At 44.7% G+C, this 144179-nt stretch overlaps 3 protein-coding genes across 7 annotated transcripts; 1 reads left to right on the top strand and 2 right to left on the bottom strand.

The window, feature by feature from the left end:
* Nucleotides 1-4914: 4914 nt before the first annotated feature.
* Nucleotides 4915-21881, top strand: RBP4 (retinol binding protein 4). 2 transcript variants are annotated; one of them, XM_040361771.1, is made up of 6 exons: nucleotides 4915-4932; nucleotides 6740-6879; nucleotides 11038-11174; nucleotides 13834-13940; nucleotides 14617-14829; nucleotides 21628-21881. In XM_040361771.1, exons 2-6 carry the CDS (start codon nucleotides 6769-6771, stop codon nucleotides 21648-21650), a joined length of 591 nt encoding a protein of 196 aa, XP_040217705.1. In that variant the 5' UTR covers nucleotides 4915-4932; nucleotides 6740-6768; the 3' UTR covers nucleotides 21651-21881. The 2 variants fall into 2 exon arrangements, with proteins under 2 accessions (XP_040217705.1, XP_040217704.1); XM_040361770.1 differs by lacking the exon at nucleotides 4915-4932 and adding an exon at nucleotides 4944-5053.
* Nucleotides 21882-28153: 6272 nt separating this feature from the next.
* FFAR4 (free fatty acid receptor 4) lies at nucleotides 28154-71350 on the bottom strand. Its single transcript, XM_040361772.1, has 3 exons — nucleotides 70366-71350; nucleotides 40688-40816; nucleotides 28154-30768 (listed from the first exon to the last, which is right to left on the bottom strand). Exons 1-3 carry the CDS (start codon nucleotides 70888-70890, stop codon nucleotides 30376-30378), a joined length of 1047 nt encoding a protein of 348 aa, XP_040217706.1. The 5' UTR covers nucleotides 70891-71350; the 3' UTR covers nucleotides 28154-30375.
* Nucleotides 71351-90387: 19037 nt separating this feature from the next.
* On the bottom strand, nucleotides 90388-124608 carry CEP55 (centrosomal protein 55). Of its 4 annotated transcripts, none has more exons than XM_040361776.1 (9): nucleotides 124480-124608; nucleotides 117107-117285; nucleotides 115341-115562; nucleotides 108350-108409; nucleotides 104693-104840; nucleotides 100509-100813; nucleotides 96534-96605; nucleotides 93311-93436; nucleotides 90388-91457 (listed from the first exon to the last, which is right to left on the bottom strand). In XM_040361776.1, exons 2-9 carry the CDS (start codon nucleotides 117269-117271, stop codon nucleotides 91257-91259), a joined length of 1299 nt encoding a protein of 432 aa, XP_040217710.1. In that variant the 5' UTR covers nucleotides 117272-117285; nucleotides 124480-124608; the 3' UTR covers nucleotides 90388-91256. The 4 variants fall into 4 exon arrangements, with proteins under 4 accessions (XP_040217710.1, XP_040217707.1, XP_040217708.1 ...); XM_040361773.1 differs by having other exon boundaries at nucleotides 100509-100816; nucleotides 124480-124607; XM_040361774.1 differs by having other exon boundaries at nucleotides 100509-100816; nucleotides 117107-117308; nucleotides 124480-124607.
* Nucleotides 124609-144179: the final 19571 nt, after the last annotated feature.

A 144179-nucleotide genomic window follows, 5' to 3' on the forward strand; every position in this document is an offset into this window, starting at 1 on the left:
GCCAGAGGTTACAGCACATCATCTCTTCACTTTAGAGGGGCATGATATACATATGAATGCTGCCGGCCTCAGCTATTTACATATGAATCCAGCCGCTATTTACATATGAATGCTCCCGATATGAATGACGGTTATTTACATGTAAACACAGGATCTGCAGGTGAATCATCTGTACACAACAATAGGGCAGAGCTGGGCAGCATTAGTAGCAGCACTTCACACTGAGATATCAGGACACAGCACAGGACTAAATCTTCAAGGGACAAGGGAATTTAAACGTATAGTTGGCAGGTATGAGGCAGCTGCTTTGGGCCCCACAACAATGACAGGGCCCAGGGCAGCTGCCCCTTTTGCCCTGCCTTAAAGACGGCCCTGACCAGGTGCAGTCATTGCTGGAGTTCTTATGGACTTGTGGCTGCAGAAAGGCTTCGGGAGATCAGCAGTCCTGAGATGGTAAAAACAGCAAAAACAAGTGATTTGTTACAAAAAAAAAAGGGCAATCGTTTTATAATTCACAGTGCCTTATCAAATAAAATGTCATTAGGTGTTAAATCTATTTTAAGAAATACTATCACCTTGCCCATGCAAAGGCTGCATAGTATTCCTTGCGCAGCCTCACTTCATTAAAACATAAAAAAATAAAGCTACGATTAGAGGTTGATAAGCTGACGAAAGGCAAATAAGCTGCTCACTTATCTAGGGAATTTGCCCCAGAGCTTAGCTAATGTGGTGAAGAATATCCAATCACATGCAAGGAAAAAAAAAAGAAAAAAAAACAGCATTTATGCTTGCACATGATTGGATGATGGGAATCAGCTCATTCATTAAGCTAATGGAAAATTCCCTCCCAGAGTGCAATCCACTTGCAAACTGAACATTCTATTTAAAATCTATCTCTAATGCCATGTACACACGGTTGGAATTTCCGACAGGAAAAGTTCGATGTGAGCTTTTGGTCGAAAATTCCGACCATGTGTTAGCTCCATCTGACTTTTTCTGTGTCGGAATATCCGACAACAAATATTTGAGAGCTGGTTCTCAATTTTTCCGACAAGAAAAGTTCTTGTAGGAAATTCCGATCATCTATATGCAATTCCGACGCGCACAAAAACATGCATGCTTGTGAATCAATTTGAGGCATGCTCGGAATCATTGAGATACATTTTTCTCGGCTCGTTGTAGTGTTGTACGTGACCGCGTTCTTGAAGGTCGGAATTTTGTGTGACTGTGTGTATGCAACACAAAAAAATACGTATGTGTAGCGCTAAAATTAATAAATGAATATCAAAATACCAAAAAATGTGTATAGTAAAAAATAAAACACATATAACATTAATAAATGTTAGACACAAATTGTGAAACATGTGAGATTCCTCTGTAGCGAGGGGTGACAACAGTGCCAACTGGCACGTGAACTGATGCACCTATGGTGGTATCAAACATAAAAACAAAGTCCAACAAAAACTCCTAAGTGTGATGATCCGAGGTATGTAGCAAAGTTCATCAACATCCACAAGTCATTCAAGTGAAAAGGTGAATAAATAGAAAAAGCGTGACTCCTTTAACGTGACAATCCCATCACCGGAAAAAGTGCAGGCTTACCGGAACTTGTTGACCACTGGTGGCATATGCCAAAAGAGGTCAGTCAAGGCTTTATATGACGATTGTCAAACAGCAATCCTTGGCAGGAAGCGTAGGTCCAACTGGTGGGTAGGTCCTTATATGGAATAGGTCCCCAGGAGTAAGCCGGAAGCTATACTGATGTTGGTATCCCAAAACCAATTGGCTCAGTGTGTTAGTGGTGCATAGAGAAAAATAAAGAGAAGTGGCCACATAGCGTAACTCCGTATAAAAGAAAAAATACGTGTTTATTCACAGCTAACAAACTTACATTTGGCTGGAAGTAAAAGAGCTCTTGCATGTAAATGGGGCGACAGTGGAGTCCTCCCGACGCGTTTCGTGGTCAAAAGCACATCGTCTGGGGTGAGCACATCGACCCCAGACGATGTGCTTTTGACCACGAAACGCGTCGGGAGGACTCCACTGTCGCCCCATTTACATGCAAGAGCTCTTTTACTTCCAGCCAAATGTAAGTTTGTTAGCTGTGAATAAACACGTATTTTTTCTTTTATACGGAGTTACGCTATGTGGCCACTTCTCTTTATTTTTCTCTATGCACCACTAACACACTGAGCCAATTGGTTTTGGGATACCAACATCAGTATAGCTTCCGGCTTACTCCTGGGGACCTATTCCATATAAGGACCTACCCACCAGTTGGACCTACGCTTCCTGCCAAGGATTGCTGTTTGACAATCGTCATATAAAGCCTTGACTGACCTCTTTTGGCATATGCCACCAGTGGTCAACAAGTTCCGGTAAGCCTGCACTTTTTCCGGTGATGGGATTGTCACGTTAAAGGAGTCACGCTTTTTCTATTTATTCACCTTTTCACTTGAATGACTTGTGGATGTTGATGAACTTTGCTACATACCTCGGATCATCACACTTAGGAGTTTTTGTTGGACTTTGTTTTTATGTTTGATACCACCTTAGGTGCATCAGTTCACGTGCCAGTTGGCACTGTTGTCACCCCTCACTACAGAGGAATCTCACAGGTTTCACAATTTGTGTCTAACATTTATTAATGTTATATGTGTTTTATTTTTTACTATACACATTTTTTGGTATTTTGATATTCATTTATTAATTTTAGCGCTACACATACGTATTTTTTTGGTTGTTTTGCTTTTTTGAATAAGCCGTGTCAGCAGCTACCATTTACGCACACCTGGCAGCGCAGGGTATCCACTCTCTTTGTGTATGCAACACAAGTTTGAGCCAAAATTCCGTCGGAAAAAATCCATGTTCTTGTCGGAATTTCCAATCGTGTGTACGCGGCCTTAGTCCCTAAAGTGATTGAAAAGATTGTTTACCTTCATACATTCTCTGTGTATGAAGGTAAAAAACATTCTGTGTGCAGCAGGTTACTCAGCCCCCCTTAGGCCTCTTGCACACAGACAGTACTGATGTTTGGGCATCTGTTTTTTTAATGGCATTTGTTATGCGCGTATAAGCATTTGTATGCACAATATAGTCCTAGAGAAAATTAATTTATATTTATGCCTACCAGTGCAAAATACTTACCAGGAACGCAGATTTTTTTTTTTTTTTTACTCAAGAATATGCAGCACTTGTTTACACACCTCTGTGTACAGGCACATTGTAAACAATAGGCTTCATTTTAGATCAGTAAAAAAAAAAAATCTGCACTTCAAGCTGCAGTGTGCAAGAGGCCTATCACGTACCTGGTACTGGAGGCCAATGGAGAGAGAGGGCTTCCCTTGCGGCTAAGTTCCAGACCCCCCTGAGGGTGAAAACAGAAGAGGTCAGGCCCAAAGAAGCACAGGTTGCCTGCTGGACTGTATGCAGGAGGTTCTAGAGTACAGCTGGTGTGCTGGCGTAGAATCAGCAGACAGGTGACACCCGTGAGGTGTTGCAGGATTCAGATAATACTGCGACTGGAGCGTGATCAGGAGAAAGCCTAGGTCATGAGCCGGGTTGGTATCAGAGCAGACGTGGTCAGGTGGATAGCTAGAGTCGAACACAGGAAACAAACAGGAGACAGGTCAAGGACAAGCCGGATCGGTAACAGGAGACACAGGAACAGTAATATCACAAAGATAACACACTGGAGGAGCTGAAGATCAACCAGCAAATGCACACACTAGCAGACTTCCTTATATAGGCCCATGTGACCTGCTAGTAGAGATACTGGGTCCTAAAGTCCTTCTCCTGCTAGAGATGCTGGGTCCTAAATCTTTCTCCTGCCAGAGATGCTGGGTCCTAAAGCCCTTCTCCTGCTGTTGGTTCCCTGACAAGGCCTTATACTCACCTGACCCCGATTTTCGACCAGTGATGTCCACAAGAGCATTGGCTCTCTGGGGCAGTGTTTCTCAACTCCAGTCCTCAAGGCGCCCCAACACATCATGTTTTCAGGATTTTCCTCAGATGAAATGGCCGTGGTAATTACCAAGGCAGTGAAACTGATCAAATCACCTGTGCAAAACAATATAATAATATAAATAAGGATAGCCTAAAAACATGACCCGTTGGTGCGCCTTGAGGACTGGAGTTGAGAAACACTGCTCTGGGGAATCTCCCTCCTAGTTGGCTGAGACAGCAGCAGGAGACATTGGTTCCTATTGCTGTCAATCCCAGCCAGTGAGCCAATGAGAAGAGATCAACCTATAGACATGCATGTGAATGGACACACAGAGCAGAGGCTTGGGAGCGAACATGCTTGGGTGTCCCCATAAAAAGCTGCTTGCTCTGGGGGCACTCGGTGGGAGGGATCAGGGCCACCAACGAGGGACCTGAGAAGAGGAGGATCGAGGCTGCTCTGTGCAAAACCATTACACAGAGAATGTAGGTATAACATGTTTGTTATTTAAAAAAAAAATGTAATAATACTTTAATATACTGTATATTGAGACATATTTTATACAGTGAAAGCTCTTAGATGGCATATGTTATGTGCAGTGATTTTAATATTAACAGATGTAATTAATTGGAATTTTGACATTAAAAGATGAAACATGGATGTAATCTTGTATATTTTTTAGGAAAAACATTCAAACACTTGAACAGGACTGTACATGAATTGAGCATGTGTGTGTGCCCTCCCGGGGAGCTGGCCTGCAGCCAGACACCTCCAAACCACAGACGAAGCTCCTAAAATCACAAATATTTTTTTTTTTTAGCAAATCCCCACCTCTCCATGTACACAGAGTCATATTTTCTTCCCTCCTGAGATTGCTGGGGGGGGGTTTTCACAGAGTGATGGGCTATGGGTTAAAGTGCATGGTTTGATGTTATGCAAGTTTGTTGAAGTGGGCGACTATCCAGTTGGGACTGGATATATTGGCAAAGGTAAATATACGTTTTTACCTTCCCGCTGGAGTTACGAAACTGTGTGACTGTGGGGCTGTATATAAGGCTCTCAGGCACAGCATTCCTGGGTTTATTACATCTGGGAGCAGCTGGATTTTCTGTAAGACGATCGTCTTCTCTATTCACTTATTTCTGGACTTACTTCAGCTACCTAAACTGGCTCGTTTCATGATCATTTACATTTGACAGTGGATTTTATATTAGAAGCTCCATAAAAGAATGACTGCAAATATTTAAATGGCAAAATTATCTAAAGGCAGGATAGGACAGAATTATTAATTTCCAATATAACAAATCATGATTATTGCCATTATTATTAATTAGAATTCAATGTTTAATCTTCGCTTTATTACTGGGTTATTTAGAGTATAGATAATGGTAACTCATGTTACAGTTATTACTATAATATTCATGATGATGCTGCTGCTGTGGCTATTCTTTTTTTTTTTTAGTGTGGCTAAATATTTGTAAAATGATTTTAGCAAATGTAAAATATGGAGAAAACTATTTATTGGTAGTATTATTGCACTTGTTAATAGTTATGTTTTTAGTATTAGTAGTGGTAGTGTTATATATGGGGAATATTTGTGTACATGTTGCTTTTAAATACTTTTAGACTTACTAAATACAAGCAAATCATGATGATTGTGCAAGTGTAGTAATCCATAGCAAATAACCCAACTTTATCTCCTAACCGTAATCTACTGCCGTAAAAAAGTGGTCTCATTTTATTGCTATGGATTAATGCACTGTCTATATTGAATTATTATTACATTCCTATCTTCTATCCTCTAAATTGCCCAGTTTATATTTCATTTTTTTACTATTATTTTTTTTGCTACGATTATTATATTTTATTAAAAAAGAACATGTATATCTATATATAGATACATATCTATATCTATATATATTAGATATTGATATCGATACATATCTATATATATATCTATAGCTATATATATATACACACATATAGCTATAGATATATATGTTCTTTTTTAATAAAATATAATAATTGTACCAATAAATTATAATAGTAAAAAAATGAAATACAGTATAAACTGGGCAATTTATATATATACACACATATATATATATATATATATATATATATATATATATATATATACACACATATATATATATATATATATATATATATATATATCTATATATATCTATATATATAGATATCTATCTATCTATCTATATATATATATATATATATATATATATACACACACTCTCTCTCTCTCTCTCTCTCTCTATATATATATATATATCTATCTATCTATCTATCTATCTATCTATCTATCTATCTATCTATCTATATAGATATACACACACACATATAGATATACAGTAAAACCTTGGTTCGAGAGTAACTTGGTTTGAGAGCGTTTTGCAAGACAAGCAAAATGTTTTAATAAATTTTGCCTTGATATACAAGCGATGTCTTGATATAAGAGTAGCGTCATGTCACAACTGAGTATAAAAAAGAAGAGAGGAGCCTCTAAGTGTTGCAATATGGTTACATTTAATGAGGGTACAATATTTAGCAACTTATTGTTACACTTAGAGGTGCCTCTCTTCTCTTTTATACCCTGTAAAAAAAATGCTTTGATTTACAAGTGCTTTGGATTACAAGCATGTTTCTGGAACAAATTATGCTTGCAAACCAAGGTTTTACTGTATATATCTATATATGAGCCTTTTTTTTTGTTAAATAAAACAGTTTGAGGAATTGATTAACTGTTTGCTTTTATTTTTCTCATATTTTTGACAGTTTTTCTAGAGCTGGTCGTGCACTAAAAGATGGACCTTAAAATATTCGGGCTCTTTATTGCCCTGTTCTGCCTCAGTTCGGCAGAGAGGGACTGCCGTGTCAGCACCTTCAAAACCATGGAAACTTTTGACAGACAACGGGTATGCCACCTTGTTTTAAATATACCTGTATTTTATGTTTTTTTAGCATTTATTTTCGCTACAACTCTAACCATAGGTCTATGAGATAGATGTCCAACTAATTTATTTTTATATTTTCCATTAATATGGGGTTGTTATTGTTAGCTTCTGGTGTAACTGGACTTTTTAAGTTGCCAAATTGTCCACAAATAGCAGTGCCTTGAGCAGTTCAAATTTTAGCTATACCTGCATGCATTTACATATTTACTTCCTTGTTTACAAAAATTTCAGAGGCTCCAAAAATTTTAACTGCCTAACTTAATTATGATGCTGCAAGTACAGAAATACCTGCCTGAAATACAGAGAGCCCCTAACATCCTGTAAACAGATGACAATGTTGCCTCTGTTGTACTGAAGCTCTTTTGTACTACAGGGCACCCCTCTGTTTTGGAGATGAGAAATGGTAAGGAGCTCTGTAGTCCAGCAGGAAGGTACTGAGTAACGCTGACAACACTGTTAGGACTCGTTTACAATATATAAAATGCTTAGCTTACAGTTCTGTTTACACCTTGTGTTTGCTTTGGCATTGCTTCAAAAACGATACCCATTGTAGCTTTAGTGGTGCTACATTCTACAAAGTGTCTTCAAAGCCTTTATAGAAGTCTATGGCAAAGTTAACTTAAAACACCTCCAGCTTTTGAGAGGCTTTAATTCAGCTTTAGCTTTGCTTTGGAAGTATTGCAGGTATGAGATATCAACACACAGACGGGGTATCTGCAAAAAGGTTCATTAAAGCTTCAAAAAAGCACCACCGACGCATCATTTAAGCACCATCAAAGTATTGCAGAAGCATCAAAAACACATAAAAAAGCATGTTGAAGCAGTAGGCGCTTTAATGTGTGTTGGAGTTGAAGCAGTAAAGGCTTTAATGTGTGTTGGAGTTGAAGCAGTAGGGGCTTTAATGTGTGTTGGAGTTGAAGCAGTAGGCACTGTATTGTGTGTTGGAGTTGAAGCAGTAGGCACTGTATTGTGTGTTGGAGTTGAAGCAGTAGGCGCTTTAATGTGTGTTGGAGTTGAAGCAGTAGGGGCTTTAATGTGTGTTGGAGTTAAAGCAGTAGGGGCTCTAATGTGTGTTGGGAGTTGAAGCAGTAGGGGCTTTAATGTGTGTTGGAGTTGAAGCAGTAGGCGCTTTAATGTGTGTTGTAGTTGAAGCAGTAGGCGCTTTATTGTGTGTTGGAGTTGAAGCAGTAGGCGCTTTAATGTTTGTTGTAGTTGAAGCAGTAGGCGCTTTATTGTGTGTTGGAGTTGAAGCAAATGAGCCCTTAAAACATGGCATAGGACTTTTTTTTTAAAGCTTACTGAATGCCAGTCAAAGCACCTGTCACTAAATAAAATGGTAAGCTTACAGTCCTGATTACACTTTGCGTTTGTGTTGCTTTACTTTAAAAATAATACCCCATGTCACTTTAGTGGTGCTTCAAAACGTCTTCAAAGCCTCCATAGAAGTCTATGAAAATGCTCGCTTACAGCACCTTCATCTTTTGAGAGGCTTTAGACAGCTTTGGCTTCGCTTTGTTTTAGGGGTATTGCAGGTATGAGATATCAACACACACACGGCACCTGCCAAGCTCCAAAAAAACATAATCAAAGCATCACAGAAGCATCAAAAACATATAAAAACAAGCATGTTGAAGCGGTAGGCTCTTTAATGTGTGTTGAAGGCAAAGAAAGTGTAAATAAGCCCTTAGTGATTTTGGTGCAGCAGAGGTAGCATTGTGAGATCACTAGAGCAATTTAGGAGCTTGTTGGATTTTTGGTAGATCAGCAGGTATTTTTTCGTTCTTTCAGAGTTCAGAAACACAGACACATGTACATTTTAGCAGAGATGTGCTACATTTTTATCCAAAGCATACATTTAGACCCCTTTCACACTGAGGCTCTTTTCAGGTGCTTTCGCACTAAAAAAAAAGCGCCTGAAAACTGCTTCCCATTAATATCAATGTATGTTTTTACACTGGGGCGGTGCGCTGGCGGGGCGGTGAAAAAAGTCCTGCAAGGAGCATCTTTTGAGCATGCTTTGAGAACTTAAAAAAGTTCCTAAAAAAAAAACCCTCTCTATTGAAATGAATGGGAAGAGCTTTAAAAGCACCTGCAAAAAGCACGAAAAGCGCCCCAAAATGGTTCTTTTGAGTCACGTGACCTTAGAAAAAGCGCACTGCTAATGCCTCAAAACCACTTGAAAAACATCTGATGTTTATGGGCAGTTTTCAAGCACCTCAGTGTGAAGGGGGTCTAAGTATAGAAGGAAAACAATACCACTCAGTTTATAGAGCATCCTAGTAAAGTCTGTGGATAATGAACTCAAATGGTCTCATCTCTTCCAGGAGAGAGGGAGGCATGTTCATCCTTTGAGTCGTTTAGCAGCATGTGTAATCTGATCTCCCCTTAAATGATCACTCCTCCTATTCCATTTAAATGTGATAGCTTGCCACCTACTGGTTCCAAGTGGTAGTTGTATAAAATTCATATGCAGTAGTTCATATCTGCCTGAATATATAGAAATACTAAACCAACACTAAAAAAACACTAACATCCGAGATGGACATTTCGGGCTAGATTCAGAGAGAAGATACGCCTCATATCTCTGAGTCCGGCCGGTCGTATCTATGCGCCTGATTCATAGAATCAGTTACGCATAGATTTCCCTAAGATACGACCGGCGTAAGTGTTTTACACCATCGTATCTTAGGCTGCATATTTACGCTGGCCGCTAGGTGGCGCTTCCGTATAGTTAAAGCGTTCACCCAAAAACATTTTTTGAACCTTAAATTCATGCTCATTTTGTCTAGGGGAATCGGCTAGTTTTTTTAAAATCGAAGCTGTACTTACCGTTTTAGAGAGCGATCTTCTCCGCCGCTTCCGGGTATGGTCTTCGGGACTGGGCGTTCCTATTTTGATTGACAGTCTTCAGACAGGCTTCCGACGGTCGCATCCATTGCGTCACGGGTAGCCGAAAGAAGCCGAACGTCGGTGCGGCTCTATACGGCGCCTGCGCACCGACGTTCGGCTACTTTCGGAAAATCGTGACGCGATGGATGCGACCGTCGGAAGCCTGTCGGAAGACTGTCAATCAAATAGGAACGCCCAGTCCCGCAGCCCATACCCGGAAGCGGCGGAGAAGATCGCTCTCTAAAACGGTAAGTACAGCTTCGATTTAAAAAAAACTAGCCGATTCCCCTTCACAAAATGAGCCTCAATCTAAGGTTAAAAATTTACATTTCCGGGTGAACCTCCACTTTAAGCAAGGAATATGCAAATGAGCTAGATACGCCGATTCAGAAACGTACGTCCGGCCGGCGCATTTTTTTACGTCGTTTACGTTAGGCTTTTTTCGGCGTATAGTTACCCCTGCTATATGAGGCATAGCCTATGTTAAGTATGGCCGTCGTTCCCGCGTCGAGTTTTGAAAATTTTACGTCGTTTGCGTAAGTCGTTTGCGAAAAGGGATGTACGTAATTTACGTTCACGTCGAAAGCAATGACGTTTTGCGGTGGATTTTCGAGCATGCGCACTGGGATTTTTGCACGCGCATGCGCCATTCGTAAAAAACGTCAAAAACGCGGGGTCACAGTTAATATACATAAAACACGCCCACATCATCCACATTTGAATTATGCGGGCTTACGCCGACACAGATACGTTACGCCGCCGTAACTAAGGGCACAAGTTCTTTCTGAATACAGAGCTTGCGCCCTAAATTACGGCGGCGTAACGTATCTGAGATACGTTACGCCGGGCATAAAGATAGACGATTCTATCTGAATCTACCCCTTCATGTTTATTATCAAAGAACACTCAATAATAACATTTAGCAATACAAAGATGAATTCTAGTAGGTTGAGGTGGATTACTACACTAATTATACATAAAAGTAAACCTATTTATTTGAGATAAAATCAAAAGCCACTTTCATGAAGACAAATTCTGGTGTTTCGGTGATATTTCACAGCCAAACCCTTGTCTCTGGCTTCACCAAGTATCTGCACTTTACCCAATTCAGCAATTGTTTGTAATATTTTATTGCACTATTTATTGAAATAACATAACAGAGGGAGTTATACCAAAAAAATACACAGGCAAATCTATTAAATTCTCTATTCATGTAATTTTATTTTTTAGTATGCTGGAACCTGGTATGCAGTAGCTAAGAAGGACCCAGAAGGACTTTTCCTTTATGATGACATTGTGGCCCACTTCTCTATTGATGAGGAGGGGAAAATGACAGCAACAGCCAGAGGAAGAGTATTTTTAATGGGGTAAGATATCTCTCTCCTCTCATATCACAGCAGCTGCAATTTTACCAGAATTATACCGTCAAGTATTCCTGTTTATGTAGGTTTGCACTTTTTCTTTTTTTTTAACTATTGATGGGCGGGGCTTGGTGAAAGGGGTATGGTCTGGACCAAATAAGGTCAAATTTAAGACTGGGATAATTATTAAAAAATAACCCCAGGCAACACACATTGGGTTAAATTCAAGGGTCAAGTCCTGGGGAAAAAAGTGTGGGAACTCCCACCCAAGAACCACTCCCCCACCAAAAAAAAAAAAAAAAAATATATATGCTCATATGCATATATATTTCACAGAAAATACTGGTGCTGGCCTGGCTGGTCTCGGTACTGGCCTGACTGGTCTTGGTGCTGGCCTGCAGAGCCGATCCTAGGCAGGGTGCACGGGGTGCTCTGCACCCAGGCGCCGCAGAGGTGGGGGCGCCAAAGCTCCAAAGTGCTCCCCTCCCTCCTTCTTGTCTGTGTCCAGAGGCAGAGTGCATGTAGTGGGTGCTGCGGTTCCCCATCCCGCTTGCTCTCTCCGCTGGCAACTGACAAGAGCGCATACCTCCCACTGTCCCCGGAATCCGGGTTGGGTACCACAGTGGAGCCTATTACCGGAACACATTCCGGTACTAGGCTCCACTAATTAATTCTGTCAGGTGTGCATGGAGCAGTCTCCTGTCTGCCCCATCCCCTCTACGTGTGTTGGCTCTTTTCCTATAGGCGGTGTGATGAGAGGCTTCTGGGTTGGCCGGAGCTGCTGCCAATCATCCCGTGCACTCCCAGAAATGCTCTCCAAGTGCCACCCTCCAAGTACCCAAAGATGCCACGTATGCCCTGCCCCCTGTAATGTGCTTCTGCTCCCAGCGCGCCTGAGCTACATGAATCTATTGGACAAGTACTGATCTATGGGGACACCTGATGTGGGGGGCTCTGATGGGGACACCAGCTGGGGGGGCTCTGATGGAGGACACCTGCTGGGGGGGCTCTGATGGGGGACACCTGCTGGGGAGGCTCTGATGGGGGACACCTGCTGGGGGGGGCTCTGATGGGGGACACCTGCTGGGAGGGGCTCTGATGGGGGACACCTGCTGGGGGGCTCTGATGGGGGACACTAATGAAGACTTCTTAGGGGAGCATCTCTGTGTTTGAGTCGTAGCCATAGAAACATTTGTAAAGGGGAGGAGTTAGTAAGATGACCACGCCCATATGGGGGCGCCAAAAATATTTCTGCAACCAGGCGTCTAACCCTAGGATCGGCCCTGCTGGCCTGGCTGGTCTCAGGGTGCTGGCTGGCTGATCTCAGTGCTGGCCTGGCTGGTCTCAGGGTACTCGGTGCTGGCCTGGCTGGTCTCAGGGTGCTGGCTGGCTGGTCTCAGGGTACTCGTGCTGGCCTGGCTGGTCTCAGTGCTGGTCTGGCTGGTCTCAGGGTGCTGGTTGGCTGGCTGGCTGGCCTCAGGGTGCTGGCTGGCTAGTCAATATATATATATATATATATATATATATATATATATATAGCAGGGTACAAAAAGTAATGCAATCCTGGTATTTAATGCCCTTTTAAGACCCCCCTACTGTTTGTGAAATTTGTCTGACCACACCCACTATTTCATGTGAATTGGAGGGTGCCTGCAGCTGCGGGCATCATCCCGGTATAACCCCCGAAAACCGAGGATGCATATATGCGTACGCTCGGCGGGAAAGGGTTAAAAGGCAATTGTTTTGTACGATCTGAAAATCGCGAATGAATGCTCACCAAACTTCTACTAACATGAAATTAGCAGAAGGGGCCCAAAGGATGGCGCTTGATAAATGAAATTCCTCGTTATACTCTCATAGTACGTCACTACGTTTGTGTTTGTCAAACTACAATTTGCGTACCGTTAGTATGCCCTTTTGACAAAAATCAGAAGCTCGGTCGTACAATTGTACCTTGTGTACGAGGCTTTAAGCCTCGTACACACGATCGGACTTCCATCGGACAAATCCATGGATTTTTGTCCAAAGGGCGTTGGCCGTGAACTTGTTCTGCATACAGACGGCAGAACTTTTTCAGCCGACATACACAAAGCTCTTTAGCACCACCCTTTGGGCAACGTTTGCTAATGTTGTCTGATGGTTAGCATTGGCTCGGAGCATGCGTGTTTGTACTTTGGATTTTAGTCTGACAGATTTGTGTACACACGATTGTATAAACCGATGGAACACATTTGTTGTCGGACAATATGAGAGCATGGCTATCCAGCATTTGTTGTTGGAAATTTCCGACAACAATTGTCGGTTTGGAGCATACAAACGGTCGGATTATCCGACTAAACCCTTCCATCACACAATTGTTGTATCCGATCGTGTGTACGGGCTTTTAGTGTTACGTAACTGCAACAGAGAAAAATCAGATCCTAGGCTTTACCAGATAGGGCTGTGCTATGTGGCAAGGCTTTGTTAATCTTATTCAGATTCAGAATACTTGATTAATCCCAAAGGGAAATTATGAATTATTATTATTAGGAAATAGGAATGAACAGAAATACAAATCCTATGGCAGCTTGCATATATGGTATTTATTTCATGGCTATATTTATTTGGTTGCCTGGAGTTCAGGTTTAGTGGTATAACTTTAGATATACTTGTGCTTTGTTTGTAGCACTATTGAAGTATGCGCTGATATGGTGGGACTCTTCCAGGACACAGATGACCCTGCCAAATTCGTTATGAAGTACTACGGACTGGCATCCTATCTTGAAAAAGGAGGTAAGCAAACCAAAGACTGGCCACACATTATACAATTTCCTTCAGCTGGGAGCTGCATTGGCATTCAGTGTGAACCCAGCCTAAATGTGGTAGTTCTAAAATGTGCCACTTACATTGTGGTGCAATGTCTGTGCGAAATGACGTCGCAACGACATCATTTTTTTAATTTCGACGTGACTTACGTCCATCCCTATTCACGGACGACTCACGCAAAAAAAATAAAAAAAAATTGATGCTGGAACGACGGCCATACTTTAACATGGCAAGTCTATCTATACGCCGCAAAATAGCAGCTTTAACTATACGCCAGAAAAAGCCGACTAGAGACGACGTAAAAGAATGCGACGACCGCGCGTACGTTCGTGGATCTTCGGAAAAAGCTAATTTGCATACCCGACACTGAAAACGACGCAAACTCCACCCAGCGGGCGCCGAAGTATTGCATCTAAGACCCGAAGGCGTACGAAGCCGTACGCCTGTCGGATCTTACCCATATGCCGTCGTATCCCAGTGATCAGATTGTAACTATGTAGCATGTCAGAAGGTGAGAGGCTAATCTGTGTCAGACATTTGTGAATACAGTACTTTAAAATCTGAGCCGGCGGCAGAATTGACATAATTGTGTTATCATTGCTTGTAAAATGTAACCTGTACGTCCTATTTGTTCTGTGTGCAGTTGATAATCACTGGGTCGTAGACACAGATTACGATAACTATGCCATCGTCTACTCGTGTCGCGAGATGGGTGACAACGGAGATTGTTTGGATGATTACTCCTTTATCTTCTCTCGAAATCAAAATGGACTTACTCCAGAGGCACAGAGAAATGTCAGAAGAAAGCAGTCTGAATTGTGCTTGGACAGAAAATACAGAATTGTCCCTCAAAATGGTAAGAATAATTTAACCACCAATATTTTTTTTTAAATGGCTTTTTAATCAGGTAATATAAATCATGCATGTGAATGTTTTGTAATTATGATTTCCAGACATAAAATGGAGCTCTATGCTCCTTTTAATTGTTAACCAGGCTATTCTTAACTGTTTTGCTGAGGAAAAAACAACTGCTACTTTGTGGCCTTTTAGCATAGAATAGATCAAATACAGTCTATGTTGTTATCAGAGACTTAGGCCCCTTTCACACGGGGCGGATCAGTAATGATCCGCCCCGTGAACCTCCGCTTGCTCAGCGGGGATCGCTCTGTTGATCCCCGCTGAGCCGGCGGATGACAGGGCGGTCCCCGCACACTGTGCAGGGACGGCCCTGTCTTTTCTTCGCTCTCCCCTATGGGGGGATCGGATGAACACGGACCGTCTGTCCGTGTTCACCCGATCCGATCCACCAGATGAATGGAAAAGTAGGCGGATCGGAGCGGGTCAGATGTCAGTGGGCATGTCACTGCTGACATCCGCGGCTCCATAGAGGAGCATGGAGCGCCCGTTCAGGTCCGCCTAAAAAACTGGCAGGCGGACCTGAACGGGCCGCCCGTGTGAAAGAGCCCTTATTATTCTCTACATCTATGAGAAAAATAGCATTTACCAGTACCAATATTTCCTGGTATAAGGTACACTGTGGGTATCTTATCCCCCTGGGTTGCTTTTTACCTGGCACACTAGGCCAGAGCTTATGTAGCTCACTCAGTACCTCCTGGAAGGGATAGGTCTACCTGATCTTGCCAGGGGCCAGGGAGAAAGAGCCTGCAATGCTTGGGCCCCAAGGAGGCAACCCAAATTCACATTAACAGTGGGAAGCTCGCTGTACTTTCAGTATGGCTCTATGGTAATGGCACATTTACACTGAGGATGATTATTATTATACACGATTTATATAGCGCCAACAGTTTACGCAGCGCTTTACTATGTACAGAAGGTACAGAAGGGCCCTGCTCGTAGAGCTTACATTCTAAATGGGAGGGGGTGGTGGTACAAAAGGTATTAGCTGCGGGTATGATTTGATGGGGGTGGCTTGGGGATAGTTGTTTTGGGATAGGCTTCCCTGAATAAATGAGTTTTCAGGGATCTCCTAAAGGTGGACAGGGTAGGGGCTGAATGGACATACTGGGGCAGGGAGTTCCAGAGGATGGGAGAGGCTCTGGATAAGTCCTGAAGGCGAGCATGGGAGGAGGTAACAAGGGAGATGGAGAGCAGAAGGTCCTGGGAGGAAGGGAGGGGACGATTTGGGCGATATCTGCAGATGATGTTGGTGATGTAGCTGGGGGCGATGTTGTGGATGACCTTGTATGTTGTGGTTAGCATTTTTAATTTTATACGGTGGGGTAGGGGAAGCCAGTGAAGGGATTGGCAGAGAGGAGCAGCAGTCACAGATCGGCTAGTGAGATGTTCTTTATGTTCTTAGTATGGCACCATGATCATGGCACATTCACATTGAGGATGAGAAGTTCTTTGTGTTCTTAGTATGGCACCATGATCATGGCACATTCACATTGAGGATGAGAAGTTCTTTATGTTCTAAGTATGGCACCATGATCATGGCACATTCACATTGAGGATGAGAAGTTCTTTGTGTTCTTAGTATGGCACCATGATCATGGCATATTGACATTGAGGATGAAAAGTGCGTTGTGTTCTTAGTATGGCACCATGATCATGGCACATTCACATTGAGGATGAGAAGTTTGTTGTGTTCTTAGTATGGCACCATGATCATGGCACATTCACATTGAGGATGAGAAGTTCTTTATGTTCTTAGTATGGCACCATGATCATGGCACATTCACATTGAGGATGAGAAGTTCTTTGTGTTCTTAGTATGGCACCATGATCATGGCACATTCACATTGAGGATGAGAAGTTCTTTGTGTTCTTAGTATGGCACCATATTCACGGCATATTGACATTGAGGATGAGAAGTGTGTTGTGTTCTTAGTATGGCACCATGATCATGGCACATTCACATTGAGGGTGCAAAGCTTACTGTGCCTTCAGTATGGCTCTTTAGGCATGACACATTCACAGTGAATATAAGAAGCTCACTGTGCTTTTAGTATGGCACTATGGTCATGGCACATTCATATTGAAGGTGAGAAGCTCATTGTGTTCTACGTATGGCACCATGGTCATGGCACCTCCACAAGCTTCTTTTATACACCTGTCCCCAGGACTGGGCCTTCTGACCAAGAAAAGAGGAATCTGTATACCATTCTAGAAGGCCAGATTTTGCCTTGCACATTGGCCCCTATTTTGCATTCCTCATCACTTTTTGCTCAAAACTTTTTGAGCATACCCTGAAAACTGAGGGTGAACATGCAAGGCCATTTGATAAGGTTGTCCACTGCCCTAGGGCCAACCCCATGTTAGTTCCCTTCCCATGCCTAGTGCTAGGTTAGGCTACGAGGATACGAGGAGGAGCCAGGTGATGTCGTTGTGACGTCATCACCCTGCGCCGGAGTTGGTGGAGATGTCGGAGCCCCAGTGGAGAGATAGGAATATTACAGGAGCCCCGGTGGAGGGATAGAAATATTACAATAAGCTACAATAATAAAAGCCATTTACTAACCTCAATAGCTCATATTACACAAATAGTAATAAAGCTATAGAACATCAGCTTGAAAACTTCGAAAAAATAAAAATAAAATAAAATTGCCCCAAAATTCTAGCTTTACCATGAAAATCACAATAGGCAATTCTCCTTCCATAAAACCATGCAGACTGAACTTGCACACAGAGGGCAATTTGTAGGCAAACCAGTATTAGCTTCACAGTCATGACGGGGTTCTCTCAGACACAACAACCTAAAAAAAAAATCAAGTTATTTACTGCTATTTAATTTTTTATTTTGTGAAGCGCCATTTTACTTGATCGTATTTATCAAAGGGGTAGCGCCTGATTACTTGGCTTAGTAAATATGATGCAGTCCTAAACCATTCATAAACTTGGTTAGATTAAGTTCACCTTATTTACTAAGCCCAGTGAACATTTACTTTGCGTATACTCCTAAATACTGGACATGGTTCACGTAGAAAAATAAATATTCACTGAGCTTAGTAAATAGGTTGATTTCAATACAATTCTTTCCATAATTTATTGGTTGAGGCTCCATGCCGGCCACTCGCTACAGGTATTAATTTACTAAAGGAGTTCATAGATGGTGATATATAAAGTTTTGATCAGAGATGGTTTTCAAACAAAAGAAATATTTTGTGTGTTTGTGTTGGAAAATTAATAAATATTTCCTCATTGGGCTTAAAGTGGAATTAAACCCTCATATATACCCAGTGAAGTGAACAGCCTCAGATGATACACAGGAATGAAACAAATCTCCCTACATACGTTTTACATGTATATCTGCTGTCTTCAGCTTTATATGTTCTTTAGAAAGTGCTCATCGAGTTAGGCCCTGTACATACGACCGGTTTTCCCGGCAGGAAAACTGTCAGTAGAGCTTTTGGCCAGGAATCCTGGTCGTGTGTATGCTCCCAAGCAGTCAAACTGCCAGAAAAAAATAGAGAACCTGCTCTCTATTTCCCCGTCAGGATTCCTAGCAGAGTGTTTCCTGCCAAGAAAACTGGTCCTGCCGAGAAATAAACCACGCATGCTCGATAACAATTCGACTCATGCGCGGTAGCATAGAACGTAATTTAACCGGCTCGTCATAGTCTTTGACGTCACCACGTTCTTGCCATTAAAAAGAACGACGGGTCTTTTGTGTGGCCGTGTGTATACATGGCTTTTCAAGGCAAGCTTGGCAGGAATCCCGTCAGGAAAACCAAAGGTTTTCAAACGGATGGGATTCCCGGCCGTGTGTACAGGGCTTTAGAGATTTTCTCTTCCTGTTCAGCACTGGGAGTGAATTCTAGGCATACACTGGGAGACAGCCGATTGGAGGAAAGGCACACACCCCCACTCCACGTAGGCAAAGGAAGAAATGTTCAGAGCTGTGCTGTGACAAGACAAGCTCTCTGCTAATTTATAGAAACCTCCCATGACATACATTTCAGGCTGCTTTTATCTCAGTTGTTGGAGAACTTGTCAGAAGTTATCATGTTGAGAACAGAAGAACGGAGCAGCAGAAACACATGGGACTTAGGCATTTGGACAGAGATAAGAAAACACTACAGATATATGTGCTTAGGTCAAATTTCATGAATCATGTTTAAATTCACTTTAAAGAGTAACTCCACTTTTGTTGAGAAAAAAAGCATTCCCCTCTGGATGATCTATGTATTTTGCAAAGATTATAACAAACTATGTTGCAGATTCCTACCTTTTGTTATTCTGAAGAAATCAATGTGTGCTTGTCTGTGCCTCTGTTCAGAGTGAGTCTAATGGGAGTGGTTTCATAAATATCAATTAGCTGCTGCAGCTGTAGGGCTCAAATGAGTTAAGCTGCTGGGCCTGAAACTCTTTAGACATGATTTCCTATTGGAAATATCCAACCAAAAATGAAATTTCTGCAGGGGATGCCAGAAATCGGACTTTTTAGTGTAGACTTCTTTAAGGGGGGGGGGGCTTCTGTCCACATACAGAACTCCTCCAGGTAGCCATATTGCATTACATTTTCAGAAAATGACAGAGCTACCGATTGAAAAGGAAAGGAATTCGGATGGTGCCGTTGCCGGCAATAGCATGTCAAAACGTCCCGATGTGAATGAGGGCTAAATCTTTAAGGCCCCTTTCAGACTGGGGCGGGAGCTGCGGTGGCGGTATAACGCCGCTAAAAATAGCGGCGCTATACCGCCGGAATTGCCGCGGGAATCAGCCGCTAGCGGTGCGGTATTAACCCCCGCTAGCGGCCGATAAAGAGTTAATACCGCCCGCAATGCGCCTCTATAGAGGCGCATTGCGGGCGGTATTGCCGCGGTTTCCCATTGTTTTCAATGGGAAGGAGCGGTGAAGGAGCGGTATACATGCCGCTCCTCTCACCGCTCCAAAGATGCTGCTGACAGGAGATTTTTTTGTCTCCCGCCAGCGCATCGCCTCAGTGTGAAAGCCCTCGGGCTTTCACATTGAGTGTGCAGTAAAGGAGTTTTTCAGGCGCGATAGCAGCGCTATTTTTTAGCGCTGTACCGCCTGAAAAACTCCTCAATGTGAAAGGGGCCTAAGAGCCAGTTCACACCAAATGCAGTCCAGTGTGTTTTTTTTTATCTGCATCAAAAACGCATCGAAAGTAAGTAATATGGTTTTCAATGGCAGAGTTCACACTAGTGCTTGCAGTTCCAGTGCATTCCAGTTCCAGAAAAAAAATAGAACATGCTGTATTTTTCCTGCACTTGGCTGTACTGGAACGCTGTAAAACGCATCAAAAATGCATTGGAAGGCACCACAATGCTCCATAAACGCACTGGAACACATGTCCTTTTTTAAGGTTGAAGGGGTTGTAAAGGTTCATTTTTTAATTTTCTAAAAAGGTTCCTTTAAGCTTGTGCATTGTTGGTTCACTTACCTTTTCCTTCAATTTCCCTTCTAATTCTAGTTTTCTTTGTCTGAATTTCTCACTTCCTGTTCCTCCTCAGTAAGCTGTTCTGACTGACTAACCCCCAGCCAGATGATGGTGGCAAGCTTACTAAGGAGAAACAGGAAGTGAGAATTCAGACAAAGAAAAATAAAATTTAGAAGGGAAATTGAAGGAAAAGGTAAGTGAACCAATAATGCACTAGCTTAAAGAAACCTATTTAGAAAATAAAAACCGAGGGGTAGATTCAGGAACGAATTACGCCGGCATATTCATAGATATGCCGCGTAATTCAAATGCTGCCCCGGTGTATCTATTTTCTGTATTCAGAAAGCTAGATACGCCAACTGTAGCCTAAGATACGACTGGCATAAGTCTCTTACGCCGTTGTATCATAGGGTGCATTCTGACGCTGGCCGCTAGGTGGCGTTCCCGTAGTTGTCAGCGTAAAGTATGCAAATTGCATACTTACGCCGATTCACAAACGTACGTGCGCCTGGCGGTCGTTTTTTACGTCGTTTGCGTACGTCGGTTTCGGCGTAAGGCTGCTCCTACTATTAGGAGGCGCAGCCAATGGTAAGTATGGACGTCGTTCCCGCGTCGCGATTTTCAAAATTAACGTCGTTTGGGTAAGTCGTTCGTGAATGGTGCTGGACGCCATTTACGTTCACGTCGAAGCCAATGACGTCCTTGCGACGTCATTTACCGCAATGCACGTCGGGAAATTTGAGGGACGGCGCATGCGCAGTACGTTCGGCGCGGAAACGCGCCTAATTTAAATGATCACCGCCCCCTACGGGATCATTTGAATTACGCGCGCTTACGCCGGCCCCTTTTACGCTACGCCGCCGCAAATTACGGAGCAAGTGCTTCGTGAATACAGCGTTGCTCCAGTAATTTACGGCGGCGTAGCGTAAAGACGATACGCTGCGCCGCCGTATCAGTGCGTGCCCCTACCTGAATCTGGCCCCAGACCTTTACAACCCCTTTAAGGCTGGGTTCACATCTAAGCTGGATGCGGCTCACAGCAGGGGGTCATGTGCGTTCCTGTTCCCCGTTTCAGGGACGAATCAGAGACTAATTTTACAGGACCCCTGCGCAATGCGCTCTGCGGCCTCCACGGAGGTTTGTGAACCGGCTCCATAGAGAGGTGGTCACAATCTCCTGTCATGCGAATTAGACCAAAATTAACATCAGTTTTCAGCCATCTGTCAAACATATAAGGGACCTACCTACTGTATCTTCTGTGACTAACCTGCTTATCTTGTCTATCTACAGGTGTCTGCAATCAGATCTATTGATTTCCCATCTACAAGAAGAAAGTCACTAAAACATCTTATTATGAAACTTTAATAGGCCTTGGATCGGAGGCACCCAATGGATGATTTATAGCACCAATGTACATATTTTATACAAGGATTAATTGTATAATGTTTATAGCACTTCAGAAAGCAATCTGTGGGCACCTTTCATTATGTTTATGATTTAGGTTTCCATTTATGAAGCAATAAATATACACATACATTCTAAAACCACGTGATTTATTGATTCCTTGGTGCATAGCTCCCAACTGTCCCTGATTTGGAGCAATGTCCCTCTGGCCCTCATTCTCCTCATTTGTCCCTCGTTTTGATCTGATCTATAAAGATGTATATAAAATGCACTTTTTATCTATCAAAACGTGTTTTCCAGCGCTAAACCTTTCATCTGATTTCTAAATTGATAGATTTGTAAATTCCAAAAGCCAATATAAGAGAATAGTAGTGGTAAAAAAAAAAAAAGCACTTGTGGGTTTAACCAATAATGGGGTAGATTCAGTAACATTTGCGCAGTTTTTACGTAGGCGCAGGGCACCGTTTTTGCCCTGCGCCCCCGCAAATTTTCTGCGCTGCCCTTAATTCACGGAGCAGTAGCTCCGTAAATTGCGTGGGCGCTCCGGCAAAATGCCCGGCGTAAGCGCGCGCAATTTAAATGATCCCATAGGGGGCGGGAATCATTTAAATCAGGCGCGTTCCCGCGCCGAGCGTAGAGCGCATGCTCCGTCGGGAAACTTTCCCGACGTGCATTGCGGTAAACGACGTGGCAAGGACGTCATTTGCTTCAAAGTGAACGTGAATGGCGTCCAGCGCCATTCACGATTCACTTACGCAAACAACGTAAATTTAAAATTTCGCGACGCGGGAACGACGGGTATACTTAGCATTGGCTGCCCCTGCTTTTAGCATGGGCAGCCTTACGCAAAAACTGCCGTACGCAAACAACGTAAACTGCGTACGCAGGGCTCGCGTAACGTTGTGAATCGGCGTTCGTATGCAATTTGCATACTATACGCTGACCACAACGGGAACGCCACCTAGCGGCCTGCGTAAGAATGCAGCCTAAGATATGAGGGCATAAGAGCCTTATGCCACGCATATCTTAGGCTGCAGTCGGCGTAACGAGCTCTCTGAATCAGGTGAAGTCGTTACGCCGGCGCAAGTAAGCAATTGCGCTGCGTAACTATGGTTGTTTTTTTGTACAATTCTCCTTTAACTGCTTGCCGACCAGCCGCCGCAGTTATACGGCGGCAGGTCGGCTCTGCTGGGCGAGAGCATGTAGCTATACGTCACCTCGCCCAGCAGCCAATAGGGCCCTCCGCTCGCTCCAGAGCACACGCGATCGCTCGTTACAGAGCGAGGACCGGGAGCTGTGTGTGTAAACACACAGCTCCCGGTCCTGTCAGGGAGAGAAATGCCCGATTGTCTGTTCATACAATGTATGAACAGAAGATCAGTCATTTCCCCATGTCAGTCCACCCCCCTACAGTTAGAACACACCCAGGGAACATACTTAACCCCTTCCTCGCCCCCTAGTGTTAACCCCTTCACTGTCAGTGGCATTTTTATAGTAATCCAATGCATTTTTATAGAACTGATCGCTATAAAAATGCCAATGGTCCCATAAATGTGTAAAAAGTGTCTGAAGTGTCCGCCATAATGTCGCAGTACCGAAAGAAAAACGCTGATCGCCGCCATTACTAGTAAAAAAAAATATTAATAAAAATGCCATAAAAATACCCCCTATTTTGTAAACGCTATAACTTTTGCGCAAACCACTCAAACGCTTATTGCGATTTTTTTTTTACGAAAAATATGTAGAAGAATACGTATCGGCCTAAACTGAGGAAAAAAATTATTTTTTTATATATTTTTGGGGGATATTTATTATAGCAAAAAGTAAAAAATATTAATTTCTTTCAAAATTGTCGCCCTATTTTTGTTTATAGCGCAAAAACGAAAAACTTTGAGGTGATCAAATACCACCAATAGAAAGCTCTATTTGTGGGGAAAAAAGGACAGCAATTTTGTCAGTTAAAGCGACGCAGTGCTGAATCGCAAAAAGTGCTCTGGTCTTTGACCAGCAATATGGTCCGGGGGTTAAGTGGTTAAGGGGGCGTGGTAAGGGTGTGTGTCCTATGCCTGCATACTTTTGCTGATAGGTGTCCCTCATTCCTGCCTCAAAAAGTTGGGAGGTATGAAAATGTGATATATTACAAATTACCAGTCCTTAGATGTGGTGGCTGCATCTTTTTTTCAGGCTTGCTATTCTCATGGTTATTCTGCTAAAAAACACAGAGCCTGTCCCCCATTATCTATGGAAGGAGCCCTATTGTCACACTTCAAACATCAATAACCATTTTACGTTGCATGTATCGACATCCGATTACATATGCAGAGAGAAAAGAACAGCAAGTTGTGGGATTTTTACGTAAACATAGACAACCAATACATACATATATTTAAAAAATTTATTTTTATTGACATTTCATCCCAAACAGGCATATTTACTAAAAACATTACACAAAAAAAACCTGACTGCACTATACCATTCAAATTATTAATTTTGTACTCAAATATACATGAACATCTTTTTTTTATATACAAAGTTTTCATTAATGAACAGTTAGAAACCACCAGATAGTGGAATACAGTTAAAATACATTTTCACCCAAGTTGATGGAACCTTCTCAACGCGTTTCGTAAACCAAAGTCCACTTTCTCTGGAGAACATAAAAATAAATGGTATATCTACAATCGTATGAACAATATTATGATTAGTACATAAAACATCTTACATCACATGTATGTATGTGAATATATATATATATATATATATATATATATATATATATATATATATATATATAATGTATATACATACATACATACATACATACATATACACAAATTCTTCCTGTGGTTTCCAGGCCAGAATATTGGCAACTGTTCATCTTTGGATACCTCCTAGATAGCAAGAAAAACTTGCCGCACATTTGTGCCAGTGTTGAATTGTAAGGGGCAGATCCACAAAAGAATTACGCCGGCATATCTATTGATACGCCGGCGTAATTTAAAATTTCCTGCGTCGTATGAATGAATGAATGAATGAATGACTTGTATAGCGCAACTTATTGCGAACTGAATCGCCTCTGGGCGCTTTTTCCAGCCAGTATCTGCTTGGTTGGTGCGGTCATTTTTACCCCGTAGGATCATGACACGCTAGGGACACACAGTCATACACACATATATACTGGGCCAATTTGGATGAGATCCAATTTACCTACCAGCATGTCTTTGGGGTGTGGGAGGAAACTGGAGTACCCGGAGGAAACCCACGCAGACACAGGGAGAACATGCAAACTCCAGGCAGATCGTGTCGTGGTTGGGATTCGAACCAGCGAACCTTTTGCTGCTAGGCGAAAGTGCTACTCACTGCACCACTGTGCTGCCCTTTTGTATCTTCAAAACAAGATACGACGGCATTTCGGCTCGATCCGACAGGCGTACATCTTAGTACGCCGTCGGATCTAAGCTGCAATTTTTCGGCGGCCGCTAGGTGGCGTTTCCGTCTAATTCCGCATCGAGTATGCAAATTAGCTAGTTACGGCGATCCACGAACGTACGTCCGGCGCATTTTTTTTACGTTGTTTGCGTTCGGCTTTTTCCGGCGTATAGTTAAAGCTACTGTTATGAGGCGTACTCAATGTTAAGTATGGCCGTCATTCCCACTCGCATTTTGAATTTTTTACGTCGTTCGCGAATAGGGATTTGCGTAGAATGACGTCACCGTTGTGAGCATTGGCTTGTTCCGGGTTAATTTCGAGCATGTGCACTGGGATACCCCCACGGACGGCGCATGCGCAGTTAAAAAAAAAAAACGTTGTTTACGTCGGGTCACGACGTATTTACATAAAACACGCCCCCATCACAGAGATTTGAATGCCGCGCCATTACGCCGCCAAAGATACACTACGCCGATGTAACTTACGGCACAGATTCTTTGTGGATTTGAAAAAAAAAAAGTAAGTTACGGAGGCGTAGTGTATCTTAGATACGCTACGCCCGGCGGATAAATGAGCCGCTGTACGTGGATCTGCCCCTAAGTCTGTTAAAGAGGAACTGCAGTCTGCTCACATAATTTGTAATAAAAACATCTTTGCCATTCCGAAGCTTCCCTCCAACCACTTTGCATATTATTTTATATATACTGTGATTCTGTAGTTGCCAAATATGCTGCAGAAACATCCCTCCACTGAGTCTGGCTGCAACCATTTTAACTGTGGGCAGCTGAAGCTGCTGCCTGTTCACTTCCTGGATTTATACAGAGGCACACCTCTAGCTCTTCAGCTCCCATTGGCCCTCTTATAACTCACCTCCCCTCCCTTCCTGGAAAACTCTCATGAGAGTTAGAGAGAGAGAGCTGTGCAATGATTGTCATAAGTCTAGGCTTTTTTTGCAGACAAGAAACCGGAAGTGGCCTGTATGAGGTATATACTAGCAGAAATTTTTTTTTTTACTATCCAAAGTTAAAACAATAAGGGCAGAAGATTTAATAGATGGAAAGATGAAAAATAACTAAAGTTTCGCTTTAACTTACTGCACATTTCAATGGAAATGTACACTTGCAGAGCACTTGAAGCACAAGTTCTAGTTGACACTTTTCCTATTTGCAGCAAATTTGCGTGGCAATTTTTTAGTAAGATCAAAGTTGCAGTGGTGAGTCTACAGCAAGAGCTCTGCAAGTCTACAGCATTAAAATGTTGCCACAGTGCCCCCTGTGGTGGGAGGACTATAGCACAACATAACTGAACCAGAACTTGCAGCAGACTTGCAGAATGTTTGCAAAGAATGTTGATCTGGAGTCATGCAAACTTGTGAAGCCTAGCAAGTCTAGCGATAGCTTAGCAAGTCATTTTCAAACTTGCAGCTCTATTGCTTGCTATCTGGGCTTGTTTTTATTTAATAGCTGGTTGCTTGTAATGCCAGTCCTTTTTTGTGATACATAGGACCTAGCAAACTGGCTTCTGTATTTACTGTATATAAAAGGCCTCTTTCACAAGCAATTGATCTGCCCGTGGAATTGCAGAGGGGGTGTCAGGGAGATCTGGTTGAACTTACACTTTAAACTGGTAATATCATCTGTGAGGTAAAGCAGGGTCCTGTCCTCATACAATCTGAATACTGCAGATTAAAGCAAACCTGGATTTGTCACATGCATGGCTAAACAACAGGCTAACCCTAAAGCCGTGCCCCAGCAGCACATACCACGGGGTGCATAGTTTGCATCAGCTGGACCCATTGTGAATTGGAGCAGTAAAGTACATCAATGGTGTAGTGCTGCAAACAAAACAGAGTCTCCATATGTTATAAGCAATTGTGCTTGCCAGTATGTATACCCTGTATATGTAATTACAGATAAAACAAATATTTCAAGAAACCGTGTCACCAAAGCAAAAAAAAATTGCAAGTAAAAGTACAGAAAAAAAATCAAGTTACCTACCTGCAGTGTTTTCTATACTATAAATTATTATGTGGCTGCCAGAGAAAGAGGGAAGTGATACTAGAATATCACTGGAATGACAGCTCTGAGTCAGCTGACATCACATCCAAGATGGCGGCACCCAGCAGCATTTATACTGCTTTAGGATGTCTACACAAAGGGAGATTTTTACAGGTCAATAATGTGTAGAATATGTTAAAGGATAAGTTCACCTTTCATAACATGTTACATGTAATGCCGCGTACACACGACACACATGCCATTTTTTAAATCGGTCATTAAAAACGAAAATGTCCGGGCATCAGTGGGAGTAAACAATACCCTATATGTGGTGTCAGCGAGAGCAATTGTGTCCCATTGTTAAGGTCAGTGGGTCAAATTGTATCCCATCCTTAGTGTCATTGGGCGGAATTGGGCCCAATTATTGGTGTCATTGGGCCCCAATGTTGGTGTCATTGGAAGGAACTGTGCAGCATCAATGGTGTCATTAGGCTCCATTGTTGGTCTCATTTGGAGGAACCGTGCCCCATCATTGGTAAAAATCATGCCCCATCGTTGGGAGTCATTGGGAGGAATTGTGTCCCTTCATTGGTGTCAGTGGATGAAATAATGCCCCAAGGGCCAGATAAAGGCAAGCCAAAAGCCACATCCGGCCCATGGGCCACAGTTTAGAGAGCACTGCTTTACAGGCTCCCCAAAAAAATAATAATTATTTTGCACATTTTCTTACCTGCTATAAAAGGTGAACTTATCCTTTAAATGTACATACTGTATATTATTATGAGAAGATTTTGTTTAAATTAATGATCTGGTGACAGGGTCTCTTTGAATGAGGTTTGTAAAAGAATAACACATACTAATAAGATTGTTCATCTCACACTGATCTAGTTTACACTTTAGATAAAAGTTTCAAAACTTTAAATTCATTTTAATATAAACGATTTTTTAAATCAGTAACAAAAACAACATGTTAAAAGTCCCCATCTTCATAAAAATATGGAGGCTGCCATGGATAAAATGCATTTTAAGATACCAGGTCTGGACTGTCATCCTTATCCTCCCTTTACCACTTGGTGAATTGTCACCCTGGATCACATTGTGAATATCTGGTGTTCCAAAATTTCACTGGCCGCATTCTTATTTAGAGTCAGTGACTCACAAAGTAATCACACTAGAACGAAAGCCTACTTTCCAAGCAATGGAAGTGTAGCCAATATTGCAAAGACACAACACTTTCCCAACAATCACACTGACTGGCAGCATCATCCATTAAGGAGCAATAGGTAAAAGGTACAATGGCATTGCTGTACCTGAGTTCATTCTCCTGGTCAAACATGCCCATCTATGAATGAGGAGAATGGCCACACACAGGAACAGAATTTACTGTAATGTGGCTTTTTAGGTGCAAAAATGCTTATTGGAGTCTATCTGTAAAGAAATACATTCATTCTAGATTAGGGTGGCTACATTTCAGAACTGCCATTCATTTTCCATTTTAATTATAACAATTTACATTTTTTTTTTACGGTAGTTTATACTGTGTGGGCCTGAGACTTTGAGGCCCAAAGGGAAAATAAAAGGACCACTGTGCTGTATGCAAGGTGAAAATTGGCCGTGACTACAAACTCAATATTGGGAATGGTTCCCCAGATGCAGGAAGTATTCCACATATCCAGGTCTGTTGAATACCTGCTCCTCCCATTCACACTGTGGTTCCTCCTGGCAGTTCATGCATCTCTATAAGACGTGGAAGTTGGCAGGAAGAACCACAGCATGTGGAGCGGAGAGCAGGTACTGTATTCGACACACCTGGAAAGGTGGAAATATCTCTATCAGCTTTATGCAGGAACATATTTGCACCAAGCTTGTGGAGAGTCACTTATCGGGTTGTATGCATTACTGTTGACTTGGATTTCATTACGTATGTATTAACATCTTGATGACATTCCATGCCAATTTATTGTCACTGGCACTTGTTATTTCTGTATTTGTTTATGGTATAACCCAGTTCCCCTTTATGTTGGGGCTAGTTAGTTTATACCTTTAGATAGACCTATCCCTTCTTCTACATGTTAGCCTTCATAGCAGACATTAAGCTGGGAATATCATTGTCTCTTTGCACTTCATATAACCAGTGAACATCCCATGTTCCTCTATGGCTTCCTCATCACTGGGGCAACTATCTGGTTGGATGCTGACCGCTCATGCTGGCCATCTTTTGTCAGGCAGTGTCTATTTAAGGCCCTGGCTCCTGGGTTTGGCATGCTTTCAGGGTGTGGGTAGTATAAGGACTGGTCACCTGGCAGGGACAGTATTAGCAGTAGTAAACGGTTTTCAGATGAGTAGGGAAAGCTTAGGGATCCTCCAGTCTTCTTGTAAGCCTTCCCACTTGGGTTTGGACCCGCCAGGCTGCATTCTGCCCTTCTAGACAAATGCCATCAGCTGGACTGAGACCCGCTCCGCTACATGCTGCTGTCATCTGTGAGTGTTCCCGGTTGGGCTTCCTTCCAACGGGCCGGTTAACTGTTTTTCACTGACTTCAATACAAGCTCCATTATTTGCATCTGGACTGAGTGTGTGTTATTGCCATCGCACCATGCTGCACCCAACCACAGGAGTATCCCCTTAAGCCCTCTGGCACACAGGGCTTTCTTGTCCCAACAAGAAGGTAGTGTGCACTAAAATCAGAGTAAGCAATGTCCGTTCGAAGACAAACCTGTACAACTGTGTAAGACTGAAGGTAAGGCTGGAGTTAAGCTTTAAGAGTTCACTTAAGTGTTAAAAGTTAAATGTTAGGGTTCAGGCTGATAATTAAAGTATTCCTGTCAGAAAAAAACAAAACATGCAACTCGGTGTAGGCCTAAAGGTGCCTTTGTGTTGAACCCTCTGCAATTATGTCCAGTGATTCATGGCATTTTCATCTGCAGGTTTTCTTGCACCTTCCAATTGGCTATGATAGGGAGCATCACGGGCCAATAGATTCATCCCTTTTACACTTTTAGTAATCTATGTAATCACAGCTGGATTGCATAGATTACTATTTATAAAGCTATACTTTATGTGACTGAAAAAAGGAAACCATTGTATAACTGGCAAAAAAAGTCTTCTGGCAAAGTAAAAAATATGCCCAACAGTGAGGTTTCATGTTGTTCTGTTCCAACTTCATTGTTAACGAATTGACATTTGTCACCAGAAATTGACATCCTGCTATTTTATCTCTGCTGAACCATTTTGATTTTCATTCTTTCTGGTTGTGGTCTCGGTATCTAGGGTTTCCTCTGAGCTGCAACAGAATATAATTTGCCACCATTTCTGCCGGAATAAATTCATGTTGTACAGAATTGGGTTGACTATTGAGTTACAGAATGTGAATAAAATAATCCAAAAGAAGCACGTAGGTGAGAGATGGAAGTTGTTGTCCAAGTTCTGGACAAGAAGGAGCAGAACGATGATGAACACAGGAGTCCACATGACAAAGAAGGAGATCATCAGAAGGAAGAGGGTTCGAAAAAGTTTGTAGTCACGCTGGGAGACTCGGATTTGGTGGTTTTCAGAATATGCTGTACTGCTGATCATCCTCTGCCGTATGTCCTTTGTTATCTGTAAAAATAAGTACAATGCAGATTAGATACAGATAAGTCAGCTGAATCTGAAGTCACAATTTTGGGTGAATTCAGCTTAAATGGAAATTCCCCAAAGAGACACACCTATCAACAAAAAGTATAAAGGCAAAGGCCACACCCTGCTACTCCAGCGTTATATGGAGAATGAATGCACAAAAAAAAAAAATTGGTGAAACCCACAAGTACTTTTTTTTACCCCTATTACGTTAAACTGTTTTTTTAAATTAATGAATGCAATAATTTAGAAGTTGGGTGTAAGTTTTAGCATTGTAAAACACGTTTGACAGTTAAATAGTATGTAAATAGTATACAAAAGAAAAGCCGCGCCACAAAAGTCTATTAGGTCACATTCAATTAAGATGTAATAAGTCCGTGGTTGATCAAATGGCACATATACGGTCACAGGTATTCTGATACAGTCTTTGTAATGGCAACTCCTACGTTCCACACCACCCAGTGACACATATGCATTCTCCGTCCCCTGACCGTGATGTACTCAGCACCACCGTTTAAATGTAAGATGAAAAAAGAGAAGCGCACATAGCGTGACTCTGCGACATACACTTTTATTTAAAAAAAGGTAAAATATAGAGGATCCTGAGGTGGGTGGCGTAAATAGGTTTGCCACCTGTCCAGGATTCGCCTGGACAGTTCATGTTTTGAATCATGCGTCCGGGTGCCTGAAACCTGGACACATTATCCAGACTGGACTATGGCTTCCCAGCAGGGTTCCTGGCTGCAGTTGTCTAAGCTTAGAGTGTCTGTTACACTCTCTTTCATGCTGCCCAAAGGCAGCACTAACAGTGCCCCCAACCCCTCCCCCCCCCCCACACACACAGACTGGAGAGGAGAGAGGGCTCGATCTGCACTTCTTCCTCCCACCCCTACCTGGTGTCTGCCCACACTCCAATCCCTGGTGCTGTGCCTCAGAAAAGAAAAGTACAGGCTGGAAATTTGAAGTCCAGCAGCCTCAGATACATCTGGATGAGACGTGCTGACTGCCAAGGGATGAGTGAGCTCACCATCCATCCCTGTCTGTGACTGAAGTCTCTCCGAGTGAGTACACTACGGTAAATCAGCGTTCTCAGAGCACCCCTTACATCAGCGCTCCCCTTTACACCAAAGGCCGCAGTGTTCCTCCTTACATCAGAGTCCTCTCCGTACATCAGAGTTGTCAGTGTTCCCCCTTAAATCAGAGTTCCCAGAGCATCCCTTATGTTAGCGTCCCCAGAGTTCTCCAATGTAAGAGAACTCTGCGAGTTCAGATGTAAAAGGGGAACTGTGCAGGTTTAGGTGTAAAAGGGGGACTCTGATGTAAAGGGGGACTCTTGTTATTAACTTCATATGATAAGAAATGTTATTTAATAGCAAAATATATGTATAAAAAAAAATTGCTGTGTGTCGCTAAAGTGTTTGGGATTGACTTGAAGAAAAGGTGGCAATCCTAGGCGTAAATCACACAAAAAGAGGAAAGCAGGATCCACCACTTCTACCATAAAAATATTCAACGTATCCACTTATCCACTCTGACAGTGAAGTTAGTATCCTGCAAAAGGGTCTTAAAGAATGCATTCACATTTAAAAAAATATTTTTATTTATTTTTTGGTAAAAACCTGGAAAGCTCTTAATTTACAGCATTTTTTCACACTTGCCTAAACTTTGCACCGTAGTGTGAATGTATTTTTTCTCAGTTTTTATCATTTACAGCAATGTTTCTCAACTGCAGTCCTCAAGTATCCCTGAGGCTGGGTTCACACTACTTTCATCCTACTTTGCTCTGTGTTCAATGTTTCCCTATGAGGCTGGGTTCACACTTGTCCTACAACGGTCCTACATTGGGAGCCTCATGTAGCATGATGTGTGAAAATCAATGTTTCCCTATGAGAACCGTCTTAACTGGTCCGACACAAGTCGGTCCGACTTTGAAACTACTCCCTGTACTACTTTGGTCCGACTTTCATCCTACTTCAGCCCATTGAATATCATTGAAGTCGGATCAAAGTAGGAGCCTTGTCCTAACCATCCGACTTTTGACATCCGACTTGTGATTACAGCAGCAGTAAAAGGAATTTATCTCACTCTGGGATTGTTTTGATTGGTCAAAGAACAAGTCAGACTATCACAAAGTCGGATCAAAGTAGTATCCTGTTCATTCAAGTCTGATGGATGTAGGACCAATGTAGGATCAATGTAGGACCAATGTAGGACCAATGTAGGACCAATGTAGCAGAGCAAAGTAGGATGAAAGTAGTGTAGTAGTGTGAACCCAGCCTCAGAGCGTCTTGTAGCGTCCTACACAAGTCGGTCCGACTTTGAAAATGCTCCCTGTACTACTTTTGGTCCTACATTGATCCTACTTCAGCCCATTGAATATCATTGAAGTCGGACCAAAGTAGGAGCCTGTTCATGAAAGTAGGATGGATGTAGGACCAATGTAGGATAAATGTAGGACCAATGTAGCAGAGCAAAGTAGGATGAAAGTAGTGTAGTAGTGTGAACCCAGCCTAACAGGTCAGGTTTTCAGGATTTCCCTCAGATGAAACAGCTGTGGTAATTACTAAGGCAGTGAAACTGATCAAATCACCTGTGCAAAATAATGGAAAGCCTGAAAACATGACCTGTTGTGGGTACTTGAGGGCTGGAGTTGAGAAACATTGTCAGTTATTATCAGTTTTATATATTTTTATATAGTTTATGATAATTTCATATATACATGTATTATCACTTAAGCCTCGTACACACGATCGGATTTCCATCGTACAAATCCATGACATTTTGTGCGAAGGGCGTTGGCCGTGAACTTGTTCTGCATACAGACGGCAGAACATTTTCAGTCAACATACACAAGACTACCTGGTTTTTCAGCTCTTTAGCCCCACCCTTTGGGCAACTTCTGCTAATGTTGTGCTATGGTTAGCATTGGTTCGGAGCATGCGTGTTTGTACTTTGGATTTTTTTCTGACGGACTTGTGTACACACGTTCGGATAATCCGACAAGACACATTTGTTGTTGGAAAATTTGAAAGCATGCTATAAAACATTTGTTGTCGCAAATTCCGACAATTGTCCGATGGAGAGTACAAACGTCCGGATTATCCGACAAAACCCTGCCATCACACAATTGCTGTCAGAAAATCTGATCATGTGTACGAGGCTTTACAGGAGCCATAGTGTCACGTGAAGATCTGTTAATATGGACACAAGTTCTAATCTTGAGTGATTAACTTTGTACACAGAATATAGATTTAATTTTATTTGTAATAAATGTGTTTTATTTTACTTTATTATTCAAGTTATTTTCATTATGACACTCATATTGCACAATCAATGTTATACCGCTGTAGTGGCATTATGTGCTACAAAGGGTTAAGTTGCTAATAGTAGCATTGGGCATATACTGTATACCGTCTCCTTTTGTCATGCCATAGACTTGAGAAAGGAGGGATGTGTTCCCTAAAACGCGTTGTCATGGCAGCCCACGCCACCAGATACACTCCATAGTGGCTGGTGTTGCTTTCACGCAATGGTTACCCCCAGAAGCCTCACAGCTATCAGTGTAGCCTGTTTCATCCAGCAGCTTGCTACCATCATCCTTCCCTAAAGCCCCTTTCACACTGTGGCGGGATCCGCGGTGGCGGTATAGCGCCGCCAAAAATAGCGGCGCTATACCATCAGATTTGCCGCGGGAGTCGGCTGCTAGCGGTGCGGTATTAACCCCCGCTAGTGGCCGATAAAGGGTTAATACCGCCCGCAATGCGCCTCTGCAGAGGCGGTTAAGCAGCAGAGGCGGTATAGCAGCAGCAGCGGTATAGCAGCGCTATTTTTAGCGCTGTACCGCCTGAAAAACTCCTCAGTGTGAAAGGGGTCTGCCTGGGAGTATACACTGATGCTGATCCTGCATACTGCCGGTTACCGGATTTGCAGCGGGGGCATAGATACAAGATTGCCAGCCCCATCTCCCCAGCCAGATTCTCTGTAGGCTTGTACAAGTGGATTGCGAGTTAAGCCGCGTACACACGATCGTTTTTCATGACGTGAAAAATTACTTTTTTTTATGTCATTAACGCGGAGGTTCACCCACAATATAAACGTTATATTAATAAGATCTGCAGTGTTAATACATCTGTTGTTTTTTTTCTTTGGCATGTTATTACTGTGATTCTGAGGTGTTAGTTGTTGCTTCCGGGTATTCTTCCCCGCGGGAAATCTTGCGCTATCTCCCTCGTCACGTGACTTCGACAAGCGAGTGGCGCGACGAGGGCTTCCCGGAAGTCTTTGCTTGTGGGCTTCACAATGCCCACAAGCAAGATGGAAAGCGACTGGCTCGTTTTTTTTAAGTTCTTCTTTCAGACGGAAAACGATGGGATCGTTTTAAAAACGGCTAGCAAGTGAGTGTTAAGGTTATATCTGTCACACTAATAAATGCACACAAATAGAAAAAAAAAGAGAAACCGCGGAACGGAAAATTAGCAGCCTTTTACCGCTGTAGTAGCGGCGCTTTTAACCCGCTAGCGGCCGAATAAAGAGTTAATAGCGCACGCAAAGCGCTTTGCAGGCGCTTCGGCAATGGTGGCCATTGATTTCAATGGCAGGGGCGGTGGAGGAGCGCTGTGTACACCGCTCCCCCACCGCCCGAAAGACGCTGCTTGCAGGACTTTTTCTAACGTCCTGCAAGCGCACTGCACCCAGTGTGAAAGCACTTGGGCTCTCACACTGGGGCTGCAGGGGTGGCGTTATATAGGCAACGCCCGCCCCAGTGTGAAAGCAGTTACCTAGAAGTACTTAAAAAAAAAAAAAACGCAACATAAAGTGTGTTAGCCAGATTCAGAAAGACTGGCTTAATTTTGTGCGGGCGTAGCGTATCTCAGATACACTACGCCGCCGTAACTTAGAGAGGCAGGTACCGTATTCACAAAGAACATGCGTCCTAAGTTACGGCGGCGTAGTGTAAATGGGCCGGCGTAAGCCCACGTAATTCAGAGTAGGCTGGTAGTGGGCGTGTTGTATGGTAATGACTCGTGACCCCACGTAAATGACGCGCCTAACGAACTGCGCATGCGCCGTCCGTGGACGTATCCCAGTGCGCATGCTCAAAATCACATCGCAAATAGTCAATGCTTTCAACGTGAACGTAACCTACGCCCAGCCCCATTCACGTACGACTTACGCAAATGACGTGAAATTCGACGGCTGTTCCGACGTCCATACTTAACATTGGCTGCGCCATCTTTTTGGTTGTTTATCTTTACGCCTGAAAAAACGCCTTCCGTAAACAGCGTATCGGGCGCAAATACGTTCGTGAATAGGCGTATCTTGCTCATTTGCATATTCTAGGCGTAAATCCACGTACACGCCCCTAGCGGCCAGCGTAAATATGCAGCTAAGATACGACGGCGTAGGAGACTTACGCCGGTCGTATCTTAGCAACATTTAAGCGTATCTCAGTTTGAGAATACGCTTAAAGATACGACGGCGCGGATTCGGACGTCGTAAGTCTTACTGAATCTGGCTATGTGTGTTTAATACTTATGTGGAGGCTGGGGGTCTAACACACTCTAAGAATGAAGCCTCTCGTCCCTGACTGTGGCTCAATATTCGGGTAAGTTATTTAGGTCTCTGCAAATAACTCATAAAGCTGTACATAAACACAGTGGCTGGGGCTCTAACACACTTTAGATAAAGCCTCCCATCCCTGACTTCGGATCATATGTCCCAGTCAGTTTATTTGTACTAATGCTTACTTCCCTCAAGCACCAGATTTGAGCTCACTTATAGAGAGGCATAAAGTGTCTCCGGTCCTCCACTCTCTGTGGCTCATATGTTCTGGTAAATATATTTATATCTCTGCAAATTAACAAAACTGTACACCAGTATTGCAGAGGCATAAACACAAAGGGCTGGGGCTCTAACACGTTCTTTAGAAAAAGACCATATGGTCTTCAGTTTGACTGTATCTCTGCAAATTAACCAACAAAGCTATACATTTGTATTGCAGAGACATAAACACAACGGGGGTCACCATATTTCACCCCTGTGTACTCAATGAGGGCTTTGACTCTATTCTAAAGAACACAGAGTACTGAAGGGCTTAACTAGCTTACTAAAGCCCAACATGCCACCTGGCCCAGCCGTTGCCCAAATTAGCACTAATTCTTACTTCCTACAAGCACCAAATTAGAGCGCACATATAAAGAGGCATAGAGTCCAGTCATTCACTCAAAACACCAAAATCATACCAGTGATAAATCTGGTTTCTCTCTAAAAAGGGAGAGCTTTGTTGTGGTGCCGCAGTGACATAAAATACTTCAGTGATGTGTGTGCCATCACCACATGCTCAAACAGCAAAATGGCAGCCAAGCCCACCTTCTCCTCTATTTGTAGCCAATGCTGGCTGCTATGCCCGCCCCTTCCTGTAATGATAACTGCCATCTTGTGGACAAAAAGGAGAAGGCTATCTACTAGGAACTGTGTGAAATATCCTATAATATTCACAATGTCGGGAGAATACTGAGAATCATCTAAACTTGGATTTGTACACTCAGATGCTCCAGTTCATGAAGGTTCAGACTAACGTCAACTTACAATAATCAGTCACACTTTTGCCTGTCCTGCCCCAAAATATGACACACAGTATATATGTTTCCATTGTAGGTTATGGATGCAAGTCAAAGATCTAGTTACACACAAATAGAAGGTAAGTTAACCCCTCATTCAAACCCCAGGGCTCACGTGATCCAAGGTGAAATATCCATTGTGAACCTGCCTTAAAGTGGAGGTTCACCCGGAAATGTTAATTTTTAACCTTAGATTCATGCTCATTTTGTCAAGGGGATTCGGGTAGTTTTTTTTAAAATCGAAACTGTACTTACCGTTTTAGAGATGCATCTTCTCCGCCGCTTCCGGGTATGGGCTGCGGGACTGGGCGTTCCTACTTGATTGACAGTCTTCCGACGGTCACATCTATCGCGTCACGATTTTCCGAAAGTAGCCGAACGTCGGTGCGCAGGCGCCGTATAGAGCCGCACTGACGTTCGGCTTCTTTCGGCTACTCGTGACGCGATAGATGCGACCGTCGAAAGCCTGTCAATCAAGTAGGAACGCCCAGTCCCAAAGACCATACCCGGAAGTGGCGGAGAAGATCGCTCTCTAAAACGGTAAGTACGGCTTCGATTTAAAAAAAAACTACCCAATTACCCTAGACAAAATGAGCATCAATCTAAGGTTAAAAAAAAAAAATCAGGTGAACTCCCGTTTTAAGTAACTTTTTGTCCAGATCACCTTTTCTCTGTCCTAAGTGGACCTGTTGGATGATCCAGGACTTCAGGCATTCAGCTTTACCATTTTTTTTTTTTTTTTGCCACATGTGTCTGGAAATAGGCCTGTCCTTCTTTAATGTCCCATCATTGACATGCTACAATACATGACACCTAAACTGGTGAATAGTTTTCCCCACATTAAGAATGAGCTCCGGCGTGTTTGCACAGTCCACATGCAGAGCCCGGCAGAAAGTCAGCACCGCGCTGCGCTAATCACAGGCAGGGAGACATTTCCCGATCTCTGCAGCCAAGCATCAGGACAACGTTTCCCTGCCTGTGATTAGCGCAGTGCGATGCCGACTTCCTGGCGGGCTCTGCATGTGGACTGTGCAAACACGCCAGAGCTCATCCTTACCCCACGTATAACAGTGGGCATGAACACTTACAAATAACCCTTCTGAACTACAATTGTAAAACAATAAAATCTTAACCATCTCAACATTCTTAGGGTGATAAATTCCCTAAGTGCTGGAAAAAATGTGCATGTTTTACACTGTCCACACTTAAAACTTTTTATTTATAGAGCAAAAAAACAACAAAAGAAAACTCTATTTGGCTACTTTGACACTGGGGCCACGCCACGTCAGCGGTAAAGCGCCGCTCCTTTTAGCGGTGCTTTACCATCGTTTAAGCAGCACTTTTCGGCTGTTAGTGGGGCGCTTTTAACCCCTACTATCGGCCGAAGAAAGGGTTAAAACCGCCCGTGTTGCGGCGCTTCAGAAACGATGCCCATGCATTCCAATGGGCAGAGGCGGTTTAGGAGCGTTCTATACAGCCCTCCCAAACCGCCCCAATGATGCTGCTTGCAGGACTTTTTGTAACGTCCCGCAAGCGCACTCAGGCTTTCACACTGGGGAGATATGGGAAGCGGTTTTCAGGCGCTATTTTTAGCGCTTAAATGCCAAAAAAACACCTTCAGTGTGAAAGTAGCCTTTGTGGGGAAAAATTCCATTTGTATACAGTGTTGCATGACTGTGCAATTGTCAGTTAACCACTTCCCTACCGTAGGACGTCATATGACGTTCTGGACGTTCTGGATGCAGCTACTGGCATCAATTAGATATCCTTCTCTTCTGTCGGCGATTCTGTGCACCATAAGAACGATCAAAGCGGCAGTTCCGCCGCTTGATCGTTCTTATAGGCGGCGGGAGGGGACTCCCCCCCCCATCCGGTGCTTCTCCGGGCTCTACCGTGCCTAAGGGGGCCCCTGGAGAACTAATCGCCCGGCGTAAGATGAGAATCATAGAGATTTCTGGTGACCAGATGGTAACCGGTCATCTCTATGACCGTCGGAGGCCCGGGCACGATGTTATGATGTCAAGCCTGGGTACCCGGAAGTAGACAAAGCCGCAATCGCGGCTGAAAGCATGAGATCAGTGATTTTTTTTCCCTCGATCTAATGCATTACAACCTGGGGGAGAGATGTGGGGGTCTTATTGACCCCGCATCGCTCCATAAAGAGGACCTGTCACTAACAATTCCTATTACAAGGGATGTTTACATTCCTTGTAATAGGAATAAAAATTATAAAAAAAATGTAAAATAAAGTGTAAAAAATAAATAAATAAGTAAAATAAAAAAATAAAAAGTGTAAATGCCCCTGTCCCTAGTAGCTTGCGCTCAGAAGCGAACACACACGTAAGTCCCGCCCACATATGTAAACGGTGTTCAAACCACACATGTGAGGTATCGCCGCGTGCGTTAGAGCGCGTGCAACAATTCTAGCACTAGACCTCCTCTGTAACTCTAAACTGGTAACCTGTAAAAAAAAAAATATGCGCGTCGCATATGGAGATTTTTATGTACCGAAGTTTGGCGCCATTCCATGAGTGTGTGCGCAATTTTAAAGTGTAACAAGTTAGGTATCTATTTACTCGGTGTAACATCATCTTTCACATTATACAAAAAAAATGGGCTAACTTTACTGTTTTGTTATTTTTTAATTCATGAAACCGTTTTTTTCCCCCCAAAAAATGGCATTTGAAAAATTTACGGACATGCCGTGCGAGATAAAAAGTTGCAATGATCGCCACTTTATTCCCTAGAGCAGTGGTCATCAACCCTGTCCTCCAAGGCCCACTAATAGGCCAGGTTTTATGTATTACTTTGGGAAGATGCAGACTAGAATACTGCAATCACTGAGCAGCAAATGATATCACCTGTCATGTATTTCAGTTATCTTGCAAACCTGGCCTGTTAGTGGGCCTTGGAGGACAGGGTTGATGACCACTGCCCTAGAGTGTCTGCTAAAAAAATATATACATTGTTTGGGGAGTTCTGAGTAATTTTCAAGCAAAATTATGATTTTTACATGAAGGAGAGAAGTGCCAGAATAGGCCCGGTATGGAAGTGGTTAATCTCCTAATCTCTATGTCTACCAATCGGCTAACTGTTGTGCAGGACAATCAGCAGGGAAGTGAATTTCCTCAGGTGCATTTAATGCAGGGAATTGTAGAGCACATGAGTGTATTGTTAGAAGTCCTTTATATTGTTTCAGCACTATATGGAATAGTAAAGTTGTCATACTCAAGCCTCCAGAAACCGTAAATTAACACGATAGACACTTTATGACCACGCACCTTATAGATCTTGGTATAGCTGACAACAATGCTCAAACCAGGGATCAGAAAATCCAGAAGAATAAATGAGACGTCCCATGAGATTTCTTCTGCAATCGTAGGCCAGATTAGAGTGCAGATCTTCAGCTCCTAGTGGGTACAAAAACAAAATATTACCTTAGCTAGATGGCAGAATTATGGAAGACGTACAATTCGTGTGTTTCAGAAGCCATTGTTGTTTTGTATTACCAAAGGGGACCTCCATCCAATACAGAGCAAGCTTTCATTTCAGAAGTCCTCATTCCTTTGCTCTAATAGAATGGGCTTTTTGGGTATGGGAAATGTGCATGTGACCCCCACCATGTTACAGCATTTAGGGGTGAGCAGCCACTCGCCAGGCATATTGTTACATGTGTCGGCAGTCACGTTATCCCCCCTGGGTAAGCTCCAACACCATTTGACACTGTGTGTACTACTGCAGGTATCTGCTGATACTGGTGGGTACCAGCAGACCATAGGCGTGCGCACATAGGGTGTAAGGTGTGCCTGGGCACACCCTAATCACCCTGTACTGTGCAGATTCCCCCTGCTGCCTGGCTGCAGAGAAAGGGACTGGGGAATCTCTGTCCTCAGTCCCTTTCTCTGTCTCAAAAGTTAGACATCAGGGGTCTGTTTAGACCACTGATATTTCACCAAAGCCCCCCAACAGGGCTCCTAAATATATATATATATATATATATTTAAAAAATAAAATAATAAAATTAAAATAGTAAAAAAATAATAATAATAATACAAAGACACTGACACCGATCTCTGCCCTGCTGACAAAGCCCTACTGACTTGCCCACTGCCATATACGGTATATTACACACGCATGTGTGTTTGAGCTTTGGTGTGCACACCCTAATGCCATAGGCTGCGCACACCTATGCAGCAGACACTGGTGTTAATTTACTAAAGGCAAATAGGCAGTTCACATATCGAGGGTAGTTTCACTATGCATGGGAATTTTCCCTAGAGCTAAGTGAATGTGGTAAAATGTCACTTTGCAAAGAAAATATTAAAAAAAAAAATGCATTTTTGATTGCACATGATTGGATGATGGAAGTCAGAAGAGCTTTACTACGCTTTGGGGTAAATGCCCATGCAAAATGCAACTTCCCTTGCAAAGTGAACAGCCTATTTGCTTTTAGGCCCCATTCGCACTGGGGCGTTTTTCAGGCGCTTTGGCGTTAAAAAAAGCACATGAAAGAAGCCTCATCTGCAATCCCAATGTGAAAGCCTGAGTGCTTTCAGAGCCCTTTCACACTGCCAGCGCCCAAAAAACACTGATAAAGCTCCGCTAAGACCTCTTTCACACTGGGTGTTTTTCAGGCGCTTTGGCATTAAAAAAGCGCCTCAATGGGGGAGGGGTGCTTTAGGAGCGGTGTATTCAATGCTCCTAAAGCGCTGCAAAGAAGCTGCTTGCAGGACATTTTTTGACGCCCTGCCCGCGCAGCACCTAGTAATGGTGGCGATCTGCGATTTTTATCGGGAGTGCCACATTGTGGCGGACAGATCGGACACTTTTGACACTATTTTGGGACCATTTGCATTTATACAGCGATCAGTGCAATAAAAATGCACCAATTACTGTATAAATGTCACCGGCAGGGAAGGGGTAAACACTAGGGGGCGATCAAGAGGTTAAATATGTTTCCTAGGGAGTGATTCTAACTTAAGGTGACCAGATTTTTAAAATGAAATCCGGGGACATATTTTTCTTTACTAGTAATGGCAACAATCAGCGACTCTCTGCCCGCCACCGCCCGCCTCACAGCCTCTCAAGTCTTATTCTTCGGGCCCCGGCTACTACTGGGTGGGGAGCGAAGGAAGATCACTCTGCCAGGGAAGGCAAGGAGATAGGCAGGTGACTGGCCAGGATTTGAGCCAAGGCAGAAGAACATGCGAGCGAAGCTGAATGGGCATGTGCCCGAAATTGAAGAAATATTCCCTCCGCTCCGACCAGCACACGATCATCAGAAAGGGGCACAGATAATGGGAAAATACAACCCCCCTATGCTAGTAGGCACGGGAGAGTGGGGGGGTGTAATTAAATTTTTTTAATTTTAATTCTGCACTGACTGTCTTTGAAATTGCCCCTGCCCCCTATTAAATCCAATCTGGGAACAAAACCAGGGACAGACTTGGTCCGGGGAGAGTGTCCTCAAACTGTCCCCTGAAACTGGGGATGTCTGGTCACCCTATTCTAACTGTAGGGGGAGGGGACTCACAAGTGGAGGAGACCGATCGGTGTTCCTCTGTACTGGGAACACACCATCGGTCTCCTCTCACCTGACAGGACGTGGATCTGTGATGAGCAGTCGCGCGTGCCAGCGGACATCATGGCCGCCGGGCATGCGCATCGGGTCCCTAGTGATCCTCTCCACAATGCCGGGAAGCCCAGGACATCATATGGCGGTCGCCCGGAGGGACGAAGGGTTCCTGCGGCCGTCATATTACCATGGTGTGGTAGAAAAGTGGTTAAAGGTAGAGCCACAGAAAATTTAGATTTTTCCAAGCCAAGTTGGTGACCTTACATATGTAGCGCTCCCTTACTTTCAGTATGGGCACTACACTAAAGTTAGTGGGGAATGGGAGAGTTACCTTGCTCCCATTCACTATTTGTTCAAATTGTGGGACTTCTGTCATTCCAGAAATGTCCACTGGGTCAGTCTGTGGTCCAGGGATGCAATGTCATCCCTGGCCAGCAGTTGGCGCCAGAGGGGTTCTGGCAGAGTAAGTTTCTCCAGCAGCCAATCAGAGGAGTTTTTCTCTCACGGGGTGTGCTGGAGAGGAGTATATCTGTGACAGGTGTCATGTGTTCTAAAATCTTTGCGGGGTCCCCGTTCCAGGTGCGGCATCCACCTTCAGTGTGGCCCACCTGGCCATAGTTGCAGACCACTTGGAACCTCATCCGGAGGTACAAGGGGACCCCAGTCAATTTTGGCTGGGTTCCCAATTCTATTGAAAGGATCCCAGGCTGGGTGCCGTTCGATTGGGGAGTCGGTTTGAGGGGGACCCGGAGGCAGGTCGTCCAACAGAGCCTGAACAACCCAATTGGCGATCCGTTGACCAGAGTACTGACAGGTATGTTTGCTGTCATCTGGTGACCGATGCAGAAATCTACTGGGAGGATTCGCTCCATCTATCTATCTAGCTCAGTTATTGTAATTGGCCTGTGGCAGAGGCCCGAGCCGGGTCTGTGAGAGAGGCCCGTTCCTCCCAGAAATCCTAAGTGACATCTTGGCTGCCAGGCCTGTAAAAAAGGGTCTGTCCGGGGGCACTTACCCACTCAGTTGGAGTGGCGACGAGTTACAAATTGGTACTACGCAGAGCAGTACTGACTGCTCTATTTAATATCCAGGCCTTATACTGCAAGGTTCTTCCTCTCTCTCTATTCATCAACTTTGCCCATCCCAATTGATGATGATGTTAGCCGTGTTGGCCTGGAAAATAAAGCATTGGAAAAAACCTTTATTCACTGTCTGGACCTTTGCTCACTGTTTGTCTCTATAATTGCACCCCTAGACAACGCCAGGGTAACTTAACCACTTCCATACAGGGTACTTACGCAGCTTCCCGCCCAAGCCAATTTTCAGCTTTCAGCACTGTCGCACTTTGAATGGCAATTGCGCGGTCATGCTACACTGTACCCAAACAAAATTGGCGTCCTTTTTTCCCCACAAATAGAGCTTTCTTTTGGTGGTATTTGATCACCTCTGCGATTTTTTTTTTTGCGCAACAACTAAAAAAAGGCTGAAAATTTGGAAAAAAAATTACGTTTTTATTTTTTTCTGTTAATTTTTTTGTAAATAAGTTTTCTCTTTCAATTACGGGCACTGATATGGCGGCACTAATGGGCACCGATGAGATGGCACTGATGGACATCGATGAGGTAGTACTGACGGGCACAGATGAGGTGGCACTGATTGGCGGCGCTGGTATGCGACACTGATGGGCACACATAGGCGGCACTGATGGGCACACATAGGCGGCACTGATGGGCACACATAGGCGGCACTGATGGGCACACATAGGCGGCACTGATGGGCACACATAGGCGGCACTGGGCACTCATAGGCGGCACAGATGGGCACTCATGGGCGGCACTGATGGATACTTATGGGTGGCACAGATGGGCACTGCTAGGTGGGCACTGGGCATGGATGGGCACTGTGGGGTGGCACTGATGGACACTGGGGTGGCGCTGATGGACACTGGGGTGGCGCTGATGGACACTGGGGTGGCAGCACTGATTGTTGCCAGTCAGTGCCCATTTGTGGGCACTGACTGGCATCTTTTTTCTTTATGTTTTTTTTTTTATTTATTTTTTTAGACTTTTTTTTTTTTTTGGCTTTTTTTTTTTTTTTGCCCACCCTGGTGCTCCAGGGTGGGCATCCCTGGTGGTCCAGTGTGGCGATCCGAGGGGGGGCTGCGCTGATAAACAATCAGCGCGAACCCCCCCTGACAGGAGAGCCGCCGATCGGCTATCCTCTACTCGCGTCTGTCAGACGCGAGTGAGGAAGAGCCATCGGCGGCTCTTCCTGTTTACATCGTGATCAGCCGTGGTTGGACACGGCTGATCACGTGGTAAAGAGTCTCCGCCGGAGGCTCTTTACCGAGATCGGAGATGCAGGGTGTCAGACTGACACCCCGCATCACCGATCGCCGCGATGCGCGCCCCCACGGGCGCGCGCGGCATGAAATCCTGCAGGACGTTCTAGAACGTCCTGTCAGGATTTCATAACCACTTCCCGGACGTAAATCGGCCATAGGCCGGGCGGGAAGTGGTTAATAGGCCGATCCCAAATCAACCAGCGGCTCCTTCGGGGGTAGCGCTACACATTTCTTTGCTAAGGTTAAGCCCAAGGATATTACTTATTTCCAGTGACCCATGTGCTGCTGGCTGGTCTCTTGTTGAAATCCAAAGTCTTCTCCCACCCATAACCCTTTAGAGGCAATCTGAGGTTTGCGGGAGTTAGTAGCGCTACTGTACATCTCACAGGCACCTGTCAAGAGTGCCAACTATGTCTTCCCTTTCCACCCCCTCCTCCATTCATACAAGCTGTACAAGGGTTCAACCAATGAGAAGCACTCTGTGAATGGAAGAAGTGGACCTTTCATTCATCCGCCAGTCCTCTAATTGTAAAGAACTTTTCTTCTGTTTAATGGAAGCTATGGTGCAACTGATATGAATGGAGGAGGAAAGGGGGTGGAAAGGGCACTGCTGATGAGTACCCGTGAGAGGTCCAGCAGCTCCATTAACCCCTGAAATATAGGAAAATTGCAGGTGCAGTGGTATGGGGAAGGCCAGAGTACTTCAAATTTTAACAGCCAACAGCACAAGGGACACATTGCATTGAACGTAAGTACTGTCCCTTGTGCTGATTTTAAAAATATAACACAATTTATATGCCAATGTGGGGAGAGTTGAAAAATTACCAGAGATCACTACAGACACAATAGAAGAAACCATTGAAGCGCGGTGTATTGTTCTAGATATTCTTCATCACCGTCAGGCAAATAAACCTAAACAGTGTTTGATATTCGGAATAATGTGTATTTTATGTCTCTCCATTGGCAGTCATTGTGGTCTGGAAATGTAGAAGAAGAGTGTGCCAACACTGATAATAAGTTTACGGGAAAGAAAAGTAGCTGAATAGCAGGCTGATTGCTAGGTGTCGTCTCATGTGTTGTGGTTATAGCCGCGTTTGCCCAAACCCAAAACTTGCGACTAGCTTTGTTCACAGTGCCCTAATAACAAATATAACCAAAAAAACAAACATTTGCTTGACTCATTCGGAATCTGACTGATTCACCAGACATTGCTAATAAAAGCACTAGTTGCCTTTCCTCATTTTCTCGTTGCTATTTTTAAATAATTCCACACACACACATGAATGAAATATGCTTAAATATGCAATCTGATAAATCTCATCTTAATACAGACCGAAGTACTGTTTTTAGTCAGTTTTCCAGCTAATCCAAACAGTTTGTAACACATACTTCCATAAGTACTTTTTATACTGCTGACAAAGGAGGATGTTGATGTAGCACCCTCAGATGATAGGTAAATATAGTTTATTGCTCCTTCTGTAATCAGGGGAGCAGTAATTGTCTGTTCTGGCCTGTCCAGGTTCTCATAGGTTGGGAGTTTGATTGTTTCTCCCTGCCTCAAAGAAGCTTCCAGAGCTTATAGAAGGAAATTCAAATAACCAGCCTAAATATTTATTATGGTCTAGTCAATCCCTGGAGGGGAGTGCCCAGAAGGGGACTGGAAGGATCATAAATAGTCTGAGGCACTATTCAGTGTCAGCATCCCTTTAGAAGTGATTTGGGAGCATCTGACCGAAAAAGAAATGTTTGTTGCAGAGGATGCCCAAAATCAGACTCATAAGTGTAAATAAAATTTGCAATCAGGCAGTCTCTTTAGTGGTATGTTTCTTCTGCAATAAAACACAAATACCTGTCATGGTCTTACCTCTCTCCTGTCTCCTTCGTTTGACATGTGCTGGCGGCCATCTTGGTTTCTAGGTCTCTTGTAGCCTCCCACCCTGCGGCTCCTCCTTCCCACTGGGAGGAGCTGGATACCTGGCTCACATATATAGGAGGTCTGTGACTTCAGTTCCTTGCTTGGTCCTCCTGTGTGCACATGCTTCTAAGACTGCTGCTGCTTCTGGTTCTGATCCTGGCTTCGTCTGACTTCTCTGCTGGTTCCTGATCCTGGCCTCGTCTGACTTCCCTGCTGGTTCCTGATCCTGGCTTCGTCTGACTTCCCTGCTGGTTCCTGATCCTGGCTTCGTCTGACTACCCTTCTGGTTCCTGACCTCTGGTTTCACCATCCGTTGGACTTTTGCTTTACAGCTTGATTTTCAATAAAGCCTTCTTATTTTCACTTACCTCTTGTTGTACGTCTGGTTCATGGTTCCGTATCATTAGGACCAAGCCATGAATTTTGACGGTACAGAGCCATCCTCGCTACCCACGCTGGTTGCCAGAATTGATCAGCTGGAGTCCCTGTTGGGTCAGTTCGCCGTGGCGTTGCAAACCCTGCTTGAACGCACGGCTCATTTCGCTCCCGTTGCCGATGGGTCGGTCGTCGCTCCTGGGCCCGCTCCTACGGCCGATCCGACTGTTGCGCCAGAGTCTACCTCGACACCTGTTGTTGCGCCTGCGGTGTTTCGGGGTATGTCCGGTTCTGCCCCCCTTCCACAGCGATTTGGGGGAGAGCCAACTCAGTGCCGAGGTTTCCTTAACCAAGTGGGCATTTATTTCGAGTTGCTGCCACATGCCTTTCCCACTGAGAGATCAAAGGTGGGGTTCTTGATCTCGCTGCTCTCGGACAAGGCCTTGGCCTGGGCCAGTCCTTTATGGGAGAACAACAATCCGGTGGTTGCCGAGTTTTCCGGTTTTGTTGCTTCTCTTCGGAAGGTATTCGATGTGCCGGCTCGCGCCGCCTCTGCTGCGAAGCTCCTTATGTCCGTCAGACAGGGTTCACGATCCGTAGCCGAATACGCCATTGAGTTTCGTACCCTGGCAGCAGAGGTAGGTTGGAATAATGAGGCCCTGGTCGCTGCTTTCTCTCATGGTCTCTCGGATGCCTTGAAGGATGAGGTTGCAGCTAAGGACCTACCAGTGGAGCTCGAGGCTCTAATTTCTTTCCTGATTTTGATTGACACCAGACTCAGGGAGAGACCTTCCTTTAAGGTGAGCCTGCGGAGGCCTCCTAACAGTTTGGCGCCTACGTTTGCTGTCCCACCCGTGCCTCCCTCTCCTCCCACGCCTCCTGGTGTTGACTTGTCTGGGGGTGAACCCTCGCAGCTGGGGTTTGCTCGCTTGTCCGAGGGGGAGAGGGTACTCCGGAGACGCGAGGGCCGATGCATGTACTGTGGTCTCGATGGGCATTTTCGGTTGGCATGTCCGAACCGTCCGGGAAACGCTCGCACCTGAGATCCTGTCGGGGGCAGATCTTGGGTGGAGTCTCCTCGTCCCCGGTTTCCCGTGTTGATAAACCACTGATCACTGTTGTCCTCTCCTGGGTCGGGGGCTCGGTGACGACCCAGGCGTTGGTGGACTCTGGTGCTGGTGGTTTTTTCATTGATAGTGAGTTCGCTGCCGCCAATTCCATTCCTCTACAGGCTCGAGGTTCCCCGCTGGCTCTAGAGGCGATAGACGGCAGACCCCTCCAACCGTCACACGTGACTCATGAGACCCTTCCAGTGGGGGTAGCCATTGGTGCCGCTCACAGAGAGTCGGTCTGCTTCCAAGTTATTTCGTCTCCACACTACTCGGTGGTCTTGGGGTACCCCTGGCTCCAGAAGCATAATCCGACTTTTGACTGGAGATCGGCCGAGATCCTCTCATGGTCACCACAGTGTGGGGCTAAGTGCATCCATGGGCCTGTCAAGTTACTGTGTACTTCCTCGGACTCTCTGTTGCCTCCTGAATACGAGGAGTACCGGGATGTATTCGATAAGGTACGCGCAGTTGCCCTACCTCCGCACCGCCCATATGATTGTGCCATTGAGTTACAACCTGGTGCCGTTCCTCCTCGCGGCAAGGTCTATCCACTGTCGGTTGCGGAGAATGAGGCCATGGAGGAGTACGTGATGGAGGCGCTGTCCCGTGGTCACATTCGCAAATCCTCGTCCCCGGCAGGGGCTGGATTTTTCTTTGTGAAAAAGAAGGGCGGTGAGTTGAGGCCTTGCATCGATTACAGGGGTCTCAATCGCATCACGATCAAGAACGCTTACCCGATACCCTTGATTTCCGAGCTGTTCGATCGCCTTAAAGGGGCCACGGTCTTTACCAAACTCGACCTGAGGGCGGCATATAACCTGGTAAGGATCAAGGCGGGCGATGAGTGGAAGACCGCCTTTAACACCAGGACCGGTCATTATGAATCCTTGGTTATGCCCTTTGGGTTGTGCAATGCGCCCGCAGTTTTTCAGGAATTCATCAACGATGTTTTCCGTGACCTGTTGCAGCAGTGTGTGGTGGTCTATTTGGATGACATCTTGGTATATTCTGAATCCAGGGAGGCCCACATTCTGGATGTCAAACGAGTGTTGCAACGGTTACGAGAGAACAAGCTGTTCGGTAAGCTTGAGAAATGCGAATTTCACCGATCCCAGGTAACCTTCCTAGGTTACATCATTTCCGCTGAGGGGTTCTCCATGGATCCTGAGAAGGTTTCGGCTGTCTTGCAGTGGCCTCAGCCCAGTGGTCTTCGTTCCTTGCAGCGTTTTTTGGGCTTCGCCAATTATTATCGGAAGTTCATCAGGGACTTCTCCATGCTGGCCAAGCCTCTCACGGATCTGACCAGGAAGGGCAGTAATTCCCAGGTCTGGCCGCTCGAGGCCATCAGGGCTTTTGAGGCCCTAAAATCCGCCTTTGTGTCAGCTCCGATTCTGTCTCATTCCAACCCTGGGTTGCCCTTTGTCCTCGAGGTGGACGCGTCCGAGACGGGAGTAGGCGCCCTTCTGTCTCAGCGCAGGACACCAGAGGGTCCGCTGCTTCCTTGTGGGTTTTACTCCCGGAAACTGTCACCCGCGGAGTGCAACTATCAGATTGGTGACAGGGAGTTATTGGCCATAGTGCAGGCTCTCAAAGAGTGGAGGCACTTGCTCGAGGGCTCGGTGGTTCCGGTTCTCATCCTGACGGACCACAAGAATCTGACCTACCTTTCTGAGGCCAAGAGATTGACACCACGTCAGGCCAGATGGGCTCTGTTCTTGTCACGTTTTAATTACGTGGTCTCCTACCTACCTGGTTCCAAGAACATCAGGGCGGATGCCTTATCACGGCAGTACTCCGAGCTGTCCAGGGAGGAATCTATACCGACTTCGGTCATACCTCCGAATCAGATCCTGGCCGCCATTCGCACCAGCCTGACCTCTCCTCTTGGTGAGCAGATTTTGGCGGCTCAGTCTGGTGCTCCCTCTGGGACACCCAACGGCAGATGTTTTGTGCCTGAGGAGTTGCGCACTCGGTTGTTGCGAACCTACCATAACTCCAAGACCGCGGGGCATCCTGGTAAGAATCAGCTGTCCTGGGCTGTTTCACGTCTGTTCTGGTGGCCTTTCCTACGTTCCGACATCGCCGCATATGTAGCGGCATGCTCCGTTTGTGCCCAAAGTAAGTCCCCTTGGCACCTTCCGTTGGGCCTGCTGCAACCCATAGCCACCGGGGAGCGCCCATGGTCACACCTGGGGATGGATTTCATTGTGGACCTCCCTGCATCCCGAGGCCATACGGTCATTCTCATGATTGTGGATCGGTTTTCCAAGATGTGCCACTGTGTTCCTCTCAAGAAGTTACCCTCTGCACAAGAGTTGGCCACGATTTTTGCCCGGGAGGTCTTCCGGTTGCACGGTTTGCCCAAAGAGATAGTGTCGGATCGGGGGAGTCAGTTTGTGTCCAGGTTCTGGCGCGCCTTTTGCTCCCAGTTGGGGATTCATCTCTCCTTCTCCTCGGCCTACCACCCTCAGTCCAATGGGGCCGCAGAACGATCCAATCAGGCCTTGGAGCAATTCCTTCGTTGCTATGTCTCCGATCACCAGGACAATTGGGTTGACCTCCTGCCTTGGGCTGAGTTTGCCAGGAAAACGGCTGTGAACTCTTCCTCTGGGACGTCTCCCTTCATGGCCAATTATGGGTTCCAACCTGCCGTGTTACCGGAGGCATTCTCTCCCCAGGATATTCCGGCTGTGGAGGATCACCTTTCTGCTCTACGTGCTTCTTGGGTACGGATCCAGAGGTCCCTTGAGGTCTCTGCGCAGCGCCAGAAACTCCAGGCTGATCGCAGACGAGCGCCTGCTCCTTCCTACCAAGTCGGAGACCGTGTATGGTTGTCCACCCGCAACCTCAACCTTCGAGTGCCCACTCCCAAGCTGGCTCCTCGCTTTGTTGGTCCCTTCCGAGTGCTTCGCAGGGTAAACCCGGTAGCCTATGCCCTTGCGCTTCCACCTGGCATGCGGATCTCCAACGTGTTTCATGTCTCCCTGTTGAAGCCACTGGTGTGCAATCGCTTCACTTCCTCGGTTCCTCGGCCTCGTCCGGTCCAAGTGGGCAATCACGAGGAGTATGAGGTGAGCAATATCCTGGACTCACGCCTGGTCCGCGGTCGGGTGCAGTTTTTGGTCCACTGGCGTGGTTATGGTCCTGAGGAGCGTTCCTGGGTTCCCTCCGCAGATGTCCATGCTCCTGCCTTGCTCCGAGCCTTCCACGCACGCTTCCCTCAGAAACCGTTTTTTGCACCGCGGAGGAGGGGCCCTTGAGGGGGAGGTACTGTCATGGTCTTACCTCTCTCCTGTCTCCTTCGTTTGACATGTGCTGGCGGCCATCTTGGTTTCTAGGTCTCTTGTAGCCTCCCACCCTGCGGCTCCTCCTTCCCACTGGGAGGAGCTGGATACCTGGCTCACATATATAGGAGGTCTGTGACTTCAGTTCCTTGCTTGGTCCTCCTGTGTGCACATGCTTCTAAGACTGCTGCTGCTTCTGGTTCTGATCCTGGCTTCGTCTGACTTCTCTGCTGGTTCCTGATCCTGGCCTCGTCTGACTTCCCTGCTGGTTCCTGATCCTGGCTTCGTCTGACTTCCCTGCTGGTTCCTGATCCTGGCTTCGTCTGACTACCCTTCTGGTTCCTGACCTCTGGTTTCACCATCCGTTGGACTTTTGCTTTACAGCTTGATTTTCAATAAAGCCTTCTTATTTTCACTTACCTCTTGTTGTACGTCTGGTTCATGGTTCCGTAACAATACCTCCCTGCTTACATTCTTCTGTGGAATGTACACTAAGCTGCACATGCACAGTTTAGGGTGCTTTCTTGGTGACGGGATGAATGAACTCATGCTCATGTTTGGGAGTTATGTTACATAGTAGGTGAGGTTGAAAAAAGACACAAGTACATTAAGTCCAACCTATGTGTGTGATTATATAGCAGTATTACATTGCATATCCCTGTATGTTGTGGTTGTTCAGGTGCTTATCTAATAGTTTTTTGAAACTATCGATGCTCCCCACTGAGACCACCACCTGTGGAAGGGAATTCCACATCCTTGCCGCTCTTACAGTAACGAACCCTCTACGCAGTTTAAAGTGGAGTTCCACCCATAAATATAACATTACATCAGTAGTTTTAAAAAAATGTCATTAGTCCTTTACGAAAATTTTTTTTTTTTTTTTAGATGCCTTCAAAGTGTTGTTGCTAGGCAGAATAGTTAATCTTCCCACTTCCTGTACCTAGGTGCTTAATGCTTCCTAACCTACACCGCACAGACTCCTGGGAATGTAGTGGGTGTAACTTTCCAGGAGTCTGTGCACTCCCCAGTCTCAAAGAATCATGTGACTTGGACAGCACAGGTGCTGAAACCTGATCTGACACTGCTTGTGCAGCACTGAGCATGTGCGAGATCTGCAAGGCTGAAATCCAGGAAGTCATACAGTCTGGCTTCATGATGCCCACACTTAAGATGGCCCCAGTCAATTTCTATTTTATAAAGTGTCTAAATGCTGTAACAACCTAACAAAACGGACCTTAGTTTACAGACTAACTTTACTAGAATACATTAAGCTTGTGTATTACAGGGGTATTTACAGGGCTCAAGTCCTGCGGGAACGCGTGGGAACGGAGTTCCTGCACTTTTTTCACAGCAGGAACGCAGTTCCCTTTGCAGGACTAGAGCAGTCGAGAGCAGCCGAGCCACCCAAGCCAATCCTTCACTAGGCGGCGATGCCCAGCTCTAGTCACTGTCAGGGGCAGGCGAACCTTAGTAATCCTTTATGTTACTGGCCGCTTCCTGTATATGGATTCATCGGGTAGTGTGCGGGTATTCTGTCACTTCTTTGATGCCGCAATGTCTCCTGGGAGCTTTTGTCATTGTTCCCAGGAGACATTGCGGAGGTCTGCCGCGAGTTATCGCGGGATTTAGAAAGAACTTACTAAGGTATAGTGGATCGGAAATGTAAAACCATGTGGTTTAGTAATTATGCATATGAGCGTATCATTTTTTTTTTTTGGTGGGGGAGTGGATCTTGGGTGGGAGTTCCCACACTTTTTTCCCCAGGACTTGACCCCTGGGTATTTATATTTAAAAAGTGAAATTGTGGCCGGAACTCCGCTTTAAGGTTAAAACTCTTTTCTTCTAATTTTAATGAGTGGCCGCGTGTCTTATTAAATTCCCTTTTGTGGAAAAGTTTTATCCCTATTGTGGGGTTACCAGTATAGTATTTGTAAATTGAAATCGTATCCCCTCTCAAGGGTCTCTTCTCTAGAGAGAACAAGTTCAGTGCTCATAACCTTTCCTCATAACTAATATCCTCCAGACCCTTTATTAGTTTTGTTTCCCTTCTCTGTACTCGATCCATTTCCAGCACATTTTTCCTGAGGACTGGTTCCCAGCATACTCCAGGTGCGGCCGGACCAGAGTCTTGTAGAGTGGGAGAACTATTGTTTTTTCTCTGGAGTTAATCCCCTATTTAATGCATGCCAATATTCTATTTGCTTTGCTTGCAGCAGCTTGCCATTGCTGACCCTATCATCTACTGAGCCCCCAGGTGCTTTTCCATCCTTGATTCTACCAGAGGATCTCCCCCTAGTGAGTAGATTGCATTCATATTTTTGCCACCCAAATGCATTATTTTACACTTTTCCACATTGAACCTCATTTGCCATGTAGTTGCCCACCCCATTAATTTGTTCAGATCTACTTGCAAGGTTTCCACATCCTGCCGAAAAGTTATTGCCCTGCTAAGCTTAGTATTGTCCGCAAATACAGAGATTTAACTGTTTACCCCATCCTCCAGGTCGTTTATGAACAAATTAAATAGGATTGGTCCCAGCACAGAACCCTGGGGGACCCCCCTTTCCACCCCTGACTATTCCGAGTACTCCCCATTTATCACTACCCTCTGAACTCGCCTTTGTAGCCAGTTTTCAATCCATGTACTCACCCTATGGTCCATGTCCAGGAACCCAAACCCCTCCTTACTACTACACAAGCTCCTCAGCCACTTGTTTACTTCCCTAATCTCCCTCTGTCTTTCTGATGTGGCTCGAGCTACCTTGGAGGTTCTTTTCCGCAATTTTGCTCCTAAGTCCCTAAAATCGTTCTTTAGGACACTTACATCTTCCTCTGACTTTGTCATTGGGGCCAATGTGCACCATGACAGCTGGGCCTTCCCCAGCTCCTCCCAGTAATCTGTCCACCAGATCCGTGATGTGCTGAACCCGAGCGCCCGGTAGACGGCATACAGTTTGGCGCGTCAGGTCTTTGTCACAGATTGCTCTCTCTGTCCTTCTAAGAATTGAGTCCCCTACCACCAGAATCTGTCTTTCCTTTCCCTTCGCTTTCCCCCCACTCTCACTGGAGGAGTTTTTCCCCTGGCAGCTAGGGGAGTTCCTCAGCTCCAGCAGTGCTGGTTCCTGACTGGTTTCACCAATGTCACTCAACGTGGCGTACATATTGGGATGTTCCAGCCCAGGATCGGCCTTCCTGACTGTCACCCATCTACTATTTTCTAGTGCCTGCACCTCTTTGTCTCCACCCGCCTCTGTGCTGGCCCCTGCCAGGTACGTTCCCAGCTCTCCTTTAGTAGGGAGGGTCTTCTCAGTGCTGACAGTTGCTTCCCTAGATTCAGAACCTGGGCTTCCAGGGAAACACTCGCAATCCACGTGCACTCGCAGCCCACGTGCACTCGCATTCCAATGTCATTCGCTGGCCAATCAAGACAGCTGAAGACACATCAGCTGGGAATAAGATGTCAGCAGTGGTGAGGCACCCCGTGAATGTTAGATTATGGGAGTAGTGTTATTTGCAGAGTCCCTTCAATTTTTTTTACTTTTAGTTTTGGATAGTGTGGTCCAACAAAGCTACTTTTTTTCAGGGATCCAGCAAAGTAAAGTGCAGCTTTCTAAGAAGATATTTTTTTTCCCTACGCTATACCCTTACGAGAATAGATAAACATTTCAAACTTGCTTTCCGGAGTGGAGCCACAAAATGCTTATAATTAATGACTACTTGCAGGTGAAAATGAGCAATTTAAAAAAATAATAACTTTTTTTTTATTTAATTTTTTATTTAGTGTGTGTGTGTTTTGTTGATTGTATTTAGGATAGATTTCTTTATTTCATTTAGGCTCCATTCACTTGTACTAATTCAAAGTTGTGCCGACTTTGAATTGTAACTTTAATGCAACTTTAATACAACTTTGGATGGGTGCAACTTTGATACAACTTTGGCTTTAACCAGTGATAATGGACAACTAATGCATTGTATAACATTAAGGTATGACTTTCATGCTATGGCACTTTAAATTCAGACCAAAGTAGCGCATGAACTACTTTGATGTTGCTGCAAATTTAAGCTGCACATATATGAATGGTTATTATTTGGAAAACATGGGGAATGACTTGTCATGCAACTTCGATGTCCAAAATTGCATGACAAGTCGTACAAGTGTGAATGGAGCCTAAAGGGCATATTTATAAAGCAGTGCATTTGGAATTCACTAGGCATTCACCACAGGTAAATCAATCACTGTCATTTAAAACACATACACCAGAAAAATACACCTTTACTGTATTAAACCCCATAAAATAATGAGGCTAACAAGAGGCCATTTCTGGTGTGTCAGTACCCACCCGTAGGGGCTTCATAGTGAATGTGGCCCACCTGTCACTCTGCCTAGCCTGGCATTCACTTCCAGACACTCCAAGACAATGAACAAGTCTATCAGCTTTGTTTTTGTATTTTTATTGAGTGATTAAACTTGGATGGGGTTAGGGAATTCATGGGATGCACAGGAAACAAAGATTATTGCATGGAACAATTTAGTTACTCTTCTCCTGAACAACAGATTATTTCTCCTTCCTTCAGCACAATTCTTCAGGCACAGCTAACACATGTTCAGGCCTGACACTGGTTTCACCCAGGCTTTAGCAAAAGTACCTTATTACAGGCAGGGACCACTGGTGCCAGCTGCCCTCTTTGGTGGACTACTGATCCCATTCAACTCTTTGCAGACCCCGACAGCCATTACTACTGCAGCGCCCCGACTTCACTGCCAGTAACACTGCCGCTGGCTCTACATCCATCTCAGACTGCACACTCCCAGTCAACTGTGCCTGTCACTCACCGACACCTGATGGATCCTTCCATGACTAAGCACTAGTTTCAGTGCAAAACGCGTCAGTAGTCAGGTTTTATTTTATTTTTCTGTGACTTGTAGTGCTGTCCTTCTTTTAATAAAAGGCTACAATTTGTTCAGAGTGCGGCTGTCCAGAGACAATCTTTGTTCCTGCTTTGCTAAGTGCATTGCCTGCACCTGAGTTGTCTGCAACAGAGGATATTCATCTGGGTTCCCACCTGGAGCAGCTATTCCATTTTTCCTGGAGACTTGCCCAACATTATTTCCCACTGTCCTCTCCTGCTCCTGTTCAGGACACCCCTTGTGTTGTGTGGGGTTCCTGTTCAGCTCCGAGCCCCCTGGCCCAAGGTCACCCCCCCCCCAGAGTAGGGGGGCTTCCTCAAGGGCCCCTGACAGCCTAGTACTCCATCTCCAGTTCTTCCACCTGAACAACTCCCTAGCTGGGCTGACTCTAGGTATTTAAAGAGGCCTGTCCCCTGCCAATTAAGGTTGGGGAATGGTCAGGGCTCCCTAAAACACCCCAGACAGCTCCGCCCTTCTTCTCCCACCTTCCTTCTAGAAGCCTCTAGAAGCAGAAAGATGAAAACTAGCTGTGAATCACCAGCCTACTCTAGGCCACTCCCAGCCCACAGATCAAAACAGGCCTGCTTAAATTTACCTGCACTACAGAAAAATCGCACTCTAGCACCTACACTAGGTAGAGGGTGCTACACTGGTATAATAACAAGGATAGCTGAAAGGAATTGTGTATGCTATGGGTGTGCCCGGCCAACTCCATTCGGACAAAAATCCACGGAAAAGTTTGTTTGAAGTCTGATCGTGTGTACGAGGCTTTAGAGTGGAGACTGCGAGCCAGGCTTTCTCGTCCAACATAAGTCCCTGATCTTACAAATGCGCTTCTGGAAGAATGGTCAAGCATTCCCATAGCCACACTCCTAAACCTTGTGGACAGTCTTCCCAGAAGAAGCTGTTATAGCTGCAATGGGTGGACGTGGGCCAACTCAATATTAAACCCTACGGACTAAGACTGGAATGCCATTAAAGTTCATGTGCGTGTAAAGGCAGGTGTCCCAATAGTTTTGGTAATATAGGGCCAAATTCTCAAAATCGTAGCCTAACTTAATTTTTCCCATTTAAGTTACACTGGCGGGAAATTTCTACCTAAGTGCCCGATCCACAAAGCACTTACCTAGAAATTTCACGCAGTGTAACCTAAATTCTCCCGGCGCAAGGCGGTCCTGTTATCCAGGGGGCGATGACAATTTAAATAAGGCGCGCTCCCGCGCCGGCCGTACTGCGCATGCTCGTGACGTCATTTTCCCGACGGGCAGCGCGCGAAATTACGTTACGCCGGGCTTTGTGGATTGCGACGGGACAATAAAGTTGCGTCGGGTAAAAAAAAAGTTACGCGCCGAAAAATAAAATTCAAAATTTAAAAAAAATCGCGGCGATCGAAAAAAAGGTCTGTTTTTACAAGGTGTAAACAGTTTACACCTTGTAAAAGCAGCCCTAATTTTACGTATGCAAACGTAAACTTACGCAGAAAAAACAAAGCTGAAAAGCTTTGTGGATCTCCGTAAGTCCTCATTTGCATACGCAAAGTGGCATTTCAATGCAAAATGCCCCCAGCGGCGGATGCGGTACTGCATCCTAAGATCTGACAATGTAAGTGTCTTACAGATGTCGGATCTTCTGCCTATCTTTGGAAAACTGATTCTGAGGATCAGTTCCAAAGATCAGCACAGGGATACGCAGACTGAACAGCAGTTCCGCCTGCGTATCCCTTTTGAGGATTTGGCCCATAGTGTACATCTTATCTTATGGGAAACGTTGAGTTAAAATTAATGGCTTGGTGACAGACTTTTTTTAAAGAGGCACCTCCACCCTTCCCATTTTTAATGCATATTTCAGGCAAAGTAACAATTTGTGTAAGTAGATAATGTTTATTTTCCATTTTATGATCCTTTCCCATGCAATGTCACCATTCAATTGATTTATATAGAAGATGTTATCGCTGTAGTTAGGAGAGAACTGATTAAGAGATGTAAATGGCTCGGACACAGTACACCTTGTGCATTGGTGTTACCAGACATTGTGAAATCCAGAGAGCTTTGTGACAAATGTGTACAATGAATGAGCCCAAAGACAACACATTTTGTATGAGTCACACTAACATTGCAGACCAGTAAATGGATTTATGTGAAGTATGTACTGGGAGGGCAACTGCTTAGAGAGCAAACAGAGAGCAAAAGGAGAACCCCAAGCTGTGTGTGACTTGGCACAATCAGAGGCATTTAGTGCGTGCTCCTATCAGTCCGTGTGTCTTGTTTCCTGATTGCTTACATGCACATCCAAGCCAGATCATGCACTGATAATTTTAACCCTTACGGTATTAGGGAAAGGTTTTAGTTAAAGGGTTATTCCACCTCAAAAAGATAATTCAGCATTAGGTGGACTCAAGTTACCTACTGGCTCCCTTTATCTCTTGTTGATGACTAAGCACTGACTCAGCCATGACTAAGCACTGATCGCAGTGTGGAACGCGTAGGCTGTATTCCACCCTTTGCTGTTATTTGTAGTGCATTTTCCACCTATTTTTTAAAATAAAAGACAACCTAAGGTTTTTTTTGGAGGTGCGGCTGTCCATCCTTTCAACTTCTACATGTTGCCTCGTGCATTGCCGGCACTCCTGGCCTCCTGAGCAGCTACTGATTGTCCAGCAGACCCACCTTGAGCGGTAATTTCTCTTTCCCCTATCTCTTGTTGATGGGTGAGATTTCTCTGCAATAGTTCACAGTTCTTTTCCAGCCCATCTTGCAGTTTGACATGGTCCCATCATTCTCTCTCCTACAGTAGTTTAAAATAAATGGGGGATTAAGAGTATGGGAATTGGTACCCATACCCATTGGGCCACAGCAGGTGTGCAGAACAAGCACAGGAGTTGATGGTTCTGCCCTCTAAAACAGGGATATCAAAGTTAATTTCATTGTGGGCCGCATCACCATTGTGGTTGCCCTCAAAGCGCCGGTGGTATTTGTAAGACGAGTTACATCACATGTCAAGAGCCCCCACCCTCCCTTACATCACAGTGCACCCCCTTACCTTGTGCTGCTGTCAGGGAGAAACTGGGGGCAGAGCTGGGACGTTTGTTAGTGAAGCCCACCTAAATCTGGTAGCCTAACTCTCCCCCCCCCCCCCTCCAAAATGACAATGCTGATGCCCAAAGGTATCTCTGTTGCTTCTTCCATCCAGGGTGAAGACACTCTAATGCTGCGTACACACGATCGGAATGTCCGACAACAAATGTTCGATGTGAGCTTTTTGACGGAAATTCCGACCACGTGTAGGCCCCATCGCACATTTTCTGTCAGAATTTCTGATAGCAAAAATTTGAGAGCTGGTTCTCAAATTTTCTGACAACAAAATCCGTTCTGGGAAATTCCAAGCGTGTGTAGACAATTCCGACGCACAAAATTCCACGCATGCTCTGAATCAAGTACGAGACAGAAGCGCTCGGTCTGATAAATGGAGATGGCACATTCGTCACGCTGTACCGGATTGAAAAGCACGAGGCTGAAAGGCACAAATCGTCTCTCACCAAACTTCTACTAACACGACTGGTATTTAACTTCCCTTTGATAGTGCCATCGTACGTGTTGTACGTGACCGCATTCTTGTCGATCGAAATTTCCAACAACATTTGTGCGACCGTGTGTATGCAAGACGAGTTTGATCCAACATCCTTCCGAAAAAAATCGACGGTTTTGTTGTCGGAATGTCCGATTGTCTATACTACGCGGGATAAGACAGGAAATATGTTACAGGTGAAGAGAAAAGGGGGAAAAAGCCTTAGTAAAACTAATAAAGCCAGCACATTTAGAGCCGGTTCACATTACCGCGACCTGGGGGGTGACTTGTGTCGCCCGACATGACAAATAACATGGAAGTGAATGAGAGCATCTTAATGCACACTACTGAAGTTGCTCCGACTTCAGAAAAGGTTCTTGTACTACTTTAAGGCGACTTCTAGGTGACTTGTACCCAGGACTGCTTTTAGAAATCCCGGGGCCCCGTACAGCCTACCTGTCAAATATATCAAGACAATATTTTCACAAAAATTACACTAAAATTATTATTAGTGGACACAACCATAACAGAGAACCTTTGCGAATTAGCCATGTTTCAATAGTTTTTTACATTTTATAAAAAAAAATTAAATGTTGAACATTTTGCAATTATTTTATAATTTTTTTTAATTATTACAATATTTAATTATATTTTTTTATAATTTGTAATCTTTATACAGGACAGGGAAGCCTGTAGCTGCGGGGGGGGGGGGGGGGGGGGGGGTTCACAGTGACAGGGGGCACATTGGGGGCATCAGAAGCAGGCAGAACAGGGAGGGGGATTGCCGTCAAGGAATCATTTATAGGAACCATGCCCTGTGTCTCAACCCGCAGCATCTGAAAGCCAGCAGGAGGGGGAGAAACTGGCTTTCAGCTGCTGCAGAGAACTGCAAAGGGAATCCTTCTGTAATTGCCCCTCGGCACCAATTCCCCCTGCTGTCTGGGCCCCCCTGTGTTACCGGGCCCCATACAGGAGGACTGGTGGTCCCCCCCTATCAGTGGCCCTGCTTGTACCCATTGATTTCAATGGAAGTTGCCTCCAAGTCGGATCCCCTGTCTTGACTGAAGCAACTTTACAGGAAGAGAAACTAGTTTTCTCAGGCAAACCCCTCCCTCCCACAGAGCTTATTATTGTTTGATTGACCACTGGCAAAGTCGCTGGTCCTACAGGCGACTTGAAGTCGCGTTGTAAGTCGCGCTGAAATCGCCTCGCAAAGTCGTGCCCAGAGTCATGTTGCCCCTGTGTTAACCGCCACTTAGGGACTGGTAAGCTGAAATGCATTACATTTTTGTTTGTGTTTAATACCACTTTAACCTCTTGTCTACCAAGGTACAGTATGTATATAAATGCCCTGGCATTCAAGGGCTTGAAGCATGCACGGTCTGTGCTAGGTTAGCTGCAGGAGGGACAGTATCTCGTATAGCAATACATTTTAAATAAAAAGTGTTAATAAAGAAATTATAATAAAATACATTTCAAAGAACCCCCATCACCCTTGAATACACATCAGTGCAAACACTCAGGGGTAGATCCACATAGAAATGGATCGGCGCAGCGTATCAGAGATACGCTACGCCGCCGTACCTTACCTGGCGTTCTTTCGAATCCTCAAAGATTTCGCGTTGTAAGTTACGGTGGCGTAGTGTATTTCTGGCGGCGGAATTCAAATCGGTGATTAGAAGGCGTGTTTCATTTAAATGAAGCGCGTCCCCGCGCCGAATGAACTGCGCATGCTCCGTTTTGAAATTTCCCGCCGTGCATTGCGCAAAATGACGTCATTTTTTAAACTTAGACGTGACTTACGTCCATCCCGATTCACGGACGAGTTACGCAAAAAAAAGAAAAAATTCAAATTTCGACACTGGAACGACGGCCATACTTAACATGGCAAATCTAACTATACGCCGCAAAATACCAGCTTTAACTATACGTTAAAAAAGCCGACTAGAGACGACGTAAGAGAATGCGACGGCCGCGTGTACGTTCGTGGATCGTCGGAAATAGCTAATTTGCATACCCAACGCGGAAAACTACGCAAACTCCACCCAGCGCACGCCGAAGTATTGCATCTACGATCCGAAGGCGTCTGAAGCCGTACACCTGTCGGATCAAACCCAGAAGCCGTCGTATCTTGGTTTGAGGATTCAAACTAAAGCTACGACGCGGGTAATTTGAAAGTACGCCGGCGTATCAGTAGATACACCGGCGTACTTGCTCTGTGGATCTACCCCTCAGTCTAGAGCATGCATGTGTATATAATCCAGTTGAAAATAGACTATTGGGAAAGGTAGCAATTACAGTTCTCCAGAAACCAAAAGTCAGTAAATTGTGCAATAACTGGTGCTGCTGGCCTAACCGACAACAATCAATTGCTTAGACACAGGCAGCAGCAATACTACCCTGAGAAGTATATCCTCTGTTCTCCTATTCTAGAAGCACAGGTGAAATAATTAGTGGCATTCTTTTAAGTCAAATGTTATAAGTCACGGAGAGCGTTTATAGCTTTGGTGTATTTGCTTATATCTATACACATTTATTGAGCACTAGCGCATTGGCGCTTCTGAGTTTGCGAACAAAGGAGATCATTTTATTTATTCTACTTATGAATTCACTTTAATTATTTATTTGATATATGTGATCACATCACAATATATATTTTTTGGGGTTAATTTTTGTATAATATATGAGTTTGTTTATGATTGCTGTGGATAGTCTAGCCATATACATTTAACATTTTATTGATATATTTATTTATATATTTATTTATTTCACTGAAGTCAGCGCAGTAGTACAATCTGTACGAACACTTATAACATTTCACACAATTGCACCACCTGGTGGAGTAAATCACAACTGCAGCAGACAAGACACTATAATTAATTATATTAGCACTTATTTTATTTGTTTTTTGCGCCGGTACCACAACCCACACTATAATTCTTTTAAGTCAGGTTCACATATGTGCAGATTTCGCCGCATCCAATTCGCAAGACATACGAGTGTAACTGGCTCTCAATGAAGCAGGTTCACAGAGGTCCAGAGCGGCTGCAGTCCGCATTCAAAAGGGTTCTGTGCGTGTTTGGGTCCGGTTCAGATGTGAATTCAGGCAAGAATTCAGACCTGATTCGCACCTGAGCCAGTGAACAGAAACACACCAGACCCCATATATGAACCTGGCCTTAGGATGTTAATCACCTGTGCCCGATGGAAGGCAAGGAATTACAACGTAAAATTACATATGTCATTCACTCGCATGAACGGAGTGCGATTCCAATGTGGTGCTGGAAGCGCTCAGGATTCGCTGAATTTCCCACACCACATATACAGTTCGGTCCACATATATTTAGACACAGGCACAATTTTCATACGTTTTGGCTCTGTATGCCACCAGAATAAAATTAATATGAAAAAATCAAAATTAATTTGAAGTGCAGACATTCAGCTTTAATTCAAGGAGTTGAATATAAATATCAAATACAAATGTTAAGAATTGCGACCAATTTTTATACACGGCCCCCCGATTTTCAGGAGCTCAAATGTAATTGGACAAATGAATATAATCATAAATAAAATGTTCAGTTTTAATATTTTGTTGAGAATCCTTTACTGCCAATGACTGCCTGAAGTCTGGAACCTATGGAAATGACCAAAGATTGGGTTTCCTCCTTTCTAATGCTTTGCCAGGCTCTAACTGCAGCTGTCTTTAGTTCTTTGTTTGTGGGTCTTTCTGTCTTTAGTTTTGCTTTCAGCAAGTGAAATGCATGCTCAATTGGGTTGAGATCAGGTGATTGACTCGGCCATTGCAGAATATTCCACTTATTTTTCTTCAGAAGCTCCTGAGTTGCTTTTGCAGTGTGTTTTGGATCACGTGTAGCGCTATATAAATTTTTCACTCACTCACTCACTCACTCACTCACTCACTCATTGTCCATCTGTACTGTGAAGCGCCGTCCAATCAAGTTTGCTGCATTTGGCTGAATCTGGGCTGACAGGATATCTCTAAACACTGCAAAATTCATCCGGCTGCTTCTGTCTTCTGTCACATCATCAATTAACACCAATGACCCAGTGCCACTGGAAGCCATGCATGCCCATGCCATCCCACTGCCTCCACCATGTTTTACAGATGATGTTGTGTGCTTTGGATCATGAGCTGTTCCAAGCCTTCTCCATGCCTTTTTCTTCCCATCATTCTGATACAGATTAATCTTAGTTTAATTTGTCCAAAGAACGCTTTTCCAGAACTGGTCTGGCTTTTTTCGATGTTTTTTCAAAAAGTCTAATCTGGCTTTTTTACTCTTCAGGCTTATTAATGGTTTACACCTTGTGGTGTACCCTCTGTATTTGCTCTCGTGAAGTCTTCTCTTGATTGTAGACTTTGACAATGACATGCCCACCTCCTGTAGATTGTCCTTTACTTGTCTGGATGTTGTGAATGTTTTTTTTTTTACCACCACCGTTGTCTTCCGTGAACGCCCAGGCTTTTTTATGTTGCTGAACTCATTAGTGTGTTTTTTTCCCCTCAGAATGTACCAAAATGTTGATTTGGCTACTCCTAATGTTGCTGCTATCTCACTGATGGATTATTTTTTTTCCATTTTTGAAGCTTGTTTCACTTGCATGGACAGCTCCTTGAAACGCATGATGTAAGTTCACATCAATAGATTTCAATTTCGAAAGAAATTTCTTTTGAAAATCGCATCAAAGATTTTTCGTACAAATTTCGCACCGTTAGTGGGCTGCAGTAACAGCCGATTTTCGTGCGGCAAACAAATTTGAGAAATCCGACATGTTGAATTTTTTTGGAAAAACGAATGATTTTCTGATCAATGATGGCAGATTCATGCGAGAAATGTAATAGAAAAAAAAATGCGCATGTGCAAGAAAAGAATATTCCCGGCAACATGAAGGTTTTGTCGGCCGAATTTCGAAAATCAATGGTGGCATCTTCGGATCACAAAAAAAACGAACTTTCTGATTTTGAAAAAAAAAATTGTTCGAAATTCGACCATGTATGGCCTGCTTTAGAATCAACTCCAGACCTTTTACCTGCTTAATTGATGAAGAAAAAACAAAAGGAATAGCTCACACCTGGCCATGAAACAGCTTTTGATTCAATTACTGATTACTTTTGGACCCTTGAAAAAAGGGGGATGGCTATTCTCAAGAGCAGTAATTCCTAAACCCTCGTCCGATTTGGATGTACATACCCTCAAATTAAACCTGAGAGTGTTTTACGTTTAGCCCATATCCATTATAAAACTATAGCTTGAATATGTTTAGGTAAATACCTGACAAAAAACGAAAATTGTGCCTGTGTCCAGATATATATGGAGTCTGGACCTAACAGTATGTGAACCAGGACTTAAACAATACGCGGGGACATGGCCGCGCCGTCGCCACGACGATGACGCGGCGACGTGGGCGGCCCTGGAAGTTCAAAGCTTCCACGCATGCGTCGAATCAGTACGACGCATGTGAGGGATGGCGGCCAGTCGGACATGTCCGGTGAGTCTGTACAGACGACCGAACATGTCCGACGGACATGGTTCCAGCGGACAGGTTTCTTAGCATGCTAAGAAACATTTGTCCGCTGGAAACTGTCCGATCCGCCGGACAATTGTCCGGTCGGGCCTACACACGACCGAACATGTCTGCTGAAACTGGTCCATTGACAACGTCCAATGACGAAACGCGTCTGGGAGGACGTGCGGTGACGTCATCACGCTTGGAGGAAGGGCTCCGCTCTGTACACATGCCGGCCGGCAATTTTAAACGCTTGTTTGTATCTCATTAAGTGTGAGTAATTTTCTTTCTTTTATTGTTTTAATAAACCCTCATCCTACGGAATTACACTATATTTGCTGTTTTATTTTTAAATGTGCGGTGGCGTTCTTGGCTATTAATCGAGGATATAAGTGGCGATCTCTTATCAGGGAGTGGAACCTCCCCAAAGGCCACGGCTGGGTCACAGCCGACTGCTGTCTAATATCTTTAATCTGGTAAGCTGCTTACAATACCGGTGGTGGGTTCTCACTTCTACAAGTGTGCTGTGAATCACGTTGGTTTGTTCCCCACACACCCTGCGGTCTCTGTGGAAGGCTCTGGGGAGCCAGTGTTACATCCAGGAAGGGGTCAATTTCCCCCCCCCAAAGGCCCCGGCTGGGTCACAGTCGACTGCGGTTTTAAATTATCCATCTGGTAAGCTGCCTGTGAGTCTGGTGGTGGGCTTCACTGCTACTAGTTTGCTGACCATCACGGTGGAATTAATCATCCCATACATCAGGATTGTGAACTGATTGGATAATATAGACTTTTTTCAGTTAAACCCCTGGAGGGTTAATCTATTACATTGACTTTATAACTTACGAAGTCAGGGTGCCATGGCGCAGTTCTAACCCCCCCTTTTTTCTGCTTGTTTTATATTTGTGTCTCGACACCAGAACTGCTGCCTCCCAATATAATTGTCCATTCCTATGTTAAATGTCCATTCATTTATACTGATCGCAGTGCTTGTGCTGTGTCATTTGGCCTCTTGTATCACCTGAAATACCTGGCTGATCCTGCCTGGTTCTGATCTCCCCCTGTAAACTGACCACGGTTTATCATGGCCGCTGAGTCCTTACACCATGGTCAGTTTACGTGCCTCCGTCATCCGCTCAGTCCTCCTTTCCCCCATCCCTTCCCTGTCTGTCAGCAAGTGACTGTGTCCACCCCTCCTCTCTTGCGGCTAAAATAACATTTACATTTTTATATAATCTCTCTGTTTTCCTAATCCTGTGTGCCCGTGTGTGTGCATTTTAATATAAAAAATGCCGTCTATACCTTATATCAGAGTGGCGCTTGACCGGCCGCCTCTCTCCTCCTGACTGACATCACAGAGGGATTCTCAGCCCCTCCCACTTCAGCTGTCAGATGGAGAGAGGAGAGAGGCAGCCAGTCACGTGAGCACCGAGAGGCACTCTGACATAAGATATAGATGGAATTTCTTATATAAAACTCACACATACAGGGGCACACAGGATTTTGAAAGAGAAGATTAGATAAAAAGTATATAGTGACTTAACAACCACTTTAAGGATGCCCTTCTCCCACTGATCACCAATGTAAAAGGACACATCTACCACTGACCACCAATGTAAGAGGACACTTCTACCACTGGCCACTAATGTAAGATAACCCTTTACTGAACACTAATGTAAGGAGACATTTCTACAGTGACAAGGTAAGTAAGGGTCTATATGTGCTTCTTTTCTGGCGGATATTATAAATACCTTATATACTCGAGTATAAGCTGAGGCACCTAATTTTACCACAAAAAAATGGGAAAATGTATTGACTCGAGTATATGCCGAGGGTAAGAATGCAGAAGCTACTGTAAGCTGAAAAGAGGATCAACAATGCCCATGTGTAGCTTCACTCTGCCCATTTGCAGCCTGACCTCATTGTGCCCATTTGCAGCCTGACTTCACTGTGCCCATTTGCAGCCTGACCTCACTGTGCCCATTTGCAGCCTGACCTCACTGTGCCCATTTGCAGCCTGACCTCACTGTGCCCATTTGCAGCCTGGCCTCACTCTGCCCATTTGCAGCCTGACCTCACTCTGCCCATTTGCAGCCTGACCTCACTCTGCCCATTTGCAGTCTGACCTCACTCTGCCCATTTGCAGTCTGACCTCACTCTGCCCATTTGCAGTCTGACCTCACTCTGCCCATTTGCAGCCTGACATGACCTCACTCTGGCCCTTTTGCAGCCTGACCTCACTGTGCCCATTTGCAGCCTGACCTCACTGTGCCCATTGCAGCTCTTCAACTCGACCATGGCAGGATCCAGTTGGTTCCCCCGGCAGGTCCCGTTACTTTTGCAGCCTGACCTCACCGTGCCCATTGCAGAATACGATCTGTGTACCCGAGTCCGTGACATATTCAGACGGTGGCCGTGCAGTTTTAAAAACTTGCGCTCCTCCTTGTGCTGTTCCGTGATAGGCGGAACACTCGGTTTCCCAGCAAACACGTGTGTTCAGTGTTCCGCCTATCACGATCGCCCTCTCGTCTATCACGAACAAGAGGGTGAGCGTAATAGACTGAACACAATGTTTTCTGGGAAACTGAGTGTTCCGCCTATCACGATCGCCCTCTTGTTCGTGATGGACGAGAGGGTGATCGTGATAGACGGAACACTGAACACAGTGTTTGCTGGGAAACCGAGTGTTCCGCCTATCACGGAACAGCACAAGGAGCGCAAATTTTTAAAACTGCACGGCCGCCGTCTGAATACGTCACGGACTCAGGTACACAGATCTGATTCTGCAATGGGCATGGTGAGGTCAGGCGGCAATGGACTCAGGTACGCTGACTCGAGTATAAGCAGAGGGGGTCATTTTCAGCCCAAGAAAAGGGCTAAACAACTTGGCTTATACTCGAGTATATACAGTATGGTACATTTTATTGGAAAATCATGATCATAACTGAAAATCATGTTATCATGTAGAGCGGGGGTGTTGAAAAAGTATTCCATTGGGTGTCAAACATTCTAGGTATGCCAATTATTTTTATTATTATTAAAATTAATACAATAACAACTTACTGTTCTTGCAAATATATCATGAGCTTTGGATACAATTTTTTTGCAGGGGTTCACCAAAACCTTAAAATTATTTCAAAGGTTCCTCTGGAAGTTATTTCATTGTGGCACCAAGCAAGATGTATTAGTTTATCCCAATGGAATATATATAGGTAATTAAGGTGGAAATTCAGTCAAGAGGAATGCAGAGGGAATTTAGGCAAACATGCATTACTTGTGTTGGTGTTTGTGTTGGGCAACGAAAGGGAGCACAGCCGGTCCAAAATTACAAATAGCATTACAGGGCACAGGGACATCTTTATTGTTGATTGGACCCTGGGCAAAAAAAATCTTGGGGCCCCCCAATACAATTTTGCTCTCCACCTGCTCTGAGACATACAATAAATATCAGCTAGACTTAAAATCAGTCTCCTGTATCAGATCGGGCTGTGATTGCGATTGGTTGCCAGAAGTTACAGCGTATCATTACAACTTACTGACTGGTTGCTAGAGGTTACAGCACACATTACGGCTCACTGATTAGTTGCTAGAGGTTACAGCACATGATTTCCTCTTGTTGATTGGTTGCTAGAGGTTACTGTACAGTAATACTGCTCACTGATTGGGTGCTAGAGGTTACCGCACACATTACGGCTCACTGATTAGTTGCTAGAGGTTACAGCACATGATTTCCTCTTGTTGATTGGTTGCTAGAGGTTACTGTACAGTAATACTGCTCACTGATTGGGTGCTAGAGGTTACCGCACACATTACGGCTCACTGATTAGTTGCTAGAGGTTACAACACATGATTTCTTCTTGTTGATTGGTTGCTAGAGGTTACTGTCCAGTAATACTGCTCACTGATTGGTTACTAGAGGTTACAGCACATCATCTCTTCACTGCAGAGGGGCATGCTCCAGTTTTTTTACATATGAATGGTGTTTTTTTCCATGTAAACCCAGGGTCAGCAGGTGAGTAATCTGTACACAGCAATAGGAGGGCAGAGCTGGGCAGCATTAGTAGCAGCACTTCACACTGAGATATCAGGACACAGCACAGGACAAAAACTTCAAGGAACAAGGGATTTTAAACTGGGACAGTTGGCAAGTATGAGGCAGCTGGTTTGGGCCCCACAACAATCACAGGGCCCAGGGCAGCTTTCCCTTTTGCCCTGCCTTAAAGACGGCCCTGACAGGGCACCTAGGAAGATAGGACAAAGTACTATATGTACATTGTGCCAAGGGGAACAACATTGAGTAAACAATTGTTATAATTCTTCTTTAATATATCAAATAATGTAAAATAAAAGTGACTCACCATGTCAATTTCAACCACCTTGAAAAATAAGCATAGAGGTAAGGCGGTCATGGCGGAGAACCCCCAGATTATCACCAGTCCCATCACCACCACCTTCACATTACATGTAGTTGTCTGCGTCATCTTCATGATACAGATCATCCTCTCCAGGCTGACAGCAGACAATGAGATCAGGATGACACAGCCACTGAGGCATATGACATAGAACAGCAGGTGACATACAAAGTCCCCCAGGATCCAATTCTCTGTCCAGCGGACAACCAAGATGAAAGGAATCATGGTGACGAAGAGCAAATCGGAGCAGAAAAGGTTCAACACAAAACAATTGGAAGTGACCAGTCTCTTCTTTCGAATCAGCAACACTATGGCGCAGACATTGGTGAGCCAGGAGAATACAAAGACCAAACACAAGAAAAAGGTCTCCACCACTTTCACTGCCAAAGTTTTGTTAAATTCGGAGTAGAAAGTGAAATGAGTTTTGTTATCATACTGTGTATCCTGGTATGCAATAATCAGCTGCCCCATTGTCTTCTGGATTTCTTAAAATTTCGTTATCAATAGCCAAACATGTTAAGACCAGGGATGTCCAAATGGCAGAATAAATCAACAGAATGCCTCTTAGTTCAAACATCCGAACCCACAAAGATCCACCACAAAGTCCTTGATAACTGCAGCTAGGATCTGCATGGTGTGATCCAGGCAGCAGCAGAGAAAGCCATCTACCTACTGATTGGAAACAAGGAAGTCACACAACATTCTTGTAAATATACACCCGTCTAAAACAAAGATGAAGGTGTTGTGTTTTTATCATCCATCCACTTCCACTACCAAATATTAGAAATGTTTGATTGCCTTATAAAATTGGAAATGTTTGCATAGTGCAAATAAATTTGTTTAAACTGCCTCCTATTTCTGTAATAAGACTACTTTTAAGATGAAGTGATACTGCATTTCCTGTACTGTTATTTTGTTAGTTCCTGATAAATGCTAAGGGTAATGAGATCATATCTTTTTATGTGTGATGAAGTGTCACAATGTTCCATTTGTGTGTGTGTATATATATATATATATATAAAAAATCACCTGATTTTTTTTTAGACAGTTCATTGACCACTTAAAGAGGAACTGCAGTCTGCTCATATAATTTGTAATAAAAACATCTTTGCCATTCTGAAGCTTCCCTCCAACCACTTTGCATATTATCTTATTTATACTGTGATTCTGTACTTGCCAAATATGCTGCAGAAATCTCCCACCACTGAGTCTGGCTGCAGCCATTTTAACTGTGGGCAGCTGAAGCTGCTGCCTGTTCACTTCCTGGATTTACACAGACACACAGAGGCACACCTTAACCACTTAAGCCCCGGACCATATTGCTGCCTAAAGACCCAAGGGGTTTTTACAGTTCGGGACTGCGTCGCTTTAACAGACAATTGCGCGGTCGTGCGACGTGGCTCCCAAACAAAATTGGCGTCCTTTTTTCCCCACAAATAGAGCTTTCTTTTGGTGGTATTTGATCACCTCTGCGGTTTTTATTTTTTGCGCTATAAACAAAAATAGAGCGACAATTTTGAAAAAAATTCAATATTTTTTACTTTTTGCTGTAATAAATATCCCCCAAAAACATATATACATTTTTTTTTCCTCAGTTTAGGCCGATACGTATTCTTCTACCTATTTTTGGTAAAAAAATCGCAATAATCGTTTATCGGTTGGTTTGCGCAAAATTTATAGCGTTTACAAAATAGGGGATAGTTTTTTTGCATTTTTATTTATTTTATTTTTTTAACTACTAATGGCGGCGATCAGCGTTTTTTTTCGTGACTGCGACATTATGGCGGACACTTCGGACAATTTTGACACATTTTTGGGACCATTGTCATTTTCACAGCGAAAAATGCATTTAAATTGCATTCTTTATTGTGAAAATGACAGTTGCAGTTTGGGAGTTAAACACAGGGGGCGCTGTAACGTTTAGGGATCACTGTGTGTGTGTTTACTAGTGTAGGGGGGTGTGGCTGTAGGACTGACACCATCGATCGAGTCTTCCCTATATAAGGGATCACTCGATCGATGCGCCGCCACAGTGAAGCACGGGGAAGCCGTGTTTACACACGGCTCTCCCCGCTCTTCAGCTCCGGGGAGCGATCGCGACGGAGCGGCTAAAAACAAATAGCCGCGCCGTCGTCCCGGATCGCTCCCCGAGCGGACCCGACCTCCGCATGTACCGGGGGGGTCCCGATCGGACCCCCCACCCACGTCTAGCAGAGGACGTACAGGTACGTACATGTGCCTGTCCGTGCCATTCTGCTGACGTAAATGTACATGAGGAGGTCGGGAAGTGGTTAAAGAAGTTGTAAATAAAAAAAAATGTTTTTGCTGAAATGACTGTTTACAGGGTATAGAGATATAATAGTTAACTGATTCCTTTTAAAAACGATTAAAAATAGATAAAAATCAATCATATAATGTACCTGTAGTTTCTAGTTTCGTTTTTGCATGTTGTTTCCTGCCTCTGCTGTACAGAGCCAAAGAGCCAATACAGGGCAGTGATGGTTTGGAAAACAAAACTGATTGGTGCTGTGGGGTTTTAGACACACAGTAATCACACCTCCTTGATTAGTGACCAGAGAGAAAGCTCCCAGTACTGTGGTTATCAGGAAACAGACAACCAGGAAGTGTGGAGATCAGAGAAGAATTACAGCAACTTGAGAGCAAAAACGAACAATGAGGACATGAAAACAGCACTGCATTAGGCCCCTTTCAGACTGGGGCGGGAGCCGCTGTGGCGGTAAAAAGCAGCTGAAAATAGCGGTGCTATACCGCCAGGATTGCCGCGGGAATCAGCCGCTAGCGGTGCGGTATTAACCCCCGCTAGCGGCCGATAAAGGGTTAATACCGCCCGCAATGCGCCTCTATAGAGGCGCATTGCGGGCGGTATTGCTGCAGTTTCCCATTGTTTTCAATGGGAAGGAGCAGTGAAGGAGCGGTATACATGCCGCTCCTCTCACCGCTCCAAAGATGCTGCTGACAGGAGATTTTTTTGTCTCCCGCCAGCGCATCGCCTCAGTGTGAAAGCCCTCCGGCTTTCACATTGAGTCTGCAATGAAGGAGTTTTTCAGGCGGGATAGCAGCGCTATTTCTAGCGCTGTACCGCCTGAAAAACTCCTCAATGTGAAAGGGGCCTTAAGGTAAAAAATCCTTTACAAACCCTTTAAGCTCTGCAGCTCTCATTGGCTGCAGAGCTGTCCTTTCTGACAAACTCTCAGGAGAGTGAGAGAGAGAGAGAGAGAGAGAGAGAGAGAGAGAGAGAGAGAGAGAGAGTTGTGCATGATGTCATAAGCCTAGGCTTTTTTTCCAGACAATAAACAGGAAGTGGACTGTATAGGGTATTTACTGGCAGCAAAAAAAGTTTTACTATCCAAAGTTAAAACAACAAGGGCAGAAGATTTAATAGATGGAAAGATGAAAAAATTACTGAAGTTCCACATTCCCATACAATGAGTATTTTATAGGGTTGTTACTGATCAAAATGTTTCTGTTCGATTAATCATTGTTTTTTAATCGATTAATTGACTAATTTCGATTAATTATAACGCACATACAGATCCAACTACTTTTAGCTGATCTCCTTGCAGGCTGATTCCCAGTGCAGCTACCAACCACTGGAAAAATGGATAGCAGGGTACAAAAAACACACAAAGGCAGCACTCGATGGGAATAGCATTAAAACTTTTATAGTCTTCAAGTAGGTAACAAAATAAATATTGCACTGGAGATAAAATCGATGTAGTGACATAAACTGTAAAAATGGTGCGAGTAATACCAAACGGTACCAAAAGCAGTCATAAAAACATGTAGCTAAGTATGATACTGGTATAAAAATGTGTACAACGATACCACTGCTGAATCTAGATGAGGAGAGGTTAACATCAGTCTGTCGGCATGTAGATGTGCCATGAAGGGAACTATCACAACTCCCAGTGGATGGTTGTAGAATCCCAGGTTGAGATGGAGGGAAGTGTAACAGCCCTTGCGTGTGGCAGATAGTAAGGTCCCGCCAGGATGCAGATATGAAGGCACAGCAAAGGAGCCCTTCAGATGGACACGGCAAGCCCCGCCAGTGTCTGTGACATTACTGGATCTCCGACGGAACTCTCTGAAGGCCCAGAAGCCGGCGGAGAGGCGAGTACCAATCAAAAGAATTTTGATCGATCAAAAAGATTTTGATCGATCAAAAAAATTAAAGATTAATCGATTAATTAAAAGTTAATTTGCACAGCCCTAGTATTTTATAATAAAGAATTACCTTAAACAATTATTTTTGTTTAATAGATTCAACTCTGTATCCTGGAAGTGAGGGACAAATGTCTAACCTTTGTGTGCAATCTAAGCCAATCGCTCTTCATTAAAAACCTCTGGGGTCATTAAAGAAGTATTGTCACAATGTAAAAAATCTTAAAGGATAAGTTCACTTTTGGAAACATGCTCTATGTTTTACCCATTTTTTGGGTGGAACATGTAACACGTTCCCACTTCTGCAGCCACTCGGTGTTCCCTTTTCTCCTTGTGGCAGCAGTATGGGGAGAAGGTCCCCGTACTAGCTGTTGCTTCTTAAAGCGGAGGTCTGGTTTAAAAAAATTAATAAATTAAAAGTCAGCAGCTACTAACACTGTAGCTGCTGACTTTTAACAGGGAAACTTACCTGTCCAGGGTGCCCGCGATGACGGCAGCCAAAGCCGAGCAAACGCTCGGGTCTCGGCTGCCCCGTCGCCATCCTTGGTGAGGGAATCAGGAAGTGAAGCCTTGTGGCTTCACTGCCCGATTTCCTACTGCGCATGCACAAGCCGCGTGGCGCAACGTGAATGGATGATGTCTCCTGGGACACACACAAGGTCCCAGAAGACACCACTCCCCCATTCCCCAGAGGGCATGCCAAGGAGCAGAAGAAAGAAGACGGACCGCGGATCGGGAAGTGGCAGATTAGGACGATCTGTCTAGCAACAGGCACTTCAGGTATGTATAAAAAAAATTAATAATACATTTTTTTTTTTGCAGAATTTTCAAAATGTTTTTCTTGGTGGAGCTCCGCTTTAAAAACAGCTCCGCCCACACGGCCACGTCATTCACTCACACAGCTCTGTGTGTGAACAAACTACATGTTCCAACATCCTTTGTGGCTATCAGCTTGTAGTTCGAGATTTTCCTAGCTTGTGATGGAAAATATTAGTAATATGAAGACAGGAGGCGATTATCTTATGCATTATCTTTCTTTAATAATGCCCACAGCAGAAATACAACTCTTAGTGAATTTTACAAGAAAAAAACCTTTTTAGAACAAACTACAAGTCCCAGCAGCCCTCTGGATAGGACTGCGAATCACGTGTCAGGTCCGCAGGTATATAAAGGGCTGTCTCTTTGAACTCCTCCTCTTTCTTGGAGCGAACTAGCCTGAACCTGGAAAACTGGAACTCAGCTCGAACTATTCTTCCGACCATCGATGAACCGGACCCAGTGGGCCGAACAGGTAGACATCCCAACGGGGAATAACAATGAAGACAACTCCGGAAGACTTTCAGCCTCAATAACCTGGAACAAAAGAAAAAAAAAAACAACCATGACAGGGTTGGGTCGGGTGGGAAGATAATCGCCTCCTGTCTTCATATAACTAATATTTTCCGTCACAAGCTAGGAAAATCTCGAATTATATATCAGACAGGAGGCTCATATCTTATGCAAGTTCAAAGCTATGTATGAGCATATGTAAAAATAATAAAGACAACTAACAAGATTTATCACATCATAAATCACAGAACCGACATAGATATGTGTTCCTCCGGTCTAAAGTAGAATTGGCGGAAGGTGGTCTCGGAAGACCAGTCTGCCGCCATCAGTAGATCCGACAGCGAGCCTCCAGAGATGACCACCTTGGTAGCCATCGCACCCCTGGAGGAGTGGGCACCGAACAGGGAAACGTCAATCCCTGCCATGTCCATGGTGCATCTCACCCATCTGGCTAACGTAGCCGAAGACACTGGGTGATGAGGGCGAACGTGGGAGATGAGGAGTTGGGAGAATTGCGATGACCGCAGCAAGGCTGTCTGTGACTCATACGTCTGTAGACAGCGAACAACACACAGGCGAGGGTGTGCGGGAAAAAACGGATAGAAAACCGATTGGATTCCCGTTTTTGTCCTACGAACGACAGAGAATTTAACCCCCTGTGGCGAAAATTGACGCCTGGAGATATCCAAGGCCTTGACGTCAGAAACACGCTTGATGGAAATCAGGCATAAGAGAACTGTGAGTTTAAAAGACAGTAACTTTAGCGGGAGAGCGTCATTGTCTGCCCATTCCGAGAACATGGTTAACACCTTAGTTACGTCCCAAGTGTTCTGATACTTAGGACGTGGAGGGCGGGTGAATTTTACGCGTCGTAATAGGCGGCACACCAATGGGTGTTTACCGACGGGAAGCGAATCTACTGGAGAGTGGTAAGCTGAAATCGCAGAGCGGTAAACGTTGATGGAGCTATAGGATTTCCCGGATTCAAAAGAGTCCGCCAGGTAATTGGCTATTACCGGCACAGGCGCCTGAACGGGATTAATCTGTCTAGTCCCGGGGGCCCAGGTCAGTGCGAGGAGGTCCCTAGCTGTTCGTGAAAGGTCGCTATCCGCGTCCGGCACCCCGAGACCAACCATGCGAGGAGATGTAGGTTGTGATCCACAATCAGGGGATGGAGATCCCCGCTCGGGTTGGATAGGAGATGAGGGAAGTGAGGAATTAGTCTGGGGAAGTCTACCGTCATCCCCAGTAGGAGGGGAAACCACGGCTGTGTCGGCCACCACGGAGTGATCAGCACGACCGCGGCTCTCAGGTTCGCAATGTGTAGGAGAACCCTGAGGATCATCGAGAAGGGAGGGAACGCGTAATGCGTCCCCTGTGGCCAGGTCTGACGAAGGGCGTCTATCGCCAGGGCCTCCGGACCCGGCCTCCAGCTGTAAAAGTGTGGGAGCTGATGATTGAGGTGGGAGGCGAACAGGTCCATATAGAATGGACCCCACAGGCGAACCAGGGAGAGGAATACCGATCGATCCAGTCGCCAGTCGCTGGAGTCGGTAAGGTAGCGGGAATTCCAATCCTCTACCAGGTTTGAGGTGCCTGCGATGTATTCCGCTATGGGAACGATGTTGCGTTCCAGGCAGAAGTGCCAAAAGTCTCTTGCTAGATCCGCTAGGGCTCTGGATCTGGAGCCCCCCAAGCGGTTGACATATTGCACTGCGGTTACATTGTCCATGCGCAATAACACACAGCAGTTGGACATGTTCGGAAGAAGACTCCTGACGGCCAAGAAAGCCGCTAGGAGTTCCAAGGTATTGATGTGGAGGAGAGACTCCTCTGCGGACCAGGTCCCTCCTGTGGATGAGGGTCCGCACCGAGCACCCCAGCCATGACGGCTCGCGTCCAATTCTATGATATAATCCGGATTGGAACTGAATATGGTTTTGCCGTTCCATTCGACGGCATGATGTAACCACCAACGTAGTTCCTCCACTGCTTCCGCATCTAGTGGCACTTCGTCTGCATAGCGAAGTCCCTGGCGTAGATGAAGAGCCTTGAGCCTCTGAAGGGCTCGATAGTGGAGAGGTGCTGGAAAGATGGCTTGGATTGAGGCCGATAGAAGTCCCACTAAACGTGCCAAACCGCGTAAGGACACTCGTTTGTGCAACACGGTCCGAATCTCCTTGCGGATGGTAGCCAATTTGGTTTTGGGTAGGCGGAGGACAGTGCGTTTGGTGTCCACCAAGAATCCCAAGAATTCCATCTCCTGGGATGGAACCAGGATAGACTTTTCGTGGTTTATGACAAACCCCAGCTCCTGGAGCAATTTGACGGTCCAGGAGGCATGTTTGTTGGCCTGGTGATAGGATCGAGCCATGATGAGTAGGTCATCCAGGTAAATGATCAACCGTACTCCTCTGCTCCGTAGTGCCGCCACTACTGGCTTCAATAACTTGGTGAAACACCATGGGGCGGACGAGAGACCGAAGGGAAGGCAAGTAAATTGCCACATCCTGTCTCTCCAAAGGAAGCGTAGGAAGTGCTGGGAGGTAGGATGAATAGGGACCGTAAGGTAGGCGTCCTTCAAGTCTACCTTTACTAACCAGTCCCCGGGACGTAGGAGATCCTGAAGGCAATGGATCCCCTCCATTTTGAAATGCCGGTAAACGACATGTTGATTGAGGGTTCTTAGGTTTATAACCGGGCGATAGCCGCCGTCCTTTTTCCTGACTAGGAAGAGGTTGCTGAGGAACCCCGGGGAGAGGGGGTCCACCTCCACCACAGCCTGTTTGGACAGAAGGGCTTGTAGCTCCTGGTCTATGAGTGTATGGTTCAGGGTTGAGAACCGGATAGGATGAGGAACCATATCCATGTCTGGAAGGGAGAATAGCTCTATCCGATACCCCGTCACAGTGTTGAGTATCCAGGCGTCTGCCATAATCGCAGACCAGGCGTGGATAAAATGTCTCAACCTTCCCCCTATAAGAGTGTGAGAAGAATTCGGATGTATTGTACTCACCGGTAGTAGGTCGGGAGCGGGGATAGCCTCTCCCTCCAGGGGCGTCCGCGGGGTGGGAAGAAGGGTGCTGGCTGTGCCACCGGAACTGGGTACGGTTGAGGAGCCTGGCTGTACTGAGCGGGAGCTCTGTAGTATTGCCTGTTAGCGGAATAACGGCCGGCAGAGCGGCCCCTGTTTCTGCCGGCCTTGGAAAAAATTCTAGGAGTCCCTGACTTTTTTAGGGACGTTTGGGCCTTATCAAGACTAGTATATAGTCCAACCATCTTGTTGATGTCCTTGATAAGTGTATCGCCAAATAACAACATCCCCTCGGCCGCAGGGCCGGGTTCAGACTCCGCCAGGTGAGACAGTTGAGGATCTAGCCTCATTAAAATGGAGCGGCGACGCTCTGTGGAACAGATAGTGTTTGCACTCCCTAAAAGGCATACCGTTCTCTGGGCCCAGCCTCTGAGCTGGTCCAGGTCAATGGGTTTATCTGCAGATGAAGCCTGTTCGGCTATATTCAATATTTTTGTGACCGGGCCAACAAGATCGAGAATACGATCCTGGATGGACCGAAAGGATCTTTCGATTCCTTTCTTCGAGTACTTCCCATGTTTAGTGAGGTATCTAAGGAGAACAGGATCTACTTCGGGGGTAACTACTGCCTTTTTAGGAATACAAGGCCGAGGGCATTCTGCCCTTAATTTGTTCCGATTGGCCTTGTCCACGGACCTGCGAGCCCAGTATTGTATGTATTGGGCGACCTCTGGGAGAGGTGCCCAATCTCCAGATCGGGGGTGAGATATCCCTTCTGGGTCGAAGAAAGGCTCTCCGCGAGCATCTAGTATTGTTTCGCCCTGGGTTACAGGGGTGGCGTCCTCAGGGAGCGCCATATGCCCACTACCCCCGTATTCCTCGTCTTCATCGTCAGACTCATAGGCGTCTAGCGCCTCGGATTCCGCGGATGAGTCTGATGCATCCACGTAAGAATCCGGTTTGGACCGTCTAACGAACCGTTGCCTCTGCGAATGCTGCTCCCCGAGGCTCAGGGGTCGGTGGGAGTCTGGGAGGGTAGTGGGTCGGCAGACCGGGGAGGGTGCTGCCTGAGGCACATTATTTATGGTGAAATTTTTGCGCTTCTGAGGCGCTTTGCCCTTCTTTACGGGCGGTTCACCACAGTCTGATGGGTCAGGCATGACAGGTGCAGGTACATGCGCTATGGGGGCTGAAGCCATTGCAGCTTGCACAGACTGATTCATCAATTCCTGAATTTGGGCAGCGGTCAGGAAAATGGGGGCGTTAGGAGGGGGTTCAGCCCCAGCCGGGATGATTGGTGACCCGGAGTTCCTCTCATCAGCCATGATACACTAAAAGCAGTTAATAGTAACAATAAGATGTAGGCAGTGAGGACTGTAATAATATTAATGATAAGAATAGCCCCACAATCTGGCTGCAGGAGAGAATGTCAGGTTTCCTGATAGCCAGCTAGACTGCAAGGGGTTAATAAAACGGGCAGGGAAAAAGATTTCCCAGCCAGCACAATCCGGCTGTGGGAGAAAGGTCAGGGACTAACAGACAGCCAGTATGCTAAATACACGAGGACACGAGCAGGGAATAAATTCCCAGCAAACAGAGTAACCTGACCAGGGCTCCGCTCAGCACACCGCTCGCCGACTCACTGGCGTAGCGGTGCTTGAGGCATTAGGTCCGGAGCCTGCGGCCGTAGTCTCGCGGGACTATGGGCCTCCGCGCGATTGGTGGAACGAATCGTCACGCCCCCAGAGGCGCGCTGCTGTGAGGAGAAAGCGCGCGGCGAGGGGAAGGAGAGTAGGATGGCGCCAAGCAAAAAATGGCGCCGTCCTACACGTGAGGTAAAACGAAACGACCGGCCAGAGCGCACCTGAACCGGGGTGCGCGCCGACCGGAAACCAGAACCGCAGAATCGATCAAGGTAAAATAAGAATACAGTGAAATTAAGTAAAATGAAATCAAATAAATAAATAAATAACTGAACACAGTAAGAGAAAAACGCAGGAGGAAACCTGCGGGGTGCCGGGGGGGGGGGAGGGGGAGAGGGGAGTCCCCACAGTAGAATGAATAAAAAAAAAAAAATCCCCAGCACCACCAAAAAAAAGATTAAGACAATTGAAGATACGTTATATATTTGGTACTTATCTGATTTCTAGCTGTGAGCAGAAAGAAAGAGGAGGAGTTCAAAGAGACAGCCCTTTATATACCTGCGGACCTGACACGTGATTGGCAGTCCTATCCAGAGGGCTGCTGGGACTTGTAGTTTGTTCTAAAAAGGTTTTTTTCTTGTAAAATTCACTAAGAGTTGTATTTCTGCTGTGGGCATTATTAAAGAAAGATAATGCATAAGATATGAGCCTCCTGTCTGATATATAATTCTCAATTAAATAGCCAGGTAAAAAGTGGTTTTGGGACTTTAGATGAAATACCATACGCTGCGCCACCGTAACAATGCGCAAAGCTACCTGAATCTAGCCCACAGTTTACTATGCTCAGTTATCAAATGACACAGGAATGATCAGAATTCAGAAATTCAATTGTCCAATTCAGAAAAGGAAGGGGCGGTAAATCACATATTTACTGGCCCCTTTCTCCACTCTCCATCATGACAGTTCTCCACAGCAACCAGTGGGGGAGGAGAGGAGGGAAGCTGGCAGCACAGTGGGGCGACGAGGAGGACATAGGGTGGCTGGAGAAGGACATGGGGGGTCAGGGGAGGACACATGGGGACCAGAGAAGGGCACAGGGGGGCTGGAAGAGCACATGGGGAGGACATGGGGAGCCGGAGGAGGGCCCGGAAGAGAAAACAGGTGGGGGGACAGAGGAGGACATGGGGAGGCCAGAGGAGGACCAGAGAAGGACATGGGGAGGCTGAAGGAGGACACAGGAGGGGCCAGAGGAGGACATAGGGGGGTCGGAAGAGGACATGGGGGGGCCAGAGGAGGACACAGGGGGGCCAAAGGAGGACATCGGGGAGCTGGAGGCGGACATGGGTAGGAGGTCATGGGGAGCCGGAGAAGAACATGGGGGGCCAGGGGAGGACACAGGGGACATTTGGGGATGATCAGTGTGGTGACGGGGGGAGGTACAAGCTAGGATCTCCCTGTATAGCTTTCAGTGAAGCAGCTGAAAGCCACGGGAGGAGGAGAAGCAGATGTCAGTTGCTTCTTTGAAAGCTATACAGTGAGCTCATTGCTTGAACCTCCCCCCACCACACCGATCGTCCCCCACTGTCAACCAGGAGCTAATCATCCATGGGTGCAGTGTGTATAATGTATATGTTATACCTCCCAACTTGTTAAGATAGGAATAATGGACACCTATCAGCAAAATTATGCAGGCATAGGACACACCCCTTGTCACGCCCCCTTAAAGGAGAATTGTACAAAAAAAAGATTGGTTAAACTCAAAAGTGCTTATTTTTTTTTTTTTACCACTACTATTCCTTTATATTGACTTTTGGACTTTACAAATGCAGCAATATAGAAATCAGATGAAAGATTTAGGGCTGGAAAACACTTTTTGATAGATAAAAAGTGCATTTTATATACAACTATATAGATCAGACCAAAATGAGGGACAAATGAGGAGGAAAGAGGGACAGAGGGACATTGCTCCCTCCAAATCAGGGACAGTTGGGATCTATGGTATATGCTACTATTAGGGGGTGTATTGGCATTGCAGAGCCACACTTTATAATCATGTTTAATATTTGGTGGATGACATCATGTGCTCACCCCACCCCCAGATTTCATAGGACAGAACTTCCCTCATTCAGACTTTCTCCACCCCCAGCTCTTGCCTTGCTGTGTAAGATGGGGGGGGGGCACATTGGTGTAAGGGTGTCAGTGGAAGAAATGAATCGTGCCCCAAGACTTTACATTCCATGGATGAAAAACAGCAGGCACCTCTGAACACACTGCTAACAGCTGAAGGACCCCTGATCTCCCTAACGTGTGTGTGTGTCATGTGTGACAGGAAGTCAGGTAAATCTGTGGGTGGTGTCACAGATGGGAGATACATTTCTGCCTTGTTTAGACAATACACCAATTGTTATTAGACGTCGGCTGCAGATGTAGCCAGAAAAGGTCTAAGGGCGTTAAAAAACTTCAGCTGTTCAGAATGAGGCAATTAAGGCCTCTATAAGTAATCCAGAGGATTACCACTGAATTGCTGCATCCTGAGGCTTTCTGAGTGAAAGAGAGGAGTAGCTGAAAGTCTTCTGAGGAGGTGAGGATGTGATTGATTTTCTGTGTGATAAAAATCAAAAGACTATTGTTTTTCTGCTGTATGACCAGCAGTGTCTGCCCAGTACTAGGCTGTGCCAGACTCCCTAGATAGGTTCCTGTGTGGTGAAGGTAGACGCCCCAAGTGGCCAGGGTTTATTTTATGTTTGATTTTGTTTATGCTGTTTGGATGCTTGCACTTGTTTCCAGCAAGATGGAAGAATAAACCAAAATCTTTGTTTTCAACCGTCTTCGACTGCCTGTCTGTTTAAATTCAGTGTGTAGTGAGCCCATCCAGGGGGTCACACACCCTGCTACCGAGCTAACCCCTTACACATGGTGGAGTGCCGCGGGCAGTTAAAGTAAACCCAAAATGGAGGAGATACTGAAACAGCTGGCTATAGCAAATGCAAATCAACAGCAGACAAATGCAGGTTTGCAGCGGAGCCTTGCAGCTGAACAACAGGCTCACGCAGCTCAAGAACAGGCTCACCAGGAGAGCATGAAGAGAAAACAGGTGGGGGGACAGAGGAGGACATGGGGAGGCCAGAGGAGGACACAGGGGGCCTGGAAGAGGACATGGGGAGCTAGAGGACACAGGGGGGATGGAGGAGGACATGGGAAGGCCAAAGGAGGACACAGGGGGACAAGAGGAGGACATGGGGAGGCTGAAGGAGGGGCCAGAGGAGGACATGGGGGGTCGGAAGAGAGAGCAGCGGAAAGAGAGAGTTGGCCTAAAGAACAGTGGGCTGGACTAGTGGCCCCCCTATTATCTGGAGAAGCCCAAAAGGCATATTTTGATTTGGAGCTTGCAGACGCAAAAAACTATGATCGATTAAAAGAGGAAATATTGGCATGTTTCGGTGTAACCCTGGATGTTCGTGCTCAGCGGGTCCACAATTGGAGTTATCAGCTGAAGAAGCCACCTCGGTCGCAGATGTATATCATCCATTTGGCTAAGAAAAACTCTGTCCAAACCAAAAAATTTTGAGCGAGTAGTCATGGACAAATTTCTTAGGTCTCTTCCTAACATCCTGCAGAAATGGGTGAACCATGGTGGTTCAGAAACCGCAGACAAACTTGTAGACCTGGTCGAAAGGTACCTAACAACAGAGAATTTGTCCTCTTCCACCAGAGACGCACAGACTTTCCACCTTAAGACCAGACCCTCCCCACCTATAGGCAAGACTGCATCAAGGGATGGGGGTGGAGAGAGGGACCAAGGAGCAACTAGAGGAATTATAGGGACTACTGCTAATGTTTGGCAAGAGCGGCCTGGAAGACCCATCCCACAAGAGAGGACCAGAAGGTTGATTTGTTACCGTTGCCGAGAAGAGGGACATGTAGCAGCGGTTTGCCCAGCGCGTGATGAACCCATGCAGTGTGACTTTAACAGAGAGACGACAGTCCCTTTTTGCAACCACATGCACTGCAGTAAAGGGAAATGAGAAACCTTTATATAGAATGTGCTTAGATGATATAAATGTTGTGGTATTGTTAAGATTCAGGTAGCCTGGTCACCTTAGTGAAAAGTGATCTAGTGGTGGGAAAAACCTTACATCCTAGAAAAATGGCTGTAGTTTGTGTACATGGGGACACTCGAGAATATCCGGTGACTATGGTTTCCTTTGAAACCTCCCTCGGTAACTTGTGTCACCAGGTGGGTTTAGTTCCCAAACTGCCACATGACGCCATTGTGGGAAGGGATTTTCCAAAATTCTGGGACTGCCCAGATTCCCCAGTAGGTGGTTCTTCTGAGTCTGAACTATCTACTCCAGAAACCTATAACTGTGAGGATTCTCCTGAGTTTCCATTCTCAGTATTAGCAGGGGAAACACCAGTCCCTAGGGAGGAGCCTGCTACCTCAGAAGAGGAACAGCGGCCGATAGGGTTTGCTGACCTCGAGGTGCACAGAGAAAATTTTGTCACTGAGCAATTGAGGGACCCCACATTGCTAAGAGCCCGGGAGAATGTAGTGAAGATAGGAATTGACAGCTGGGTGAACTAGATGGAGTGTTCGGGTCCCAACCACGATGCCATCTGCGTGGGTTTCCTCCCACGCTCTGGTGGGTTGACTGGATCCTGTCCAGATTGACCCAGTATCAGAAGCTTGGGGGTAGCCTCACCTTACATGGCCATGGAGAGGTGTCCTGGAACATGAGCCAGAAAGGACAGTTGGTCTGCACGTCCGGAGTAAAGTCATCCAGGACAGGTGCGAGTCGGAAAGCTCTGAAAGAGACATGCCAAGGGAGCTGGATGTAGAGCCAGAGGGAGAGACTGTGGGAGGTATGGGTCACGTCGCTGCAGCCAGGCTTTGCAATTGGACTTGCTGGGATCAGTAGTCCATCAAGTACATTTATTCTTCTCAATCAAATCGGTTGCTACCACAGAGGGGTACTGCAGACTCTGGCCTGCAAAGGGCTATCAAGAAAGGACACTAGGATTATTCAGAGTGAGGCCTAGTCATGTGCTGATGGTGCAACAGGAGACTAAAGTTGGACAGAGAAGTGCTCCTAAGTAGTGTGCTGAGGAAAGGACAGTCAAGTTTAGAGTCAACCATCTTTCGTTCTACTCAGAAGTGTGACGCAACTACTTTTATTGTACTATTCATCCTATGGGCATCCCCCCCCCCCAAATTCAATCCCCTAATAAAAACAAGAAAGAGACTGTTCGTTGACTGAGGAAATGTGTTTAATTGATGTCTGACCAGTAGGGTGAAATGTGTGGATGCTGTAACACGTAGCAACCCCTCAGAGCCAGCACTGCAAAAAAAAAAAAAAAATTCTCACTGCTCTGATGTGGCAACAGAGCGATCAAACACCATCGGATCTCCTCCCCAGCAGATCCTCAAACAACAGTCAGTGGAACAAACATACCCCACAATACAACTGCTGCAAAAAAACACTTCCCAGAGAAGTGACCTGCGGAATGTGTGTGTGAGGCAGGCTACAGGGGAGGAAGGGAGGCCGGTTCCTCTGGCTCTATTCTCCCAGTGTCCAGCAGCTTCCAGTGTCCAGTCTTAAAAGAATGTTCAACACAGTATTCTGGTGGATGGATTTCTACACAATTGGGACTGGTTATTTTATATTCCTTAATTTTGCACTGTATTTTTACATTATCATCTCACTTATGAGTTTTTAAAGTGTCACACATACTGCAGAAATCTGTATCCAGTTTACATATACTTTAACTGTACATAGCCAATCATATTTAAAGGAGTTGTAAAGGAAAAAAAAATGTTGCCTAAAATTAATGTCTGCAAGGTAGACAGACAGAATAGTGTAATGATTCTGTTAAAAAACGAGTAAATACCTATTATATTCCTTCATCTATATCACCTCCGGCGTTCTAGTTTCTGTTCTCTCATTCACTTCCTGGTTTGCATCACTTGTTCATGTAAGAACTATATTTCCCAGTATGAATTGCGGCACGCCCAGTAATTCACACCTCCTTGAAGTCTCTAACACGTAGAGAGCGTCCTGCCACACAAATGTAGTTCCCAGGAGGGGGTGCGCACGTTACTGACCACCGCAGTAAAGCCTCCCTTCACGGTAGTCAGTAAAATCAGAAAAGCAGGAAGTGAACAGAACAGAGAAGAAATAGAGCAGGGATATGCAATTAGCGGACCTCCAGCTGTTGCCAAACTACAAGTCCCATCATGCCTCTGGGTGTCATGTTTGATGCTGTCAAGAGTCTTGCTATGCTTCATGGGACTTGTAGTTTGGCAACAGCTGGAGGTCCGCTAATTGCATATCCCTGGAGAAGAAATAGAGCAACTTCTGAGCAAAAACGAACAATGAGGAAGTGAAAAGAGGAATGTCTGCAGGTAAAGGATGCTTATTATGAAAACATTTTTTTTCCTTTACAACCCCTTTAAGAAGGGTAAAAAATAAATAAAAAATTTGTACCTTGCATATTGAGTATCCAAAATAAAAATTCAGCTTATTCACCAACAATCACTTTGATAAGGAACAGACTGCCTCTAATGCTTTAAAGAAAAAGAAAATTAGCCCCAATTTCTGCATAGAAAGACACACGCACAAACATGGTTTTATATAGAAATTTTATTATCCCCCCCATCTCATACAGAATTTATATTTTTTAAAAGACAGACTTTACATTTCAAATATATTACTGGCTCTGATTAAAAAAAACTAACTCAAAATCTACAAGCTATGGCACAAAGAGTTAATAACAAAGAAAAGTGCAATTTGATAAGTTAAGACAAGCATGGGCACCCTGTGGCCCTCCAGCTGCTGATGGAGACAAGCTGGGACTTGGTTTCTAAGAAGCTAGAAGGACAAATTCACACACAATCTTGAAGTAAACAGCATGTTCAGGAGCTCATCGGTTCAAGTTACTGTAGAGGAAAACATGGGATCACAGGGCATTACAAAAAATGCAATTACTGTATAAAAAGTACCATTCTGCTCCTAGAAACATACCTCATTTTCCACCCTGCCCTAGCCCAGTGCGGTGGCAGAAGGTCATATTAAAGGGGAGCTCTCTGCAGCTTTATTGGAGTGTATGTGGATCGTATGTATTGATGTGAACCTGACTAGGTCTGAAAAATGTACACAGGTATCTTTGTTTAACCAGATACAAACGGATACAATTTTTGGACAAATTATGTAGAAATCAGACAAAATACAAGCTGGGTATTGTCAACTGAAAAATCAAAGGAGCCGCATGAAAAATTATTTTCTATGTGCCCTGTTAACACTAAAGCATTGCATTGAGGTGGGTTGCCGTGTGCTGTATTAAAAAGACTATGTACCGCACCTCGCTACATGTGACTGCAACACCCTGCAGAGCATAAAGTCGACTGAAGTGTTATTTTGTATCACTTCAATAAGATTAAAGTGATAGTAAAGCTTTTTTTTTTTTTTTTATTAAAACACACAATCAGGTTATACTTTCCTGCTCTGTGCAAAGGTTTAGCACAGTGCAGCCCCAGATCCTCTTCTATAGTTTCCCATCGGTGTTCTGCGCTCCTCCCGCCTGCCGTGTGTGCTCACTCCCAAGCCCTGCTGTGTGTCCATAAGACAAACAGAATAGGGCTTGGCCCCACCTCCACTTCCTCCTCACTGGCTGGAATTGATAGAAGCGAGAGCCAATGGCTCCTGCTGCTGCCTCTGAGCCAATGAGGAGGCAGAGAGCCAGGACAGCAGCCACTCTCATGCACATCGCTGGATTGGGCTCAGGTAGGTATTAAGGGGAGCTGCATATTGAAGGTTTTTAGATTATAGCATGCATGTAGGTATAAAAACCGTCAGGCTTTACAACTACTTTAGGGGAAAAAAAAGTAAACAATGCAATACGCCATACTTTACGGTCTCTACACAATGTACACCAGTGTTTTAGCATGCAGGCGGGTATGCACAAATCCAAAGCCATGCTCCCTCTAGGCACCAAGGCCCATCCTGTGTCATCCAACTCCCAAATGGCAGAGCTTCATTGGACAGTAGGCGCCCTGCTGTTAGACATGCGAGTGACCAGTCCGGGCATAGCATGAGGACAGTGCAATACCGAATTCCATCCAGGAAAAAATTTCAGGCCCTGCGTAGAGCCCTGACCTTGGTCCAGTCGAATCTACAGGGATCAATTTAAAAATTAATGCAAATACCACATCTGTACTTCAGCACTGTTAGGACTTCAGGAACTTTGTGGACCAGGTCATGTTCATTCCATGCTTTGCTCCTAAACTCCAATTCAGTAGCAATAATTCCTGGATATCTATAGTCTATGTCCTGCTCATTCTTCATGCAGGGGCAAAAGAAGCCACACCATTCCACAGAGGACCATCCCAGAATACTAATTTGCCCATTATACTTCCCTACTTTTTAGCCGCTACTTGCTCATCGCCAAGTCAGCCACCACTCAATAACACTTGCACTATGACTGTCCACATGATAGTTCCATAGAAACGAATGAGCAGACACGCAGAGGGCATAGGAATAGGTTTCAGGGTGGGTAGGAGTGTTGCTTGTGCTTCTACTATGCAACTGTAAACCTCTGCTTTAATAAAAAAAATAAAGCCAACCAGCCCTGTTCAATAATAAGAATTCATATTATGTGAAGTCACTCACAGCAATCAATCAGAATCCATCTTGTGCTGACTTAGGCACAATGAACTATGACTGTTTGCTACCCGCTACTGCACTTTATTGAATAAAGCAATAAAATAAATGCTCAACATGCAAGCAAAGTAACAGCAATGGTCTTTCAAGAATTAGAAGAGCAGATCATACAGTGAGTGACGACATTACTATACCAAAATAATTCCCCCACTGAAAACCAGTGTGGAGTTCCCTTTCTAAAATCAGTGCACCACAAGAACACAAATCATTTTCTACACTTAACATTTACAAAATAATAATAATAGCGTCTAACCCTGATAACTCATCCCAACAACGGTGAATGCAGCTTCAGGGCCTGTCAGTTCTTTAATCTACTAAGAAAGAATTGGTAACCTCTACACCAAATAGAGTAGATTACCTACCAAAATTTGGATAAAAGGCTCTGTAGTTTAAGCTCTATCTGGATTATATACACAGGCTTTTTATGGATCTTGTAACATGGAAAGGAAAGAATAAAAGTTTATTTGCAAAGACTTAGCCCTGGTTCACACTGCCACTACTTGCCATGCAACACAAAGCTGCATGACAAGTGAAAACATTCATTTCAATGGCGGCTGTTCCAATCAATGTGACTTAAAAAGGCTCCTGCACTACTTCGATGTGACTTTGAATCCTATACACTCTAATGTAGCATGAAAGTCACAAGCAAATAGTGACGGAAATCATAATACAATGGGGCTGCAGCAGTGTAAACCAATGCTTAAAAAAAGCTACAATCCCCCCCCCTAATTTTTACCACAATTGCCACCTTTGGGGGGGGGGGGGTGTGTGTCCTTTCCCACTTCCGGGAGTCCGGGCTGCGGCTCGTGACGTCACTGTGGGGCTACCCCCCCCCAGCCACCGGGCTAATAAGAGAGAGGAGCGGGGCCTAGCGCATGCGCAGTAGGGCTTGCGGCGTGAAGCCGAAAGGCTACACTGCCAGGTTCCCTTTCCCGCAATGGCGGCAGCAGCACCCGACAGCTGATGAAAACATCAGCTGCGGTGCCGACATCGAGGGACTCCATATAAAATATATTTACATGTGGCATTCGCAGTATGCATGCAAAAATACGGGAACAGCAACTCAGATTTCCGTTACTATTTATTTTTTTCTGATCAATACACAGAGCAAGTTTAAAAGGCCTGTGTGCACAGGCACAAGGAAAACAATAGGCTGCATTTTAAATTAGAAAAAAAAAAAAAAATGCTGTATGCCTAAAAACTGAGCATTTTCAGGCAGCAGTGTGCAAGAGGCCTTACCAGTCCTTTCCGTACAAGGATATCCTTTTGCACAGACTGAACAAGAAATGATCGACACGAGATAACGGTCAGCCAGTTTGACCAACGACTCTCATGACTATGGGCACCAGTGGACTGCAATGCACATGGCTGCCACATCTACAGTCAGTTCATGCAGTAAATTAAAGTTATCTCAGCAGCTGCTCTGCTGGAATGTCAACTCCACTTCTTGATATTCCTGGCGTGTTTTACAGCCGAAACCCAAAGCTGGCAGTGCAGTGAAATGGGCAATTGAAGTGCGTTTTACACATACTTTACTAGCCCCCCGAAATTCCTCTAGCTGGCTAATACTTTACAGCTCTTTAATCCATGTTTACAACCGTGATATTAAATGCATTTGTAACTGGATTGAAAACCCTACCATTCCATTACAGATAAAAATAAAAGAATAGGTGTAAAGTCTGATTCCTGTACAGTCTGATCAATAACTTACATGTCAAGAGTAAGCAAATAAACACACACTAGAATGTATGCAGGTATACACCTTATGTGACTTGCCAAATCTGTTGTGTGGACTTTCTTTGTTCATTGGCATAAAAAAAATTAAAAACACAAGTACAAAAAATGACCGTCGTAGGAATAATAATAAAAAAAAAAAAGAAGGAGTGTATCACAACCAATCCCCTTTGACAGCAATGGAAAGCAGTCGGTTGCTCAGCTGGTGCAAATGTCAATGTGTGAAAGGAGTTCGCGGTGCTGGCTGGTGGGGTACATGGCTTGGCATCGTGGGCACTCTAGAAAACTTTCATCAAGGAGATTTTTGGGTTTTGGAGACGGGTATTTCTCTCTCGTGGACAGTTTGTCAAACTCGGATACGAAATTGTTAGATGTATCAACAAAATAAAAGTCACGTTTCTGTGAGAAACCAAAAAAGAAATATGGATTAAAAGATTTGTGAACAACTTCTGCTAAAAAGCATTGTTAAAATTTAAATCTCCTGCACATCTCAGAGTGTTTGAAGGAATTATCAGAATCAGGCAATATAGACTGTTTATGTTTGCTACCCATTGCAGTCACTAATTAGACATTAAAGTGGATGTAAATCCGATTCATGAAATTTGAGCTGGGCACATATATCTGCAGTATTTTGTTATCTCTCCAAGTCCCATCGCTCTCTCTCCTGACCCGTTCCTCTGTTATTAGCCTGACAAGTTCTCTGACACATCAAATAAAACACACAAAAAAATTAAAAATAAAACACCCAGCCTGAAATCTCTGTCAGGTGTGGTTGCGAAAATAGATCAACAGGGAGCTGATCCTTTTACAAGACACCTCAGAGTCTCTGCCTATGATGAGAGGGGGTGCGTGCCTTTCCTCCAATCAGCATTTCTACCTTGGCTGTATGCCCAGACATCACACTCCGTTAACCAGGAAGATAAATTTTCCTAACACAATCTCAACTTTCTAAACTGTATATAAATGTAAAGACAGCAGATATGGAGGTAAAACCTATGTAGGGAGATTTGTTTCATCTCAGTGTATCATCTGAGGCCGTTTACTTCACTGGGTGTATGGAGGGTTTCCATCCACTTTAACTTGATACAGTAGTAGTTAGGCCGTTTATTACCAGAAAGGTCACAGTCTGCTAACCCAACTTAAAGCGGAGTTCCACCAAAAAAAAAATGGAACTTCCGCTTTTTCCGGTTCCTCCCCTCCGGTGTCACATTTGGCACTTTTCAGGGAGGTGGAGGATGGGGGGCAGATACCCATCTAGTCCAGGTATTTGCTCCCACTTCTGGCATTAGATCACCGCAGATCTATGCCATGTCCAGCCCCTCCTCCGTCTCTGCATGAGCAGCAGGGAACCAGGCTGTGAAGCCGCAAGGCTTCACTTTCTGATTCCCTTACTGAAGATGCTGGCGCCTCGTCCTGGGAGCTGAGAGACAGATCGGTTTTGGGTGAGGACATTGAGGGCGCCCTGGACAGGCAAGTGTCCCAATATTAAAAAAGTCAGCAGCTGCTGACTTTATTTTTTTGGGCGCAACTCAACTTTAAGCTGGCCTTACATGGATCAAAATTTGTCCGATGTCTGATGATCAGGAACCAGAGGAATTTCAATCCATGTATTGACATTACCATTTATGAGACGTCCATTGGGATGAGACTGGTGGAAAATGTCAGTTCGATCAGGGCTGTAATGCTGACCTGTGTATTTCTGGCAGCAGGCAAGTCTCTCTGCTTTCAGAATACAATGACACAGCAGGGAGGATTCCTGTGTCCACATCGAATATGTGAATGGAGGAATCTGTTCAGTTTCTTACAGCCAGCTGGCTGAACGAACAAAAACTGAACCATGTATGGGCCCACTGCACCAGTCCATGGATTTGAAATCCCGCAGCTTTCTCTCTTCACCTGCGGTGACAGGACAGACTACACGGGTCCCGATTGGTCAACGCTGCCCATGTGATGGCGCCGACCAATTAGAAGGTCCCTAAACGTACCACCTGAAATGGTACGTTTAGGAGATTAAGCCTAGGGGGATTTCTAAGCCCTGGACCGGTGATGCGGCTAGACAAGGTCTCCTAGCGGGTGATTGCCATGCTCCAAGTCAGCGGGATGGGGTCCAGTGTAAGTTCACCTCAAAGATTGTTCTGTAAAAGGTGAACTTACTCTTTAAGGTCTGCTAAAGCCTGCAGACTAGGCTAGCAGTTGTGTTTTAGCTGTATGTATATGATAGAAATAGGAACGTAAAAAGAATCTAGACTTACCCCCGGCTCCAGCTTTGTTATCTGGTCCTGGGTCTTACGCAGTTCCTTTAGAACTTTATACAGTTGGTGCTGAACGTTATGCCTGTCAAATTTCTCATTTTCCAAGTCAGCGGTGCACCTCTGGATCTAATCACACAAGAAACAACGGAACAATCTAATAAACCATCCTCTGTAAAAGTGTTATTCATAAAACCCTTACATTAGAAAATGCTATGTACCGTATACTAGATTAGTAAAAGTTTGTGGAAAGGGTAGGGGGAACAAAATATAAAGAGAAGGGGGTTATAATTCACACGCCAATAAACAAATTTCGGTAACATGCAAGACAGATATATTAGGCATAAATGGTAAATAATTAGAATTTTAAAATGTGCGATCGTAAAAACACACTTTTTAATGCCAACATCATTAGTCTAATGCAAAGCTTTAAAAGTACCAAGACGCCAAGGAGTCTCACAACCTCGCACAAAAAGAACAAGTCCTTAAAGGGGTTGTAAAGGTTTGTCTTTTATTTTCCAAATTGATTCTTTTAAGCTAGTGCATTGTTGGTTCACTTACCTTTTTCTTCCATTTCCCTTCTAAATGTTTTTTTTCTTTGTCTGAATTTCTCACTTCCTGTTCCTCCTCAGTAAGCTTTCCACCATCATTTGAGCCGTGGAAAGTCATTTAGAACAGCTTACTGAGGAGGAACAGGAAGTGAGAAATTCAGACAAAGAAAAAAAAAATTTAGAAGGGAAATTGAAGGAAAAGGTAAGTGAACCAACAATGCACTAGCTCAAAGGAACCGATTTAGAAAATAAAAAACAAACCTTTACAACCCCTTTAAAAAAATACAAGGATATCTATGAATGATGGCAAGTGACCCACTGCGATCAGTGTGCAGAGGGTAAGTCACTCACGCAGAATCTGAGGACCAGGAAGATTGTGGCTATCATTGTAGTAGCACTGACTACTACAATGATTGTCTTCTTCCCGAGCAGCCTCAAGTATGAGACATGCATACACCAATGTATGTATGCAATAAAGATCATATGTGAAGTTTGGCTTTAGGCATCCATGTGAATAATCAACACACGAGACAACAAAAAGGTACATCCAAGCAAAGTTTTTATTTTAAATCTAGAATGAAATGGGCTTTTATAAACTAGATTGAGCCGTCTCAACAGCTGGATCAGGGTGGTTACGTTAAAGGGAATGTTATGTGTGTGTATATAATACATACATACATACATACATACATACATACATACATATATATATATATACACACACACACATACATACATACATACACACACACACGGCATAACATAAATGAGTACACACCTTTTGTAAAGTAAAATTTTAAATCAATATCTCAATGAACATGAGAACAAAATTGCTAAACATGTCTCTTCAGGATTCCCCCTAGGTGTTCAAATAAGGAAGACATACTTGGCCACTAAATCACTGTCACCCTGTTCTTCAGATATGCAACAGTGTGTTGCATATCTGAAAAAAATGCATTGTTTACCGGGTTTTAGAGCAGCTCTGCTGACAGATGCAAAGGAGAGGGGCCCTGAAACCCGGTAAACAAGAGCATTAGGGAACCAGCAGGATTATATAAAATGTATGGGGGGGGGGGGGGGAGCACAGCAGGGCTGCGGATGACAGAGGCACATAAACTGACTACGGTGTCAGGCTCAAAAGCCATAATGAACCGTGGTCAGTTTACAGCGGGGCAGAGACTGGTAGGATCAGCCAGGTATTTCAGGTGAGATACAGGGGGCCAAATTGCACAGCACAAGCACTGTGCTGTATAACATGCTTTAATGGAGCAGGATCCAACTTATTTTTTTTGGAGGGTTAAACAAGTTAAGTAACGCCGTTTTAAAATCAAACCATCTGCTGGACACCTATTTCTTTAAAAATTAGACTGGCTTGTAGATGAATTATTGTCAATTAGGATTTTAAAACTTAGCTTTGCGCCTAGGACTTTTATTGAGGTGTATTCATTTTGGCAACATGGTCTACGGTGTTATGAAAAAATATTGTGTGCAAAGTAACAAATCTTGGTTGAAATCAATGGCCCACATTTGTGGGAGTATTTTGTAGTATAGTGTACCATAGAAAATGTTGATTCTGAAAGGAAAGTAAAGTAAAGGGTTTTCTGACAAATCTGTTGGGGTGTATTATTTTATGCTGAGTATAAGTTACATATACACATACATACACACACACACACACACACACACACAGTATACTCCCCCCCCCCCCCATTTTTAGTCAGGTAAATATAATATATATCCCTGGAAATTAGGGCTTTTTCCACTTTTTACTTCACGGTAGCTTAAAACGCGTTGTAAAGGTTTGCATAAAAACACACACACACACACACACACACACACACACAGTGCACTTTGTTTTGCACAGAGTGGCCATGATCCTCTTCTTCTGGGACCCCTTGGCAGCTGTCTCTGCTCCTCCCCGCATAAGCTAACCCCCCTGGGAAGCACTTTCCCCAAGGGGGTGACCTTGTGGTAGTGCTCTCGAGTCCAGTACTCGGCGTCCATAGCCACCGAGTACAGGACTCGGCACTCTCGTCATTGGAGTTGATTGACAGCAGCGCGAGCCAATGGCTGCGCTACCAAATGTATCCAATGAAGAGCCGAGAAGCCAGCGCGTTCACGACGCAGGACTTTTGAGGGCCTGTAAGCATCGGATGTTTTTTCACCTTAATCCTATGCATTAAGGTGGAAAAACGTGAAGCTTTACAACTCCTTCAACTGTAATTTACACACACAAGTGGATAATTCTCAGCACTAGCTGCTCTCCTCTTTCTGCAGTTTAAAGTATAGTGCAACTTTCTCACTCACATTTAGGGTGTAACATGAAGCATGGTCACTTTCCACAGCTCCCCATCCTCCACACACTTGCCTGAATTGTGGGTTCTTCTCCCCCCAAACACAACTACTTTGTTTTGAATTCAATGATTTTCTGCCCACACAGCCATGTCATCCAGTCCCAGATCCATTCAAGGGATCTGTGAATTGAAAAAGACTACTAGACCCATGTGCCAATGCAGCATAGATCTCCATAAACAACAAGTGCTGTGATGCCACGGCACTCAAGTCCATGGTTTACTCCCCCCAGCTCCAAATCAGAAGGTCCAGGGAAGAGTCTACAGGAGCCTGTGCATTACAGACACAGAATGTAAACATTTATACAAAAACAGATCATTCACCTGCTGCTCCAAAGCTGCCACATTCTGCTGGTCCTCTTGCTGCCTCAACAGTGAGTTCTGCATCTTCTCAATCTAGATAATTTGGAAATGAATAAACTTTGTTAGATAAATGCTCATAGTTGTGGCACAACAAAAGAAAATACGTGTATAGTCATTATTTGGCCGCATCATGAAAAACAATCTGTTGCTATAGGAGTAAAACCAATACATGGATTAATGCTTACATTTTTGCACACAAAATGCACATGGATAGATACACAATTGACATAAATGCTTTTGTGACCTGCTTTTCTATGAAAAAAAAATAAAAAAATCACATGCGATTCTATGCGGTGTGATTTTAGTCCATTTGAGCCATTAAAAACCAATTGCACCCCTTTTGCATGAAAAAAAGAAAAAAGGTGCCAGCAGCTTTTTTGTTTGCACTGGAACCAGATCGCATGGGTGCCTACACACATGCGATCCAGTTCAGGCAAATGAACTGCATTTTGCGACCTGCTTTTGGGGTCGCTAACTTTTGACACCCTCAGCAGAACGCATGAACACAGTGCAAGTGTTATGTGGTGCACGAAATGCTGCGTTTCCCGCACTACATCAGTGTGAACCAGGGTTCAATCAGTACATCTTAAGGGCCCGTTCAGACTAGAATGCAGTGTGAGAGAGCTGCATTTCAGTGTGGCTTCCCGCACTGCATTGCCCTTGCAAACTGCTGCAGGGGTCAGTTCAAAGTCAACGATACCCAAAATTATACACCAAAAGCAGGATGCAAATGCAGTGCGTTTATCCATGTGGTACACGAGTACCAAGGTAAAAAAAAAAAAAAAAAAGTACTGTACAAAAATGAATGAATTGCCCTGCACAAAACTGCATGTAAATAGCACAGGAACTGCGCAGCATTCCTGTGCAGTTCCTAGTGTGAATGGGCCTTATTGTTTCCCCTTGTGAGGTGTTAACATGGGCCAATGTTAAAGTTGTGAAAATAAAGTGCAGCGCCAGAAATAAGAAGCACTTTCCATATGCTGGCAAGAGCTATGAAGATAAAAATACAGATTGTCCAATCATGCAACCAAGTGCTTCTTATTTCTGGCGCTGCACTTTATTTTCACATTATACACAATCTTTTCCTTTTGTTGTGCCGGCAGCCACCATAGACACATTGGAAGAGCGCAGTATATTTATACATTTTTGAATGTTAAAGTTGAATTAAACTTTCAGCTTAAACGACCCAAATACATTCCAGGTGCATCAGACAAAAAAAAAAAAAAAAAAGTGTACAAAGTGTTTGAGTTTTTCTTTAAAAAGCAGTAGAAAGGCCTGTCATCTGCTAGCATGGTGTGGAAAAGAACCCCTAAGCCTCGTACACACGACACAATTGTTGGCCAACCAAGCATTCGATTTTTGTCAAAAGGGCGTGTGCCAGGATCTTGTCTTGCATACCAACGGTACACAATGGTCGTGCCACAAACACAAAACGTAGTGACGTACTACGAGGAATTTCAGCTCCTGGGCGCCACCCTTTGGGCTGCTTCTGGTTATTTCGTGTTTGGCGAGTATTGATTCCGAGCATGCGCGTTTGTACTTTCGACTTTTGTGTGACGGATTTGTGTACGGACCATACTGAAATCTGATAACAGAACGTTGTCCGCCGAAACACAGAACAGAAACTCAGAACACCAGAAATCGTATTGTGTGTACGGGGGTTTTACTCCGTGTGGAAAGTAGTGACCTCTTTTCAGAGATCCAACATCCCCCTGAGCAAGAGCATGAGATTTTCTAAATGTATAACTATAGGTCTGACTCAACTGGAGGAGACTCAGAATATTGCTTTCTCAGAATGCAAGGGTGGGCAGCATTATGGCAAAGGACAGCCATTTCTACACCGGCTAGGACTTCTTTAGTAAGAAAACTAAGAAAATTAACACACTTGTTTTGATGCATCTGAAACGTAGCAGATTTACATTAATGGTTTAATTGGGCTTTAACATCTTTTGATTTATACTCAGCCTGTTTGCAGCTAGCATTGTACTTTGTAGTGGACAATAGACTTGCACCGATACCACTTTAAGACCGAGTACAAGCCGATACATGACATTAAAAAAAAAAAAAGGAAGACTAGAGATAGAAAATTACAATGCTTTTTTTGACATCTCCCCTTTGAGACGGGGAAAGGGACTGAGGACACAGATTCCCCAATCCCTTTCTCTGGGGCCTCAGCTGCACTGAAACTGAATGAACAGGAGACAGTGGCTTTGAGGAAAAACAGCCATCAGCTTCTTTATTAAAATCTATACAGGGAGATTGAGGATTGTGACCACGACACCTCTCCCCCCCCTCCCCCAACTGACGCACCAATCATCCCCAAAATGTCCAGGTATCGGGTCAAGCATTGGAGATTTGCAAAAATACAAGTACTCATGCAAATGCTCGGTATCGGGGCAATCCTAGTGAACATGGCATGTTAATAAAGTCAATGTACATTACACAGTAGCTTCTGTAATGCACTGCAACTATGTAATCACTGGCAAAAAGACCACAAAAAACTGCTAGAAATAAGCAGCCCCTATATAAGCCCAGTCTATTTCAAACCAATTGGTTATATTTGCAGTTGCTTGTTCCTAAATATTTTAAAAAGGAGCCAACGTGCTATAAAAAGTATTTATTTTTCTTTAACACAATTCAGTATGCTTACTAAAATTAAAATCACGTGTTAAATACATGTGTGAACACCAATAGGGTGTACCGAATGTATAAAGCAAAGTTAAATAACAAAAATACATTGTGATGTAATGTGCAAACACAGTTATAACTGGACATGCTACAATATAAAACAAGGGTGGTTCTGGCTGTCTTCCAAACTCCATTTCACCAGACAGAAGAAGGTGTGTGAACAAAAGACTACCATCTTCCCAAACATGCTTACCTGTACTTTTTGCAAATATTCATATGGAAGCTGGACTCCAAGAAAATATAAAATGTTTTTAGGAGATTTGCTAAATAATAATAATAATATTAATGTCACCTCTAACGATGGGTGATAACATGTGTGGCTTGTGCCGTCTTAGTTACAATGCTTGCTATCATACATCCCAAATAGCACTGCATGCGCTGAAGATTACAGTTCTGACGTAGTACAGTCATTCATGGAACATTCTATTCTTATTCTTTTCACAGAATACAGGACGTTCTATGAATGTATAAGGGGAGGGTCAATCGAATGTCACAATCCTCTCTCGTCCAAACCTGCCCTGGCCAATCTAGATTGAGATTAGTGATAGTTAAGCAGACAGGGTGGTTTTATTTTATTTAAAGCAGAGATCCACACAGAAATAGAACTTCTGCTGATTCGCTCCCCCCAATGTCACATTTTGCACCTTTCAGGGGGGCAGCAGATACCCGTCTAATCCAGGTATTTTCTCCCACTTACTGCGCAGTATCCACGGCGATCTACACCATGTCCGGCCCTCCTCCACCCCCCCACTGTCTTCTGGGAGACACACAGGTACCAGAAGACAGCAAAGACCACTTAGAACGCACAGCACGACTCGCGCATGCACAGTAAGGAACCAGGCTGTGAATCTGCAAGGCTTTACTTCCAGATTCCCTTACTGAAGATGCCGGCGCCTTCACCCGGAGTCATGACAGGTCCGCTTTGGGTGAGGACATTGCGGACGCCCTGGACAGGCAAGTGTCCTTATTTTAAAAAGTCAGCAGCTGCAGCATTTTTAGCTGCGGAACTCCGCTTTAAGAAACACTACTGCGAGTACCCTGTGTTACCAGGATTGGAGCTATTCTGTTCCAGATAAGTGCAAGTATAAAGTGTCAAGCAACCACAAACGGCATTCTATACACAGTTCTTTCTCTGCACAGAAAGTTAACTGAGCAGATGCAGAAACAAGGGCTCAAATTTATAACATCCAGCGCCCCTTTATTTTTACACTTTAGATTGCAGCTGGAAAAAAATCTAAGTCTGTATACCTGAGAAGAGAGCTCAGAGTTCTTCCTCTTTTCTTCTTCATACATTTCACGATAAACATCCAGTTCTCTCCTCAGTCTCTGCATCTTGTCCCTTAGATGTCTGCGGTCATCATCCCGCTGCTGCTGTTCACTCTCAGTTAGGGATTTCAAGGCGATTGACAAATCTGCAACCTCTCTCTTCTTGTCTTCAAGTTTTATTCTCATGTCAGAGAGTTCGGAATTTAACTGCTCTGTTATCTGACGTTCTCCATCAAGATCTTTTCTTGCAGCGAGAAGAAGCCGGTCATAATATTTCTGTTTATCATCTTCTAAAAAAGGACAAAAAAATTGTTTTACAAAATTGAAAACTTGTTACATTTTTGCCATAATTAATAAAATGCCATACATTGTGGGACACATTAAACCCATCGAGAGATTTCCAATCCATTATTGCCCTTGTAACCACCCAGTGGGGACATGGAGAGCAATAAAATATTTGACAGGGGATAAACTGACTAGAATGATGGTGTCTGTGGCCCTAGCATGTTCTGCTCTAATAAGCCAAGTGCTCCTAAGATAAAAAACAAACACAAAGAAATAGTGTTGCCAATATGATAAAAACCTGTCACCAGGGCAGCCTGTCAGTATATAGCTGTGAAATATATGGGAGAGTTTCCATTTACCACCTTTTTTAATTTTTTTAAGTAGTGGCAATGAGAATGTCATTCTGAACCCCACTAACTTGAGAGTCCCTAACCTGGAAAAACCATGAAGAACAGGGAGTTTAGACTTCAGTAGGGCCGAAACAACTAATCGACAACTAATCGATTAAGCGATTATGAAAATTGTAATCGATTAATTTCATAATCGATTAGTAACATAATGGGGTTAAAAAAAACTAAAATTAGCCCTTTTATAGTACAAAAAAGCAAATCACTTCTGTAAATATTACTTTCACTGTCCCACTGTAAATAAATTAACCCCTTACAGTAGCGATTATTTGCTCTTTTTGTACTTATTTTTGTTTTTTTAACCCCATTATGTTACTAAACATCTCAGGCCTGGGATCACACCTCTGTGTTTTGGTGCTTTTTGCAGAAACACATTACAGTTCATTTACATGTTTTCCTATGGGACACGTTCACATCCATGATTTTTTTTCAGCTGCTGCGTATTTGCAAAGGGCAAGGAGTTTTTAACGCAAAACGGTGCCATTTTAATTTTTTTGGGGTTAAATATACTTCAATGGAGAAGCTGCAGAAAAGCATGTAATGTGTTTTTGCGGCAATTTGTGTTTCGTAATCTGCCCAACAACATATTGGCCCAAAAAAAAGTAAAAATGCTATTTTTTTTTTTTAAGGCTATTATCCGATTAATCGAAACAATAATCGGGCAACTAATCGATTATGAAAATAATCGTTAGTTGCAGCCCTAGACTTCAGTGACCACGTATGTCCCAGGTTACTGAAAGTTGTCAATAAAGCGACACCAGGATCATGACAGCAGCCCCAAATCCTACACCTTCCAACACAAGATAACAATGCTTGCTAGTTAGCAGGACAGCACACAGTCAGGCTTTGATGGTCTTCTGATTCAGGTATTGCGACATCATTGAAATGGTTTAGCAAACTGAACTGTTTAGCTAGACTGATCAAGTTAGGCATCAAAAGTAGGCTAACAGAAGAACTATTCTTTACAAATTTTGCCAGTTTCCTGGGGAAGCATAAAACACAAGGAACGCGAGGACTATGCCGGTGTTCTGTCGAGAAGTGCCAGACTATCGAATAGTGCCCGAGACGAACTGCGCATGCACCGTACGTAACAGCACAACAGCTGCGTTTACAATCAGCTGTTGTCTCACGTTGTTGAGGCACGTTCATGTAGCCGAGGGGCAGATATTTACATGAAGGGGCGCATTTTTCAATGATGGCCAGCGCTAGGGGCGGAATTTTTAAAGATGGGCAAACAAATCTGTTATTCTTCCTGGATGCTCGCGGGGCGCATTTAGTCAATTGAAGGGCGGCTTTTTTATAGCAGATAAAGATTTGTTTGCCCATCGTTAAACATTCCGCCCCCAGCACTGCCCATCATTGTAAAATCCGCCCCCTTCATGTAAATATCAGCGCCTCACCTACATGAACGGGCACTATTCGATACCCGAGCACTTCGTCAGAACACCAGAACTCTGTAAACAGTGAGGTAACTATTGATGTATGCAGACCAGCCCCTTTCTTATTAATGGAGCAATTTTTATTATTTTCTAAACCTAGAAATTGATAGTTAAAAATAAAATAAAAGGACAAAATGGTCAATGAACAAACAAACTTTATAAACAGTGATGTTTCCTTAAGTGTATGTGTGCCTAATGAAACAGAACAACAGAGTATTAAAAATAGTCCTCCTAATAAAAGGGAAGAATGTAATAAAGCCTTAGTTAACTAAACCATTTGGTGATTCATTCTATGTGAATTGTTGAACTGTATGGGAAGAATAAATATCCCTAAAAAAATCAAGTTTGATATCTGTTTTGCAGGAAAAAAAAATTATCAAATTTTTTTTTCCATTTCAAATATGATTTTGTTAATTTTTGTCAATAAAATTTTAATAAAATGCTTTTGGGAGTAGAGAAAAAAAATAAAAATCTAAAAAATATATGTGTTTTACTTAACTGCTTGCCGACCAGCCGCCGTCATTCTACGGCGGCAGGTCGGCTCTCCTGGGCAAGAGCCCGTAGCTCTACGTCGGCTCTTTACAGAGCGGGGACCGGGAGCTGTGTGTGTAAACACACAGCTCTCGGTCCTGTCAGCGGGGGAAATGCTGATCTTCTGTTCATACAATGTATGAACAGAGGATCAGTGTTTCCCCTAGTGAGGCCACCCCCCCCCCCACAGTAAGAACACACCCAGGGACATACTTAACCCCTTCCCCGCCCCCTAGTGTTAACCCCTTCACTGCCAGTGGCATTTTTATAGTAATCCAATGCATTTTTATAGCACTGATCGCTATAAAAATGCCAATAGTCCCAAAAATGTGTCAAAAGTGTCCGAAGTGTCCGCCATAATGTCGCATTACCGGGAAAAAAAAAAAAAAAAAAAAAAAAAAAAAAAAAATCGCTGATCGCCGCCATTACTAGTAAAAAAAAATATTAATAAAAATGCCATAAAAATACCCCCTATTTTGTAAACGCTCTAAGTTTTGCGCAAACCAATCAATTAACGCTTATTGAGATTTTTTTTTTTACGAAAAATATATAGAAGAATACGTATCGGCCTAAACTGAGGAAAAACATTTTTTTATATATTTTTGGGGGATATTTATTATAGCAAAAAGTAAAAAATATTCATTTTTTTCAAAATTGTCGCTATATTTTTGTTTATAGCGCAAAAAATAAAAACCGCAGAGGTGATCAAATACCACCAAAAGAAAGCTCTATTTGTGGGGAAAAAAGGACGCCGATTTTGTTTGGGAGCCACGTCGCACGACCGCGCAATTGTCTGTTAAAGCGACGCAGTCCCGAATCGCAAAAAGGTCTTTGGGCAGCAATATGGTCCGGGGGGTAAGTGGTTAAGATACATTAATCATTTTGTTTATTCAGCATGAAATGGAGCTTAGTTATGTAGCGTGAGACTGTATATTCTGCAATATAAATTTTTTTGGTAAACCCATTCAATGAATACAAGCTCTGCAAGCTGAGATAACATGCACTGGCAATGTTATTGTTTTAATAAATGAATTTGAGTCGTTCAATTATGGGCGATTAACCTAAAATCGGTTCCATTTTACTAACCTGACAGCTTATTATTCTATATAGGAAACCTTAAATTTGTTTGCAAATATTAAAGACTAACTACCAGCAAGAATGAGTCCTTACATTTAAAGAGCGCCTGTCATTTCAGATCCATTATGGCAGTGAGGGCATCCATTCACCTGCTGCCACCACGTCCCTCACCTTGTTGTGTCACTGCCACATCACCAGCTGTCCCATTAAATTATATGGCACTGTTGGAGATCCAACAGTGGGCCAGAAAAGGAGCCACTGCAGGACAGATAGTTGCTCTTTAAATATTATGATTTAAATCAAGTTGATGTAAAGCAAACCTTTTTACTAGCAATTTAAAATGGACTAGGATTTAAAATCCACCCTGCTGCTTTGACATTGCTATTGCAATTTGTTTGGTAATACATGCAGAAAGCAAGCACTGCACCATCACTGCTGATCTCCTTGGTCTGCTGTTTGTCTTGCTTTGTGCTGGCCACCTGCTGCTCCAGATCGAAAATTCGGGCCATCAGTCCCTGGACATAGGCTTCGCGTTGCTTGTCGTACGCCAACCACTGCTGGTTCTTCTCTAGAGCCTGAAAACAAAGGAAACAGTCTATTATAACGGAAAATGGAGAGTATTGTAAGGCATAAGACCAAAAACAAAAAACATCACAGAATATGGGGTCTGAATAATGCAACCCATTTTCAACCTATCTGCTAAGCGGGGATATGCAATTAGCAGACCTCCAGATGTTGCAGAACTACAAATCCCATGATGCATAGCAAGACTCTGACAGCCACAAGCATAACACCCAGAGCAGAAGCATGATGGGACTTGTAGTTTTGCAACAGCTGGAGGTCCGCTAATTGCATATCCCTGGGCTAAAGGAATCTCGAGCAAAACTTGTACATTGATCCATCGCACATTAAAAAGTATCTGACAGCATGGTGACATTTAGTTCTTGTAAATGAGGCTGTTAGCACAGGTCATAAAATACCAAGGACGACGTGTTACTGGCATCCTGCGATACCTAAATAGGGAGCATCAAAAATATAGGGACAATAACTGTGTGCCTGACATACTCGTACACCTGTTTTTCATGAGTTGTGTGCTACCTTACCTGTAGGGTCACCTTTCTGAAGCCTAATACCCAATACACACACACAATCCGAAAATCGGACCACAGATGGTCCGTTTTTTTTTTCTTGCATGCTAGTCGTATAGCGAACCTGAAAATTAAATCAGAAGTGATGTTATCTGTTGTAGTGCATTTGTATTGTATTTTCAGACTACTGTACTGACTAAATCGTACGAGAATTTTTCGTGCTTGTCCGAAATTTTAAAAATCGGAACTGTCCTGACCCGCTCCTGTACAAATGCGTCAAAAGCTGTATTTTTCGTCCGATTTTCAGGTCGTGTGTACTGGCCATATACTGTGCAAATTTCATCTGGTTCCTGATAACCCAACCAAAATCCACTAGTGGGTGGCCCCATCCAGCCTGACTGAGGAAGTAAAGGAGCTGCATGGAAAAAACGCCATCTACACAGTGCTGGCAGCAAATCAGATGCAGCCACAGTTCGGTATTGACAGCCACTAGCATCAGAATATAATAGTCTGGGGGATTCATCCATCTGCAATGCCATGGATGGAAACATCTACAAGATAGATTATATATATGCTGTACAGTGTGCAGAAAAAACAAACAGAACAAAAATAGTTAAACCAAAACCTAGCCATGTCTCGGCTCTAACTATTATATATATATATATATATATATATATATATATATCACACACACACACACAAGCCCTCACTACCAGGCTGAACAAGCCTACAGCCTGTCAGCTTCCACCTCAACTGCTCCAAAAGTATTCACCAACCTCCTTGCTCTCACAACGAGCATGGACTGTGTTCCCCAGGCAGAGCAAAGGCTGTCTGCTCAGGTGCACTTAAATTGGCCTGGGGAAGAGGGCCAACACCTGAACTGGATCAGAGATCCCTGAATGTATATGAGAGGAGCCTGGGAGATGTATAAACACCAAACAGGACTTTCCCAGACTCTCTCTGGGATGCTCTGCTAAAATATATATATATATATATATATATATATATATATAATTAGGGCTGTGCGTTAAACGCGATATTAACGGCGTTAACGCAAACCCATGTTAACGCCGTCAATATTTTTGTCGCGCGATTAACGCAGGAGCCCTCGGGTGGACATGCAGAGTGTGCAGCGGCGCGGCTTACCTTTTCGCTGGATTCACAGACAAGTTACTCACCTTGTCCCTGGATCCAGCGATGCCACCCCGCTGTGTGATCGAGCGGGTCCTCCTCGCTCGGCGGGTCCTCCTCGCTCGGCGGGTCCTCCTCGCTCGATTCACAGTGCCTGTGTGACGCCGAGCTCCGTTCCCTGCGACGTTACGACGCACGGGAGCGGAGAACGGCGCCAAATTTAAAAAGGTAAACAAACACAATACATACAGTATACTGTAATCTTATAGATTACAGTACTGTATGTAAAAAATACACACCCCCCTTGTCCCTAGTGGTCTGCCCAGTGCCCTACATGTTCTTTTATAAAATAAAAACTATTCTTTCTGCCTGAAAAACTGTAGATTGTCCAAAAGTGTCCCTTTATGTCAAAAATGGTTTTAGATCAGCTAGAAAACAGCGATAATAAATTATAATCACTTGCAGAATTGTGCGATATTTGTGGGGAAATTTGTCATAAATTAGAGCGATTAATCGTGAGTTAACTGACATTAATGCGATTAATCGCGATTAAAAATTTTAATCGTTTGACAGCACTAATATATATATAAAAATCAATGTAGCTGCAGTATCCAAATTATGTATATATATATAATATTTTGCGCTGAATATTAACTTAGATAATGCAAATCGTGCTAATAAGTGATTGAAAAACTATCAGATATCAATTGATAGGCAAATAGATACAAATAAAGTCCAATTGCATAGATATGCACCAGTGGTTCTCCTAGGAACAACACCCAGATCAGTGTGATGATTAAGGAAGGTGTAATGTGATCACAAACAACGTGCTCCTGCTTCACAAGTAGAACGCCTCTTCCACATTAACCACAGCTCATGGAAAACAAAAGAGAGAAACTCTCATAGCGCAGCTGAGTATTAAACACAATACAAGATAGATGGTCTCTAGCAATGGCACACTCACGAATCCACCGATTAAAAACCGCATATAGCAACAATGCACCGATCCTTCATTAAGCCGCTCAGCTTATATGATGTTTCCTCTCCTCATTCGAATCCTAGATCCGTCCCGCTCGTAACTCCTCCCCCACGCGTTACGTCAATGGTCACTTGACTTAGAGTGTCGTGCTCGCCCCATTCCTTGGACTACAGGAGAGTCAGGACGCCCACTAACACACAGCTCCTTTATCTGCAACGTAGAGAGCGTCCTGACTCTCCTGTATTACTGCGTGTAGTTACAGACAGAAGAACAGGAAGTGAGGATTTCTCAGAAGAAATAAGGACATTTAAAAGCAAAAATCGAAGGATTTCAACACACACTAACACACAGCTACTTTATCTGCAATGTAGAGAGCATAATGACTCTCCTGTAGTCCAAGGGAGGGGTCAAGCACAACACTCCACACCAGGGAAAAAGCCTTGCATTACTGTGTGGAGTTACAGACAGAAGAACAGGAAGAGGATTTCTCAAAAGCAAAATTGAAGGAGGACTGCACTACAGTAAATTAAGTTATTTAGGAAAACATTTTTTTTACCTTTACAACCCCTTTAAGCCCAATCCTTTCTATAACACGCAACATCTAATCCCAGTTTTGTCCAAAGGGGATCATCAAAATGAAATTCTAAAACCAGATGGCAAAGCAATCAAGTCACTTTTCTTTGTCTCCATCCAGGGCAGACAGGCCTGCAATCATGGATTGCTGCAATTCATTTATTCAGCAGGTCACAGCCACATCTGGAGAAGGCATGTTTACATCGCTTTAGTCTTTAGCAATACATTTAAACCAGGTCACCGGTTAAAGCACAGACTGTGCAAAAGTTATCATACATAAGAAAACTGAATTTTAGAGAACTGGTATACTTACATCTTTCAGCTGTGCGTCCAGAATCTGGACATTACTCAGAGTTGCCCCTTTGTGTGGGTCCTGCAGAGAAACACAATAATGTAAATCCCACAATCATAAAAAGGAGATTTAGCTGCTCTACCACTGCTAAAAGTAGACAAGGTCCTATTCACATGTGTGTGTGCGCATTTAAGTGTGTGATAACTGTGCCTGACAGTCAAATGATACTTTACTCTGATAGTTCGTGGACAATACTCCATATACAAACTGCCAATACAGAATACATATAATATGGAACACACACACACACACACACACACACACACACACACACACACATATATATATATAAAAACGTAGATTCTGTGAAAAACAATGCAAAATGTGAACCAACTGAAAACACTTTTTTTTAATTGATAAAGTGAACGTTCACTCAAAAGGGAACATTCCCCTATTCATTCTCCCTATTTGGCACATAACTTTTTTTTTTTGGGGGGGGGGGGGGGGGAGAGAGCCAATAAATGGTTTTGACAGGTTCCCGCTGCCCCACTTACGGTCAAATCGGCATGATGATCCGAGCACAAGTTTGGCAACAACAGTACTGTTTTAAAGAGTAATTCCACAAAAGCTTTTAGTACACTGTTGATCAACCTACTTGATATGGAGGGCCTCAAGTGCGGCATTCAACATCACCATAAGGGCTGCATGAAAAATTTCAGTGAATACAGCATTCAGTGTCAGAGACTGCAGACATGAAACAAGAGGTGGTCAGATTGCAGAAATCACAGAGCCTTCTTGAAATCATGGATAGAACAGGGAATTATTGAAAAAACGAAATTAGTGTCTGCAGCACAAAAAGTGCTAAAGGGCCGCCGGTTGGGCACCAGGGATCCAATACTATGATACAGGTAGTTGATTGACCTTAAAAGCATACTCTACCTTTTCAGCCAGATATTATGTTGCATGCTAAATATAAATGCAACATGAATGATCACATTCCGCCCCACCTGAATTGTAGGTGGGTTTCTCCCAGCAGCATCCTGGATTCCATTTTTAGAATTTGGCACAGCTTTGTGTGGACAGCCATGTTATCCGTTCACAGGATCTGCGAATGGCAAGACTACAAGTCCGCGATGGCAAAGAGTCTTGCAAATCACACCAGCACAAGTGAGGTGATGTCACAGCACTTGTAGTCCATTATTTACTTCCTCCAGATCCATAACAGGTGGTCTATACTTCCACAGGGACCTGCGGATGGGATGTAAACAATGTGGGAGGCTATGCATTGCACCCACAACGTTATGGTTGCAAAGCTCTGCAGGCTTAAATGTGTTTTCTTTTATTAATGTGGAAGTATTCAACAGAACATTATGCTGGAAAAACAGCATTTAACAAGCACTTGCAGCCAATGGCTGTAAGCACCGATTATGGTATTCTGTCGGGGGCAGGGCTCGGTCAGAATACAATAGCACAGCGGGAAAGATCCCTGCATCATACATAGTTATGTAGATGTGGGGATCTGTCAGTTTTTTTATCATTCGACCGGCTGGGTGATGTGTGTATACCCTACTTAAGTCTGACCATCTGATTGCACAATCTCCTTTGGATCCATCATAAAAACAAACAAAAGTTTTCCCAGCACACTTACCAGCCTTACTGCAAAGGCCAGTAATAGGTTGGGGTGTTTGCCATGTTTTTGTACAGTTGGTTGAATTGGGTGCACACTGGATGCCTTCGCTGCCATTGTTCTCTTGCTGAGCGTCACATGCGTCCCTGTGCCTTTGAGGGGTGGGCTCCCTCCAGGTACACCTACCTCTGATCTACCCACAGCTAGACGTGCTATTACTTAGGAGACTCTGAAAACTCTAGTTTGGACCAAAGTATGCACAGAGGAGCCTTGATGCGGGCACTGCCGCTTACACAAATGTGTGCGAACAAAACCCTCCGTTTTGAACGTAAATTGTTTGACAGGGTAAATTTTATTGGTTTGCAAGCTGGGGTGACATTTTGTACACTACTTTGGATCTATAATCAACTATGTGGTTCAAGAGCCTGTTTGATTTACTGTAATTTAAATTGAATAGATCAGGTTTGTTTTCTTATAACATAGTTTTGGTAACTCTTAAACGGAGATTGTACAATCAGATTTCATTGTGTCAAACATATTCTAATTAGTTGGATTGGAAAAAAATAAGCAATGGCTTACAGGGCAGAAGTAGTAAATGTTGACAGTGTGAAATATGGTGGTAATCCAGTCTTCTTTCCCTTCTTCGTATGGAACTTACAAATTAACTCTGGTAAAATATCGCCATCTTGTGGAAACCATAGGAACTTCAGGAATGCAACTACAACTACATCCAGACCTATTAATTTATCACACACACACACACACACACAAATTGTTATGCCATGCAATTGTTCAAGGCCATGGAAGCAGGAAATAGTGAAGCCACAGAGCCAGGCAACTAGTATTCTCAGGTGGGCAGCAATGGTAGCCCCATAGGTCTCTTTACAACTCTCATATTGCTTTCGCCAACCTCTGGTTCATAGCTGGACATAAAGTAGCACTCTCTGCCCGATGGAGGACTTTACTGGCTGTGGTACTACAGATTATATAGGATTAATAGCATTGGCATAGTATGGTATAGAATTAGATTTTTTATTGTATTTATCTAGGCAGGCTGGGTTGCTATGTTTTAAAAAGTAGAACTGAATAAAACTGTATATATCCACTATAACCTGGTCTGACATCAATCCTACTTAGGAATATTTCATATACAGGTCATTCTCAAAAAATTAGCATATTGTGATAAAGTTCATTATTTTCTGTAATGTACTGATAAACATTAGACTTTCATATATTTTAGATTCATTACACACAACTGAAGTAGTTCAAGCCTTTTATTGTTTTAATATTGATGATTTTGGCATACAGCTCATGAAAACCCCAAATTCCTATCTCAAAAAATTAGCATATCATGAAAAGGTTCTCTAAACAAGCTCTTAACCTAATCATCTGAATCAACTAATTAACTCTAAACACCTGCAAAAGATTCCTGAGGCTTTTAAAAACTCCCAGCCTGGTTCATTACTCCAAACCGCAATCATGGGTAAGACTGCCGACCTGACTGCTGTCCAGAAGGCCATCATTGACACCCTCAAGCAAGAGGGTAAGACACAGAAAGAAATTTCTGAACAAATAGGCTGTTCCCAGAGTGCTGTATCAAGGCACCTCAGTGGGAAGTCTGTGGGAAGGAAAAAGTGTGGCAGAAAACGCTGCACAACGAGAAGAGGAAATATGTTCTTCCTGACCAAACAAATGCAGCCTGGATCAAAGGATTACCATCTTAGACTTTAGTTAAAGCAGCATTAACCCAACAGCAACAATGTATTATATTGCAGCACACTTATTCTTAGATGTGGTGGCTGCATTAGTTTCATTTTTTGAGCTCTTTCTTTTATTTTTAGCTGGTGATCTGCCAAGTAAATCTGTTTTTTCAATAGAGCACACTGAAAAAATAAATAAATAAAACCCCGATGTATCTACCACATCTTATGATTGGTAAACTGCAATATAATACATTTTGGTTTAATACCAATTTAATGTGAATAAAAAACAAAACAAAAACCAACACACACACACACACACACACACCACGAGCAAGTGTTTTCTAACGGGATGTTTTTTAAGGATAAACCTGGGAGGTCACAGATGAAGTATAAGGGAAACAGTCACTTCCTCAACCGATTTCTACTCTTATTCTCATCTGTACCTCTGAAGAACACAGCCATAATTGGGTATACAATAAGCCAGTGTCCCATTGTTCTCTGCTTAATGGCCCCAGTTCCTGCATGTTTTCTCACTGGTCTCTACAACCACTTGCATCCTCTTATAAAATCAGGGGATGAGGTGGAATTCCACGAAACATATGTCGGCGGCTTAGATCTGACTAGCCCGTCAACAGCTGATCTCGCCATTGCAAACAAAACCCTGGACATCCAGCCACTCGGTACCGGCGTGACGGAGCAACGTCCTTTTCATAAGGGGTGACACGCATGCAGTCCTAGTGCCGGGTAGGCACTTAAGTAAGAGGCCAATCAGCTTGTTTTTAATTATGCTTTTAATAAATGGTAATACACTATGAGATCCCTTTTGTTTTCTGTGGTTGGACCTATTGGCTACCATTACTGAAGGCATCGTTCCAGATTCTGACGCATAGTATGCAGGCACTCAAACCTGCCCAGCGTATAAGACCAACTTTTTCAGTAAAGTGGTCCATACATTTTGGTAAGCGCATTCAATATCAAGAGCACTTCGGGTGAAGTCTAATAGATGTTGAAGGCTGCTTTATCACCTGGATACTATTTGCATGATCACTTAAAGAAGAATCTTTATTTGGATTTTCTTTATGAACTGTTTCATTCAAGAATCACTACTTTGGATATTATTTATAGATTATTGAATATCACGGATTTCAATGTTGGACTTTTTTTGCTATGCAAATGTATTCTCAATTATTGTGATGGAAGAGTAATCATTTGTTTTATTAATTTTCGGAGTGGAGTGTTCAACTTTTATATATACACACCCTGATATTTAAGCACGTGTATCTTTCATACCAGGATTTCTGTGCATTCACGTTAGGTGATTCACAAAATAGCGCCCTCACTTTTTGGAATTGCTTACACCTGTGCAACAGCTACAAAAAACGGCGGATATTTTACTATCCATAGGCGGCACTTTAAAAGCCTTTACAAGCCGCTCCGATTGCCATTACAAGAGAGCCAACCACCATCTCAAGAAAATAGCTGCAGGTATCATCCCATTATAACCACCGACGTATGGTACGCTGCTGTTAGTTACATTCTTAATATAAAAAATTAAAATAAAAAATAAATTGATTTCATATACACATCAATTCCATGTTGATCTAAATCGGATCTCCCGCGGTCCCACCCCCCCTTTTTTTGTCATTATATTTTTGAAAGCATATCAAATGAGTTACTCACTTCTCTGCCGTTTCTAATCATCCGCACAGCGATTCCTTCTGGAATAATAACTTTTATTTTGTCAGAAAAGCCGTTTCCATTTTGCTTGTGGGCATGAAGCCGACAAGCACTTACTTCCTTGTTTTGGTGAATGCTGAACTCCCAGCATTCACTGCCTCTCGTTACTGCACATGCTCAGTTCCGTGGCCGCTAGGGGTGCAACAGATCACAGTGTGTTCCGATCCGAATGGGGTGACCCGCTCGGATCACGGAACACACTGTGATCCGTGGATTGCCACGGCTCCGGAGCTAGGCCGAAGCCGCGGCCTTTCCTAATGTTATGGCAGCGGCTTTGGCCTACCTCTGGTACGCTAGGAAAGGCCGTGGCTTCGGCCTTGCTCCGGAGCCACCGCCGTAACATTAGGAAAGGCCGCGGCTTCGGCCAAGCTCCAGAGCCGCGGCCATCTTGGTACACCCGGCGGCGACCCTCCTGTTCACACCCACAGAGGAGGAGCCCGCACTCGTGGGACACGCCGCTCGTCTGTCGGTACTAGCTGGGGGGGGGGGGGGGGTCACTGTACCGAGCGGAGGGGGGGGGTCACTGTACCGAGAGGAGGGGGGGGGGGTCACTGTACCGAGAGGAGGGGGGGGTCACTGTACCGAGAGGAGGGGGGGGGGGGTGTCTGCACCAAGGGGGTACTATAGTTGGTGGGGGGGGGGGGGGGGGGAGATGTGGATATTACAGTGGGGGAGATTTTTTTTTTGCCGATCCGAAAAATGATCCGATCCGTGACTCCTGATCCGAGGAACGATCCGAACCGTGAGTTTTTTGATCCGTTGCACCCCTAGTGGCCGCCATCTTGCTACACCCCATACTCCTGCACAGTAATGATAGTGAGAAGGGGGCAATCGGACATATTGTTACACTCACCGGAGTTTTAGACTACAGTTATTTTAAACACAAAACGGATACTGTATTTAAGCATATAAGCTCAGTTGTGTTGAAAATAACTGTGAAATCTAGAACTCTGGTGGGTGTAACAAGATGTCCGCTTGCCCCTTCTCACTCTATCATTACTGTGCAGGCGTGTGGGGTGTAGAAAGATGGAGGTGAGGCTCCGCAATGACTCCTGGGAGCAATGAGAAAAGCTCCCCGGAAGGATATGACGCACTACCCGCAGAAAACCTGCATACGAGGGGACAGGAAGCTGAGTGACAGATGCTGTAATCAAAAGGTACCGTCACAGAAAAAAAAAAAACGTCCGTTTTGTACTGCATTAGAGTATGCTGTTTGATTAAACAAATGTTTAAAATAGGGTGGAGCTCCGCTTTAAGGACTTTATGAGGCGCATATTTGAATGTCCTTTATATCGCTTCTGTACGATTGCTATTCTACTTGGGATGATGCCCTTATGAACCCATTCATATACTGTATATATTTGAGACTCCACAAAGCTTTTGTTTATCTAAAGACAGGAAGATGCATTTCACTTTAGTACCTGTTGTATTATGAATAAGCACTTTTTTTTGCTTGAAATTCAACAGCAATGTACTTAGCCCTCTGAGTCTTTGTAATAGAGATAGACCTTCAACATGCCACATATCACTAAAGTGCCAGTTTTGTGTTAGGACATGAAATTAGTCCTGCTGCCATGCATCACTAGTGTGTAAATACAGGCTGCTGTGATTTGTGTGCATCTCTTATGAAAAAGTAATCTCTGCTATACACAGTGCAAGGACACACCAATATGGCCGCTTCAAAATGCGCTACTACACAACAAAATGCAAAAAACAGACTGAAGGATAGCAACCATGAAATGTAATTTTTGTAAAGGCTGAAATTAAATATGCAAAGGCAGCATTTGTCATAATTGTGACTAGAATGCAGAATCCAAAATGTATATGAAAAACCACTAAAATGTAAATTTTCTCCAAGATCCCTGAAACATTTCAGTAATAAAAACAATAGGAAACCCCAGATCCCATCAGAGAGGGTTTGCTTGGGGGAAACATCTGACCGTACCTGGCCAGGCTGTGGCACGCTGGTCTTGGACTGACCTATGCGTGGTGGAACCTCTGGGATCTGCTTGCGAATCTCTCTGGAAATGTTCTCTATGGTTTTGGCTTCTTGATTTGCCTGTAGGACCAGCCCTTTGTTCTTGGCATTCAGTGCATCGCTACGATTCCGTACAATATCAAGATCCTGGCCGTTTTTCACCTTCTGTGTTTCAAGGTCAAGTATTTTCTACAAGGACACAATTCAGTGCAGTCATGATTTTACCCCTCATTTGAAGTCACTTCATTTTCAAAACACATTGCAAAAAAAAGGTTGTAGTCAGTAGTGCAAGGTTAAACTAGCCAGTACAGGAAGGGTTCCTCACTCATCTACTTTAACCCTCAGAGTATCATCAGTTAATGCCACTTAGCATTGTACTACTTTAACTGGTAATTGCGCTGGCAATCTGACACCGACATCATCAGTGACATTAATACAGTGATAATACCATAGAGTCACTGTACTAATGACACTGGCTGGGAAGGGGTTAAAAGTGGGCCTAACCATGTGTAATGTGTGTACAGTGTGCTGCATTAAAATATCTCTGTCTTATTCCTGCTTTGCAGGGATAAGAAGCAGACATTGTTCCCTCTGTACAGAGCCCTGTGTTGATGGTCAACACAGGGCTCTGGGCTGTGATTGGACACAGCTGATCAGCAGGTCCCAGCCATGAATCATTGTCCTGGACTTGCTGAGAGACCTCCTGCTGTGTACAGTGGGTGTCAGCAGGGGAGGCAGCAACGTACAGGCTGCCCATCCACAGTGCATTGAAGGCGAGCAGTGCGCAAGTGGTTAAAAATAGTTATTTACACCCTTGCATCACTGAACCAAGCACACAGATCAATTTATATTTGGTATACAAAACAAGGAGCGGTCTTGCCTGCTAAATGGTTTGTATTTCAGTTCATCCTGTCCTGACATCTACAGTACTGTAGCACAGCACAGCCAGCACAATGACTTGACTTCCCTGCACTCAAACACAGTTAGGTCACCTCTTTGCTTTTACTTCTTGTCACCACATGGGAATGCAGGACACCTTACTGGACCAAGTACCTCTGGGTGATTGCGGTACATGAGAATTGAAGAGGCTGAAATCAAGTTAGAAGTATTTAAAAAGGAAAAGTGCAGCCTGAGCTTTTTGGGCTGGGCTTCTCCTCTGGGTCAAAGGAGTGCAATTCGTTTTGCACTCCTGTGACCCATTTTCAGTACAGAGTGGTCTGAAGTCTGTTCTCCGCTGACCTCACCAATGTCAGTCCAGGCACCATGTAATTCCTGACTTGAGACACTGATGGCAGTCTCAGCGAGCCGCTGAGATGGCCACTCCCCACCCCTCCAAAGCTCAGCGCTTCAGTGAGCGTGGAGGAGCAGAGCAGGAAAGATTCTGATTGACAGTCAGCAGCTCTCCGATCAGGGAGGTGAGAGAACCGAGCCATCGGCGGAGTTCGGTGGCTCAGTTCCCAGTGCAGAGATGCCGGGGGGGGGACAGATGCAACATCAGTCTGATGCTGCATCCACCTAGGAAAGTATGACTCTTTAATGATTCTCCCCCCACCCCCCTCCCTCAATATAACTGCATTCATTACTTCTTTTTAACGTGTGCCTGGAGTTTCATTTTAGGGCCCAACTCAACCCAGAGCCAACATCAACAGGCTTTACCGAGGGTCACAGCAACATCCAACACACTCATTCTGTAATGATGCAAAAAGGGACCACATCCATCATTGGTGTGTTACCTCCAACAATCTGCTCCTCTCTTCGTCAGACATCTTTGATTTGGACGATTCCTCCAATTTCTTTTTCAAAGCAGCATTTTCTTTCCTGAGCTTTTCCACATTGTTGTCACTTTTTGGCACAGGAGATTTTAGGCCCAGCTTGTTAGTCAGAATTTTGGAGGTCATATTTTTGATATGTTCTAAGGAGAGAAAGAAGTTGACAATATAAAAAATAAAAATAAAAAGATTATATAAAAAAAAAAAAAAATACATTTGACAAGTTTACAGAAACGTATTAAAGAATATGTAGATAAATATGATGGACACCCTCAGGGAGCAGTACGGTAGTTTCCCCTTTGACTTTTGGAGGTATCGTCAACTCACTGATTTTGTCTCCTCGCAGCACCACCTATGACCGATTAGACCTACGGAGCAATCTGATGTGGCCCGTGACCTCCTGCTCTGTGATGGAATAGAATACCGTTATTAAAGGTCAGTTTATTTTCAAAATCACAGTGTATGTATGTATGTATGTATGTATGTATGTATGTATGTATGTATGTATGTATGTATGTATGTATGTATGTATATATATATATATATAAATCTGTTCTGCAGTGGTTACTGGGCTGCTTTCAGACTGATCCGCAGGTGCAGAGAAGTACACCTGTGGGTTACCTGCACTGAGCCGTAGACTTCTGTTATTACCTGAGAGTTTGGTGAGCTTTCTGAAAGTGCACCAAACCTGCAGAATATAATAGAAGTCTATTGCAAAGTGCAGGAAAGCCAAAGGTACACTGTGTTGCACCCACACATCAGTGTGAAAGCAGCCTTGGGCCCTTTTCACACGGTCCGACCAATTGGACCCTCCATTCACCTCTAAGTAGCAGCAGACAAACTGACTTGTGTCCTACCTCCAATCCGAGCCGCAAAAAAATAAAATAAAAATCTGTATAGTGGGCTATGTCCATCAGAACAGACACGGACATAACATCAACCCGCTTCGCTCATTGTGGCCCGCGATTGGTAACCAAGTTGCATAAATGGCCCTCACTCTTCAAAAGGTTGGGTACCCCTGCCTTACAGAGTTTGAACGCATATGATCTCAGCTCATTATAAATTACTTGATTCGGCTTCCCCTAAACCATTCTTCATTAGGGAATGGGAACGAGATCTCGGGTGTGAATTCACTGAGGAACAATTGCACCACTTGTACTGTCTCACACACTATAGCCCAGTAGACTCTAAAACAAAAGAAAATAACTATACGTTGCTGTCCCGGTGGTACAGAGTGCCCACCTCCCTTGCTAGAACTCACCCTTTTGGTCTGCCGTCCGCAGACGCATATGGGATAGCCTAGGTATAGATGTGCCTCCCCCCCCCCCATCTTTATAAAACGCAGTGCTCTCCCTCACCTCCTCAATACCGCAAAGCGCCTTATACCAATTCACTGGATGAGACAGTGAGTTCTGAGCGAGTTGGACTGGCTTGGGAAGGTGATGGAGATCACGGAAGCAGAGGAATGGGTGGCCACATCCAAGGGAACTTGTGAGCGCTTTGACTAAGGCCCCTTGCACACTGGGCGTTTTTCATGCGGTAGAGCGCTAAAAATAGCGCTGCTATACCGCATGAAAAATCATGCCCTGCAGAGTTCAATGTGAAAGCCCGAAGGCTTTCACATTGAAGCGGTGCGCTAGCAGGAGCGCACCAAAAGTCCTGCTAGCCGCATCTTTACCGCGGTATAGGAGCAGTGTGTTCACCGCTCCTTCCCATTGAAATCAATGGGAAAGCGCGGTATTAACCCTTTTTCGGCCGCTAGCGGGGGTTAAAACCTCACCGCTAGCGCCTGAATATCGCGGTAAATACGACGGTATAGCCGCGCTACAAATAGCGCGGCTATACCGTCACCGCGGCTCCACGCTGCAATGTGAAAGCAGCCTTACTCTGGGCCTCATGCCAGGGCCATAACGCAGGACAGGCCCCAGTCTCCTCTAGTGTAGATATTGCTTTGTTAACCTTGGCGGATACTGCCTTTGGGCAACTTGTCCAGGCAAACCAGACTCTGAATCTGGTTCAGAACCAGATACAGAATTAAAGGGGTTGTATGGCTTCGGTTTTTTTTTTTTTTTTAAATAACAAACATGTTCTACTTACCTTCACTGTGCAGTTGGTTTTGCACAGAGTGGCCACGATCCTCCTGTTCTGGGGTCCCACGGTGGCCATCTCAGCTCCTCCCCGCAAGAGCTAACCCTCTCTGGGAAGTGCTCTCCCAAGGGGGGATAGCTTGCTGGCCCACCGCCGAGTGTATCACTCGGCCCCGCCCCCCAGGTCATTGGATTTGTCAATGAAGAGCCAATACGTCAAGGTGTGCCAAAGGCGGGATCACGCCCGTGGAGATTCAGGGCTCAGGTAAGTAAAACGGGGGAGGGGCTGGGGGGCCGGAGAGTGCAAGGTGTTTTTTCACCTTAATGCATGAAGGTGAAAAAAAAAACACAAACCCATACAACCCCTTTAACATTGATGTTCCTAGTATAGTTATACCACATTAGCCAATGAACCAGGTGTGTTTGCCGATTTATAATAGCCTCGGCGGTACTTGTTTATGATTTTTCTTCTTTTTACATGTCTTCCATGTTCTTATTTTACTTTATGCGAGTCCAAGATGCTGTAAGGTATCTGCTCTGATTTATTGAACAAGCCCCATATCCATCCCCCAAAGTGTGAGGGGAATGCCTACTTAGATTGAAAATCTAAGACAGGGATGGGCTCATGCTAGTAATAATTATACTCATGGTGTAATGTATTATGGTGCTACCAATATAAGTATTTGCCCTTGAGGTGCATTTTTCCTTCCCTTTCCCCTTTTGTATGGCTTAAAATGTAAAAAAAAAAAGTCAGACAAGTGACAGGGAATGCAGGTAACGCGTTTCACAAGATATATCTTGCTTGATCACAACTTCCCTAACATTCCATATTTCTAATAGGTTTTTGATTAAAACAAGAATCCCAATAAGAGTATATTAATTGGTTTAGATGACAGTTATAGCATCTATGAACTGCTATATATACTGCCATTTTTTTTTATACTAATAGCGGCGACCAGTGACTTATAACGGGACCACGATACTGTGGCAGTCAATCTGAAACTAACATCACCAGTGACACTAATCCAGTGATCAGGTCTAATATTATACACTGTCCCTGTACCAATGACACTGGCTGGGAAGGAGTTAACATATGTGTACAGTGTGCTGCTTTTAATTGATGAGAAACTGACAGATCCTCCCTTTCTACAGAGATATGTGTTGTTTATCATCACAGAGCTCTGGGCTAGGAATGTACACAGCTGATCAGCATTTCCCAGCCGTGAATCATTGGCCGGTGTCTGCCGACTGTCGTCAGATTGTGTATACAATCACAGCAGGCACCGGGCAGGAAGTGCACCCCAAACCCCAGACGTAGGCAGCAATGTACCAGTACCCTGCTTTGCCTACAGTGGCCGCCCATCCACAGTACATTGCAGGCAGGCAGTCGGAAAGGAGTTCTGGTATAAAACGTTTAGGTAGCAGGATCTCCTCTCACCCCTTTATATTTACCAAGTCCTAACTTGATGCAGTGCTGTGCCCGTCTGTAGCGGCTCTTTTCTCTCTCATAGGTTTTGCTGGCACACAGAGCCCTCAGCACACAGCTTGCTGGTGTTTGGAAGGGAGGAGGAGCGCCGGCAGGGGACCCCAGAAAAGGAGAGTTGGGGTCAGGAAGTCTTAAAGGGGTTGTAAAGGTACAACTTTTTTCCCTAAATATCTTCCCTTACCTTAGTGCAGTCCTCCTTCACTTACCTCATCCTTCCATTTTTCTTTTAAATGTCCTTATTTCTTCTGAGAAATCCTCACTTCCTGTTCTTCTGTCTGTAACTACACACCGTAATGCAAGGCTTTCTCCCTGGTGTGGAGTGTCGTGCTCGCCCCCCTCCCTTGGACTACAGGAGAGTCAGGACACCCACTAACACACAGCTCCTTTATCTGCAACGTAGAGAGCGTCCTGACTCTCCTGTATTACTGTGTGGAGTTACAGACCGAAGAACAGGAAGTGAGGATTTCTCAGAAGAAATAAGGACATTTAAAAGTAAAAATGGAAGGATGAGGTAAGTGAAGGAGGACTGCACTAAGGTAAAGGAAGCTATTTAGGAAAAAAAAAAATTGTACCTTTAAGACCTCTTTCACTGGGAGGCAGTTTTCCTGCTTTTTAGCTCGTAAAGCGCCTGAAAACTGCCTTCCATGCCACCCGAATGTGAAAGCATGTGTGATTTCACACTGGGGCGGTGCCCTTGCGGGACGTTAGAAAAAGTCCTGCAAGCAGCATCTTTGGGGTGGTTTGGAAATGCTGTATACAGCTCTCCCAAAACGCCCCTGTCCGCTAGCGGGGGTTAAAAGCGACCGAAAAGCGCCTCTTAACCACTTCCCCGACCTCCTCATGTACATATACGTCAGCAGAATGGCACGGACAGGCACATGTACGTCCTCTGCTAGACGTGGGTGGGGGGTCCGATCGGGACCCCCCCCGGTACATGCGGAGGTCGGGTCCGCTCGGGGAGCGATCCGGGACGACGGCGCGGCTATTTGTTTTTAGTCGCGATCGCTCCCCGGAGCTGAAGAACGGGGAGAGCCGTGTGTAAACACGGCTTCCCCGTGCTTCACTGTGGCGGCGCATCGATCGGGTGATTCCCTTTATAGGGGAGATCCGATCGATGATGTCATTCCTACAGCCAGACCCCCCTACACTAGTAAACACACACACAGTGATCCCTAAATGTTACAGCGCCCCCTGTGGTTAACTCCCAAACTGCAACGGTCATTTTCACAATAAACAATGCAATTTAAATGCATTTTTTGCTGTGAAAATGACAATGGTTCCAAAAATGTGTCAAAATTGTCCGAAGTGTCCGCCATAATGTCGCAGTCACGAAAAAAATCGCTGATCGCCGCCATTAGTAGTAAAAAAAAAAAATGCAAAAAAACTATCCCCTATTTTGTAAACGCTATAAATTTTGCGCAAACCAAACGATAAACGATTATTGCGTTTTTTTTTACCAAAAATAGGTAGAAGAATACGTATCGGCCTAAACTGAGGAAAAAAAAAATTATATATGTTTTTGGGGGATATTTATTACAGCAAAAAGTAAAAAATATTGCATTTTTTTCAAAATTGTCGCTCTATTTTTGTTTATAGCGCAAAAAATTAAAACCGCAGAGGTGATCAAATACCACCAAAAGAAAGCTCTATTTGTGGGGAAAAAAGGACGCCAATTTTGTTTGGGAGCCACGTCGCACGACCGCGCAATTGTCTGTTAAAGCGACGCAGTGCCGAACTGTAAAAACCCCTTGGGTCTTTAGGCAGCAATATGGTCCGGGGCTTAAGTGGTTAACGACCGCCGCATGTACATATACGTCGGCAAAATGGTACGGAAGGCAGAACGACGTGCCTAGATGTGGGTCGCTGCCTAGATGTGGGTCAGGGGGTCGGTCGGGACCCCGGTACATGCGGCGGTCGGGGAGCGATCCGGGATGAGGGGGCGGCTATTCGTTTCTAGTCGCCCCCTCGCGATCGCTCCCCGGAGCTGAAGAACTGGGAGAGCCGTATGTAAACACGGCTTCCCCGTGCTTCACTGTGGCGGCTGCATCGATCGTGTCATCCCTTTTATAGGGAGACACAATCGATGACGTCAGACCTACAGCCACACCCCCCTACAGTTGTAAACACACACTAGGTGAACCCTAAATGTTACAGCGCCCCCTGTGGTTAACTCCCAAACTGCAACTGTCATTTTCACAATAAACAATGCAATTTAAATGCATTTTTTGCTGTGAAAATGCCAATGGTCCCAAAAATGTGTCAAAATTGTCCGAAGTGTCCGCCATAATGTCGCAGTCACGGAAAAAAATAAATCGCTGATCGGCGCCATTAGTAGTAAAAAAAAAATAATAAAAATGCAATAAACCTATCCCCTATTTTGTAAACGCTATAAATTTTGCGCAAACCAACCGATAAACGCTTATTGCGATTTTTTTTTACCAAAAATATGTAGAAGAATACGTATCGCCCTAAACTGAGGAAAAAAAATGTTTTTTTATATATTTTTGGGGGATATTTATTATAGCAAAAAGTAAACAATATTGATTTTTTTTCAAAATTGTCGCTCTATTTTTGTTTATAGCACAAAAAATAAAAACCGCAGAGGTGATCAAATACCACCAAAAGAAAAACTCTACTTGTGGGAAGAAAATGACGCAAATTTCGTTTCGGTACAACTTTGCATGACCGCGCAATTACCAGTTTAAGCAGCGCAGTGCCAAATTGAAAAAAACACCTCTGGGCATTTAGCTGCATATTGGTCCTGGGATTAACTGGTTAAACAGCGCTCAAGTGTCGCTAAAAACGATCAGCGCTTTAGTGCTAATGCACAGGCAGCCTCATTGTGAAAAGGGGTCTTCTAGCAGATGAGACACACTGGGTCCCAGCTGTCATATACCCCCTCCCCCACCCCACCTGTCACACATTAAGGCTACTTTCACACTGGAGGGGGGGGGGGGCGGCGTTAGCGGTAAAGTGCAGCTAATTTTAGGGTCACAGCTTTTAACCCTAGCTTGCCAAACAAAGGGTTAAAAGCACTGCTGCTGAAGCGCTTTGGCAGCGGTGCCCATTGATTCCAATGACAGGGGCGGTGGCGGAGAGGTATATACACCGCCTGAAAGATGCCGCTTGCAGAACTTTTTCTAACGTCCTGCCAGCGCAACCGCCCTGGTGGGAAAGCACGCGGGCTCTCACACTGGGGGTTCAGGGGAGGCGATTTTCAGGTGCTATTTTTAGCCCTTTAGAGCCTGAAAAATCACCACCAGTATAAAAGGGGTCTAAGGCTGCATTCACACGCACACACACACACACACACACACACACACACACACACACACGTGGGCGAAATCGCCACAATTTTAAATGGCTGCAATACACGGAGTGCATTCGTTATCCCATTACTTCTAATGACACCCCAAATGCACTGCAATTGTCAGGCGACAAATCACAATGCACGACACTGTCCCCTAAAAGAGGCGCACGTTCCAGGTTGCAATTTGCAGAGCGATTTATTGTGCAGAAATTGTAGCGCCATAAGAAGTAGCGGCATCACAAACCCGCCCCGCGTTTTGCAGCCATTTGAAATCGTGGCAATTCCACCCACAATCATTTGTGAGGGAAACTTCAGTGTGTATGGAAGTAAAACCTCCCTGTATACAGAGGACACCCACCAGAAATACGTCCTCCTAGAATCACACAGACTCCCACCACATAACCCCCGGATCTCAGTCTATCACTCACCCTTCTATACAGCCCCTATAACTCACCCTCCGTGCTCAGCTCTCCTCACAGCCGGGCGGACGGTCACCTGTCAGCCGCCCACAATGAGCCCAGTCAATACAAAAATAAGCACTTCACTTCCGGGACGTTTGAAAACCGCGCCGTGCCAACGCTATGTGCGTCCCCTAGTGCTCAGAATTTCCATCCTCGCTCCAGGCGCCATTTTCTTGGAGTCTCCATTACAATAATATTATCTTCACTAGAGAGCGCTGTGGAGCTCCTCCGAGAAAACTGCGTGGCTCCACAAGTCCCCTCCTCATTGTTGCTGAACAAATATCTATCTAAATAGATTAGATTACAGTAGTGTATAGTAATTAATGTCACATTTATAGCCTCAGGCAATCAGTAGAGATTAATGCTTCACACACACTGAAAACAATGCATGTGTTTTCTCATAGCTCCAAACTGTCCCTGATTTGGAACAAAGTCCCTATTTTCCCTTATGTGTCCCTCATTTTGGTCTGATCTTTATAGTTGTATATAAAATGCACTTTTTATCTTTCAAAAATAGTTTCCTAGTCATCCAATCTCTAAATTGCTGCATTTGTAAATTTTAAAAGCCAATATAAAGGAATAGTAATGGTAAAAAAACAGCACTTGTGAATTTAATTAACCCTTTTGGATCACTAAAGGATTTTTTTTTTTTAGCTAAATAGCTTCCTTTACCTTACTGCAGTCCTGGTTTCATGTCCTCATTGCTCGTTTTTGCTTTGATGTTGCTGTAAAACTGCTCTGATCTCCACACTTCCTGGTTGTCTATTTCCTTATAACCATCGTACTGGGAGCTTTTCACGATGGTCTAAGCCAGGCATGTCCAAAGTCAGGCCCGGGGGCCAATTGCGGCCCTCGTTTCATTTTAATGTGGCCCCACTGGTAATTTGGATATATATCTCTTTTGTAGCCCCCAATGAATCTATGAGCGCCGGGCATTTAGAGGCTGCATTCATGTCAATGGTGGGGCTGCATTAATTGCAATGGTGAAGCTGCTTTCATGGTACTTGTGAGGCTGCATTCATGGCAATGCCAATGCTGATAAATACAGTATATCCAAATAAAATGCCCAAGCATCATTAGACTCTTCAACACACACAGCCACAAAGGAAAGATAATTCTTGTTGGGCAGTGTATTAGTTAATTTGCATTTAATTTTAATGATTCAAAGAATGTGAGGCAAAATAGTCGGCCCTCACGCATGTTCACTTCATCAAATCTGGCCCTCTTTGAAAAAGTTTGGACACCCCTGGTCTAAGCTAAGCTGTCATTACTGCGTGTCTAAAACTTAACAGATTCATTTTAAAAACAAAACACTGTCCTGGATTTGTTTGTTTTTGTTCTGTGGGTCTCTTTACTTCACAGAAACATGAAACCAGTTTAGAAACTAAAGTGAAACTGTAGGCACATTATATGATTGAATTTAATCTATTTGTAATCATTTTTAAAAGGAATCAGTTAACTTTTGTGTCTCTATACCCTGTAAACAGTAATTTCAGCAAAACATTTTTTTTCCTTTAGTGACCCTTTAATTCTCCTTTAACCATTTCAATACAGGGCACTTTCACCACCCTTCCTGCCCAGGCCAATTTTTAGCTTTCAGCGCTGTCACACTTTGAATGAGAATTGTGCGGTCATGCGACGTTGTACACAAATAAAAGTTTGATCACCCCCCCCCCTCCCTTTGATGGTATTTGATCACATCTGCGTTTTTTTTTTTTTTGCTATATAAACAAAAAAAGAGCGAAAATTTTGAAAAAAAAACAAATGTTTTACTTTTTGCTATAATAAATATCCCAATTTTTTTATACATTTATTTTTTTCCTCAGTTTAGGCCGATACGTATTCTTCTACATATTTTTGGTAAACAAAAAATTGCAATAAGCATATATGCCTAGATTCATGCCTAGATTTGCGGCGGCGTAGCTTAAGGCATTTAAGCTACGCCGCCGTAAGTTAGCCAGGCAAGTACATGATTCACAATGTACTTGCCTGCTAACTTACGGTGGCGTAGCTTAAATCCACGGGCGTAAGGGCGCCTAATTCAAATCTGTTTCAGGGGGGCGTGTTTTATGTTAATGAGGCTTGACCTCACGTTTTTTACGTTTTTTGTTACTGCGCATGCGCCGGGTGCCTGCATTTCCCAGTGTGCATTGCGGCTAAGTACGCCGCACGGGCCTATTGATTTTGACGTGGACGTAAACGGCGTAAATCCCGATTTGCGGACGACTTACGCAAACGACATAAAAAAATCGAATTTTGCGGCGGGAACGGCGGCCATACTTAACATTACTATTCCACTAGGGCCTAGCTCTAAGTTTACGCGGCCTATCTCTTACGTAAACGGCGTAAAAGTACTGGGTCGGCCGGGCGTACGTTCGGGAATCGGCGTATCTACTAATTTGCATAATGTACGCCGACCGCAAATGGAAGCGCTACCTAGCGGCCATCCAAAATATTGCAATCTAAGATAGGACGGCGCAAGCCATCGTATCTTAGATATGTTTAAGCGTATCTCTGTTTGAGCATACGCTTAAACATAAGTCGGCATAGATTCTGAGTTAGGTCGACTTATCTACTGATAAGTCGGCCTAACTCTACCTGAATCTACCTAATAGCGATTGGTTTGTGCAAAAGTTATAGCGTCTACAAAATAGGGCATAGATTAATGTCATTTTTATTATTTTTTTTTTTTTTTACTAGTAATGGCAGAGATCTGCGATTTTTATCATGACTGTGACATTGCGGCGGACATATCGGACACTTTTAACACTATTTTGGGACCATTCGCAATTATACAGCAATCAGTGCTATAAAAATGCATTGATTACTGTATAAATGTGACTGGCAGGGAAGGGGTTAACACTAGGGGGCGATTAAGGGGTTGTGTGTCCTAGGGAGTGATTCTAATTGTAGGGGAAGGGACTGATGAGAGGAGGAAACCGATCGTGGCTCCTATATACAAAGAACATACGATCAGTTCTCCTCTTCCCTGACAGGACGTGGATCTGTGTGTGTTGACACACACAGATCCACGTCCCTGCTCTGTGATGAGCAATTGCGGGTGCCCGGCAGCCATCACGGCTGCCAGGCACGCATATCGAGTACACAGTGATGCGGCGAGCACGTGCGCGCCAGAATGCCAGGAAAACAAGAACGTCCACCCGGAGGGAGGGTGCCTGCCGCCGTCATTTTTCTATACGGCGGTAGGCAAGTGGTTATGGGGGTGAGGCAGGGTGCGTGTCCTATGCCTACATACAATTTCTAGTAGGCCTATAAAGGATTAAAGGGGTTCTAAACCCTTGAGATTTTCCCCTTAAAGCGAACTTCCACCCAAAAATTGAACTTCCGCTTTTCAGAATCTCCCCCCCCCCCCACGTAGTACGTCTATTACATCACTACGCTACGCGTGTGTATGCATACCAAGATCACAGACAACGCCCTTCGGAGCAAAATCCACGGAAAAGTCAGTTGGAACTGATCTTGTGTGCGATGCTTTATGTTGAAGAGAAGATGGACAACAGGAGCCAGAACTTGAATGGCCTGTGAAAATGAAGGTAAAGGTTTGGAGCTGTGCCGTGGACTTGGGTATGCCTTTACTATAAAATTGCCTAATTTTCCCCAAACATCTATATATACACTATATTACCAAAAGTATTGGGACACCTGCCTTTACACGCACATGAACAATAATGGCATCCCAGCCTTAGTCCGTAGGGTTCAATATTGAGTTGGCCCACCTATTGCAGCTATAACAACTTCAACCTTCTAGGAAGGCTGTCCACAAGGTTTAGGAGTGTGTCTATGGGAATGTTTGATCATTCTTCCAGAAGCGCATTTTGTGAGGTCAGGCACTGATGTTGAACGAGAAGGCCTGGCTCACAGTTATCACTCTAATTCATCCTAAAGGTGTTGTATTGGGTTAAGGTCAGGACTCTGTGCAGGCCAGTCAAGTTCCTCCACCCTAAACTTGCTCATTCATGTCTTTATGGACCTTGCTTTGTGCACTGCTACGCAGTCATATTGGAACAGCAAGGGGCCATCCCCAAACAGTTCCCACAAAGCTGGGAGCATGAAATTGTCCAAAATGTCTTGGTATGCTGACCCATTAAGTCTTTCCTTTACTGGAACTAAGGGGCCAAGCCCAACCCCTGAAAAACAACCCCACACCATAATCCCCTTCCACCAAATGATTTGAACCAGTGAACAAAGAAAGGTCCATAAAAAGGAAAATTTATTATCAGATACTTACCGTAATTTTCCTTTCCTGATGGACTTCATGGCAGCCTACGTGTGGGTTAATTCCGCCTCCTCTCCAATGCTATAGGACCCCATACCCATAAAACTCAGCTCACCTCCCAGCACTGTGTTCCGTAACTAGCCGACTACTCTCTCTTTAGGGTGGGAACTCCATCTGCCATGGAGTCCATCAGAAAATTATGGTAAGTACCTGATAATACATTTTCCTTTTTCCTGACAGACTCCATGGCAGCCTACATGCAGGAAATAACTAGCCAGACCACACGGGTGGGTATGCTGAACAAAAAATAGTTTTAATTTGTCCCGTCAACCGACAGGATTCTCAAACCAAAATTCACAGAGGAAAGAGATGCAGGCTCAATACAGTAGTGAGACATAAAAGTATTTATGGACGACCAAGAGGCCGCTTTACAGATGACATCCGGGGCCACATGAGGAGCCGCTGCCCAGAAAGCTGCCATCCCTCTGGTGGAGTGTGCCGTCACCGCCTGTGGGGGAGCCAAGCCCTTAGCCCTATAAGCCTGTTGGATTGTCTGGACGATCCAAGATGCGATTGTCCTGGTTGAGGCCTTTTTCCCTTTGTTACTGCCTGAGTGCAGGATAAATAGATGATCAGAGCGTCTAAAGGGAGATGTAACCTGAAGATACTCAGTAAGGATCTTGTCCAAGGAGTGAGTTTCGTTGGACTCTGGAAACTTAAAGGTAGGAAGAACAATTTCTTGATTCTCGTGGAATACTGAAGAATCCTTTGGATTTGAACCCAGCATGGGTATCAGGACCACCCGATTCGGAAAGAACATCAGGAATGGTTCTTTATGACCAAGAGACCCGATCTCTGAAACCCTCTTGGCCGTGGTGATTGCGACTAACAATGCCACTTTAGCTGAAAAGTCCTTTATGGAGGATGGGGAAGGCCCCGTTGTACTGAGTCCGTTCAGAAAATCAAGAACCAGGGGAAGATCCCACTTGAGTTATCTTGGCTTCCTTTGAGGCTTCAATTTTGATGCTCCTCGGAAAAATTGCCTAACTAGTGGGTGTACTGCCCACAAGATCCCAGAGAAGGCTGACAGGGCTGAGATTTGAACCCTCAGAGAGCTGACGGACAGGGAAAGGTCTAACCCCATTTGAAGGAAGCTAAGGATGTCTTGTATTTCTGGATTCCTGTAAAACCTGCCTGAAGCAGAGGAGAACTCTACGAACTTGGCCCAGATTCTTCCATGCACTTTGTTAGTACTTGCTCTTCTCGAGCTCATCAGCGTGGACATCACCCTAGAGGCGCAACCAAGGGATTCCAGCCTCTCCCTCTCTCAAGAACCAAACCAATAGTCTCATCAGAGCCGGACAAGGGTGTAGGAGTGACCCCTGAGAGAGAAGGTCCGGTCTGACGGGTAGAGGTACTGTGTCTCGATAGCTCAGCTAGACCACCAGAGGGAACCACGGCCTGTTCGGCCAGTAGGGAGCCACCAGCGTTACTTCGACTGCCTCTGCTTGAAGTCTCCGCAAGAATTTGAGGATTATTGGGATCGGGGGAAAGGCATACGCCCTCTTGAACCTCCACCGATCTGTTAAGGCATCCGTCCCGATTGCTTGCATGCAGCGGCCCCTCTTATAGAACTTCTCCATCTTGAAGTTGTAGGGGGAAGCAAAAAGATCCACTTGGGGATTGATTCCCAGGGACAGGATCCATCTGAATGACTGTGCGTGGAGGGACCACTCGTTGTTGTCTAACTGAGTGCATGAGAGGAAGTCCGCCTGGGAGTTCTGTACTCCAGGAATGAAGACTGCTGACAAGTTGGCCAGGTTCTTCTGGGCCCACCTCATGATGGGTTCGACTTCCTGCAGAAGTGTTGAACTCTGTGTCCCCCCTTGTCTCTTCACATAAGACACTGCCGTGGTGTTGTCCATCCTCAACAGCACCGATTCCCCTTTCAGGAGCCGGGAGAAGGACTGAAGGGCACACCAGGCCGCCCGAAGCTCCAAGACGTTCGACCCCGGATTGCGGAGGCGAGCATCCCACTTTCCCTGTGCTATGTTCGCACCGCAGAGGGCCCCCCAGCCGGAACCACTGGCATCGGTCGTCACTGTGACCCAGGGGACGGGGGCGATGGAATGGCAATCTCGCAGGTTCTTCTGCTGAAGCGACCAAAAGGGACTGTTCCTCATCGATGTTGAAATATGAATCTGCTGATTCTTGTTCCATGACTTCCACTGCTTGAGGAAGCCGGACTGGAAGAGGCGTAACCTCCACAGTGCCCATTTCACTATGGGGGTCGTGGAGACCATCGTGCCGATGATTCTTAGGCACTGAGATGCTTTTAGGTGATGAGTATCCAGAGCCCGAGAGATCCTCTCCTGAATCACAGGAATCTTTTCTAACGGAAGAGAGATGGTTTACTTCACCGTATCGAACTGAGCCCCTAAGTATATTAGGCCCCGTACACACGAGAGAATCTATCCGCAGATCAGTTCCAGCGGATAGATCCTGTGGTGTGTACGGCCCAGCGGATATTTATCCGGGGATATTTTTCGGGCCGATGGATTTCCAGCGGATAAAAATTTCTTAGCATGCTAAGAAATCTATCCGCTGGAATCCTGTCCAGCGGATTTATCCGGTGGTCTGTACAGACTCACCGGATCAATCCGTCCGATCCCCTCCCTCGCATGCGTCGTAATGATTCGACGCATGCGTGGAAGTCTTTACCTTCCAGGGTCGCGCACGTCATCATCGCGGCGATGGCGCGGCCACGTCACCGCGGATGGATTCCGCGCGGATTTCGATCTGATGGTTAGTACAACCATCAGATCAAAATCCGCCAGAGGATTTATCCGCGAGAACGGTCCGGAGGACCGTTTCCAGCGGATAATCCTCTCGTGTGTACTAGGCCTTAAACTCTGAGTTGGATCCAGGTGGCTTTTCTCTAAGTTCAGGAGCCATCCGAACTGGGACAGGGTCAAAATTACCTGATCTCTTTGCGCCAGGAGATGAGTTCTGTCTTGGGACAGGACAAGGAGGTCGTCCAGATAGTGATAAAAGCGTACCCCTTTTAGCCAATAGGTTCTTGGTGAACACTCGCAGGGAAGTCGTCAACCCGAAGGGTAGGCAAATGAATTGAAGGTGTTCCTGCCCGATGTGGAATCTGAGGTACTTCTAAAACTCCTCTGGCACTGGCACGTGGAAATAAGCATCTTTTAGATCTATAGAGATCATCCAGTCGCCTGGCTGTATGGCTTGTTGGATTGTTGACAGAGTTTTCATTTTGAACCTCACGTGCCTTATGAACCTGTTCAGGTAAGTTAAATCTATAACTGGACGCCAGGCACCGCTTTTATTCTGTACCAAGAAGAGGGGGGAGTATACTCCATGATGAAACTGTTTGTCCTTTGGGACGCATACTACTGTTCCCTGTGATTTTAGCAGGTCCACGTAGGACAGTAGCGCCTGTCTCTGTTCTGCCGTACTTGGGAGTAGGGTGGAAATGAATCTGGGGAGAGGAATGTTGGAGAAGGACCATGCGTGACCTGATGACCCAAAAATCCGTGATCGAGGCCACCCAGACGTGCCGAAAGAGGAGCAGGCGGGCTCCCACCCGATCTGCCTGGGCGGGCGTTATCTCAAAAAGACTTTGCCTGTTCGCATCCACTTGACGCCTGGCTTGTTGTTGGCTTGCGGAAAGATGTCTGACCTCTGCTCCAGTTCCTCCTGAAGTCCCTACCGGGTCTGTAGGAGCGAGCTTTCCTTGAACGCTACGGGCTACGTCTTCGGAACTGAGGTTTCTTCCTTTCCGGTCTGATGCCTGTACTGGGGGAGGAAGCTAGATTTTCCACCCGTAGCCTTAGCTATGGCGTCGTACAGTTTGTTGCCAAACAGGGACGTTCCCTCAAAGGGAAATTTGCACCAATTCTGTTTTGAAGACAGTTCAGCAACCCAAGGGCGTAACCACAGGGCCCGCTTGGCTGTAACTGAAGACAGCATAATTCTCGCTAATAGGCGGATTAAATCAACGGATGCCTCCCCCTGGAAGGCCACCGCTAGCTTCAGCTCCGCTGTTGCAGAATTCCTGGCAAGATCTTCAGAAACGCTCTTAAGGAAGGAGTCCACATTCTCCGTCCAGGCCTCCATTGCCTTCGATAAGGCTGCCAAGGCTAGGGCAGGTTTGCAGGCCGTACCGGCAAGACCGTAAATCCTTTTAAGATCCTGATCCATCCTTCTGTCGAGACCATCCTTGAAGGACACTGAATCGGCCAGCGGGAGCGTAACGTGCTTGGCCAGACGCATTACTGCCGCGTCTACCAGAGGAACGTTCTCCAGGTGTTTTATATCATCCGTTCAGAAAGGATACTATCTGGAAGCTTTGTTGGTCATGGAGGACTTCCTGTCCACTTTACTCCACTCTTCGTCAAAGATGCCCTTCAGTTCAGTTAGTAACGGAAAACTTGGGCGCTCTTTCCCCAGACGCTTGAAGTACTTCTTCTGTTTATCTGGGGGAGTAGACTTTGATAAGTGGAGATACTTGGGAAAAAATCAAACTCCAAATTCTCCTCATCGCTTTCTAGTTTGCCTTCCGGGGAAGCCAGCTAGGAAGCGTAGGGCTGGGAAGGACCTGGATCCTCGTGAACCTCATTGGCCGGAGAACCAGACCCAATGGTACTGGCCTGGCTTTGTGTGTGGCACGCAGCCTTCTCCTTTAAATATCGTTGCACCATCCTTTCAACTAGAGACTCGATGCGTCAATCTTCTGTCTCCTTTTCCCCAACCGCATGGGAAAACCATCGGTCACACAATGACTTGCCCTTGTGTGTCACATCCCCAGCAGGCTCTTCGACCAGAGCAGCTATCATGGAGGTGAGAGCGGTGTCTGGAGGAGGAATAGGAACTTATTCTCTGGTGGTGAGATGCAGACAGAGAATTATGTTTGCTCTTCGATTTAGAAGATGAATGGTGTTGCGGCCTGGCAAGGTCCGAGTTGGTCTGGATTGCGCGACGAGGATCTGGACCGGAAGGGCTAAAGAGAAGAAATTTAGGGGGGGGGGGACCGTCAAACAAGAAACCACTGATTTGCGACTTCCAACCCCGCGCCCTCCCCTCTACGGCACATACCTTGTGCGTGAGGGCTGGCCACGTATAGGCGGTGACTGGTCCATAACTTCTGGACCGGCGTAACACAGCGACACTAGGTCTGTAAGGTGAGGATCCTATGGTGCTGGAAAAAAGGTAAAATAAATACGCTGCCCCTTTAAGACTATTTTTCTCTATTTTTTTTTTTTTTTTTTTTTAGATTGATAGACTGTTTTTAGAAACACTGATCCTCGTGCATGTTCAGTAGGGAATCAGGCAGTGAAGCCGTCAGGCTTCACTTCCTGATTTCCTCACCGAGGATAGCGGCGGAAGCAGCCGAGGACCGAGCAATTGCTCAGCCTCGGCTGCTGACATCGCGGGCGTGTTGGACAGGTAAGTGTCCTCATTTGTAGCTGCTGACTTTAAAAAAAAAAAAAATCGGCCGAACCTCCGCTTTAAATTCAATCGTGATGTCCCTTTTTTTTTTTTTTTTTTTTTAGCCTTGCTAACTGTATAACTATGTAACTATGTAAATATAAAAATCATCAGTATAAAGATAACATTATTGCTGTCCATGAGTCAAAGAGAATGCTGAGCTCATATTTACTCTTAAGGCAGATAAGCAAATACATTCTAATAATTGTAGTGACCTCATGATCCTTCTGGCCATAAATGAATTATAAAGGGATACGGATTCACAAAGCAGGATATGCCTAATACCTAGGAGAACAAGTTACTAAACAACGAGTTACTAAAACAATTTTTTTTTTTATTAAAAAGGGGGGAGGGATCCAAAGAGCGGAGGTTCACTTTTTGTGTGAACCTCCGCTTTAATGATAAAAATATGCTCTGTAAATCTAATCTCTTCCTTTAAAATATTTGCATTTACAGCTATTTCTATCTTTTGTGTTTTTATGTCACTAAAGTCACGTTTGTATGACCAATTGCTCCTCAATATAAAACTATCATTTTGTTTAGCATTTATAGCACAATTTAGAGTACATTTAGAACACCCTGTGCAGAGGAGGTCAAAAATCCATAAGTGCACATCAAGTCCTCATGCACTCAGGGCTTATAAAAAAAATGCTTTTACAGACGTTGAGTGTTTTTGTCTGTAAAAGCACCGTAGCTCTTAGTTTTCATACACACATTGGTGTACAGGTGAATTAGAAGAGCAGTGTTTACAGGCTGAAAAAAACAATCCACCAAAGGCACGTTTAGGAGAAGAGCAGAAAAACACAGAATGTGTCTAAACACCCATAACATGCATCTAGGGCCGGATTCAGAAAAGAGATACGACGGCGTATCTCCTAATACGCCGTCTTATCTATGCGCCTTATTCATAGAATCAAGTTACGCATAGATATCCCTAAGATCCGACAGGTGTAAGGCCCCGTACTCACGACCAAACATGTCTGCTGAAACTGGTCCGCAGACCAGTTTCAGCAGACATGTTTGGCCGTGTGTTGGCCCGAGCGGACCATTTTGGGACGGATCAGACAGGTTTCCAGCGGACAACTGTTTCCCGGACTTGTTTTAAAACAGTCCGCTGGAAACCTGTCCGCCCGGACATGTACGGTCGTCTGTACAGACCTACCGTACATGTCCTGCCGCCCGCATCCCTCGCATGCGTCGAATGACTTCGACGCATGCGTGGAAGCATTTTTAAGGCGGCCCGCCCACGTCGCCGCGTCATTGTCGCGGCGACACCGCGGACACGCCCCGCGTAATGTTTACGCGCGGGCTTCTGTTCGATGGTGTGTATAGCCATCGAACAGAAGTCCCCGGGCAGTCCCCGGCCAGACATGTCCGATGGAAACGGTCTGCAGACCGTTTTCATCGGACATGTCCTGCCGTGAGTACTCGGCCTAAGTGTCTTACACCGTCGTATCTTAGGCTGCAATTTCACGCTGGCCGCTAGGTGGCACTTCCGTTTGTTTACGCAAGGAATATGCAAATTAGTATTTACGTCGATTCAGAAACGAACGACCGCCCGGCGCTTTTTTTTTACGTAGTTTCCGGCGTAAAGTTACCCCTGCTATATGAGGGGTATGTGCAGCGTATCCTATGTTAAGTATGGCCGTCGTTCCCGCGCCGAGTTTTGAAATGTTTACGTTGTTTGCGTAAGTCGTTCGCTGTACGAGCGGCGCAAGTCTTCTACGCCGTCGTATCTTAGGGTGCATATTTACGCTGGCAGCTAGGTGGCGCTTCCGTATAGTTCCGCATCGAATATGCTAATTAGCTAGATCAAGATACATCGTTTACGTAAGACATACGCCGGCGTAAAGTTACCCCTCATAAAGCAGGGGCAAGTCATGTTAGGTATGGACGTTGGAAACGTACGAACAGCGTCGTATTTTACGTCGTTTGCGTAAGTCTTCCGTGAATGGGGCTGGATGTAAGTTACGTTCACGTCGAATGCATAGACTATTTGCAGCGTAATTTAGAGCATGCGCACTGGGATACGTTCACGGATGGCGCATGCGCCGCTCGTTAAATGCGTCAATTATGTCGGGTCACGATTCATTATCATAAAACACGCCCACACCAGCCGACTTTGAATTACGCGGGCTTACGCCGGCACAATTACACTACGCCGCCGTAACTTAGGGCGCAAGTTCTTTGTGAATACGGGACCTGCCTCACTAAGTTACGGCGGCGTAGTGTATCTGAGATAGGCTATGCCCGCCTAAAGATAGGCGCGTCTACGTGAATCTGGCCCAGAGTCTGCATGTCGGCGGACTGCAGAACTACACAGCATAGCTTTGAAACAGAGAAAACTGTTTTGGCAGCTTTCTCCTGGTTTTGCGAAGTTCGAATGGGGCTGTGTAGTTTGGAAATCCCGCAGAGACTTGGGTGGGATGGAATCTCCAACCCTGTGTCCAGATCCTACAGACAGCCAGCAGGTTGTGTTCCTAGGTGCACACAGCCCATATAACGAGGGACTGGCTGGCTGCTGTTTCAAGACACTGTGTGTGGAAATCTGTCTGTGGGAGACTACATTCCTTGTGTGCCTGACAGACTGGGAGGCTGGAAGGTGACTAGCAAGTCCAAGGGGGCTGAAGGAAGTGCTGAAGTCTGGGAGACAGTGGGCTGGAGAATCCTGTTGAGGCCAGCAGTGGGCCAGGTTTAGCAGGTAACAGCAAGGCAAAGTCAGCCTAGGAGCCAGGAGGCTTGGCATTTTTTTGGTTATATGAACTTTACTGGAGAAGAACCCCTGAGTGGGAAATCCTATGTGTGAACTGTTATTTGATTTCCTTTTAATAAAAATGGGCTGCCATGCCCTCAAACCTGACAACCGACTGCTGTGGACTCGCCACGGAGCAAGGACCCAGATTCCACCGTCTAGATACCCGCTGAATCCACCACTGTAATATGGGGGTGTTTAACTCAAGTGGTGGTAAATGCGTTTTTTAGAGAGTCCACAGCAGTCGGTTGTCAGGTTTGAGGGCATGGAAGCCCATTTTTTTTTAAAAAAGGCTGACTTTGCCTTGCTGTTACCTGCTAAACCTGGCCCACTCCTGGCCTCAACAGGATTCTCCAGCCCACTGTTTCCCAGACTTCAGCACTTCCTTCAGCCCCCTTGGACTTGCTAGTTACCTACCAGCCTCCCAGCCTGTCAGGCACAAAGTCCCCCCACACCAGGGATGTAGTCTCCCACAGACAGACAGCTTTCCACACACAGTGTCTTGAAACAGCAGCCAGCTGCACACACTCCACCCTCTGTTCTGACCAGTCCCTCATTATATGGGCTGTTTGCAGGCCCGTCGCAACAAGGTAAGCAAACCAAGCAATTGCTTGGGGCCCCGAACTAGCATGGGGCCCCCAAGCTGGCTCGTCTGTCTGCTGCTATGTTCACAGCATTGCAGGCGCGCCGCACACAAGTCTGTCCCTTCGGTAAGATCGCAGCACTGTCCCCCCCCCCTGCCTGTCTTATTCACACAAGATGAGAGCCTCGGCCTCTCTGGACAAAGCACCAGACTTTTTAAGTTAAGAAGAGGGTGATTGGCTGCTACGAAGCTGGGCGGTCCCAGCAATCAATCACTCACCTTTAACATGAAAAGTCCCGCCCGTTGTCCAGGGCTGCCATGCTTCTCATCTTGTGTGAATAAGGTAGTGCTCTGTGGGGAGGGGGAGTGCTGTGCTATTATGGGGACAGGAGTCTACTATCGAGGGGGGTCTGTGATGGGGGGACAAGTCTGTGAGGGGGGGGGGTCAGTCTGTGAGGGGGGGGTCAGTCTGTGAGGGGGGTCAGTCTGTGATGGGGGCACCAGTCTGTGATGTGGGGTCAGTCTGTGATGGGGGCACCAGTCTGTGATGGGGGACCAGTCTGTGATGGGGGACCAGTCTGTGATGGGGGGCCAGTCTGTGATGGGGGCACCAGTCTGTAAGTTAGGAGAGGAACTCCCTGTGGAGGCCTGGCGGGCGATCTGGAGTCAGGCTGCCAAGAGTTCTCTATGTACTCTCTATAAGGAAAATGCCTATAAAATTCTCTTCTTTTGGTACCTGACCCCGGACATACTCCATAAAATCTACCCCTCCACCTCTGATCAATGCTGGCACTGCCAGCGGGACAGAGGTACTCTCTTCCATATTTACTGGTCTTGCCCAAAAATAGCCCCTTTCTGGAGTTCAACACAACAAATACTAACACGCCTCTAGGTGCCAATACCTATGTCACCAAAATTCTTCCTGCTCGGCCTGTCTCCATTGAGATTAGCCAAATCATATAGGAAATTACTTAGACACATTCTCACGGCAGCAAGGTGCCTAATTGCCCTACACTTTTAAAAAGCCATCTCCCCCTACCCAGGAAGCTCTGTACTCCAGGGTCAAAGATGTTGAACTTATGGAGAAAATGACGGCCAGAATATGGGATAGGCTGGACGACCACAACGGGGTCTGGGAGAGGTTCTCGGGAGGATCTGTCGTGAGCCGGTAGCAGAGTCAACGCGGTAACCTAATGTCTTCCCCTATCTTGTTTCTCCTACTTTCTTTCCCCCCTTTTGCTTTCTCTCCCTTTCATTTTCTTTCTCTCTTCTACTTGGCAATATATATATGCACCGTTATATGAGTAAGTTTTCTTAAAGTGGTAGTAAACTCTGTATAATAAGGCTTACCTGTAGGTATAAAGAATATCTCCTAAACCTTACAGGTTTAGGAGATATTCCCCCCGCAATGCGCTGCTGACTGCAGCGGCGCATGCGCAGCGGGGATCCTCGGCTAAATGGCCGGCAGCCGCCGGACCTTTCTGGAGAGACCTTTCTGACGACATCGCTGCTCCAGCCAATCACAGCGCTGGAGCGGCGATACCCGGAAGACACGCCGAGGAATGATGACATCTCCCTCGGCGTGGACCAGGTAAGTTCCTCTCGCCTCGTTCCAAGGTAAGTATTTCATAATCAGCTAGTGTGCGGATACAGTTTATTACGCTTGTTTTTATAAGCAATGGCCTAGATTCAGGTAGATTTGCGCCCTCTTACGGAGGCGCAGCATACCACTTTTACGCTACGCCTCCGTAAATTACGTGCGCTACGCTTCATTCACGAAGCAGTAGCTCCGTAATTTGCGGGGGCGCTCTGTAAAACTGGCCGGCGTAAGTGCGCGTAATTTAAATGATCCCGTAGGGGGCGTGGATCATTTCAATTAGGCGCGTTCCCGCGCCAAACGTAGTGCGCATGCTCCGTCGGGAAACTTTCCCGACGTGCATTGCGGCAAATGACGTCACAAGGACGTCATTTGCTTTAACGTGAACGTAAATGGCGTCCAGCGCCATTCACGATTCATTTACGCAAACAACGTAATTTTCAAACATCGCGACGCGGGAACGACGGGTATACTTAGCATTGGCTGCTCCTGCTAATAGCATGAGCAGCCTTACGCAGAAACCGACGAACGCAAACGACGTAAAATGCGAACGCCGGGCGCGCGTACGGTTGTGAATCGGCATGAGTATGCAATTTGCATACTCTACGCTGACCACTACGGGAACGCCACCTAGCGGCCATCGTAAGAATGCAGCCTACGATACGACGGCATAAGAGCCTTTTGCCTGTCATATCTTAGGCTACAGTCGGCGTATCGAGCTTTCTGAATACAGAAAAGTCGATACGCCGGCGCAAATTAGCAATTACGCTGCGTATCTATGGATACGCAGGCGTAATTGCTACCTGAATCTACCCCAATGTTACTAAGTGAGGTTGATATATATTATGCACACAATGCGAAGAAGGTATTTTCTTTTTTTTTTCCTCCTGACGCATTGGCGAATACACAGAGAATTGTTTTATACCTACTTTCATAAAATAATAATAGTGCAGCGCAAAACAAACAATTTTAAACTATACATACAGAAAGTTAAAACATATGATATATGATATATAATTAAAAATGATATAATAAAGTCCATATAAAGTGCTCAAGTGCAAAAAGATGATCCAAATCGGAATATAATAGTGCAAAAATCCAAGGGGTGATATCCAGAAGGAACCTCCACCAAATAGCAGGAATGGCCTCTCACCTTACAACTTCGACCTGCAATAGGTCACAAAGCATAATCAGAGAACCACCTGTTCTCAGAGGACAGCAAGCAATGCAGCAGTAGAACCACGATATCAGTCAGACTCAGGATCAGGACATGGCAATCAGGGCATAAAAAACAAAGGAGAGGAAATCTAGTGCTCTCTGAAGCCAAAATACATTTATTTAAGAATAAAAAACGAATACACTCACTGTATAAGCACTCTCAAACGAGTGCAGCGAAACAGCATAAAACATCCATAAGAGCATGGGTTTCAGTCTAGGTCGGCGATCGCGGTTGACGTCACATGTGGTCCCTTCCCCTCGTACGACGTTACGTCCCTATAAGCGGGACTTCATCAGCGTGGGGTGAAAAAAGGCAGCCTATACCTACTTTCGCCTTTCCTAACTTTATATGTATCTGTGCAATGTTAATCTTTTTGAGATAACTAATAAAAAATACGTTATTTGAAAAAAAAATAAAGTTAGCATAGCCGCAATCACCATCAAAGGCGGGTGTGACGGGGTAACAACCCAGGAACATAATTGGGTGACAACTGTCACTCCATAACAGGAAGTGCCTGATTATTATTATTATACAGGATTCATATAATGCTAATAGTTTACACAGCACTTTACAACATAAGGGCGAAAGTACAATTACAATAAAGCTTACAATGTAAAGGAAGGGGACGTGGTATAAAAAGTAATAGCTGCAGGGGACGATCTGATGGAGGTGACTAAAGTATGTTTTTCTTTTGTGTAGGCTTCCCTAAATGAATGAGTTTTCAAGAATTGTCTAATGTCGTACAGGGTAGGAACTGACTGGACATATTGAGGTAGGAAATTCCATAGGATGGGAAAGGTTCTGGAAAAGTCCTGGGGGCAAACATTATAGGAGGTAACCATCGTATCATATTATATCACATGACTGATCAAAGACCTTTATTTTGGGATCTCCATGTATCATAGTAAACTGAACATTTAAAAAGATTAAAAACAATTTTTGAAATGACATTAACATATTAATAGTTTATTTTAGATTTTATAGTTAGATCAGCTTTAACCTTTGTCAGCAAACTGAAGGAAACTATCCACAATAAAAGCACTGTCACGTCATTTGTTAAATGAGGCAATAGATGGAGATCAAAGAAGTAATGCAAAGGCTGAAGGCAGGGAAAGTGCTTGGAAAGTCAGATAAGTGCCTGGACCTTATTAAGTGTTGTTTGAATAAGATTCAATTAGGTTCTAGTGGTTTATATAAGAAATGCTACAAATATTTCTCATAGCACATTAAGCTCTGGACCTATTCTTATTTCTGTACTTAGAAATACATTAGGCTCAGTTCAAAAAACTTTAACACATGAATAAGAATCTTTATTTTAGCTGGTATGTTCAAATCTCATGAATCATCACTAAACATAACTGTCACATTTTTATAAATAAGTATCCTGGTGTATAAGCTTTGTAAATTGGGCCCATTATGTGCTAATTTATATACATATTTCTAAACAATTTACAGTGAGGCGGCATTTGATGGGCACAGTGAGGCTGCATTGATGGGCACAGTGAGGCTGCATTTGATGGGCGCTGGTAAGGCTACATTGATCTCTTATATCATGTCCTCAGCCTCTGAACATCTCTTGCACCATGTCTACATTTTCTTACCATCTTTACTATCATGTCCTCAGTCTCTAACCATCTGTACCATGCCCGCAGCCTCTGACATCTCTTGTATCATGTCCGCAACCTCTGACCATCTCTTCTCTTATATCATGTCTGCAGTCTCTGAGGGAGTCTGGAGAGGAGTCAAGGAGTGGAAGCACTGCCGGGATGGGGGTCATGGAAGAAGTCAGACATGTGTGGACTGTGGAGAGGAGACTATAGGATAAAACCAGAGCTACCAAGCTGGAACCGACTGACTGATCCCTGCACGGTGCACCTGAGAGGAGGTCAGTGACAGCGTCGCCAGGCCAGTCTGAGGGGGGTCAGTGATGTAAGGGGGAGTGAATACAATGATGTAAGGGAGCACTGATATAAAGGTTTCCCCCTTATATCAGTACCCCACCCCCCCTTACCTTAGTATATTCTTTCTGTGGAAGGTGGTCTCTGGGAGTCGCCCCCCCCACCCCCCACATTCTCAGTGTCCCCCTTGATAATTGCTCCACTTTCAACTGGAATTTGCTGTTATATATATATATATATATATATATATATATATATATATATATATATATATATAAATACATATAGCCCCACGTGCTTTCACATCTGTCTTATCCATATATAATACACTCTTCAAATGTGCTTTAAAATGTATGGTTTTCACTTTTATGAATAAGAAAATAATGACGTTATGCTGTTGGGCTGGTATAATAATGTTTTATGGGGCTGGTGTAAATTTTCCAGGGCTGGTTTTTATCCCCCGTCTGGCCCTGGCGATGTCCACAAGTCCCTTGGCCGTTTGCAACTCTCCCTCCTGATTGGCTGAGACACAGCAGCGGCGCCATTGGCTCACTCAGCTGTCAATCACAGTTTAGCCAATCAGGAGAGGGAAGGGCTGGCCAAGCGGCAGCTCCGTGTCTAAACGGACACAGCTGCTTGCTGTGGGGGCACCCAACAGTAGGGAGAAACTAGGAGCAGCGAAGAGGGACCTGAGAAGAGGAGGATCCAGGCTGCCCTGTGCAAAACCACTGCATAGAGGAGATAAGTGTAACATGTTTGATATTTAAAAAAAAAAAAAACAACACTTTACAAATACTTTAAACTACAGAGCGAGGTCATGCATTAACATGTGAAGCATCATGCCACATACCTTATGTGTGAACACAAACAGTTCACCCAGGAATGTGAAGAATAAAGCCCTGTACACACGATGAGATTAAGGATGAGCTCAGGCGTGTTCGCAGCTCCACGTGCCCACACCTCCCAGGAAGCTGACACTCCGCAGCACTAATCACAGGCGGTGAGACATTTCCTGATCTGTGCCGCCACGAATCGGGAAATGTCTCACTGCCTGTGATTAGCGCTGTGGAGTGTCAGCTTCCTGGCGGGCTCTGCAGGTGGAGCTGTGAACATGCCTGAGCTCATCCTTAGATGAGATTATCGGAGGAATGATCGTCCGTTTTCTTTGTTGCATGGTAGTCTCCATATCGAAAACCAATAGGTTACTAAAGTACGAAAACTCTTGTACGACAGAATAAAAAAAAAAAAAGAAGTATTTGTATTGTATTTTCGGACAAAAACTGTACTGATTAAACGAAAATCGTACGATCTGGACTCGTACTAGAACAATTTTCGTGCTTGTCCCTTCGGAGACTTTCAGACGCAAGCTGTGTACTAACGATCAGATTTTCATATGACCACATCAAAAGTGGAATTTTTTTGTACGATATTCTGATTGTGGGTATGGGGCTTTACTCTACTATAGACTGTGTGTACCAGGCAACAAATCTCAGCATAAACTACACAATCAATGCACATCATATGTAGGTGAAAAATAGGAGGTGTAGGTAGTAAGGTTTATAATGCATTACAGGGGTGTTGCCTTAAGCCCTGTACACACGATCGGTTTGTCTAATGAAAACGGACCTATGGACCGTTTTCATCGGACAAACTGATCGTGTGTGGGACCCATCGGTTTGTTTTCCATCGGTGAAAAAAAAATAGAACTTGTTTTAAAATATTTCTATGGATAAAAAAACGATAGAAAAAAACGATCGTCTGTGTGGAAATCCATCGGTCAAAAATCCACGCATGCTCAGAATCAAGTCGGCGCATGCTCGGAAGCATTGAACTTCATTTTTCTGAGCACGTCGTAGTGTTTTACTTCACCGCGTTGGACATGGTCGGATTTTTGAC

Source organism: Rana temporaria, chromosome 8 (genome assembly GCF_905171775.1).
Source record: "Rana temporaria chromosome 8, aRanTem1.1, whole genome shotgun sequence".
NCBI classification, from domain to species: domain Eukaryota; kingdom Metazoa; phylum Chordata; class Amphibia; order Anura; family Ranidae; genus Rana; species Rana temporaria.

Bases quoted from the DNA above. Each gene is read 5' to 3' on its own strand.
- RBP4 (XM_040361771.1), top strand. From the start codon at position 6,769: ATGGACCTTAAAATATTCGGGCTCTTTATTGCCCTGTTCTGCCTCAGT. The intron at 11,175-13,833 runs GTAAGATATCTC...CTTTGTTTGTAG, and splicing joins GGAAGAGTATTTTTAATGGG to CACTATTGAAGTATGCGCTG. The intron at 14,830-21,627 runs GTAAGAATAATT...GTCTATCTACAG, and splicing joins CAGAATTGTCCCTCAAAATG to GTGTCTGCAATCAGATCTAT.
- FFAR4 (XM_040361772.1), bottom strand. From the start codon at position 70,890: ATGGGGCAGCTGATTATTGCATACCAGGATACACAGTATGATAACAAA. The intron at 40,817-70,365 runs GTGAGTCACTTT...TGTACCCACTAG, and splicing joins AGGTGGTTGAAATTGACATG to GAGCTGAAGATCTGCACTCT. The intron at 30,769-40,687 runs GTGCGTGGTCAT...TTATTTTTACAG, and splicing joins GCTATACCAAGATCTATAAG to ATAACAAAGGACATACGGCA.
- CEP55 (XM_040361773.1), bottom strand. From the start codon at position 117,271: ATGACCTCCAAAATTCTGACTAACAAGCTGGGCCTAAAATCTCCTGTG. The intron at 100,817-104,692 runs GTGCAGTGCTTG...GTCCTTTTTTAG, and splicing joins CAAGGAGATCAGCAGTGATG to AAGATGATAAACAGAAATAT. The intron at 91,458-93,310 runs GTAAGTCTAGAT...GGTTTCTCACAG, and splicing joins TAACAAAGCTGGAGCCGGGG to AAACGTGACTTTTATTTTGT.